At 49.5% G+C, this 129,425-nt stretch overlaps 39 protein-coding genes and 1 non-coding gene across 40 annotated transcripts; 17 read left to right on the forward strand and 23 right to left on the reverse strand.

Annotated features, from left to right (window-relative positions):
- Positions 1-836: 836 nt before the first annotated feature.
- FOBCDRAFT_225222 (uncharacterized protein) lies at positions 837-4,198 on the reverse strand. Its single transcript, XM_031187194.3, has 4 exons — positions 4,017-4,198; positions 2,912-3,968; positions 1,248-2,866; positions 837-1,191 (listed from the first exon to the last, which is right to left on the reverse strand). Exons 2-4 carry the CDS (start codon positions 3,781-3,783, stop codon positions 1,007-1,009), a joined length of 2,676 nt encoding a protein of 891 aa, XP_031038329.2. The 5' UTR covers positions 3,784-3,968; positions 4,017-4,198; the 3' UTR covers positions 837-1,006.
- A 132-nt stretch (positions 4,199-4,330) lies between these two features.
- On the reverse strand, positions 4,331-5,905 carry FOBCDRAFT_225223 (uncharacterized protein). Its single transcript, XM_031187193.3, has one exon. It carries the CDS (start codon positions 5,429-5,431, stop codon positions 4,382-4,384), a length of 1,050 nt encoding a protein of 349 aa, XP_031038328.2. The 5' UTR covers positions 5,432-5,905; the 3' UTR covers positions 4,331-4,381.
- Positions 5,906-6,131: 226 nt separating this feature from the next.
- Positions 6,132-7,547, reverse strand: FOBCDRAFT_225225 (Alpha/Beta hydrolase protein). The gene has a single exon (XM_031187192.3). The coding sequence runs from the start codon at positions 7,407-7,409 to the stop codon at positions 6,210-6,212; it is 1,200 nt and encodes a 399-aa protein (XP_031038327.2). The 5' UTR covers positions 7,410-7,547; the 3' UTR covers positions 6,132-6,209.
- A 127-nt stretch (positions 7,548-7,674) lies between these two features.
- FOBCDRAFT_225226 (uncharacterized protein) lies at positions 7,675-9,288 on the forward strand. The gene has a single exon (XM_054704970.2). It carries the CDS (start codon positions 7,924-7,926, stop codon positions 9,211-9,213), a length of 1,290 nt encoding a protein of 429 aa, XP_054560945.1. The 5' UTR covers positions 7,675-7,923; the 3' UTR covers positions 9,214-9,288.
- Positions 9,277-9,726, reverse strand: FOBCDRAFT_275206 (uncharacterized protein; the record flags this gene model as incomplete). The annotated part of the gene is made up of 4 exons (XM_059611498.1): positions 9,277-9,359; positions 9,411-9,540; positions 9,595-9,633; positions 9,694-9,726. The coding sequence occupies 4 exons, from the start codon at positions 9,724-9,726 to the stop codon at positions 9,277-9,279; spliced, it is 285 nt and encodes a 94-aa protein (XP_059467338.1).
- Positions 9,727-9,943: 217 nt separating this feature from the next.
- Positions 9,944-10,411, reverse strand: FOBCDRAFT_275207 (uncharacterized protein; the record flags this gene model as incomplete). Its single annotated transcript, XM_059611499.1, has 1 exon — positions 9,944-10,411. One exon carries the CDS (start codon positions 10,409-10,411, stop codon positions 9,944-9,946), a length of 468 nt encoding a protein of 155 aa, XP_059467339.1.
- Positions 10,412-11,625: 1,214 nt separating this feature from the next.
- On the forward strand, positions 11,626-18,062 carry FOBCDRAFT_240783 (uncharacterized protein; the record flags this gene model as incomplete). The annotated part of the gene is made up of 16 exons (XM_059610328.1): positions 11,626-11,753; positions 11,826-12,000; positions 12,058-12,603; positions 12,639-13,238; positions 13,269-13,767; positions 13,816-14,255; positions 14,292-14,645; positions 14,718-14,948; positions 14,979-14,993; positions 15,024-15,124; positions 15,233-15,789; positions 15,829-16,470; positions 16,753-16,881; positions 16,914-17,450; positions 17,487-17,960; positions 18,007-18,062. The coding sequence occupies 16 exons, from the start codon at positions 11,626-11,628 to the stop codon at positions 18,060-18,062; spliced, it is 5,484 nt and encodes a 1,827-aa protein (XP_059465093.1).
- Positions 18,063-18,466: 404 nt separating this feature from the next.
- Positions 18,467-20,591, reverse strand: FOBCDRAFT_294363 (tRNA(adenine34) deaminase). Its single transcript, XM_031187185.3, has 3 exons — positions 19,964-20,591; positions 19,159-19,861; positions 18,467-19,107 (listed from the first exon to the last, which is right to left on the reverse strand). The coding sequence occupies exons 1-3, from the start codon at positions 20,534-20,536 to the stop codon at positions 18,842-18,844; spliced, it is 1,542 nt and encodes a 513-aa protein (XP_031038320.2). The 5' UTR covers positions 20,537-20,591; the 3' UTR covers positions 18,467-18,841.
- Positions 20,592-21,392: 801 nt separating this feature from the next.
- Positions 21,393-24,005, reverse strand: FOBCDRAFT_39841 (uncharacterized protein). The gene is made up of 2 exons (XM_054704973.2): positions 23,933-24,005; positions 21,393-23,871 (listed from the first exon to the last, which is right to left on the reverse strand). The coding sequence occupies exon 2, from the start codon at positions 23,738-23,740 to the stop codon at positions 21,626-21,628; it is 2,115 nt and encodes a 704-aa protein (XP_054560948.1). The 5' UTR covers positions 23,741-23,871; positions 23,933-24,005; the 3' UTR covers positions 21,393-21,625.
- A 2,025-nt stretch (positions 24,006-26,030) lies between these two features.
- Positions 26,031-29,395, reverse strand: FOBCDRAFT_294372 (uncharacterized protein; the record flags this gene model as incomplete). Its single annotated transcript, XM_031187183.3, has 2 exons — positions 26,031-26,170; positions 26,263-29,395. The coding sequence occupies 2 exons, from the start codon at positions 29,393-29,395 to the stop codon at positions 26,031-26,033; spliced, it is 3,273 nt and encodes a 1,090-aa protein (XP_031038318.3).
- A 678-nt stretch (positions 29,396-30,073) lies between these two features.
- On the reverse strand, positions 30,074-33,113 carry FOBCDRAFT_225236 (uncharacterized protein). The gene is made up of 3 exons (XM_031187181.3): positions 32,331-33,113; positions 31,059-31,224; positions 30,074-30,990 (listed from the first exon to the last, which is right to left on the reverse strand). Exons 1-3 carry the CDS (start codon positions 32,701-32,703, stop codon positions 30,360-30,362), a joined length of 1,170 nt encoding a protein of 389 aa, XP_031038316.3. The 5' UTR covers positions 32,704-33,113; the 3' UTR covers positions 30,074-30,359.
- A 2,242-nt stretch (positions 33,114-35,355) lies between these two features.
- Positions 35,356-36,349, reverse strand: FOBCDRAFT_39865 (uncharacterized protein). The gene is made up of 3 exons (XM_059612182.1): positions 35,890-36,349; positions 35,644-35,793; positions 35,356-35,571 (listed from the first exon to the last, which is right to left on the reverse strand). Exons 1-3 carry the CDS (start codon positions 36,034-36,036, stop codon positions 35,398-35,400), a joined length of 471 nt encoding a protein of 156 aa, XP_059465094.1. The 5' UTR covers positions 36,037-36,349; the 3' UTR covers positions 35,356-35,397.
- Positions 36,350-38,336: 1,987 nt separating this feature from the next.
- On the forward strand, positions 38,337-40,259 carry FOBCDRAFT_251101 (protein-tyrosine phosphatase-like protein). Its single transcript, XM_031187178.3, has 4 exons — positions 38,337-38,478; positions 38,536-38,608; positions 38,658-38,727; positions 39,427-40,259. Exons 1-4 carry the CDS (start codon positions 38,462-38,464, stop codon positions 40,176-40,178), a joined length of 912 nt encoding a protein of 303 aa, XP_031038313.3. The 5' UTR covers positions 38,337-38,461; the 3' UTR covers positions 40,179-40,259.
- Positions 40,260-41,641, reverse strand: FOBCDRAFT_162978 (eukaryotic mitochondrial regulator protein-domain-containing protein). Its single transcript, XM_031187176.3, has 2 exons — positions 41,110-41,641; positions 40,260-40,935 (listed from the first exon to the last, which is right to left on the reverse strand). Exons 1-2 carry the CDS (start codon positions 41,530-41,532, stop codon positions 40,393-40,395), a joined length of 966 nt encoding a protein of 321 aa, XP_031038311.2. The 5' UTR covers positions 41,533-41,641; the 3' UTR covers positions 40,260-40,392.
- A 295-nt stretch (positions 41,642-41,936) lies between these two features.
- On the reverse strand, positions 41,937-44,997 carry FOBCDRAFT_294378 (uncharacterized protein). The gene is made up of 2 exons (XM_059611845.1): positions 42,532-44,997; positions 41,937-42,480 (listed from the first exon to the last, which is right to left on the reverse strand). Exons 1-2 carry the CDS (start codon positions 44,914-44,916, stop codon positions 42,283-42,285), a joined length of 2,583 nt encoding a protein of 860 aa, XP_059465095.1. The 5' UTR covers positions 44,917-44,997; the 3' UTR covers positions 41,937-42,282.
- Positions 44,998-46,408: 1,411 nt separating this feature from the next.
- Positions 46,409-47,055, forward strand: FOBCDRAFT_202738 (uncharacterized protein; the record flags this gene model as incomplete). Its single annotated transcript, XM_059609043.1, has 2 exons — positions 46,409-46,568; positions 46,598-47,055. 2 exons carry the CDS (start codon positions 46,409-46,411, stop codon positions 47,053-47,055), a joined length of 618 nt encoding a protein of 205 aa, XP_059465096.1.
- A 655-nt stretch (positions 47,056-47,710) lies between these two features.
- On the forward strand, positions 47,711-48,726 carry FOBCDRAFT_294386 (glycosyl hydrolase; the record flags this gene model as incomplete). Its single annotated transcript, XM_031187170.3, has 1 exon — positions 47,711-48,726. The coding sequence occupies exon 1, from the start codon at positions 47,743-47,745 to the stop codon at positions 48,724-48,726; it is 984 nt and encodes a 327-aa protein (XP_031038305.2). The 5' UTR covers positions 47,711-47,742.
- Positions 48,727-48,778: 52 nt separating this feature from the next.
- Positions 48,779-52,510, reverse strand: FOBCDRAFT_225250 (uncharacterized protein). Its single transcript, XM_031187168.3, has one exon. The coding sequence runs from the start codon at positions 52,244-52,246 to the stop codon at positions 48,896-48,898; it is 3,351 nt and encodes a 1,116-aa protein (XP_031038303.2). The 5' UTR covers positions 52,247-52,510; the 3' UTR covers positions 48,779-48,895.
- A 957-nt stretch (positions 52,511-53,467) lies between these two features.
- FOBCDRAFT_t139 lies at positions 53,468-53,541 on the forward strand. The gene has a single exon. It is a non-coding gene; the product is annotated as a tRNA-Val (tRNA).
- Positions 53,542-53,917: 376 nt separating this feature from the next.
- FOBCDRAFT_138328 (acyl-CoA N-acyltransferase) lies at positions 53,918-54,845 on the forward strand (the record flags this gene model as incomplete). The annotated part of the gene is made up of 4 exons (XM_031187167.3): positions 53,918-54,204; positions 54,255-54,484; positions 54,716-54,771; positions 54,801-54,845. 4 exons carry the CDS (start codon positions 53,918-53,920, stop codon positions 54,843-54,845), a joined length of 618 nt encoding a protein of 205 aa, XP_031038302.2.
- Positions 54,846-55,208: 363 nt separating this feature from the next.
- Positions 55,209-56,414, reverse strand: FOBCDRAFT_251108 (uncharacterized protein). Its single transcript, XM_031187165.3, has 3 exons — positions 56,064-56,414; positions 55,799-56,011; positions 55,209-55,751 (listed from the first exon to the last, which is right to left on the reverse strand). Exons 1-3 carry the CDS (start codon positions 56,184-56,186, stop codon positions 55,305-55,307), a joined length of 783 nt encoding a protein of 260 aa, XP_031038300.2. The 5' UTR covers positions 56,187-56,414; the 3' UTR covers positions 55,209-55,304.
- A 635-nt stretch (positions 56,415-57,049) lies between these two features.
- On the forward strand, positions 57,050-58,595 carry FOBCDRAFT_39899 (chaperonin 10-like protein). The gene is made up of 3 exons (XM_031187164.3): positions 57,050-57,260; positions 57,314-57,684; positions 57,736-58,595. The coding sequence occupies exons 1-3, from the start codon at positions 57,204-57,206 to the stop codon at positions 58,448-58,450; spliced, it is 1,143 nt and encodes a 380-aa protein (XP_031038299.2). The 5' UTR covers positions 57,050-57,203; the 3' UTR covers positions 58,451-58,595.
- Positions 58,596-58,971: 376 nt separating this feature from the next.
- On the reverse strand, positions 58,972-60,228 carry FOBCDRAFT_294393 (NADP-dependent oxidoreductase domain-containing protein). The gene is made up of 5 exons (XM_031187163.3): positions 60,136-60,228; positions 59,807-60,072; positions 59,594-59,755; positions 59,298-59,544; positions 58,972-59,245 (listed from the first exon to the last, which is right to left on the reverse strand). The coding sequence occupies exons 1-5, from the start codon at positions 60,191-60,193 to the stop codon at positions 59,049-59,051; spliced, it is 930 nt and encodes a 309-aa protein (XP_031038298.2). The 5' UTR covers positions 60,194-60,228; the 3' UTR covers positions 58,972-59,048.
- A 691-nt stretch (positions 60,229-60,919) lies between these two features.
- On the reverse strand, positions 60,920-62,804 carry FOBCDRAFT_39906 (t-SNARE). Its single transcript, XM_031187161.3, has 3 exons — positions 62,105-62,804; positions 61,334-62,033; positions 60,920-61,257 (listed from the first exon to the last, which is right to left on the reverse strand). Exons 1-3 carry the CDS (start codon positions 62,346-62,348, stop codon positions 61,233-61,235), a joined length of 969 nt encoding a protein of 322 aa, XP_031038296.1. The 5' UTR covers positions 62,349-62,804; the 3' UTR covers positions 60,920-61,232.
- Positions 62,805-65,165: 2,361 nt separating this feature from the next.
- FOBCDRAFT_39915 (uncharacterized protein) lies at positions 65,166-73,770 on the forward strand. Its single transcript, XM_031187159.3, has 3 exons — positions 65,166-65,369; positions 65,428-67,987; positions 68,269-73,770. Exons 1-3 carry the CDS (start codon positions 65,317-65,319, stop codon positions 73,678-73,680), a joined length of 8,025 nt encoding a protein of 2,674 aa, XP_031038294.2. The 5' UTR covers positions 65,166-65,316; the 3' UTR covers positions 73,681-73,770.
- A 477-nt stretch (positions 73,771-74,247) lies between these two features.
- Positions 74,248-76,369, reverse strand: FOBCDRAFT_294400 (uncharacterized protein; the record flags this gene model as incomplete). Its single annotated transcript, XM_059611846.1, has 6 exons — positions 75,756-76,369; positions 75,359-75,700; positions 75,247-75,302; positions 75,150-75,217; positions 74,418-74,897; positions 74,248-74,372 (listed from the first exon to the last, which is right to left on the reverse strand). The coding sequence occupies exons 1-6, from the start codon at positions 76,332-76,334 to the stop codon at positions 74,248-74,250; spliced, it is 1,650 nt and encodes a 549-aa protein (XP_059465097.1). The 5' UTR covers positions 76,335-76,369.
- Positions 76,370-77,512: 1,143 nt separating this feature from the next.
- On the forward strand, positions 77,513-80,512 carry FOBCDRAFT_136461 (mate-domain-containing protein; the record flags this gene model as incomplete). The annotated part of the gene is made up of 5 exons (XM_059607956.1): positions 77,513-77,619; positions 77,672-77,766; positions 77,983-78,360; positions 78,653-78,697; positions 78,951-80,512. 5 exons carry the CDS (start codon positions 77,513-77,515, stop codon positions 80,510-80,512), a joined length of 2,187 nt encoding a protein of 728 aa, XP_059467340.1.
- Positions 80,513-80,588: 76 nt separating this feature from the next.
- FOBCDRAFT_163016 (S-adenosyl-L-methionine-dependent methyltransferase) lies at positions 80,589-81,932 on the reverse strand. The gene is made up of 2 exons (XM_054704977.2): positions 81,593-81,932; positions 80,589-81,531 (listed from the first exon to the last, which is right to left on the reverse strand). Exons 1-2 carry the CDS (start codon positions 81,870-81,872, stop codon positions 80,645-80,647), a joined length of 1,167 nt encoding a protein of 388 aa, XP_054560952.1. The 5' UTR covers positions 81,873-81,932; the 3' UTR covers positions 80,589-80,644.
- Positions 81,933-84,934: 3,002 nt separating this feature from the next.
- Positions 84,935-87,701, forward strand: FOBCDRAFT_39932 (uncharacterized protein). Its single transcript, XM_031187152.3, has 2 exons — positions 84,935-85,413; positions 85,579-87,701. The coding sequence occupies exons 1-2, from the start codon at positions 85,406-85,408 to the stop codon at positions 87,593-87,595; spliced, it is 2,025 nt and encodes a 674-aa protein (XP_031038287.2). The 5' UTR covers positions 84,935-85,405; the 3' UTR covers positions 87,596-87,701.
- A 599-nt stretch (positions 87,702-88,300) lies between these two features.
- FOBCDRAFT_39942 (Dolichyl-phosphate-mannose-protein mannosyltransferase-domain-containing protein) lies at positions 88,301-92,227 on the reverse strand. Its single transcript, XM_031187151.3, has 5 exons — positions 91,526-92,227; positions 91,156-91,445; positions 90,813-91,096; positions 89,293-90,759; positions 88,301-89,236 (listed from the first exon to the last, which is right to left on the reverse strand). Exons 1-5 carry the CDS (start codon positions 91,831-91,833, stop codon positions 88,694-88,696), a joined length of 2,892 nt encoding a protein of 963 aa, XP_031038286.2. The 5' UTR covers positions 91,834-92,227; the 3' UTR covers positions 88,301-88,693.
- Positions 92,228-92,977: 750 nt separating this feature from the next.
- FOBCDRAFT_225275 (uncharacterized protein) lies at positions 92,978-95,064 on the reverse strand. Its single transcript, XM_031187150.3, has 2 exons — positions 94,268-95,064; positions 92,978-94,216 (listed from the first exon to the last, which is right to left on the reverse strand). The coding sequence occupies exons 1-2, from the start codon at positions 94,723-94,725 to the stop codon at positions 93,076-93,078; spliced, it is 1,599 nt and encodes a 532-aa protein (XP_031038285.2). The 5' UTR covers positions 94,726-95,064; the 3' UTR covers positions 92,978-93,075.
- An 840-nt stretch (positions 95,065-95,904) lies between these two features.
- Positions 95,905-97,744, forward strand: FOBCDRAFT_39952 (Pre-mRNA splicing factor PRP21 like protein-domain-containing protein). Its single transcript, XM_031187148.3, has 2 exons — positions 95,905-97,234; positions 97,288-97,744. Exons 1-2 carry the CDS (start codon positions 95,941-95,943, stop codon positions 97,596-97,598), a joined length of 1,605 nt encoding a protein of 534 aa, XP_031038283.3. The 5' UTR covers positions 95,905-95,940; the 3' UTR covers positions 97,599-97,744.
- A 734-nt stretch (positions 97,745-98,478) lies between these two features.
- On the forward strand, positions 98,479-99,340 carry FOBCDRAFT_261694 (Phox homologous domain-containing protein; the record flags this gene model as incomplete). The annotated part of the gene is made up of 3 exons (XM_059611281.1): positions 98,479-98,818; positions 98,916-99,237; positions 99,291-99,340. The coding sequence occupies exons 1-3, from the start codon at positions 98,678-98,680 to the stop codon at positions 99,338-99,340; spliced, it is 513 nt and encodes a 170-aa protein (XP_059465098.1). The 5' UTR covers positions 98,479-98,677.
- Positions 99,341-100,163: 823 nt separating this feature from the next.
- FOBCDRAFT_39967 (mitochondrial carrier domain-containing protein) lies at positions 100,164-101,937 on the reverse strand. The gene is made up of 3 exons (XM_031187146.3): positions 101,433-101,937; positions 100,591-101,335; positions 100,164-100,532 (listed from the first exon to the last, which is right to left on the reverse strand). The coding sequence occupies exons 1-3, from the start codon at positions 101,630-101,632 to the stop codon at positions 100,320-100,322; spliced, it is 1,158 nt and encodes a 385-aa protein (XP_031038281.2). The 5' UTR covers positions 101,633-101,937; the 3' UTR covers positions 100,164-100,319.
- A 388-nt stretch (positions 101,938-102,325) lies between these two features.
- On the reverse strand, positions 102,326-104,408 carry FOBCDRAFT_137230 (uncharacterized protein; the record flags this gene model as incomplete). Its single annotated transcript, XM_059607974.1, has 5 exons — positions 102,326-102,348; positions 102,416-102,880; positions 102,956-103,768; positions 103,831-103,944; positions 104,306-104,408. The coding sequence occupies 5 exons, from the start codon at positions 104,406-104,408 to the stop codon at positions 102,326-102,328; spliced, it is 1,518 nt and encodes a 505-aa protein (XP_059465099.1).
- Positions 104,409-106,272: 1,864 nt separating this feature from the next.
- FOBCDRAFT_225291 (uncharacterized protein) lies at positions 106,273-107,227 on the forward strand. Its single transcript, XM_031187138.3, has 3 exons — positions 106,273-106,604; positions 106,660-106,731; positions 106,820-107,227. The coding sequence occupies exons 1-3, from the start codon at positions 106,406-106,408 to the stop codon at positions 106,948-106,950; spliced, it is 402 nt and encodes a 133-aa protein (XP_031038273.1). The 5' UTR covers positions 106,273-106,405; the 3' UTR covers positions 106,951-107,227.
- A 687-nt stretch (positions 107,228-107,914) lies between these two features.
- On the reverse strand, positions 107,915-109,894 carry FOBCDRAFT_40008 (uncharacterized protein). Its single transcript, XM_054704979.2, has 3 exons — positions 109,729-109,894; positions 109,574-109,668; positions 107,915-109,527 (listed from the first exon to the last, which is right to left on the reverse strand). The coding sequence occupies exons 1-3, from the start codon at positions 109,871-109,873 to the stop codon at positions 108,001-108,003; spliced, it is 1,767 nt and encodes a 588-aa protein (XP_054560954.1). The 5' UTR covers positions 109,874-109,894; the 3' UTR covers positions 107,915-108,000.
- Positions 109,895-111,322: 1,428 nt separating this feature from the next.
- On the forward strand, positions 111,323-113,801 carry FOBCDRAFT_225297 (uncharacterized protein). The gene is made up of 2 exons (XM_031187127.3): positions 111,323-111,882; positions 111,935-113,801. The coding sequence occupies exons 1-2, from the start codon at positions 111,748-111,750 to the stop codon at positions 113,354-113,356; spliced, it is 1,557 nt and encodes a 518-aa protein (XP_031038262.2). The 5' UTR covers positions 111,323-111,747; the 3' UTR covers positions 113,357-113,801.
- A 1,424-nt stretch (positions 113,802-115,225) lies between these two features.
- Positions 115,226-116,676, forward strand: FOBCDRAFT_137911 (uncharacterized protein; the record flags this gene model as incomplete). The annotated part of the gene is made up of 3 exons (XM_031187123.3): positions 115,226-115,258; positions 115,317-115,691; positions 115,744-116,676. Coding segments are annotated over 3 exons (1,341 nt in total), but the record flags the coding sequence as incomplete, so codon positions are not given.
- Positions 116,677-119,987: 3,311 nt separating this feature from the next.
- On the forward strand, positions 119,988-122,521 carry FOBCDRAFT_225303 (uncharacterized protein). The gene is made up of 3 exons (XM_059609685.1): positions 119,988-120,609; positions 120,672-120,925; positions 120,981-122,521. Exons 1-3 carry the CDS (start codon positions 120,412-120,414, stop codon positions 122,182-122,184), a joined length of 1,656 nt encoding a protein of 551 aa, XP_059465100.1. The 5' UTR covers positions 119,988-120,411; the 3' UTR covers positions 122,185-122,521.
- The last annotated feature ends 6,904 nt before the right edge of the window (positions 122,522-129,425 follow it).

Here is a 129,425-nt window from a genome sequence, read left to right on the forward strand (position 1 = left end):
TAAACCAGAGGTATTATATAATTAAGAGGGATTATATAATCCTATAAGGGGTTTAGCTTAAATAAACCTTAGAATTAGTATAAGCTACTTATATAATAAGTTAAAGTCTTAAATAAGATTAGCCTAAGGTAATATCTCTAAGAAGAGGGGTAAATAAATTATAAAGTATAAACTAAAAACAGATAAAAAAAAGTCAGGTTTAATATTACCTTTAGTTAAATTAAATAGCCTTTTTTATTACCTTTTTAAGTCTATTAGCTATATATAAAAAGTAACTTTTTAATATATCTAAAAGGGTTATTATTATTAAGAGGGAGTTATTTTTAAATTAATCAAAATAAAAAAATTTATATATAAAGTTTTAAAATAAATATAAAATAAAGGCAGGATTTAAAGAAACTAGGTTAACTTTTATATAACTTAATTAATAAAAGTTAAATTAATATATAGTTATAACTAGTTTTATTAATTAAATATATATAATAAAATCTGCTAAGACTTAATATTAAGGTTATTTGTTTTTTAGGATAGTATATAACACCTTATATTATATTATGTTAAAAATAAATACCTTATTTTATTATCTTGCTTTAAGGCCTTTGGCTTTACTTTACGCGTTGCTAGACTAGTATTTTAACTTTTAAATTAAATATAATATAATATATAATTAATTAACCTTATATATAAAAATAAATAAAGTAAAATTAGTAAAAAGGCAGTAGTTTAAACTAAGATAATATTTTATTATAAATTTAATTAAACTAATTAGAGATAGTATTCTCTTAGACCTTACTTATATAATATAAGTTAATTACTATTTAACTTATCCTAGATATTAAATACATAGCCAGAAACTGGTAGGCCTAACACAGAATGACTTAGTCTTAAAAACACCAACACTCTATAACATGTAATCCGAACAGGCAGCGCTGTTTCCTTCGTTTTATAAAACCAATTAAGAATATCTATTTACCGTATATGCCAAGTCTTGTAACATAAGAAAAAATTATAGCTTCAACGCCTTCCATCTTCTTACAACTTCCTCCCTCTCCCCCTCCGTCGCTCTCTGCCAATCCTGATGGCCTTGCCTCAGCCTGATCAGCAATAGCTCTGCTTTTAGAGGCGTCGTTGTGTGCTTCATCATTTCCTTCTCGAGACCCTTAAGAGCATACCCTGGAAGACCAAAGCATGCTTTGACATGGTTAGCAACTATGTCTCTGGGACTTGAGGAAATGACAGTGACTTACCTGCACCCAAGTTACCACAAATCCCAAATCCACCTCTTAGCAACCCTCTTCCGAGACCCTTTATTCCCCTCGCTTTGGTATCTTCATAAGGTTTTGTCACGATTCCGCTGAAAGCATCATAAAAGCCCAAGACGAACTCCTTGCCCGCAACCTTGAGTCCACTACCCAGTCCTGTGATTTCATCACGACGACGAACTTCAACATTCCAGAAATTAGATGGGGCGTTGTGGAACCCATTGGCGACGTTGTAGAAGAAAGCCACGGGTGCTCTTGCGCTGGCTGCAGCGAGGTCGCCTACGTATTTACCTGTCACACGTGTGACATAGAAGACGCGTCCATTTCTGCCGCCTTCATGGGCCCTCCATGCCTTTTTATGCTTCTGGTGAAGACCTGTAACAGGTCGACGTAGTTTGGGAGTAAGGAAGACAGGTTCTGCGCCGTTGAGTGTCTTAGTTGCCATTTTCCGCGCCAGTATTTCCATGTCTTTCTGATTTGCACCGCGTGGACCTTTTCGGAGCCGGGCTTCTCCCGTCTTGACTTCTTCAGGATCTGTCAAGACCCCTTCTTGCGTGTCGTCGACGTTGGAGCGCCTTGTCTTTCCACGACCTGGGGAATTCCTTAGGCGTTCGGCATAATCGGATGTGGCGGTTCCTATGGCTGAGGCGAAGCCTGACACGGCGGCTACGGCACCGACAAGAGGGTATTCGGCTCCTTCATCCACATACCAGTGTCTATGCCTGAGTAGCTTGAGATTCTGTGACTGGAGGAGCCCAGCATCTATGAGACAACCGACGGCGAAACCACTGAGATGCGCTCCTGTCTTGCGGTCAAGCCAGCTCGCCAGCCTATCAGGACAAATATCGCAACGAAGGCTGTCAATGTCAAGACGGTCCTGAATATCCTGAGCAGTACCACCAGCTCCATCCTCTTCACCAATCTGAATAGCCATATCCTTAGCGACTTCTTGCACTTCTGGCTTGAGAGCAAACTTGATACTGTCGGCCAGTATTTCCGCTGTTAGCTCCTTGTAGGGCACTGATACAGGCCCTGCGCCGGCGCGAGCCATCATCTGGCCCCAGAAAGGCTGATCTCCGAAGAAAGGAACGATGACGGTCGGGCGTCCGGCCGCTATACCGGCAGCGGTTGTACCGGCGCCACCGTGGTGAACAACGACCGATACTCGTTGGAAGAGCCAGTCGTGCGGACAATTTCCGATGAGATAGACGTTATCGGGGACTTCGCCAACTCCGACGCCGCCCCATCCTTTCGACACGATCGCCCGAACCCCCGCGAGCTCGACTGCCTTCAAGATCATATTCGTGAGCGCTTGCGGATCCTTAACAACGATCGATCCGAAACCTATGTAAATTGGTGGAGGTCCTGCTTCAAGAAACTCCAGAAGATCTTTTGGGGGCGTGTAAGAGCTCGCGAGTGGTAGGAAAGAAAAGCCCGTGATGTTTAGGTGTTCGTCCCAATCAGAAGGTTTGGGTATCAGAGTTTGTGACCAGAGATAACTGTATGGAATGCGAAGTCTGGAGAGAAGCTGGAACCCCCACATTGGACTGATGGGATCAAGGTGAAGTGTTTGACGGCGGAACTTGTTGATGAGGTCGCCCAGCCTAAGATTGTCAGTCAATGACTCAAAGGGGGACCAAGATACTCACCCTTGCCATGTTAGAAGCTCCATCATCATGAAAGAGAGGTAGTTGGCGACCTTGGCGTCGGCATCTCCGTAGCTCATAGCAGCCAGAGGGTGGGGGAAAGCTTTGGTAGGTGACCAAGGCATTGTGAAGACCATGTGCAATGGAATATTGAGCTTTTGAGCGCAGTGAATGTGACCCATTGATGGAGGATTGGCAATAATAACATCCGCAAGGAATAGATCATCAACGTTTTCCACGTTCGCCGCTTTCACAGGATCTCCCATTCCATCACCTGCCTCGATACAACTCCTCCAGGTACCAGAGATAATCTCCATCATTTCTTTTCGTCTTTTCCCAACATCACCCTCCTTGAGACTGTCCTTGTTCGGTAATAATCCAGGGTTCTTGACCATATACGCCATGAGAGCTTCGGGGTCTCCCCCAATGTTGAAGAACTCAACACCTTGTGCTTCCACAAACTCCTTGAAACTAGCATGCGTGCATATCCGAACTCGATGACCGTAGGGAGGCTTCATCAACAATTGTGCGATCGGAATAAATGGTTGGACATCGCCTCGAGAGCCCACGATATGGATCGCAATATTTAGTCGCGGGCCTTCCGCTGGCTTCTCTACACCTGGGAGGAAGGCGACGGTACTTGTTCGACGCGGTTTTGACGGCTTCGGCGGTAGTAAATGCTCTGAATCTGCTCCATCACCCGCGAAGGATTCCTTTAGGTGTTCGCACCATTGGGCCAGGGCTTGGGGAGTGTCGTGAAATTGAACTTTGACGCGACCATCGTCGATGACATTGCCCGAAGGGCCATTGTCGGTGTCACTGTCATCAATCGCGACATGGCCGAGTCCATGGGACTTGATGCGACTGAGGTCCATCTTGTAGGGTTCTGGTGGGTGCAGGGGAGGGTGATGAAGTTGAAGAGGTCAATTGAAGATATTTGATACAAGCCGAGGCACGCTTGTTATCGTTTAGTCCAAAGACGTTGAGATTGACATTCCATTGCGCTTGAAGTCATTTGTGGGGTCGAGGTAAGATTTAAATGTTTGATACGACTGGACATCTACTAAACGTTAGCACGATGCAATGTCAGACGGTACAGGAGATTGACTGGTCAGGGATGGCTTAGGCTGGTCTAGACCAAACTCTGTCTGACCCTTTTGCATTGGCTTTGGCTTTGAATAGTGATCAACTGCCTGCCTCATTAGTGCTTTAGTTGAATTGGGTCTTCCAGAGGTGCCGAGGTGCTGATAAGAATATCGTTGAAATGACTCAGATTCTTCCACTAAGAACCTGGTAAGTAGCACATGAATAGCTGAGTCCGGCGATCCGAATAAATTCGTTTTTGTTCATTTTGTCTCTCCCTTACGTCATTCTACAGCTGTTTCCGTACCTCCCGAGCTCACAGGGCTAGTCGCGGCTTCTAGATGCCGAGTCGCATTTGATCGTCCCAAGCTACTAATTTTTGAGCCCCTGTTAATTCTCTGCATTAAAGTTCACTCTAATCCTCTTCTGTATTTCAGCGACATTGGCATTACCCCGGCCCTTATAGGCTTCGTAGGCCAGCCTATGAGCGTGTATCCCCTTTGAAAACAACTCTCGTTTATCTTTCCATCCCGTCAAAGACCGCAGCTTGTCACTTCCTACCCATTGACTGAAGCTGAAGACGAAATGCAGTCCTGGCGGAAATGATGGCTCTGCCTCAGAAGCTGGGACGAACTGAACCCCTCTGTCAAAACCGTACTCTTTGGCTACAGCTCCTGCAACCTCTTCGAGTGTCTCGTAACGATAGCCAGACACATTGAAGAATTGGCAGCCTACGGCTCGTCGATCGTCAAGTTCCGCAAGAGAAACGTAGGCCCTGCCACAATCATCAACATGAGTTGCGTGCATGATGCTGTTAGGATCTCCGGGAATCCGAAGAACCTCGGATCCCTTTTCTCGCTGATCGGCAGCATAGTCGAATATAGCGCCATAGTAGCTGTTTGAATATCCAAAGACGCATGTTGGTCTGATGACCGCCGCATCAAAGAGCTCCGTATAGTTGAAGACCTTGGCAGAGTTTGTCGTGCGCTCTTTCAATATCTCTGGTACATTCAATGGCGACGCTTCAGTATGAGGCACAAGACCAGGGGTGCCGTGCAGTCCAGTCTTACCATAGTCCTTGCAGCCAGACGACCAGAGAACCAGAGGTCGGACTCCGTTTTCGTTGCTCTTCTCAGCCAGTCTCTTGACACAAGCCATAACCTCTCCGAAGTGTGCAGCATAGCCTGGTATCTTCTCCGTGCAACTGACTATTGTATCGAAAGTGTTGACCTCTACGAAGAGTGTTTCCAGGAAACTGAGATCAGTGAAAGATCCCACTACCGGAATAATTTCAGAAAGTGCAAGTTCCTCTCGAGCTTGTGGATTTCTGATGAGACCATAGGTATTCCAGCCTGCTCTCACAAAGGCTCGACAAACTGCTGAGCCGATATAACCATTGGCTCCAGTAACAAGTACGTTGCATTGTCTGTTTTCAGTCATGATGGTCGTGATCGTCTGAAATGAGAAATGAAGAGTTGATATTCATCCGCCATCCTGTCAAGCAATTTGACATTAAATACCCTTTCAACGATGATGAGGTCCATCAACAACGCTGAAGATTATGTCAGTTAAAGGATGCATAACGTTACGATAACGTTAACATATCGTTAAGCGCCTGGATCCTTGGACACTATGTCTTCTGGTGGTTTTAAAGGGTTTCTTGCCTGTACTGCTGTTGAGACAGCTTTGCTCATGCCGATCAACCAGCTTTACAGATTGGTTCGATGAGTATATATATACCTCACTCTATTCACGGAATCAGCTGGAGCGGTCATGGAAAAATGGCAAGTCGATGAAGAGGTGGGACAAGGCGGGCTGTGAGTCTCTCCGAATGATCTTGGCGATAGGTGAAGCCAAAGCTCCATGCTAGTGACAACCTCCAGTTGCACCCGTTGATAAAGTCTGACATGCATGCAGTAAATGGCAAAAAGGCGAGCTTCACAAAAACATACAACAGCGGGGATTCGCTGGTCGTCACCGACCCAACTACTAATCCGCCGGTTAGTGGCTTGACTATGGGAGAGCGGACGGGATCCCGTATTTTCCACTACCTTTGGTCGTATGTACCTATTGTTTAACCAATCTGGTATATAAGCATGATTGTGTTAGCTTTAGAGCTGATACGCAGGGTGGGCAGAGTCATCTTCCCATGCCAGAGTGACATGGAGTTGAATGGGGGAGAGAAACCGTGTCTATATTCTGTATATTCTATGCCCTTCTATTTCTGAACCGAAGCGAACGCCCGGCTGATCGCAAGCCCAGTCGCAGGATACGCCATGATCTTGTCATGAACTCCATACTTTAAAATCTCGAGTCTAATGTTGCCCTTGCTGGTAGGCCAGACAGTAATTGAGCCTCCTTCTCCGCGACCTTTCTCGAGGCTGCTTATCCTGCTGAGGAGTGCGCCCTCATTCTCGGTCAAGTCCTTGACACCCTCTGCAGCACGGACGGCTTCCCTATAAAGCTTGATGGAATGCTCCATGGGAATATCTGTGTCATCTTCGGCATGCAGGAGAGTGATATCGTACCTTTCAGCAGCCTTGACAAACTCGCCGAGCCTGTACATGTTGTCCCAAGTACTGGAAAGCTGCCGCGCAAAGAACGCGAATAGCGGCTTCACCTTGGCTACTGGTGAAAGCACAGGGATGAAGCCGCCAATGCGATACGTAGCAGTCAATTGGGGGATATCTGCGAACGTCGCTGTAACAACCAATCCAGCGAAATGAACGGAGGGTGTCTTCTGGGCGAGCTCGCTGACCAGGGCAATGGCCACAGCTGAGCCCAGACTTTGTCCAAAGATCACGATTCGCTCGGGGGGGATGCCCGCAGTATGAATAGCCCAGTTGGCAATAGTGACAGCATCCGTGATGATACCATCTTCGCTTGGTGAGCCGGTGGACTCTCCATACCCGCGATAGTCAAATGTCAGAACGTGGGTGTTGACTGGGTCAGCTGAGTAGAGGGAGCGGTAGCTATCAGGGCGCCAACCACTGGCCATAGTTCCACTGGTGCCGTGGAAGTAAAGTACCAGGCGAGCATTTGGGTTCTCTTTTAGTAGACGGAAGTTCAAAGTTTCTTCAAACTTGTCTACCAATCCACCGTCTGGCCCTTGGGCCAACAAGCCTTCCTGGTGCGACTCATATGTCGCTAAAGGGAGTACATGCCATATGTGCAGCTTGACTCCATCTGGTGTTGAGATGTAGAAGGGTGTAACTTGATGATGAGCGAATCCAAATTGCTCCGGTGTATTGAGATCCTTGAACCACGTCAAAGTAACTTTGTGTAGGTAAATTGCGTGAGCTTGTAGTGAGGGCGCAACAACCAACGCTCCCAAAATACTGAAATACAGCATGGCTGGAACGCCAAGTGTTAGACCAAGCGCCAGCATAGTCGGCCGCAGGGCTGAAGATGCCGCCATATTGGTAAGAGGCCAGTAAAAAGAGAAATATCGACAGGAAGAGGCCAAGTGAAATAGAAAATGGCCCAGGGTTGCGGGCAAACAAAAGCAACTGTTTTGGTTGAAGTGTCAAGATGCAAGAAGTAACGCACCTCCAGATGTTGGCCGTTATCACATGGTGGAGTTTCAGGCGTCACGTAAGCAGCCACACCCCTGAAAACTTGAGAGACGGGCGCTAAAACAGCCGATTGGAGAACCTTACTGGCCAATTTGGTGGAGGACACATGCTAAATTTGACTTCAGGCGCTTAATATATGCGGCCCGTTCCTAGATGGAACCAACACTCTTAAGAATGATAACGATTCATTGGATTGAGCATGATGCTATTCGCGTTGTTGGTACGCAAGAGAATTCTCATGATGTTGGACAGTCGAGCTGAAATATATTTGCTTCCCGGCATGAACTGCAGCGACCATGCCTTTCTCTATCACATGTCAAGCTCTAACCTTCGATATCAAGTTCACTGAAGTTACCCATGAACGGCACAGAGACAAGAAGATCGACGGAAACTGAGTTCGTGGGCTGGGTCCCCGAAGATTCAAACCGCGGCACATGGTCTCTCATCACGTCTTGCCTATTCACCATCGCCATCTGCACTTGGACGGCCATTCATCCACGTATCCATGTCTCTCGTCAACTTCGGCATCAGCACAAGTTCTACCAACTTGTCAAAGCCGTCCTGGCTCCTGAGATGGTATGCCTTGAGTCTTTACAAGAGTTCTTACAAGCTCGTAAAGCCGTCAGACGATGCGCCGCCACTACGAACAATGAGTTCAAGACAGTGCATGGCTTCTATCTTTGTATGATGGGTGTACGCTATAATTCTGGGGATAATGGTGGTTATCGAACTCTCTGGCCTGGGCAGTATGCCTGGCTCTTGAAAAACGGTCTGGTATCATGGCAGGATCATAAGAATTGGGGCCTTGCCAAGGAGGAGATCGCTGACAAGAACAAGGCTGATGGTCTGGTGAAACTGGCTGCTCTTCTTCAAGTTGTATGGTTCACAGTGCAGTGCATCACGCGCTCAGCTCATCATCTTCCTTTGGCAACTATCGAGACCATGACGCTGGCCTACGTGTTCAACGGACTAGTCACGTATGCTTTCTGGTGGGAGAAGCCCAAGGATATCGTCACCGCCTCTGTCGTCAACTTGCCAGAAATGACTCCTCTTCAGTGGGAGAAGTTCGAGAGTCTGGCAATGGAAAACACCTATGACGTCTCCGATCCCAGTCAAAAGCAGGACAATTCCATCGCTTGGTACGTTGTGCCGCGCGATTGTCGGGATGATGAGGTTGGGGTGATGGAGGATCCTGAACGAACTGCGGAGGAAAGCGTTTCCACAACTGAGCCTAACTCCCAAAAGATTGAATCGACTGTCACTGAAGTCGAGGCTGACAACGTCATCACTGAGTGGGACTCAAGTCTCTACATGACAAGATACTGGCCACTTCTTTGCCTATTAGGGGCATCCTTCGGAGCCATTCATCTGATATCATGGACTTCCTCTTTCCCATCAGAGGCAGAGCGTTGGCTATGGAGAGTTAGCGCTCTCGTTTCAGTCATTACATCCGTTATCTGCATGCAGTTCAGGAAGATGAGTCTTACATGGGATGGGCCATTGACCGTTATCAAGGTTGCAAGTCCATTGCTTTATCTTGTAACACGAGTTGTTATGGCAGTGGAAGCTTTTGTGGGGTTACGAGCTATGGAGCCGGCGACTTACGATACTTATGCACTAACAAACTATTGGTTTCACTTGTTATGATGGGATTATGGATGAGGTTGCAATAGGCATGTAGATTAGTATATAACTTAAAGAGCCCAATGTTCAAAAGCCATTCCCTTTCGTGGTCTCTTTCTTTGCGGTTGTCTTGATTGCTTCAACCATAGACTTGTAGTACGAGTTGGGGACTGTAAACAATGTTAGTTGAGCAGATCAGAGTAGCCTTGAAATGAACTTACGATGCGGCCCAGCATCAATGACATCGCGTTTGAACTCTTTCCAAGATGTGAACTTTCGGCCTGGCGGGGGAGGACCGTTGATCTCTGAGGCGATGTCTTGGGGAGCCTTGTCATTGAAGATGGTGACACCCTGATCAGTGTGATAGAAGGACCCTTAAATCTTGAACAGATCAGTGGGCGGTACTTGTGGTACGATGTCGTCAGAGTTTGCAATGCGCCAGACCTACCCATCCCCATCAGTCGCAAGACTGCGATTCATCAACGCCCAGTCGTTGCTACCAACTCGAGGGGCTCCGAAAGTATACTCATCACCCATTTTGAACCCCGGGAGAAACTTGGAGGCGTCGATCAGAAGCTGGGCAGAGCACATGTTTGAGTATGAACCTCCAAGTGAATGTCCTGTGACGTGAGCACGAATTGTTGTGCCTTCATCCCGAGGAAGGGTTTTGGCAATAACCCCCAACTGTTCAAAAATGTGGTTTTAAGGCTTTTATGACGGTTTGCCCTTTTCACTGAAGTCGCCAAACAGACCATTATAGACACCGGGGCAAGTCGCAAATCTGCATGAACTTCATGCCCCATAGCTTGGCAACGTTGTTAATTTCATCTGCAGCGCTGATGTAAGTGCTGATGGCGTCCTCAAGATCTTCAGGGGTCGTATCAACTTCAGGGTCCTGACACTGGGCATATTTTTCGCATGCAGCTAGGATCTTGCCATAGTCTCGCAAATATACAGCCATACTCTCCATGAAGGGAAGAAATGCGATGTTCCAGTCAATGGGGTTCTTTTGGCCAAACACTTGCGCTTCAATGGCCTTCTTGATACTGTCTGGGTTCTTGTCGCTCCATTTTTTGGGAATGGAATAGGCGAGCTTACACTTGTCGCCAATAATGGCATTGCTGTCAGAAGCTGGGTCTGTAAGGGCTATATCATAATGCTGAAGCCTCTCCAAGTTCTTTTGGGCAACGAAACGATTGAGATTGTTCATATCGGTAGCCATGTTGTGTTTTAAATTGACACGTTTCGGCTTTGAGTACAGATTTAAGGGGAAGGGTATTATGAGGAGGCGGCAAGTGTCTATGTTTGTCGTTATTGAGTGTTGAGTGCATGATCCTGGATTTATACTTCATCATTCAGGTATCAAGACAATCAGATATGTGAAGAAGAGTAAATAGCTCCCCCGTTCGCCAAAAATATCAGCTCACCCAAATGGGGTCCCGGAGGTCTTGCGGCGATGCCGAGTGATAGATGTCGACATGTTGGCGAATACATTATCAGAAGATACTTAGATAATACCAACCGGAAAGCTCTTCTCCCGCGCCGCAATGGATTTCTGTCTCGCGACTCCAACATGCTTGGTCACAAATCATAACGACTTGCTTTGTGATAACGTATAGAGCAAACCAGTCTCAGCGCCGTGTAGTCATTCGAAACCGAGGAGTTTCCCCGCCAAATACTCTATTACGATTTGTTGTACTAGGACCTTACATATTGCCCCGCTACTCTAGCCTTGTAAGACGTGAGGCTGCAATCTTGTATGTCGTCGCGATGCGACTTATACGGCGTTGAACTGAGACATAATTCTACTAGTTTTTGAGGCGTTGTGGTCGAAGAGGAAGGTGTCTGCTCAACTCAAACCAGCTTTTGCTGGGAAGTGGCTGAGTTCCTCGAGCTGAAAACTTCCAGCTCTTACGTGGCGAGTTCTAGGTCATGATCTCTGAGCCTCTCATCTGAGACCTGAGACCTTGTCTTTCTCTTGAGTAGCTAGGTTCATCTATGTGACGAGCTTATCGATCCACCATGGCGCGATTCTTCACCTCCCGGGACATGATAACTCACTAGATACAGTATGTGATTCCGAGATGTAGGCGCATTCGTAGACTACAGCATGGCATCTAGACCATTCCGTGATATGCATGGTACATGCAGGCAGCACACAATGGCTCTTGAACTCTAGATTCACATTCAGCTCTGTTGTGCCAATGTCTGAACCGCCACTTCTCAAGCTGATCGAAATCTGTAAGCGGAGAGGACGAGGAAGATAGCCGTTGACTTACTTGAGTATCACAAAAGCGATCCTCATATATCTATCTACTATCTCGAGGTTGTAAGTGTAATCTTCAGCTTGCGACCTACTTCTGGCAGACTTATTATCTCCACCATGTTCTCAATATTATATCTTTTCAACTATCGACTCATTGTACAAAGAACATCATGATTTCCTATAGCTCAGCTATTGGCCATCAACAGGGCAAAGCCGATACTGACAATAATGGCCTTGCTCGCTACATGCTCAAGATTGAGACTCCTGCGGGCATCAAGTCCGGCAATGAGCCTGATCTGTCCCTCCAGTATTCCCAAGGTACTCCGAACGGTATCATTGGGCTTAGTTGGGTGCTTGGTGGTGTATCCAGCATTTACCTTGGAGCCCCAAAGGTCGTCTATGGCAAAGTCAACCCGCCTCCTCCGGACTATGATACTTCCAAACCTAAGCTCATAATGGATGACCTAGACTTGTTGAACATAGACGGGGAATACAATGGACCTCAAACTGTGTATACCACTGAGATAAACAACACTAGTCTTCAAGTCAAGTGATTGGGTGAAGATGGTGGCTTTTTGGTCACCGACAACATGGGACGGCAGATTGAGTATGGAACAACTCTTGATAGCCGCATCGTGACTCAGCCTGAAGGCAAGGCACGAGAATGGCGTATCAAGAAGCAGACGGATTGTCACGGCAACACGATCCAATACAACTACATCCCTTCTCCACAGACCGAGAACACCAGAGATGTCAACACATCGTATCTTGATTCGATCAAGTACTGTTCCAACGATGTCACTGACTCTCCTGCGACGCGTTTTGTCCAGTTTCACTACGCTGATCGCAAGGACTTGGTCACGCATTCCATTGCAGGAGCTATCATCACCCGGGCAAACCTCCTCAGCTCTATCTCCATCAGCATCAATATCGGCGGAGAGATTACGGTCAACGGGACCTACTCCCTCACCTACGGTCAGTCGGCAACGACTAACGATTCGTACCTCTCGCAGGTAGCGGAGAGCTCAGAAAAAGACGGTCAGGCCGTTAGTCTTCTCCCTACCTCGTTTTCATACACCGCGCAGGATACTGCACCGGGAGATCTCTTCAAGACGGTGCCAGCGGACCCCTTCCAAGCCGAGTCCAATGTCGTTACCTGCTTCCCCTGAATATGACTGGCAAGGCGCTCACTGATGTTACTTGTATGGTATGGGACATTGCCAACAAAGTAATGACGGTCAAGACCTACACAGCAGAGAGAAAGCCTAACCCCGACGTGAAGCCTGATGCCATTACTGATTGGACTCCATCGGAGGAAAATGTCCAGGTACCGATGCCTATGTGGGATCCAACGAGCCCAGATGCGAAGATGCCTGATTTCTTGGCGCCTGATCTTCACGGTAACGGCCGCTCAGACTTGATCATACCGTATCAGAACGCCAGGGGAATGCTCGAGTTTTTCCTCTCACAAAGCAATGGTGCTGGGCTGACTGCGGTTCAAGAAGTCAAGCAGACTAACTTTCCCTGGGTAGTAAAGTCCAAGTTCATGGCCATGGACATAACTGGAACTGGCGTCGCTGACGTTGTCCAAATCTTCCCCAATGGCCAGAATCTGTCCTTTCGCAACTTTCCAGGAGTTGCCAATGAGAGTAATTCTGGAAGCATCGGACTGGCAGATGTCATCCAGACAGATACCACCTACGGCTTCGATAACACGATCGATTGGTTTCTCCTGAAACACTCGGGAACTGGAGCTGTCAGCCTTGTACGTGTGTGGCAAGAGGTACTGCCCAATGATCTGTACGACATCAAGGCCACGTCTTTCCGTTGCCTCGTAACAGGCGATTCGTCCAAGGGTTTCAAAGCTACTGGGATCGATTCCATGCTCGGAGGTCCCTTTCCCAAGAGAGATGCCAACGCGCCTGTTTTGAGCATCCTGTCCTGCGACATAAATGGAGATGGTACTCAGGATATTGTCCTTGGAAAGGCCGAGTTCCAGGCACCAAACATGGTCTTCAGATATGTGGTCTCGCTTGGTGACGGCATGGGCAGTTTCGCCAAGTGTGGTGACGAGCTGACGCAAACAGTTGAAAACGCCATGGAACCGAAGGGAGATGGCAGGTTCTCCGTTACAAATCTCAATGGCGGGCTCTACCCATCCCTGGCTTATGTCTACCAACAGAGTAACGACATCAGCTTTGTATGCATGTCGGTTGTTGGACGCTGCGGCGCCGCGGTTAGTCCCATTGTCCCATACCCAGTCACGCCAGATCCCAAGACGGAGAATACTCAAGTGATTCCCGCGGATCTGAGTGGCATTGGAATGGGAGGATGACTCTTCTACAGCCTCACTGCCGAAGGCAAGCTCAGTATTGTCCCTGTCTACAACACAGGCCAGCCGACAGATCTTCTGTCATCGTCCAACGACTCAATGGGCCTTGTCACTGCCTTTTCGTACGGTTGTCTCACAGACCCGGACGTTTACGATTCTGGCGTTGACTGGAGAAACTATCCACCTACCGATCCTGGAAACTATGTTGTCAAGGGCGCTCCCAATTATGTTGTCACGTCCCTCGAACACACCAACGACTCAGCCACAAACTCGTTGGCCTTCGAGGTCAATATGGCAAAGACGTATCGTCAAGTTCTTGTAAACAGTCAAGGAAGAGGCTGGTTGGGCTTTGAGTCCATCACGACTCACAACATCGTTGATGACATTTGGACAACCGAGCACTACTTCCAGACTTCCCCAAAGATCGGGCTCAAGTCTAAAGTTGACACGCTGAATTCAGACCCTAAAGTAGATCCTCAACAGTCCCCGTTGTCATCCCAAAAGACAGACTACGATACTCCCTTGTCTCAGCAGAATGGATGTGATATCTATCATGTCAACAAGCTATTCGACAAGCTCGAGACAGAAGGGGAACAGTGCCGGGTGCAGATGACCCAATTCACCTACGACGACAATGGAAACGTCATCACCAAATATGTTTCAGAACATCAGCAAGGTCAGATTATCTTCCAGTCTTGGGAGAACTGTTCTTACACATCTATCCGAGGTATTACGAGTCTCATGACGGCTATGAAGCTCTCCTCGGTTGAAACCAACCGGGACTTGACTGCGTTTCAACAAGGAGACGTGAACTTTACTCAGTACACATACAACAGCAATACTGCCCTTCTTGAAACCGTCAAGAGGTGGTCGGATGATACTGGAGACTTTTAAACCACGACACATGGGTTCGATGATTACGGCAATGAGATATCAACCATGGACCCTGCCGGCCTCACGACCACGACGACCTATGATTCCTACTTTAACAGTCTCCCAATTCAACAGGTAGAAAAAGGTCGTGGCGTCAATTCCATCCAACTTCTTGCGTATGATATGGCAAGTGGCGAGCTGCTGGCCAAACGTGAGACGAGTGGACGACTCACGTGTACTCGCGTCGATGGCTTCGGCAGAAACATCGAGGCACGCATGCAAAGCAAGGTCACAAGGACTCTCTCAACTACAGCCAAGGAATTCCTGCCCAAGGTGTATGCGGCATCAAGCGATTTTATGAAGCTCTTGTCTGACAAATGTATCCTGGATCCAGTTCAGCAGTACAGCTACGACCTCTTCAAGAGCTCGGCAGGGAACTCGTATTTGACCTCATCGACCTTGTCGTACTTCAATGACACAGACATTGGGCAACTTCAAGTACTAGACTTTGTTGATTGTGTTGGACAGAAGAGGATTCAACGATCTAGACAAGGAGTTGACCCTGCCAGCAGTTCAACAGACAAGCATGTCACTTGGAAGTGTTGGACATATGATACTCGCGGCAATCCCCTCTTCGAAAGCTTCAACCTCCAGTCAGCTCCATGGGACAGCTTCGAGTATCAGCCCGGGCCGTCAGAAGGCACAACTTCGGTATTCGACAAGCTCGGTCGGGTCCTCAACAAGACTCGCCCAAGCCACAACGACTCGGCCATTAATTCCGTCTCAAGCCTGCAATATTCCATTGGGGGCGGAACAGTCTTGGAGACTGTTACCGGACCAGATCCAAACGCGAGCGCCACTAATGTCGTACTTTGGTCTGCGCCTCGTACATATATTTCCATCAACGGAAAGGAGCATATTATCTCAGCTGCGAATCAGGGAGCCTTGACTTCAGAGTTCACGTACGATGTTGCCGGCAATCTGTTGTCTGCTTCCGATCCTCAAGCAAAGAGGGAAACGAGGAAATGCAACTCGCTTGGCCAGCTTCGGATCCTTGACAACGTTTATCAGAGAATGCAAGACCCAGCTAAGCCACCGGAGCAGCTAGCGATGACTTATATCTATAATGGTACGGGATAGTTAGAGAAAACCGTCAACGCCAACGAAGAGGCGATTATGTTCGATAGGGACAGCAAAGGTCGTCCTATCAGTAAGACTGGTTTTGATGGCAGAGTGCTTAGGTATCAGTACGATGATGCTGGCAAGGAGAGACTTTCCTCGATGACGGTTTATCCTTCAGGTGAAGCAAAGCAACTGGAGACCAAGCTTAGCTTTGAGTACGACGAACGGGCCCGACTGAGCTCTCGGGCTTTGACTCTCGCCGATGGGGTTGAGTACGAAATAGTCTTCGAGTACGATTGGCAGGGACAGGTAATGACCAAGTCTTATCCCAATGGTGCTACCAAACTGAACAAGTACATCGGATCTCTGCTTTCATACAGCGAAGTCTACGCTGAGGGACCAGGAGGTCAGCGAGAGACATGGCTCGACGGCACCTTTGAGTATAATAATGCAACGGAAAAGCCCAACAAAACCACATTTGGCAAGGCCGACGGACAGACCGATTTTCAGCACACTTTCGAGTACAATCTCCAGTCGTACACCCTCAGTCACAACCTTGACCAACTAGGGCAGTCTCCCTCAGACACTAAGCCCTTGGTTCAGAAGACGTATATCTACAATGGAGCAGATCAACTTGCCCAGAATCTTGACGGCATGTCCAACGTGGCCAAGAAGTACAACTATGAAGGTAAGCGTCTCAAGAACTCACAGATTGGAGACGCAAATATGAAGAACTATGTATATGATTCGTCAGGCAACATCCTTACCAAGGCGGACACGACCATTTCATACGGAAGTAACCCGGCGACTGGAAAGCGAGGCGCCGCGACAGCTTTCAATATCTGATATGATAGAGCTGGGAGGACAACCCGCAGAGATACTGAGGCTTCGAGTTTGCAACTCAGCTACGACTCATTCGGACTGCTTGCATCTTACAAGGACAACGTTGGGAAAACAACAAACATGACAGGCGCTCCAGATGGCAAGACTGTGAAGCGAGAGGTTCCCGGAAACGGAGGGTCTCTCTTGACAATCAGCGACGACTATAATATTCAGATCAAGAAGGACGGCTCCGAGATCATCACGATTAAACTGTTTGGTGCTGGCATCTTGATCGGAAACTGTAGCAAGACAGTCCCAAGCAAGCCAGCACACATGCCTCTGGATATTCTCCATCCTCTGCCGCTTTATTCACCGACGTCAAAGGAAACGTGACACACAGGTTCAAGAGCACTGATGGAAGTCTGCTCAAAACCATCACTTATGACGACTTCGGAACACCCAGGATCAAGAGAGTGCAGCCAAGCGATACGAACTTCGACAAGACTTCAACATACGAAAGCAAAAGTCTCGATGAAGGCACAGAGCTTTATGACTTTGGATCCAGGTGGTACGACCCCATTACTGGCCGCTTTACCACGCTTGATGACATTCTGGCAGTCAAGGACCTCGCCAGGACTGACGGACTCAACCGACTGGCATTTGAGAACAACGACCCTATAAATCACGCTGATCCTTCTGGGCATTGGCCGTTATCAGCTGTACTGGGCGTTGTCCTCGGAGCTGCCCTCGTCGTTGGCGCCATTGCCCTCACAATTGCCACAGGAAGAGCCGCGGCGCCACTTGCTGCTGCTGCTGCTGGAGCTCTGGCCAGTGGAGGTATCGCTGGTACAACGTAGTCTTTTGATCATCGCAATGAACGAGGTGGAAAGTTCTGGGGCGGCTACGCAGCCACGGTGCTCGTCAACGCGGCCATCGGAGGAGCCACCGGTGTTTTGGGAGCAGTGGCTACACCAGCCAACATGGTGAGCGCAACTGAACGCCTTGGACAGGCAGTTGGTTTGGCAATGGGCACTGCAACAGAGAATCTCATTGGTGCTGCTGCAACCGTCGGCAGCAAGGCCTTGATCAGCGCGACATCGTCGTTGTTGACAACCGTGGCACATAATGCGATTGAGAACAAGTTCTATGGCACCCACTACAGTTTGTTTGAAGGAGCAGGCACGGCATTTGGCTCTGGCGCCGCGATGGGCGCTCTCGGAGGTCTTGTCTCGGCCGGCTCGCATTTGGTCAAAGGAGGAGAATCGGCCGTGGCGCAGACTTCGGCTCAAAGGTTGAAGAAGGGATTAACAGGTGGATTACTAATAGGAGTACGCGCGGGCTTCGCTGTTGCCAAGAGTGAAGACCTGCCTCAGAGAGCTGGAAAATGGGTGTCCAAGGAAAGGATGGAGATGGCCAATCTGTATCGGGAGCAGGAGAGGAATTTCAAGGGCTTATTGAGTATGGTTGGGCCCAGTGGCCTAGTTGGAACTCTGCACAACGGCCTGATCAAGTATCAGTCATTTGTTAATTATGGTTAGGTCATTAGATTGGATTCCAGTGGCAGTATAAGTAGAAACAGGGTCGTTATCGTTGCTCATATCTACGCTGAAGCAAGTAAATAGTCTTGGCCTCTCTGTCCATTGAATTGAGATTTGGAATGGGATATGGGGTCTAGTCAGTGAATCAGTCACTTGCTCCCGCCAAACTCAAGGAGTCACCGAGTCTAGCTTCGGCCTCCATGCCCAAAATTGCTGGTCTTGCTGTGATCTACACTCTCCATGGTAGAGACCGCCACGCATGGTAATTTACCCAGCACTCCATGACCACCCATCAGCCTTATTCATAAGTGTATTATGCTATCACAAACCACAACACCATCCTTCCAGTGACAGCACTCTTCCTTGCCCCCAATCGACTGGAACTCAGCAGCCCGCACGCCATGTCCTCCGCTTGAGCGTCATGCTCGCCCAAAATGCATCAAAAGTCAAAGGCCATCCTCCCACAGCAATTCTGTTCAAAATTCCACCGAAACTGCAACTCGACCCTCCAAACGTCTAAAATGAGTTTATTCTCTCCAATTGTGCTTTCAATACTTTGGCACAGGTGTCTCGGAGGGCTGATGGATACAGTTCCATCAGCTAGGTTCCATGGGATGTGTCCACATATTCCGTGGCTCCACCATTTTCTGTGTTACTCTTACGGCGCAGATGCGGCAGCGGCATCGCGACAACGCTGTTCTAGACGTTGGTACGATCACCTAGCGGCGCGGGCGTTTCCTTCAGAGTTTGAGTTGAAGTGGGCAGGTCAAGAACTTGGGGCTCGGGTTCAGTGGCAGCAAGATCCGGAGTTGGCGTTTCTTCGCCGTTTTCGTCGTCGTTGCCTTCGCCATTATCCTCCCCGTTGCTTTCACCGTTGCTCTCGCCAGTGCCTTCACCGGTGCCCTCGCCCTCCATCATAGCAGCCAATCGAGCTGCACGGCCTTCCTTCTTGCGAGGCACCGGAGCTATAGAGTCAGCATATCAGTCAAAATAGTCGAGTTATATGTATCACTTACCTCGTCCATTCTCCTGGACATAAAATCGTCTCAGAAGTGCGACAGCCTCATCACGACCCCATCCACCCTCAATTTCGTAACCAGATTCCAGGTTTCCACCGTCTCCTCCACCTGGAGGATACGAGACGCCCAGTGTGCCACTTCCGTCTGGAAGCTGCGCAGGCTTTGGTGTTGGATGTGCGCTGGCAGTCTGGCCATCAGCACTGACAGGAAGTGAGTTGGCATGAATGCTGAAGACACCGCCTGTTCCGCCAAACTTGTCGTTGACTGCGCCAAAATAGACCTTCTTGATACCGAGTTGTCGCAAGAGAGAAGCACACATGACACACGGCTCTACAGTGACGTACAAAATGCTCTCTCGAATGATAGATCTATCAACTCGCGCATCAGGGTGGCACTTCTGGCCATAAGGGTAGAGGTGGCCCTTGGATCCATCCTCATTACCCTCATCGGCGGGTCCTGATTCGACAGAAGATGTATCAGAAGCTTCGGCTGACTGATTCTTGGGCTTGGGCTTCAGGTAGGTTGTCCTTGGTCCATTCTTGGGAGGGTAAGAGAGTAAAGCGCCGAGGGCCATGAACTCAGCATGGCGAGTACCATTTCGAGTGACGTTGGTTGCATTCATGCCTCGAGCAATGACCTTTCCATCGTGAACAAGAACGCATCCCACGGGTGTTTCGTTGGTTCTGAGAGCAAGTCGCGCCTGGGTTGAGAGTTAGCCAAAAGTTAAATGTCGTAGGGAATATACAGTCTTAGTAGAGGGCGGGGGACGGTTTGCCATTTCCAAGTGTGTTGGTTGACTTACCATGTCAAGAGCTTCTTCAGTGAACTTCATGTGCATCGCTCGCTCCGCTATGACAGCAGGGTCTGTGTAGATGGGGGCAGCAGGTACACCTTCAACGGCGGGAGCTGCATCCTCGGCGGCAGCAGCAGCAGGGGCAGTGGAAACGACGGGCTTGGGGGATGTTGCGACAGCCTTCTCCTCTCCAATTTTCAGACGAGAGAGCGACTCTGACAACTGAGCCGTGTTTGGCGGTTGGTTCTCCTTGTCCACGATCCCCTGGGGGACGTGCTTCTGAGGCGACACCATATCGGAGGTAGTTGCAGATGTTTCGATATTGGTGAGAGCGTCTTCTTGTTGGCGATTATCAGTCGGGGCAGATGTATCCTGATGTTTTGTAGATGAAGAATCTGCGTTGACTTTGTTGTTTTTCTCCCTTTGAGTATTGTTGTCGTTACTGGAGTTGCCCCTGCCCGTTTGATCAGTGTCACTGGCACTGTCAGTCTCGCCTGGAAGCACCCGCCCAAAAAGACGACGCAAGGCCTTTGCACCTGCCGCTTTGGCCGGCGAAAGACCAAGTGACTTGAAAACTCCCATGTTTGTCTTTGTCTCCTTCTTCGAGCCTCTGAATACCTTCACTCCCTCCCTCACTCACTATCCCCCAGGCTTCAATCCTCCTCCTTACTTCTCAGTGACAAGTCCCTTCACCTTCGTACCCTCGCTATCGATAATCCCTTCACTCGTATCCAAAAGTTTCCTTCTCTTTCCGATGTTTACTTTTTTCTTCCTCAACCCTGGTCCTTTGTTCCTCCTTCTAGAACAATAGGCTGACAGCAAATGTCGTCTCAAAACCAAGTAACACAGGCCTTTGTGTATTTACAATTCGGACAATGGAGAACAATAATCCGGTAAGCTTAATCAGAGCTCACACAAGACTTAACAAGAAAGCTCAAATAGTAGACCAGAAGTTGGCTGTTACTCTAAGCTCATCGCCACATGCAATCACTAGATTACAAGCAATCGATCGTACAGTACAGATGCCGCCGAACAAGGAAAAGATCAAGGTATTGTCGTGCTGCGTCGTCCTATGGCCCCAGAAATGAATTAATGAAAGACAAAAGGAGTGAAATTTCTTTTGGCCTGGAATGGCTTATCAAAGTTTCCCCCAGCCTTAAAAAGTAAGAGAAAGGGTTCGAGATACTCATGTCCTACATCAATTTGAGAGAAGATTTCATACTCGCGTTGTTGCGCTAATCCCTGTTTGATCCACCGTCTAATACAGATGACCCGCTTTCATAGCCGCTCATCGAATTACAGTCCCCCAGAGTTTACGGAACACATATTTAGAATACGGTGAGGCCGTCTCATTCACAGACAAGCAGGACAAACTTTACTGTTGGTGATACTCACACCACCAGGCACGCAACATAGATCACATCGCAAAGGGACAGGATTTAAATATTACACGGCCTTGGAGGCCAGTTCAATTGATTTTGGGCCCGATGCTCGCTCTATAGCAACTGCCATTCCCTGTCAAGACCAGCGCAACTGCGTGGCCATTCACTCCCAATGCTAAATGCAATAAATAAAACAAATAAAAAAGGGTGCAAGCTCTATCATGGCTCTAGCCAAAAGCCTGTATACCAACTCCATTCATTCCACCTGGTGCGCAACGAGGATTCATCGCTACACAGCGATGAGACTTCTGTCCATCGAGACCATTCGACCGACTGACGTCTTGCCGCTTCGTGTCGTGCTCTGCAATCTGCAGACCTTCTCTCGAATGCTGGGCATGATACCATTGACCTTTCGCTGACTGAGTACAGCGGGTTGTGTCTGCTGCTCCCGATATTTGTCCTGCAGGACAAACTGCTGAGAGACATAAGACCAAACGGTCGAGGCGATTAACATCGCAACAATGGATGCGAGTGCTTCCATGCTTGGCTGGTCAGATTGAGTTTCCAGGCCAATCGTCTGGTGAGCTGGCACAACGGGCGCGGGAGAAGGTTGGGATATATCTTCCGCCACATTGTGAATCTCTGCATCTGGAGAAGCTGGTTGATGTAGGTCGCCTTGTGCATCGACACGTTGGAGAACCGCTTGGGCGGTCACAGTGTGATTCTCGGATGTTCGACAACCCGATGAATCTTCTGTGCCTTCCGTCACGATCGGTTGATAGCTTGATTGTGCTATCGTCTCCGTGGACTGTGTGCCCAGAGTCGTGGTAGTAGTGGCGGTTGTCTCGAGTGGTCGAGACTCTAATTGTGCTGTTGTTACTCCGCGGGCCTCGATAATATCGCGACTAATTGTCACCTTCTCCGAAGTTAGTTGCCACTCCATCAGAAGCGGGATAACCAGTGAGACACGTACGTTACTATTCGTGGATAGCTGAGAGTCCACAGAGGACAGCGGTTCAGACACAGAGCTTTGCGCGTCGCGGTCTGACCATGAGTTCGCCCTCGAGCTCAGAAGTTGCGAGCCGAGACTAGACTCCGGGGTACCGGAGTAATACTCCAGGCCAGCTCCAGGGTCGCGATAGACGTCTTCGCGGCCGAGCTGGCCATGGGTAGAGGGTTGTTGAGGTGCGGATGATGAGCCCACAGAAAGCGATCCAAACAGATCGCCATTTAGGTCGCCGCCGCCAAGTTCGCCGCCACTACTATAGAAGCCACTCGAAGACTCGTTTGGCGGTAGTGGGTTCGGTGCTGGTGACCTAGGCTGACTAATAGACTGCTCGGAAACTTCAATCGGGACCATACGCTCATCTTCAGAGAAGATTGATGCAGGAGAGTACAGGTTGAAGTCCACATAGTCGTGATTGGCTTCGGTCTGGTTGAATGGCATATACGCCGCAAGATCGGTAAGTCCTGCTAGGTCCTCATCGCGTGGACGACGGAGTAAGTCTTGTTCTGTCGTGGGAGTAACAGGCTTCGTAGAGTCCTCAGAGAGGAAGGAGGAGGATCCAGGAGAGAAGTAGCCCTCGGGGTCATTGAAGAAGTCATAGTTGTCATCCTCAGCAGGGAACTGGACGAATTGCTCCCATGGCTCAACTCCCTGTTCTGTAGGAGCAGCCAAGCTGTCGAGGTCGGCTGAGAAGTCTTGCTGGGGGGATGTCAATTGCGTAAAGGCATCCTGAACAACAACAGGAGTGGCCTTGGGTTCTGGAGCCACTGCCTTCGTCTTCTTAGTCACCTTAGCAGGCTGAGCCGCTGTGCTGGAAACACCACGCTTCTTGTGGCTAGGATCGCAGCGAATCTTCTTCTTCTTGCAGCTGTCGCAAGCCTTGATGATTCGCATGAGATGAGCGTGATCTCGCTGCTCCTTTGTCTTGGATCCTCGGGAAGCAGAGTTGGTCACATCACGTCCATCCTTGGTCATGATCTTCATGCCAGGGAGGTTCGAGAAATCGGTGGCCTGGGGGCTGGAGGTCGACTTGGGAGATGAGCGGCGAGAAGAGCTTGAAGTGTTCACATTGCTCCAATCCCAGTTAGAGGTAGCGGGGCTGGTGTTGAAAGAAGATCCATAACCAGAGTCCTGAAGAGGGCTGGCAGTAGCAGGAGAGTCGGCAGCGGAATAGATAGGGTAGAACTTGAAAGTCTGCCCAGTCAGGTGAGCATACTCAAAGTAGTCGAGAGCGATGCTGGCCCGCTTCTCCTGGTTGGAGGCGGGTCCAGGCATGTAAGCGTTGATCATCTCATCGAGCTCACGGGTGCCGATGGCAGGGAAGAACTGGAGCTGAGCACCAAGAGTAGGCTGGAAAACCGAGAATCCTTGAGGAAGAGTATTGGTGTTGGACGCCATTGCAAGCTCGAAATTTCCGTTCAGGTTTACTTGAAAAGGCAGAATTTTGAAAACGGGAACGGGGGCTTGGAATTGCTGTACACTCTCCAAATACAATATCCTGGAGAGCTTTGGTAGGTCGTGTCAGTTGGCTGGATACGACTCTGTTAGTCGATCGATGCATAAGTGTGACAGGTTCGGATAGTTGCTTACTCCGACCTGCTTACTCTCACGTGAAGCGTTTGGGTACTTGTCAAAGAATCAAACGAGAGACTATGGTGTTTTGAGGTCGCTCGAAATGGGGCGTGCAAGTGAGAAACAGGAAGACTGCGCCAAGAGAGATGCGTAGAGTCTTGTTTCGTTGACGCGTATCAGATTGAACTGAAGGGGGATAGAGAGATAGGCAAAGCCTTGAGGTACCAAACTTGTCGCCAGTTTCGGTGTTAGTCTAGCGTCTGTTGCGTTGTGTTTAGTGTCAGTACTGTAGAGGACTATTGCGATACAAGATATTCTCTTGATCGAATAATCGAATTAGTCGTGATAGTAACGAGAAAGAGGAAGTGAAGGAGGAAACGCCTGAGGCCACGGGGGAGGGCGTCGTCGAAGTATTTCACTGTCTGTTTGATGGAAGCCGCAGGTGCCCGGGCGGAAGCATGGCGCAGCACTTCAAGGGAAGGTCAGAGTGGAGGAGATTGAGTCTTTCGGCGTGCTCGAAAAGGTAAAGCGCGACAAGGCAGAGTGACACCAAACCACCAATCATATTCCTGGACTTTTGTAAGATCCGCCCCAAGAAATATGCCTATTGGTTACCTCGACCCACCATCTGCACCATCAGAGCTAAGACTTCGGCGAGAGAAAAGCATTCTGGTTGGTCAATGCTTTCAAGCCCGCATACGAGGATGACTCAACTTCAGCAACCCCAGATTTGAAACTCGTTCGACTCGAGTCGACCCCATATGTTAGTTACACTACGGTTAAGTCGGAGGCCGTAGCATGGCTCAGCCATTGTTGGTTGATATCTCGTTTCAATAGTCTCAAGGATCATCGATCAACTGGGGAAAACGCCGAATCATCATATCATTATTGTGTAAACTATTGAGAACTCTTCAGTTATGACTCTTCATTCTTCATACCATGTAACTTTGTCTCGTCTCACACCGCGTGGACATTCTCCTATGAGAAGATAAAGGCAAAAGGCAAAGGCAAAACTTAGAGTGATAACTCTAACCTTGTACTCTCGTCAAAATTTGAAGTGTAAAAACCTCGAGGCAGATCGGAGCCTTGTCTTGACAAATCAAAACTCCTGGTAGCATTGTTGGCTCCGTTTTGAACGCCAAGTGAGTTGGTCGATGAGAGACAACAAGACGGGGCCCAGTAGCCTCTTATATATTCCAGTGGAACCAGCAACATTGTGCCCGACCGTAGTTATCTGGGCATCAAGTAAGCAGACGCAGCACTTCCCAGGATCCACACCTTGTCCATCCTTTAGTTCACAACACCAGAACCCAAATATTGGCCGCGTGAACCATGCCGAGAAACAAAACAAGGGGTGCTGCTGGGGTAGACACCACCCTAAACTTCGACTCATTCTGATTGTATTCGTCAAACGTCCGAATAGGAAATCTAACACGATAGACGCCGGCAGAGGGTCACCTTAACGCCTGTAGCCCATTCCGTTTCCCGAACGCCCTTCCCCAACATGCTGATAAATCACCAAAACCTCAACAACATGGCGCCGAGGTGACTCTATCGGCGACTCGTAGATACTTTGCGCAGATCCATTGCCCTGACTTTCTTGCTCGCTCTGCTTCTGTACGTACAACTGAGGCACTGCAGGCCCATTCGCTCACAAGGGTGTTCCAATGGAACTAATCTGACGGATGGCTTGGAGCTTGCTGTATCATCCAGTGTTCTTGTTGCTCGAGAGTTTCTGTACACGGCCATACTGTTGGCGAGCAACTGGGATGGGCTGGCCAAGGGCAGATCGGGTCAGACAACAGAAGTAGTCGTCGTGTGAATTCGTGGCCGACCAATATCCCTGTTTACTCAGACAAAGCAAGCACTGACCCAGAGAATCGAGTCGTTCAGAGCGGTTCCTTGTTCTTCGACAGGCTTAGGACTAGTCAGCAGCCTCTCAATCATCAAACCCCTTCATTTCGTGAGATTCAGCGAATCGTCTTGAACATCGGTGGGAACGGCCAGGGGTAGCCATGAAAGCCTTCACGTGGGAAATTCCTATCCAGTGCGTCCTTTGTTGCTCAACAGAATATGGGTAAAGCTGGTTGTTGACAGCTCAGACGCGGAGGTAATGTCAGTCCGGATTACCGACGGAGGGGTCCGCTTGAAAGACAGAAATGCCAAAAGTATTCGCAGGAGTGTCGGTAGAAACGACGTGCCAGACAAAGTCAGAAACCCCCAGTAAACGACGTAGTTCTCGGAAAGATACTTCTCCTACAAAGAATTTATATGCAGACACAAGAAAACAAAACATGAAGTACCGCGGTATCAACGTCGAGGCATTCTTCTTGTAGGCCTCGTCATACCTAGTAGATCCTCAGCATGTCTGCTCCAAGCACCACCGTTTGCTCTGCAGAACACCGGCAACTCTGATTGAGGCACATTGTTTAAGGGGGCTATCTTCTTTAGTGGCTGCGCCGGAGCAATGCGAGACGAAGTAGCAGGCTCAAATTGAACCAGTGTTTGCGGCGGCAACCCGGCCGCGTCTTGTTTTCTTGCGGCTTTCCTACCTCTAGTCGCAGGGTTCACAATGCGCGGTCGTTGCTTTTCTTGTTGTTCTTTTCCATGGGCTGGTGGCTGTGCTGCTTCGAGCCTTTTTCCACTCGTTGAGGGGGCTTCTGCTTCAGTGTTTTTCTCCTTCGTCAATGGTTGTACTGTTTCTAGTTCTTTTTCACTTATCGCAGGCTGTACTTCTTTGGATTCCTTTTCTTTGGCTGAGGATTCTTGTACCTTAGGGCCCCTCGAACCTGTTTCGGATGCGCTGGCTTCCTGCTCTTGCATCCTCGTTGCTGGTTGACCTATTTCGGGTTGTTTTGCATTCGTCGGGGGTCGTACTATTTCGATTTCCCTCTCTTTTTCTTGCAACACGGGTTCTGCTGCTTCATGTGCCCTACTATTCGTGGAGCGCGGTACTGTGTCTGGTTCCTTCGTGTTCGCTGAAGACCATGTTGGTTCGGGTATCTTTTCCTTTGTTGGAGGTTGCTCCTTCTCAGGCTCTTTCTTATTCGTTCGTAGTTGTTCCGCTTCAAGTCCGTCGCTGACAGACTTATGATTCGCTGGTGCCTCTAGTGTATCGCGAGCTTTGCCTGGAGGCTTCTCGGCTACTTTCAAGTCGTTACTTGGCTTTTTGACCTCAACCAGCTCAGCATGGCCGACGTTGAAACCATCCATCGAAAAATCTTCATCGGGCATAACAAAACCAATAATTTCTCTGCTCTTGACGCTTTTCCGTGACATCTTGGTGATACGTGGGCCGGAACTGGGCTTAGGCTCAGGTTTTCGGCCAGCTTTCGACGCAAGAGACAAGCCTTCTTCTTCATCGTCAGATCTTGCTGGGGAATCAAATGCTGAGGTTTCACCCTCGTTGTCGCTGAACACGACTGGGGCCGCCCTGTTTCGTGTGCGTCGACTTGGGTTTGTCCGTCGGCGAGGTGTAGAGGACCTCCTATCTTCAGAAAGCTCACTGACTGAAATTGCATCGTCACTCGGTACAAGTTCGACCTCTGGCTCTTTCAGGGCCTCAGATTCATTATCTGTGTCCTTCTCGCGGGCCACCTCTTCTGTATTCGGGTTATGAATCGCGATTGACTGGTCATCAGGCTCCTCCACGGAGTGATGAAGCTCACTTGGCTTAGCTGAGTCTTGTCGCTTTTTCGAAGCGGTTGTCTTTGTCGTAATTCTCTCGGTAGCTTGGGGTTCTTCTGAAATCGAGGCAGCGCGGGCGATGGTATGCGATGTTTTTTGTGTGTCGCTTCCAGCTCCTGATGAGGGGGGAACTGGTCTTCCTGCTGAGCCTGGTCGACCTCCTTCTTTCCTTTGCGCCATCATGAGAAGCCCGCGCCGCTGCCTTGATCTGATCCTGAGCTCTGTCCGCGGTTCCTTCGCAGGAGGAGGTTTGTCCGTAGCGGTTTCTGTTGCGGATGCTCTATCGGTACTCAGTGTTCGCTTCGTTCCATGAGGTTCCGCTGTACTCGTCTCTTTTCTTTTGGTCGTTTTTGAGACAGCGCTCTCGGGGCGGATTCGGGAGGTCTTTGGATGCGGTAGTGCCTCCACATCCTCATCTTCATCTTCATCGACAACGATGGGTACTTGGGCGACCTTCCGGGTAGACTCCTTTGCAGGCCTTTGGATTGCTGGGACAGGATCACCCTTTGTCTTCTTCGGGCGTGGTGGGCGGTTGTCCGCTGGTGGCACTGGTGCTTGGTCCACGGCTGGAAAATCCTCACTTTGCGCCAACCAATTGAGAAATGCTTCGTCGTCGGCTGCTGGTGATCCTTCATTACCTTTGTCAGATTCAACTATTTTCGACAGTTTTGGCGCAGATGTTCGGGATCTGGATGGTCTGTCTGCATTGGTTTTCTGATGTCCTCGGCTGTTTGGGGAGCTATTCGCGGCTGCATCACTACGATGTTTTGGTGACACGGGCTCTTGGGTGAGAAGTGAAACAACCTCATCTTTGGGAGGCGGTTGTCGAGGTTTCACTGGCTTCGAGGCTTTCGTGCGATTCTTCGGCAGAGGTTCTCGAGTCCGAGGAAGTTCGCTGGTCCGATTGTGCTCATTGCCTGCCAGCAGCTCCTTTAACGATGCCCGTTGTGTAAGAACCCGGCGGGGTGCAGCCTGACGAGGAGCGCTGGTCTCCGTGTCTTTAGGATTAGAAGAAGGCGGTGGTGATTTTGAGCTTCTATCAGCACGTCTTGATGTGCCATCTCGTGAGCCAGGTGGTGCGACTTTTGGCCTTGCTGCGGCCCTATCGTGCAATGGTTGACTTCGAGCTGACGATATTGAAGACGAGAACGGAGTGAGAGTTAGAGTCGTTCCAAATAGAGCACGGGCATGCCCCATCTTTCTCGGAGGCGACTCCTCTCGCCTCCTCCTTTTGCTCGGCCGCGCGTCTTCTGAAGGTGAATCTTGCTGCTGACCTGGGCTCTCGGCCATCCTGCGCTGCTCAAATGGCGAGTGGGGTGAAATGACGGCCCTCCCAATTCTTGAAGCTCCTCCAACAAGATCATTAAGCGGGCGATGTCTGAGTTGAAAATGGGGGGCATTTTGGTCGTTTCTTGGTGTTTGAGTTACTGCTGCAGTCGATCCTGGTGTTCGTGTCGTCCCAGCATTTGTCCGCCGCTTCTCAACTTCCTTTGCGCGCTTGTCCAGTAACTCTGTCAGATCCTGCTCTCGTTGTCCAGTGCAGTCCGAAACTTGAACGATAGCAGCACCACGATCCAGCTCAAACTCATCACCAGGCTCAAGGTCCCCACCTTCTTGCCGATGAGCATCGCCTATAAAGTGGTTGCGATCATCATACACCATGACACGCTTGTTGAACGTGTGATATTTGAGCACTCCATCTTGCCACCTTTTTTGCTTTCTCTTCAGATCGTGTGTAAAGAGGCAAATGAAATCCACCACGAGGGCAGTCGTGGGAATGGAACCAGAAGTCATGCTTGGCGAAAAGATAGGTATGACTTCTCGAGCTCATAAAACAATAACTCCTTCAACATTTCGATGTCATAAAGACCGTTCAAATGTGCTACAGCACATGAAGTGCATGAGAAGACAGGGTTTCACTAACACGAGGTGAACAAACGGAACGCGTAGAGTTAAATTGAATTGGCTCGAACGGCAGGCAAACGCGACGCCAGATCACGTGCTAATTCAACCCCACAGCTCTTGCTGCCTGGAGTGACGCCTACCCTGTACACTTTGGCTTCTCAGCCTCAGGCAGCACCAAAGCAACAGAAACAAGTGCATCATTTGCATGTTTCAGCTCAATCTCACTCATGTGTATTGTTGCGACAGTAGGACTTGTTGGCAGGACAGAGTCAACAGAGTCTGCTTCTTTATTCCGTTTTCGTGACATGCATTTGCAGGGCTTTTGCAGACTGGATTAACAAAAGATATAAATGAGCTCTGAATAGATGTATACGATGGAGCTAGCATGGAGGAAATAATCCAATGGGATCAAGGTCTTCGATGGTCCTGCCTAAATCATTCTAGTCCTACCGTCTGACATGCTTGCTGTATCACAAGGTACTATCATCTCCTCGGCTATGGGTCACTTTAACATCACGGAGAACAGCACATACTTATCTGCGGAGATGGGTGGCCCGGTGGTCACCATTTAGCCCTTACAAATGAAATTTATTCTATGGGTATCATGCCTTAACACGTACAGTATCAAATTGTACCAGATGCAGTTAAACAACACGCTGAATGCCACCTAGGAGGAATGTCAGGCCACTGATGGGCTCATCTCCAACCAACGCCCTTTGTCAAATGAAAATAACAAGTCCAGGCAGTTTCGATGCAAGAACCATGCTCAATCTGTATGCATGTGACACTCTATCTCAATATCCCAACACAGTAACTGGTAAGAGAAAGAAATTTGTGAAATGCTGCCATATTTTTAGCGACTCATGTAGTCACCAGCGCCAATGGCTTCAAGGTCCATGGGGGTGACAGGGCCAGGACTTCCCATGGGAAGGAGTCTGGGTGATAAGGGCTTCTGACAGCCGGGAGTAGCAAAGCGAGAGTCCCGGAGAGGAAGGTCATTGAGCGACAAACCAGGCTTATCGCCAGATTTGGCTGAGCTACTAATGAGCTCATTTGCAGCCATGCTTGCTTGTGCAATCATATCGCGTTGATACTGTTGTAACTTGCGACGCAGCTCGCTCTCGGGGTTCGACTGGCTACTTGCACGAGGGATTGCACTGGAATCGGATCCAACGTTAGACGACACGCTTCCAGACAAGGGAGGTCGCAGATTTGATTGAGCGCCATTTCTACTTTCGTAGTTGGATGGGTAGTATTTGCCCATAGGGACGGGGTGGTCATGGAAGCCTGGAGCAAGGTAGGAGGCGACGGGAGTGTTTGAGTGAGACATGACTACACTTTGAGCTGGATGAGAAGTGGGAGAGTCCGCGTAGATTGGTCCAGATTCCGAGATGAGACGACTCATGCGAGTGTCGGGATGATGTTGGAAAGGGTGTGGCCGATGGACACGACTGTTGGGATCCTCGTGAAGTGGAAAGTAACCTCTGCAACGGTGTTAGTCCACGTGGTAAAGATGAATGGAATTGAATTGAGAGAACATGGCATGTCTTACCCAGGAAGGTCACCTCTTGCAGATAAGGGTTCGGGAGGCGTGCGTGCGGGAGCGGAAGTGAAACGCTTGAGTTGAGGTAGATCGATAGCTATAGGTCGAACGTGGCTGCGGCTGCGCGGGGTTGAGGGAGCTGATGGAGTGCCAGGAGCAGACTTCTCGTTGTCGTCTAATAAAGAGGGGACATGTAAGTAAAAAGGGAAGTCCAGTAAGGAGAATAAGGTTTACGATGACCGAATGCGTAGTGACGACGGGAGGGTCGATGACAACAAGATCGAAAACAGGATAATTGAGGAATAGCACGGGATATAAGAACATTTTAAAGCAAAAGCCGGTAGTGCACTTCAGGGCCAGTCCAGGCGTCACTCAACGGCCAACCCCGGGATGGTCGATGGGGGCCGCTAGACTACCCCGCGATGGCTGGGAAGTGAGTGTGGGGAGAGAGACATGAGTAGCGCGATAAAGCATGGTCAAATCCCCGTCACAAGAGACATTTTGACTCGGAAATGATTGAGAAGAGGTGGAGAAGGGGCAGATGATTTGAGGGGAAAAGGAAAAGATGAGCGAAATAAAGTGAGGAGAATTGTGGAAATTGGGGAGCGTGACAAGTCAAGCAAAGAGCAACGACTCAAGATTGATCTGATGGTTGAAGATGGACAAGCTCGAGAAGCCAATATGGCATTCTCGAAAACGGGGGGTGCGGGAGCCTCCCGAGACCTCAATCCCGCCCCGCGCGCTTTGTGCCAGTCAATCGCCGGATGCATCATTGGTTAGGATGCTCCAATAGCCAACTTAAGTAGCGTTGATAGGCATAACTATTGATGCATTGCGCTGTGTGACAGGGACAGCAGCGTGGAGGCGGCTCTTACACCCCTTTTCTTTACACAGCATCGCATCTATTCGTTGTACATACTTTTTTGGTGGTGTACAACCAGAGCTTATGCCATGTGCCACAGTCTCTTGGGTTCGTTGAGGGGAACATTTGGCGCCGAACCAAGTTTGAGCAGGAGAACGTGTCTCGCCTCGGAGCTTTTTGCAAGATGCGATGCGATGCCAGCTGCCGGGTTGAGCACCGCCCGTCTCCGTCCGGGATCATCGGCCGGAGGATAGCCCCGACGTCCGGCCGTAAAGAGGTTGAGATCACTCACTTGAGGCCAGGTGATGGAAGATCATCCGAGAGAGGTAGGGATGGATGGGCAATCAGGGGTCAAACGACTGGATATTGGATATGCATTCCAAGCATTCCGTACAATGTCAATGTCAATGCTAACTTACCTGAAAAGTAGGAAGTCCGAGAATCAATGTCATCAAGGTCAAAGAATCCGTCTCGTGGTTGATTCCGCCTTTTGGATGGAATCGCTGGGGTGTTTCGTCCAGATAAGTCGAATTCGCCGATAATTTCATCGGATCGTGGGCTTTGAGGAGAGTTGGAATGGTCGGAATTCGTAGACATGGAGCGCCCAGGCATGGAAGGCCGTAGTCGAGGCGATAAGTAAGGAGATTTGATGGTTCTGGCGAAACTGGCCATATCGTCGTTGCAGTCGTGATTCAACGTCTGAGGTTTGAGTCTTTGGTCTCTTGGAGAATAGCTATTCGCCTGACTGAGAACCCAGCCCGAGTCTTGAATCAAGCGCCAACGTCGCTGCATAAGTAGGTATATATGGAGGATTGAGAAGAACCAGGGGATCGAGTGGATAGGAATGAATGCGCGCTCACGGGGAGGGCGGCGGCAGTCGGGGAGGTTTGATGATTAACAACAGTGAGGGGCAGGTCGTGTCGGTGTCGCAAATGAAGGGCGGCCAAGAGAGATAATAAGAGTACAATAGAGTGACTTTTTTTTTTTTTTTTTAATGTATTGGACGGAATGCCACGGAGGACGGATAAAAATAAGTGAGGCGAATGAATAAGGTAGGTAGCTGTAACTCAAGAATGTGATGGCGGCGTCAAGATGTAATGTTAAAGGCAAACACACAACACAACACAACATGACACTGCAGTGTAGTATGTAAGCAAGCACAGCAGTACAGTACAGTAAGTAAGATGAGTGAAGTGTTTGCCTATTTGGGTGAGAAATGAAGGGTTCCCTAAGAAATGAAAATCGAAGGGTTCCGAAACGGTTTTGTTATCGCAAGCGAGACACATTCACTCACTAAACACACTCTTCCATGGATGGATCCAATGCCAGGATTGATCTTGCCTCTCCCGTTCCACCCTGGTTCCTTCCAGCGCCTCCCAACCCCCAAAAAGTGGGAATTCCAACAAATCAGCTCCCGAGTATCTCAAGCGAGGAACATCGGGACGAGAGCCAGAAGCCAGAGAAGCCCAAGATCCAGGGCAAGGCGAGGTTTAGTGGATCGCTTCCACCTTGTACGGTGACCCTCTGCAGCGGGTTTCCCAATGTTTCCGATGCTGGAACCCGCTACAAGGTACCCGTTCTGGAAATGCGACATGCAACCACGAGTTTGGCAGGTATCCCACTAGGACTTTTGAGGCACATTCTGCTGGGGTGACCCTTGATTTGTACCTGGTTGCATGCGCCGTCACCGTACAGAACGCCAAGGAAATACATGCGGGACGACCCTGTGAGCCACTCAAAAGCCACCAACGCAAACAAAGAAACCAAGCACAGGTTTTGGTTTTATTTTGCTGTGCCATCCCGTCCACGGCCAGACTCAGATGAAAAAGTGATGATGTGTTTGCAGAGACGAATTAGAACTCGCGGTCAACGTCCTAGACGCAGCAAACTAACGAATTAGTCCCTGAGATTTGCTGTAGGGACCCTTTGAAAACAAGACCCCTCCTTGGTTTGTTTTTGGTCAATGACGCCGTTTGAACGGTGTATTTATCCGACTCCGCGAAATATTCTGATTTCCAAGTCTTGGAAGACTGTCACAGTCACTCTTTGTGGAGAGACAATTTTGCATGCATGTATGTACCGTACTATAGGTATTATGTACATGCAAGGCCAGTTCTTGGGTGAATAATACGTGGTCAGTATTATATTCAGGAACTTATGATCGCATTTGCTAACAATTCCCATTATGGGTATTCGCAATCTTAGACCCTCGTATCACCACACGACAACTTGCTCACTCACAACCACCATCAACCAAAAAAAGACGGTATAAATGAGACATTTGAGCATTTGACCGCTCGTATTCAATGTCAAATGTCGTAGAATATTCCCACGTGCATTTCTTATCGCTTAACTTACCGCCTCTACAGACTACGATCAACACTCACATCACCAGCAACGCTGCCCAACATCTCCGCTGGTATCAACAAAGAAGACAAGAGATCAACAGATCCTTGCACCAAAAACAAACGGGCTTTTAGAAGCGGCCCCCACTTGAAGCTTCTATCAGGCATCTGATCGACGTCATGGCAAGAGAGTAGCTTGGCTTGGCCCGCTCACAAGCGCCGCTTGCTTTTGCCCATGAGTTGAAAATCCTAATCCCTTGAGGGTCAGGGTCAAGACACAAAGGTCAGAGCGGTAGACGCAGCTAGTCAAACGCCAGACCCTTGAAAAAAGGAAAAGACCCCTTCTCCCTCTGAGAAAAAATCCGTCATCGTCACATCACCCCTCGGAAGCGTTGGAGGCGAGCCTGTCCACGATCGACGATCGACGCTCGCCCCTCTTTACTCTCTCTCTCTTTTCTGCTTTAGGTCGTGGTCGAACTGGTGCAACATCCTTCTCCGTGGTGGTGCCATATCGACGCTCTTCAGGGTACTACGAAAGGGTATCTCGGATATCACTCTGTCTTGGCGTAAACGGTGGTTCGGCAAGCTGCACTTTCTTGGCTTTGTATTGCCAATGCCAATGTCCATGGTGATTTCACAGCATGAATCCTACAGTGACTGCCCGTTGACTGTCCATTGGTTAAGCAAGTTTCACTCATGCCGGTGGCCATTGGTAGATCTAGACACCCATCTCACAAAGGATGTTGCACGCCGTACGGGAGGCTGCCGTAGATGGTTGCACTAATAAGTGTGATATTCTCGATTCAGTTGATAGTGATAAATTTTGAGTTCGATGCAGGTATTAGTGTTTCAGGAACAAGCAGTCTTTGTCGAAAAAGGAAAAGCAAGGAAACACAGAAGAAAACAATGGTATCAAAGTCGTGCCAACATCTCATCTCATCTCATCCATTCCCATCCCAGCATCCAGACACACCAAACACGCCCACACAAACAGCCCGTCCTGCAGGCCTCCCTCCCATTACCGTTCCATTACCATTGCCGAATATCTCCGTCGTGAGTTGCATTTGTGTATCCCATATGCAACCATCCTCAATATGGCCGTCTCTTTCTGAGGGGATTTGATGCGCCCGTTTGTGTTTGATCAGACGCGAGCGCGGCCAGTAAAGCGGGATCGAGTGTCACGGTGCTTCCACCAGTAGGCCAGGGCCGCCAAGGTAGCAATGAGCCAGAGTAGGGCGCTGGCGAGATCGACCCAGACCGCGTTCTTCATGCGTCTGACACCACCGTCACCCTCGGCGTCCTCATTGATATACATCTGCAGGTTTCACAATGTCAGCCAAATGATGCCGCCGATCGTTTGCAGTAAGCACTTGATGATAGAACGTACCTTGCCAAAGACGCCAAAGAGGGCGATCCAGAGGACGAATAGAATAAAGTCCCATATCGCGACAACGAAGCCGGCGACACGCAGTACAAACGGGATAAAGTAGAGTACACACGTCACGGCGGAGATGCTACCAACAACCACGGCGTAGACCTGTGCATTGAACTTTTGTCAGCACTGTATTGTATTGTATTGCATTGTAACAATGTGCATTTGCACGTTGACGAACGGAGGGAGCGAGTCACTCACCCACTTAGAATCAGAGTATTTGCCCTGCTTGTTCGCATTATGAAGGTCGGTACCATACAAACCGATAGTGGTCAGAGCCAGTGCGAATAGGAACAAGTGGATGGTGGAAAACACCACATAGCTAATAGCTAGATCCTTGATACCCATGGTCGCTTTTGCTCGCTTTGCTTTGCTTTGTGTCGGCAATTCGAACGGGGTCGCAAAGGGGGTGGATATTACGAGAAAAGATTGACGAGATGAGGTTATCGTCGGTCTGAGCGGGTCAGTGATTAGTTGATCGCAGACTCAGACGCAAAAGAAAGAGGATCGCGGGTTTATTAGGATGAGTCAAGAAAATGAGCTGGTCACTGAAGCGTCACTTTGACTGGGCGTGCAAATTGTCAACCTTGGCGAAAAACTCGTTCGTAGGGTAGACCGCCAGTTAATTAATAGCGTAGGGATGGGGAAGCCTCTGCCGTCATTCCTGCGACCTAAGAAGCGAGATCGACCTAAAACTTAAGAGAATCTAATTTCACCCTTGGAAATTGTCGTGATTCACTGATATGACCTATGACGTAGTTCAAAGCAAGCTTGTTTTAGTCGCTGTATGACCCTTGACTCTGACATCTAGACCCTGAGTCTCTGTTCTAAAGGCTTCGGATTATTGAACTTCCGTTCTTAGAGACCGCCTTATGATCCCTTCAACCAAGGAAGAGAAAGTCATGCTGAGCTGAAAATTGTTAGCGGATGAGTTGTTAAAGCTTATCAGTTTAGCGGGTAATTTCCAACCTTGAGTTTGGGTCTTTTCAAAGTTCAACGTCAACGTCAACGTCAACAGTTCGAACTGAGATCTTACATCACTATCACGACCGCCCTGCAATATTGTCGCCCCGTAAACAAAAACGGAATTCGACCTGTGGTTCAGAAATGTGCATCGTTGAAAATGCAAATGTTTTAGATCAGGTGTTCTCGAGAAACTAGTGCTGATAAAGAAGAGTTCTCGAAGTTTTGAGGTCATCATATTGGTTGAGGCTTACCAAGTTAGTCAGCGAAGTTAATGGCGCGCATGACAATTTCAAGCGTGACTTTTTGAGATTCACATAATGAGACAAGTGGGAAATTGACTTGAGTTGAAAATCACATGTTCGTAAGAGTGGCATGTGAGTTGACTACGCTAATCTCCATGAGAAGTCCAACGTGGTTGATGCGGTTTTGGGAAGTCGGTGAGAAAACGAGTGACCAAAGTGTTGATTGGGTTGGATAGCTCCAACCATTCATGACAAGCACGTCTCCACTGTTGGCGAGGATAACCATCGTTGCCTGAGTCAATCGAATAAGCTTATCCCCTTGATAGTTTACGAGGCTATGTTAATTTGTTTCCTCACCATGACTTTAATGTGATCGTTGAAAGTGCTGTTTGAGAATAGGGTAGACTTGCTTCACCCAAAACCCCGGATTTATACAGGAACATGTGTCGCATCATCGTTCTTGGCTGCAGATGCCTCGAGTAATACGGTGTTTCCGGTAAACGCTAAACCCAATAACGAGGATTAGAATCCCAGAAGTGCGAGAGAAGATACGATGTTGAAATGCTCATATTGGCAGTGCCATTATCACTCCAGCCCTCGCTTCTGAGGAGTTAGAGACGGGACGAATAAACTCATGCCTGAAACAGTGATTGATTGGACGTCATTGGCTAGAAAGCCACATGGTCTGGCAGGGAACAGGCGGGGGGCGGTGTTGTTTCAATTGACTCAGCCTACCAACCAATTCGTTGAGTCACATGAGATTTTGAGCCGCATCCACGCAGAGCCTCAACATTGAATTGAGGGAACGGTTCCTCTGTAGGGTCCGTGAATACGAGGCGAGTTAGGATGATAGAATGAATTAGATGCCGTAATATTCCCTATAATCTTGCCTAGATGCAACGGCATGCTGTTGGGGCACAGTCTAGTTTCCAGCATCGCCTCGCATACGAGACGAGACTCCGTCCTAAACAAGACTCCTGGCTGATTCATAGTCGCTGCCTTGATCTAACAAACAAATCAAGCGTTTCGAATTTGCGAAGAACAATGAGACTAAAGCTTCAAGAAACAGGGCTATGCTCAATTGTCCTGTAGTAGCCCCCTGAGGCATCCCTCTTTCATCCTATCTCCCTCGCTTCCCAGCCAAACAATGACTATTGCAAATGTTTCGTATTCCCACTAACAAGATGGAAACTCGCTTTCAAGCAGATAATCATCGCAACTATAGTCTCAAGCGTGGCACTGCTATCGCCTCGGACTTTAATCCCTGTTATTCACTGACTTGGACTTCATCTCGTGTGATTTGTGCCCACTACAATGGACTTGTTGCTGGATGGAACTCGGAACTTACAGGCCTCTGGATCATATACGACTTGAATTGAATTGTTCATATATTTCTATATAACCATGGCCATCTGCATATCTCTGATCATGATACCAACACACTTCTTCACTCACCAAACCTCATCAAGACTATAGCACATCTTGTGTCTACGGATACCAACGCTACATCTCTTAGCTCAAAGACTCAACTCTACTACTCAACCAACCCAACAACACCATTAGACATGGCTGCCATTAACTTGTAAGTCGATAACATCCACTGTCGTTACCAACATCAGTAGTCTCTAACCATTTCCAGCGCCTCTACCGCCTGCTCTGCTGGCAACCGTGGGCAGCTCACCAACAGTGCGTCTGTTTCCCGATGGCAATGTGTAAGTTGTTTGAAGATGGGACTTGGCAGAAATATACTGACCTTCACAGTGCAACTGCAACTACGGCTGGCAGAATGTCGACCTTGAAACTCTGTGCACTGCTTGTCAGGTCCCTCGTTGTGGAAGCTGCATCTACTGTTAAGATGTGGAACGACAGACTCAGTTCAATTTTGACACCAAGACTTCATCTTTCTCTTCTTGCAGACTGGTGCAGCTTGTATTACTATGAGATGTGGATGGCCTAGATCTTTGGAGTTGGAGGACGTTCGTCTTGGGCTTTTTGCTTAAAATACCTGGTCTTTCAAAAACTTAGAAGGGGGGCTCGCGCTTGCTTTGATTTATTTTCCTTTGTTTCCCATAGAAAATCCAACTACTCACGCTCTTTAACAACATTGCCTTCGAAGTGACTCTTTATTGCTGGCCTACCAGTGCTAGGTCTATGTGATTGTGGACATTGACAAACTTGTAACTTCCAAAATGAGACAAAGCTTTAGTTTAAACTTACGTGTCTAGACAACAAATGGATAATATTTAAACAGAAACATCGTTTAGTTGTGAGAGACTCTAGATTTGGCAGTGACTTATACCCGTCTCTGGACCGAGGCATGATTGATGACGCCCCACCTCCACCAACATTAACCACCATATGTGAACTGGCTCTCTTGTTGACGAGGTCTGCCTTGGGTCACTGCAATAATAATTCTACCTGTAATAGATCTTAGCAGAAATCATCACCATCCAACTACTCTATCACATCTAAATCATGGCAAACCTCGGCCCTCCTTTCCATCCCATCGCCGGCGTCGCAAACTTCCGAGATCTCGGGGGCCATCCATTGCCTATAAAGTCCCGCCCCGGATACACAATCAGATCCGGCCTCATCTTCCGCTCAGCAGAACCATCCCGTCTCACCGAAGACGGCGTCTCGGCGCTACAGGACCTCAAGATCTCACACGTCTACGACCTGCGCTCGCGAACTGAGATCGAGCGCTACGCTACAGGAACCCGAGAGTGGCCCGGCGCCCAACGGGTCTTTACTCCGGTGTTCTTAGACGAGGATTACGGTCCGGAGGCTATTGCATTGCGATTTCGGAATTACACCGCCGAAGGGAGCCAGGGATTTGTTGAGGCGTATCGGGGAATTTGGGAGACGGGAACGGATTCTATCAACACTATTCTCTCGCATCTTGCCAGACCGGATCCTTCACCCCTACTCATCCACTGCACTGCAGGCAAGGATAGAACTGGTGTAGTATGCGCTTTCATCTTGTCTATATGCGGCGTGGATGAAGGCACTATTGCTCATGAGTATGGTTTGACTGAGGTTGGCCTTGGTGACTTTCGTGAGGAGCTTCTTGCTGCTGTGATGAAGAGTCCTGAACTGAGAGCCAACCCCGAAGGTGCTCAACGATTACTGGGAGCCAAGCCCGAGAACATGCTTGCTGCTTTGGAAGCACTTCGTAAACAACATGGCTCTGTCGAGGAGTATGTGGTAAAGAACTGTGGTCTGACAGTGGAGGATCTTGAGCAGATTCGAAAGAACTTGATCGTGCCCGAGGAGAGCAGGTAGTAGTGTCGATGAGTTATGAATGACGACTCAGGACCATGATGAACATCAACGTCAATGGCACAGGCTGAGCATGTTTATAGAGGATCACATACAAAAATGCAAGCGCTATTCATCATCTCTGGACGAGTATACAGTCCATGTCTAATTAATACATGGCGTTGGTATTCGTATAGTACAGTTTCGCCACCCCATATCCCATAAATATTCATACACTTCAAGGCACTGACGTAGGAATCTTGACCAACCCACGCTTGCGGTCCTCGAACGGCGCACCATACCGCCAACCAGTACCTTTCCTTGATCGACCATCACGACCAACATCATCGACGTTAATCTCCTTAAATCGGAACTCGTAGCGATCTGTCTTGACGCGCTTCGTTCGCTCCTCCTCACGCCTGCGCTCGTTCAGAATCTTCTTGGCTACTCTGTCCTCGTCTGCCTGTGTGACTGCCTGGAACTTGGCTACTGCCTCTGGTCGTGCAGTGCCCTTGATGATGTCTTGCTCCATCTTGATGAGCTCGGGTTGAGGTGATCGCTGATCGGCGGAGAGCATGTTGTCGTGGAAGGCCTTGGCGGCGTCTTCTCTTGTGAAGTGTCGGGATTCAGACACTGGTGTGAATAGTTGTTGTAGGGTAAGGTTGTGTACGTGAATCTCGTTGATAGGCTCGTGAGGTATATTCTCCTCGCCTTCATTGTAATGTGTCTTGGGTAGCATCTTCATAACTGCCTTGGCGTAAGGTGTCGCTAATTGCTTGCCCTTGAGGTTGGTTAGCATTGCTATCGAAAGAGTAAAAAAGCAAGCCCAAAATCAGATGATGCTATCAGAGTATATAAAAGTATAACCATGTATGTGTCTTCAAGACTAATCGAAAATTTTGTTTGGTCTCATCATATAGCAGGGCAGATAGAGCTTCACTGGGATGGTACTTACTTCGGAGAGCCATTGCTTCTCAACCTCCTTCAGTCGCACAACAGCAGCAACTCTCCTCACGTCGATGTGCATTTCAGCAGACACCGCCTTCAGAGACATGCCCTTCGCCGTCACCTTCTCATAGATGATCTCCCTCGTCGCATCAGAGAGCACAGGCTGACTTCGGAAGAGGGGGTTGAGAGGAAAAGGCTGATCATTGTGAGGACCGAGGTAATTAGGACCGTTGCCAGGCTCGGCGAGATTTCTGCCACTGCCTGAGTTCAACCACTCGAACATCTGCGCACGACCCTTGCTCATCTTCTCGCGGCATGGCGTTGTCGAGAAGGTTCGGAGGAACGGAGACGAGGAGGTCCTCGTGGAGAAGGAAATGGTGGCATCGAGGCCAGCCAGCGGCGTCGATGCACCGCGCACTCGAGGAGGCATGGTTACAGCGGCTTCAGATTCTCTCTGACTCTCTGCTGCATTACATGCGACCCAGGACCAATTGATTAGAATTGGTTGGATGTCAGGTCGGAAAAGGCTGCACTTGTTTGGAGGTGTTTAATGCTGTTCCGAAGTGTGCAGTAATTTTCATCCCCCGGAGGGTTTAATTATCCGGCCCGACGTCACCAACCTCGCGATCCACACAAGATGGGGCGGAAGCCAGTGGGACAGTGATGAAAGCTCTTGTCCAAGAGTTGAGATGAGAAGTAATTAATTAATTCTCAAAGCTCGGTACAATATATAGACTGGACTTATCTCGTTCACTGAGGCGTACTCGAGCCCTAGATTCACCTCGTCAGAAACGTCATTAACTCTGCAGCTTCGAACTATAGCTTGCGTCTTCTCAACATGTATTATTCAAGTCTCATGGCATTATAAACATTGGTATTCATATGTATCTGTTACCTGCGCCATCATGCTTTGCGTACATTATACAACTCCCTTCTTACCCAGCTCCCAACAAACATCAAATGCCAAACATTAATCCTATGGCGAAAACTATAGGTAGCAGACAGATCTCTGAGACAACTCATGTTTGCTGTTGCCTCGGCGGGTGAATAATACCAATGACTCGTTTTTGGCTCATCTCGAATTTTACCAGAATATTTGTTGTTTCCTGGCGTATATTTTAATGTCAAGACCAGACCTGTTGTGCTGAAGCATGTATCTTCGTAAATCCAACTCGCGCTATCAACCAGGCTTGGTCATCGAGAGGCGGTTCTTCTTTGATTTGGCTTTGGCTGCTGCGACTGCAGCCTTCTTAGCAGCGGCGGTCTCCTCAGCTTCTTGAGAAATCTCCTTCCACTTGCGCCAGCCGTCAAAGTCGATGAGGGCCTGCATGCAACCCCATTCCATTACCTTGCGCTCTAGCCAGACAAAATTGACGGGCTGTATCATGAGTTAGCTACTTATCTTTGCTTGTCAGTGCGATCTACATACCTTGGTCAAAAAGTCGTTACAGCCAGCGGCTAGAGCTTCGTGTCGGTCACTCTGTAAGGAGCTAGCAGTCAAAGCGACAATAATCACAGGACTCTTGAACAAGGAAGGGTTCTCCAGGCGGTCTTTGTCGTCGAGTTCGTCAGGGTTTTCCGTCGTGACCACACCATCGGGAGATGATGAAAAGACACCAATCGAGTTAACTCGTTCTAATCTTCGAATTTCACGAGTCGCTTCGAGACCGTTCATGACTGGAAGTTGAATATCCATCAGAACCAAGTGAAATCCACCACTCCTCCACTTCTTTACAGCATCTCGTCCATTCATGGCGGTTGACCATCGCACCTTGAGGCGCTTCACAAAGGCTTCCAAAAGTTTCAAATTGATAGGGTTATCTTCCACAATCAGGACATTGATAGGAGGCACGCCGCCATTGAGCATGCCCGGCGGTAAACTAGGGTGTTCGGCCTTTTTGCTCTTCTTGGTTTTCGCCGTAGATCGAGGTGAAACTGGCCTGACTGGAGGTGTCGATACGCGAACTGCCGAAGGCTCGGGGGCGGGAGGTGTCGGTAGAGGAGGGGCAGCAGGTGGCATACCAGGTTGATCTGAAGAGTTTGAATGAGTTCGTGAATGCGGTAGCCTCGGGTTGAAGTGTTGCGTACCATGGTTCGCATGATTCGCGGCGGCGGCGGCAGCCAGTGACACGGCAGAGCCATTAGCAATCAGTGTTGGCGACGATGTATGAGTGCGGCCTAATCTGGGACGATCCGGACGATCGCGATATGCGCGTGATCTACCAGGCGATGGGATAGGTGGGATATGGCCAGTCCCTAATACTGCGATTGAGTGCGGGGCCTGAGGATTAACATGCGCCGGAACTGCAACTGGAAGATGTGGTGAGCCGACAGCGCCAGGATGGGCGGCGACGGAAGGAAAGTAGCCATCGCTTGTTTCTGTAGGCCGACCGTCCTCGCTGTAGTAGATGTTACCAACATATGCTGGAACGACGGGGCGCGGGGAAGCTTTAGGCGCACGTCTTGGAATGTCAATTACAAGAGCTTCTTCAACGGTTTGTCCACCTGGATAATAAGCATCAAGAGTCCGACCCATTGGCTCCTCAGGGTTGAGAACACGTTCTGAATGTTGATCGCGAGGAATAATGCGAATGTTGATGTCTGGAGAGTCGAAGCTTCGACCGAGTGAGTTTGAGTATTTACGTAGAATCATATCGCGGACATCATCGACCAGGTCGTCTTCGTTGACGGTAACGAGGGTCGGCGAGGCATGAGGTCGCTTGACCCAGATCTTTCGGGTCACCATATTTCCGTTAATAGGCGCGTATGAGCTGGTCTGATTGTATCCGGGTTCGTTTGCGGATGGTGAAAGGAGCGTATTAATCAAGGTCGTCTGGCGATTCGACAGCAAGCTTTGTCGTCGGGGCGGCGGGGCTGGTCGTGACGAAGAGCCAGGGGTTCCAGCTTGTGGAAGACCAGGAGACGTTGCGACAAATGTCGTCGAGGTTGCTGCCGCCAGAGGCACAAAGACGGCAGACTTTGGAGAGTTGGGGGCTTGGTCGAGACTCAACACGTCGTCGTCATTGTGACCAGCAAGCTCAGAACCAGCGTCCAACTCAAGACTTGCGACCTTTCTTGGGCGCGCAGTAGGTGACGGGGGTTCCGAGTCCTGGGAGTCTTCGTGGATACGGTCGAGATTGGAGTTTGCCTGGCGCTGACGCGATGGTGAAGGCTGTTCCGAAGGATGAAGTGACGGAGAGAGCAATGGAGGTTGATTGAAGTGAAGTCTTGGATGAGGTTGTGGCGGGTGCAGATCGCTATGGGGCGGGAGCTGGTCGCTAGAGCTAGTGGCGGTTGTATCAGGCTCTTCATCCAGGTCATCGAGGCTCTGCTGATCTATAGGCGGAGACGGCTGTTTCAGTGGCTCGCTCGTGGTGTCGGGCGCTGTGGAATTGTCGTTAGCGGGTGGGACCGCTGCTTCAGCACCTATTTCCGAGGAACTCTTGGCTGCCGACTCTGAATTTGAGTTTGAGTTTGAGCTTGACTTTGCTGCTTCTGAAACCTCTCGAGAACCCTCGAGCTTTGCAACGTCATCGCCATCTTCTCGTTGTCGATGCGAACCATCAGGCGTCGTTGTCATGCCACGTCGGCTACTCACGGTGCCCCTCGAATTGCTCACAGCCCGCTGAGACGAGTGGTCCCCGTCTCCGTCACGAGCTCGAGAACGATCGCGATCCCATAAGTGACGACTCCCGAACGACGACGAGGTGGTGTCGGTAATGCTCCGAGTGGAAGATGCCTGTGAACCTGCCGTCGAGTGTCTCCTTTTGGTGAACTTGGCTCGAAGGCGCGAGGCGATATCAGTAGCTCCCATTAGGTCGACATTGGCATCCTTTGGTGGCAGGACGCGACCGGGACGTGGAGTCGGAGTTTTGAAGGTGAGGTGATATAACAGGGAGACTAAGACAACGGCCCAACTGTTGGCGAAATTCGGTTAAAGAATTAATCTAGACAAAGGAGACGAAGACTGAATGAGTGAATGAGTGAAGACAGCAAAAATTGCGAGTGAATGGTCTGTACCGAGCTTCGCAATATTATCGATGGACAAGCAGACAGGCAAAGCTCTCGGAACAGGGTATCAACAAGCGAGGCCGATAAGGATTAAAAGGGGAATAAAAGAACCTGACGATCCCAAGACTGAAGACCAGAGCCAGGTAAAAGAAGAAAAAATGCCTGTCATGGATATCACGGAAGTAAAAAAAAAAAATAATCTCCAAGGGGTAGATCCGCCGTTGCAGTGTCGATGGGATCCAGAGCCAAAGCTTTCCCCCCAGGATATCAAGCACAAGCACAAGCACAAGCAGGCAAGCAAGCTTGGTTTTTAGGCGTGCTTTCGGGCCTCGTTATGATCGTGATTGCGCGCTCGTTTTTTTGGCCAGGTAATTTTAAGCCGAGCCTGCATTGGCTCGAGCTGTACTCCGTACAATGCACAGCTAGCTCATTGCACCCATTCGAGATGGTTACACCCATTCAAAAACCACCCGAGCGCCTCCATCGACAGGGGTCATCCAGGTCAATTGGACTTATTTTCCACTCAGACCATCGCTTCACCTGTCAAATATTGACAACAGGCTTCTGAAAGTCTTCTTTAAAGATGGGTCCCTGGTCCATTCGGCGTTGGGGCTGATTTTTGGACTCTGTTGTCAATCTGAATCTCTCGTCAAGAGATTCTCAGAGTCAAAAACTGGCGTTTTGAGATCATTCCATTTCTTGAGGTTGTGTCACATCTCACATGTAACAATGAGTTCACATGCTGCAGTGCTGCTCATGCATTGCGCCGTTTGTGCCCCGTGGCTTGATACCCCAGACCCAGCTTCTCCTTCAATGAAGCCATTGGGAGCCGGAGCATAACAAACTTTACGCGGCCCTTTTCCATGACATCGCCAGAAAGGTCAGGCTTGGCGGCATATTCCCCCGGTTGGAGTATCTTCTTTTTGTTGAAGAATGACACACAATCTGAAGGTGATTGCAGCCATTTCATCAGTGATTTTCTTCAACGTATCAGACTTGGGTGAGAGTATAAAGCAAGGAAACGGTAACAGTAGAAGAGTGCATAACAAGTATATGCTTTTAGCAACCAAATACACAAGGTCTTGCTGTTTGTTACACGCCAATCTCATATTTCGAGATGTTGCGAATGGTGGATGATGAGAAGTGGGGACCTGAACAGCTCAAGAAGCTGACATAATTGGGCGCGCATCAATTCGCCTCCAGCATACACCAACCTTTCTGTCGATCAACCATTAAGAACTTACAATATTTGTCACTACAACAATATTAATACTGTATATCACAGATAAATTGTCATGGCTCCTATAAAACCTCTAGGCGAGCAACCAGACAAGCCCGTCCCGCGCGTACCCAAAACTCCATCTCGGACTGCACAGATTCAAGCGCAGAACCGAAGGCGAGAGTACCTCAGTCGACATCCCTCATACTTTGATAACCTGGAGCACGAGCTCGCTGGTAAAGCCGTACTACTCGATCATCCCCAGCTCCCAACCTGACTTTGCCCCTAGATCCCGTGCTGTACGAACGGCTAGTAAAGAGGTTCCAGTCAGCCTCGGAGCGTGAAGCCGAGGGCAAAGCCAAAGGCTATGGCAGGACCCTCGAGGCTGACTTGCAGCGAGGAGAATCCAAACTGAAGCGGCTGAAAGATGGTGACCTTGAGAGCTCAGGTGGTGATCTTGAGCATCCATGGGAGAAACCAGCAGCAGACAAAGCCCATGGCCTTCTCTTATGGCATGCGTTCCTAGAAGAACGCTTCGTTCATGGACTAGACGAGGACTTTGACTATAAGCCCGTCGACGCAGATGAAGATCTCGATACCATGATCAGACGAGACGCTCAAGATGCCTGGTTCGACGATGAAGAACCAAGTTGGATAGATGAGGATGAATCCTCAGCACAGCTCCCAACAAGACAAGGCGAGACTGGAGTCCAAGACTTCTAGGTCCGCAGTATCTCTCTCATCCGACCCCATCTCCCACTCTCAAACTGGTGATCTCAAAGACCCGACCCAGAACCACAGAGACCCTCTCTATTTTAGCCAACGAATTACACGTCGATAATGACGATCCCATGAATTACCGCACCACATTGCCACTTACCCTGAAGGCACAAGCTAACTGAATTATGCATATTAAAAACATGCCGGCATTTTGGTAGCTATTTTGCCTAAATTCTGCTGTTAGTCTAGCAGGCAAATCTGTTATATCAGACAACATATGATGAAATAACCACAGAAACTCTCACGATGTTTTTGGGTAAAATAGCCCAGGAACAAATACGCCACAATTGAACGGGTAGAATCTATTACCGGCGGCTAATTCAAGCCGTCGCACCGTTTCATTGACTTATTCTCTCCAACTGAGAGCGTACGCATCATGCCGAGGTGCTTGGCTTGGCTTTCTAACTTGATCATCTGGTGTGGAACTCAACCCGGGTAATTGCGTGGCCTGACTGGATAAATGAATCAACTGAGATGAGCCTCAAGTCGCATTTACAAGTCAACGCGGGGTCAATTATCCATATCATATTATAATTCTCATTCAAATATTAATAGGCAGTCCTCTCTCAGCCACTGCAAGTCATCACCTCCAACCAAACAACACGCTACATCTCATAAAAGTCATACATCATGGCGCCTCTCATCACCAACGTCTACAGCGCCGACCCTTCGGCGCATGTCTTCAATGGCAAGATCTACGTCTATCCTTCTCACGACCGTGAGACCGATATCAAGTTCAACGACAATGGCGATCAGTACGACATGGCCGATTACCATGTCTTCAGCACTGAGAGCCTCGACCCACCAGCTGAGGTCGTCGACCACGGTGTTGTTCTAAAGACAGAAGACATCCCCTGGGTTTCCAAGCAACTCTGGGCTCCCGATGCCGCTGAGAAGAACGGCAAATTCTACCTCTACTTCCCCGCCAGAGATAAGCAAGGAATATTTCGCATCGGTGTTGCTGTTGGTGACAAGCCTGAGGGACCTTTCACTCCCGACCCAGAGCCCATCAAGGGAAGCTACAGTATTGACCCTGCAAGCTTCGTGGATGAGGATGGACAAGCGTACCTCTACTTTGGAGGTCTTTGGGGTGGGCAGTTGCAATGCTACCAGAAGGGTAATGATATCTTTGACCCCGAGTGGCAGGGTCCTAAGGAGGTCAGCGGCGAGGGTGTTCCCGCCCAAGGACCAAGAGTAGCCAAGCTCAGTGAGGACATGCACCAATTCGCCGATGAAGTCAAGGAGATCCAGATCCTTGACCCTGAGACTGGCAAGCCCATTCTGGGAGATGACCATGACCGACGTTTCTTTGAGGCTGCGTGGATGCACAAGAGGAATGGAAAGTACTACTTCTCGTACTCAACAGGCGACACACACTTCCTGTGCTTCGCTACTGGAGACAGCCCATACGGACCTTTCACTTACGGTGGACGTATTCTGGAGCCTGTGCTGGGATGGACGACACATCACTCCATTGTTGAGTTCAAGGGCAAGACATATCTCTTCTACCACGACTGCGAGTTAAGCAAGGGTGTGGATCACTTGAGATCTGTCAAGGCTAAGGAGATCTTCTATGACGATGGTGGCAAGATCATCACTACTACAGCTGATTAAATATTCACAACGTTGCACATATGAGGAAAAAAAGATACAATTGATGTAAATAGACCACATATATCCAAGTCATTCCGCCGTGAAACACTCCATATTGTTGTACACCTAAATCACAAAACCTCCGAGTCATTCCGTATCGTAACTCATCAGCATAAAGTCCCACTTACACTTACACGACTCCAACACGAAGCTTGTTCAAGGCTTCCTCATACCTAGCTGGGTTATGATCGATCAGCATACTCGTTCCAAATCTCAGCTCTTTAAAGCGCTCCTCAACATCCTTGACATATTTCATCACAATTCTCTGGGCTGGCTTTCCAATGTGATCTTCTTCGGGTAGCAAGAATGCATCTCGCCTCAAAACCCGTTGTGTCTCGATGGTAAAAACCTCTCCAGGTGGCACAAGCTTACGGTTCGTCATACCAGCTCTGAGGCCCTGCAACACTGAATGACCCCATTTCGAGGAGTCTCCAGATGGGACAGAGGGCAAACCTCCGTACCACTTATCTGCTACACCAGTCTGGAAGGCCTGCCATATGCGTTGACGTATCTCCGCCTTGGCTTGTTGTTGGTCATTCTTGAAAGCGAGTGCAACTGCCTGAAAGTCGTGCAGAACTCCCAGTGACAAATATGGAACGATGTCGTTTCCATGAACAACGGTCGTAATGAGACCACGCGTTCTCTTACGTAGAGATGCTGACATAGTGCTGGGAGGCCCATAGGCATACACGTGTATAGGACGTCGTGGTGGTAACGTAGAGTGAACAGGTAGGAGCCCATCGGATAGTTCATCACCAACAGTCCTTTCTGGTCCCTCGATCGCAGTCACAAAGCCAGTGCCTGTTGGGTTTGGTTCGGAAAGCATCACTCCAAGCAATGCCGTCACTGCGCCGCCGAGGGAATGGCCACAGAGAACAAGCCCATAATCTGGAAATTCGAGCAATGCTTCTCGGAGAGTAAACAGCACGCGGCGATCGCCACCGTATAGAAGACGACGAGCTGAGGCATGAACACCTTTGTGTACCTTGTGGCCTCGACCACGCCAAGTCAAAACATCATAATCACATGTCATATCTGCCAGAACATCCTCAAAACCTAGTGTACCTCGACAAGCAAGCACGACTGCTTTAGCATCATGGTCCAGGGAGATGTAGTGCACCAAAGGAACGCCAGTACCGGTTGAACCACTAGAGTCCGTCCCTCCTTGTGGATCAACAATAGAGGCAAGAAGAACACTGTGGGTGTCTGATTCAGTATGATGGACAAAGTGTCTGACATCTGTATGGGTGCTATCCCAAGCTCTCAATAGGGGCATGTCTTTCGAAATGCCCATGAACTTGAGAAACGCGGAACCGTACGATGCAGAGGAGAACCTCATATACCTTGTGATGTTTCGAAGTACATGTGCTTGAGGAAATATTCCATTCACCGTACCATCACGTCGAAGGACCCCAAGTGCATCTGACGCTGTGTAGGCGCTCTTTTGATGGTAGTATGAAAGGACCAGCGATGATTGTGAATCATTGGATGCCATGCTCCAAAGACTTGGGCTCTTACGAAGGACCCTACGGTGACCGGCAGAAATTGGAGGAGGTGCAAGCAGACCATCATTTTGGGCTTGCTGAACCCAAGACGAATCAAATGCGGCACCACTCAGCGAAACACTCGGAGAGTGGGTTGGGGTGCCATACCCTGAATGGATGGAGTACGTATCTGTTTGAGATATCATAGAATCTCGACGACGTTCGTGAACGGAGACATAGCTTGCACGGGAAGGGTTGCGTGGTATAAGTTCCGCCTTCTCAATACGCTTTTGATCCGAGGAAGAGCGCGGGCTATGCATGGGTTTGTTGCCAGTCTTGCTAACAGTTGTTATCCGTGACTGTGGACGAGGTCTACTTTCCGGTGGCGGTGAATCCTTGTTCCAAATATTCGAGATTGACTGACTTCCATCTCGAAGAGCCTGTCTGAGACCAGTCTTTTTCTCGCTTGTCTGGCTCGTTGTCGAAGAATCTGACTTCCTTTTGGGTAAAACTCTTCTGGTAGTTATAGTGCTTTCTCGCGGGGCAGTGGTCTTATTGGTGGCTTGTGAGGAGTTGACAGGTGCGCGAGGTCTCTTCTGGTTTGCTTCACGTTGTGGAGTCTTGATTTCTACTGGCGACGATGGTGGTGACGCGGAAGTTGGTCGTGTGAACTTCCCCTTTTCATCTCGTATTACACTGGCTCGAGGTTTTGGTATGGTCTGAGGAGAAGTTCGGGATGTTTGATCGTTGGCACTTTTGACAGGTCTTGAACGTTGTGGTGGAGGCGACTTAACTCCCGTTGTCCTCACCTTCTTCGGCACTTGGGGAGGTTCTTTGGCTGGAACCTCAGGGGCCGGCTCCCCCTTTGATACATCAATCACAGAGACAGGTATGTCCTGAGACCCCTGAAAGGAAACGTCACCAGTCCTTGATCGCTCGAGCCTATAGACAACACGGTAACTGGAGGCTTCGGGAGGGTCGTTTAGTATCTGACTGGTACGACGGCCTGTCTGACTACTCAATCCCTTGGTCTCAACGATCTCGGCACCTGGTAGTAAAGGTAAAGGGAATGGACGAGGTCCGTCAACGTCAATGGTGACTGTTTGTGTTGATGACACTGTGTTGGAAATGGAAACGGATGTGTCGGGAGGGAGTTTCTTGACCATTTCATCTTTTAGCTGGTCGATGACAGCTTCCTCTTCTTTAAAAGATGCAGATTGAGAACCAATAACGGCTTGCTGGAGATTGGTAGGACTTGTGTCCCGAGATGTCGAACCGGTCGGCCTCGTGAAGGCTGGTGTTCGAGTAATGCGATCTTGAATGTCGACACGTTCGCCATCGTTTAACACAACGACGTCCCATATGATCTCTTCGGAGTCCTGTCGTCGTTTTTCCTCTTCGACCATCTTCCAGGACCATCTTTGTAGGTATGCCAAAGCACATAACCCAAGCACAAGATCCATCATACCAACAGTATCCCCATGAATGCCGGTGGCGGGATCATGGAACTCCCGTCTAATCAGTGTGACGATACTTGCAATGGCTCGAGAGGAATCAGTTGAGCCGAAGATCTGATCGAGCGAAGACAGAAATAGCTGCGATATCCCTGAAGCCATCGAGAAAGTTGTACTTGTGAAGTGAAAACCTGCACTCGTCCAAAAGACGGCCTGGGACATGGCATGGTGAAGATGCTCGAAACTCCGTTCGATGATGGATTCGGCTTCAACGGTAGACATGTCGCTTTGCGACCGCGAGAGTGTTTCTCTTCCTGCTTGCGATAGAACAGTTTCGACCATGCTGCGAGCAAGTTCCAAGGAGGATAAAGTGGTTACCTTTGCAGCACTTAGACCGTAAGATCCGGCCCTGGAACCGAGACGAATAGCGAGGCATGTTGAGCGAGTTGCAAGACTCACGGCTTGAGCTACTGGAGAGGGGAGTAGTGTTCGGCCAGGTTGCGGAGGGAGGTCCTCGGCCGATATGATGCTTGAGTTATCCATGGCGAAGCGTTTGTCATTGAAGCCCGATTGTAATGGCGTTGAGGGGCGAAAGAAGGTGGGATATGACGGGATAGTTGTAGCTGAATGATACCAGTCTAATCTTCGAATGCTTGTTCATGGGAAATAATAACAAACGAGAGGTCTGAGTGTTTCTGGCTTATTTCGAGACGAGGTTTGAGCGAAGTTTGAGTAGTTCAACTTTAGCGTCATGAATCTCAACACATGGAACACGCTGAAGGGTGGCCACGAATAACACCAATTACATGGTCGGAATGTAGATAAGAACGTGACAAAGGACTAATGGCATGTCGCTTGTGATTCTGGTTGGACGACATGGAATAATACAGGGAATAAGACAGAGACAGAGACAGAGATGCTTCAAGAGATGACGAGATGTGAAACAGATTTGCATGTGATTGCATGATAAAGGAGCCTGTACCTGCCAAGACCCGACTTGATGCTTGACAACTCATCAATTTAAATCCTTGCTCTCTTAGTGAGTTGTTAGTGTCTGACCGCGCTGTTGTAATTCGCCTTATAAATTGAGTTTTGTACCTGATCAGACCTCGATGTTGCAGTGCTATCTGAGGGTGTCAAGCAGAATATTCCGAGTTTGGGGAGCTTTTGATAGCGATTATCAGGGTCTAGAAGCCATCCAATTTCGAGTGTCTTAAAACATTCAATCTCTTGACACGACCCTTCATGCCTCAAATGATAACAAGATTACCGAATGTCTCTAGTAAACAATCACTTATTGGACTTGAGACGCGAATTGTTGGTGGTAAAAAACAAAACAACGGAACTTTGAGACATGGAACTTACCTTATCCTTGAATGACTGGTGACGCCTCTCCATCTATTCATGCCATGCTTCAAGCATGTGATTTGACTCAAGTAAACAGAAGGGACCATCTGTTGCGGCTCGACCGTTTGTGTTCCTGATCTCATAGTCGCCTGTATCGCATAACGAACCACAGCATGTGTTTAGCGGTCGTAGGATGCCTATAATAGCAATTTGGATTGCGTTACTTAACTTTATGCAATAAACTCACCACGAGAGTTTGCTTAATGTATCTATCCGGCCGATAGATAAGACTGGAGCTTTCCTTTCATCCGTATAAGTGAACCATGGAATGACTTCGCAACAGCTTCATCGCCCTTCACCAATACCAAAATCTTCAACCCCAACTGATTCCCTCATTCCCATCCAATCAAATACCTCGGTTCCGTGGTCTAGTTGGTTATGGCATCTCGTTAACACCGAGAAGGTCCCCGGTTCGATCCCGGGCGGAACCACACTTTTTGTCCTTTGGCCTCTTTTTTAAGTGTCGGGATCGCCTTGAGGCTATGACTCGCTGACCCCTGAGCGATGATGGTAAATCGTCCCCGATATAGAACCAGTGGGGGGCACTAAACACAAAAGGTACGGGAAAGGACAAGCCAAGCTCAGCTCAAGACTCCGCCCATTCTGTTCTGAAACGGAAAAAGACGAAACCGCTTCCAGATCTTACCTCGATAATATCTCAACATCTTACATATTCTTTTGAGTATATCTCTCTTCAATTGCTCTGTTTGAATATCTTTCAAGGTCTTTTTGTTGAGACATCTCCCGTGCCCCTCGACAACCACCCCGCCAAACACAATCCCCCACCAAATCGACACCGACACCGCCATGGCTCAAGAAGGCATGTTCAGCGCCAACCTCCTCTCCCCTGAGGTCAGCGCCGCTCTCCCCGAGGGTTATACTCTGCGCGCTCTGCGAAAGTCAGACTTCAACAGCGGTTTTCTCGACTGTTTGCGTGTCTTGACCACCGTTGGCGACATCACTGAAGCCGATTTTGCCAAGCAGTATGATGACATGCTCGCTGCTGGCAGTTACTACATTATCATCATTGAGGACACTTCGCGCGGAGACAAGCCTGTTGTTGGAACTGGCGCCTTGATCACTGAGCGCAAGTTGTAAGTCAATGACCTTCAATCTCTCTCAGACAATCGCTAACAGTCTGTAGCATTCACAGCCTGGGCGCCGTAGGCCACATCGAAGATATCGCCGTCGCAAAGGACCAGCAGGGCAAGAAGCTCGGTCTCCGAATCATCCAAGCCCTAGACCACATCGCCGAGCAAGTTGGCTGCTACAAGAGCATCCTCGACTGCAGCGAAGCCAACGAGGGTTTCTACGTCAAGTGCGGCTTCCGAAGAGCAGGCCTCCAGATGGCCCACTACTATGAAGGCTCAAAGGGTAAATCCCAGTGATTTCATTAAGTGATTCTACGATATTATGAAATGCGTATGCGTATGCGTGGCGCATGCGCATGTTTCCTTTTGTTATCATTTGTGTGCATTACACAGAGGCTGATGCGGTTTCGCATGGCGCAGGAAGCAAAATCTAAAGAGGATACGATACTGAGTGGGTTTAGAGGTAGATCTGGACGGGAGAATATAGACGAAATTTCTTGCACTGCTTATACAGTTACCGAGCGACGGAGTGATCTTAGCAGCAACCCGAGACATTCGGAGAAAATCCATGTAAGCTGTTGTATGACATGGACCATCAGCTGAGTGAGGTTTCATATTCGGCTTCCGATTCGAAGCACATGTAAATGTCCGATAAGTTTGCGCATAAAACCTGCTTATATGCCGAATTGTTAGCTACAACCAACCAGCTGAATATCTTCAGTCTCGACCAATTCTCTAAAGTCTTTTCGTCGAAATCCCCAAGTCAGTATCAACATGTCCGACGAGCTGAGCCATTCCTTCATCAAAGTCCGAATTGCGGCTTTGCAATTGCTGTAGGTGATATCCTGATACTGTGGAATTCTTGCCAAGTTGATCGCTACAGTGTCCGGTCCAAGAACCCTGATACTTTCCATATCGTTAGGCACCTCACAAACCGAGTCACGACTTTCGTCGACCCAAGCGGTTCTCTTCGCTTGGCCAAACGAAAACTTGTTCGCGCCCGTCGTTAATCACTCGCCATTCCAACTTTGTAAAAACGCCAGAGATATTATATTATAATCTATTTTCAAGATTGCTTCAGAGACCACCCTCAAACGTATCGTTTATCGGCCCATCCAACCACCATCAACAACCAACACATGCCCACTCACATACCCACTGGCCTTACTCGCCAGATAAACAGCTGTACCCTTGAAGTCATCCGGTGAACCCCAGTTACCAGCAGGAATTCGCGAAGTAATACTAGCAAGACGTTCTGGGTTTGCAAGAAGAGCCTCGTTCATATCGGTAGCGATGTAACCGGGAGCAATGGCGTTTACGGTGATGCCCCTTGAGGTCCACTCGTTGGCGAAACTCTTGGTGACTTGGCCTACCGCACCCTTGGAGGCGGCGTAGGCGGGGACAGTGAAACCGCCCTGGAACGTGAGGAGGGAGGCGAAGTTGATGATGCTGCCGCGACGGCCGGTGATGGGGGAGGGTTCGAGGTTGAGCATGTGGGCGCCGACCTCGCGGCAGAGGGTGAAGACGGAGTTGAGGTTTACTTGGATGACCTAGACGTTGTTAGACACATTTTACAACAGAGAGTGACTTTTCATACCTCATTGAAGTCGCTGTCAGGGAAGACTTCACAAGGGTGTCGTCGCTGAATACCAGCGCAGTTCACCAAGATGCGAATCTGGTGTCCATCAGCTAGCACCTTAGGCACGAGCCCAGCAACAGATTCTTGCGACGATAGATCAGCAGTGTAAATAAAAGCCTTTCGGCCAAGCTTCTCGATAGACTCTTTTGTTGACTGTGATGTAGTATCTCGCTGTACGTCCAGTTAGTCTCGAGTTCTGGCCTCATCATGAGATGTCCCGTACCTGAACAAGAATAATATCGGCACCAGCTTCAGCAAGACCAATCGCTACAGCTTGGCCAATACCACGCGTACCGCCAGTTACGAGAGCAGTCTGGCCCTCAAGGGAGAAGAAAGAAGCAGACATTTTGAGATATTAGTTACTGACGTCGTGAGGAATTGGTGATGTTTTTTGTTTTATTTAACGAGGGGCAGTCAGTTCCACCATGAGATGGGCTGGGGTATTACGCTATTAATGACCGAGGGGTAAACTTTTGAGCTCCGACTTAGGAGGAGCCGGATTGGTTCTAATTTGGCGAGTTGGACCGGACTAGAACTGGCCAATTGATTATTTGTTCGTAATGCAGGTTTACTTTGTAGGTTTGCATTCAACCGGCTTGTGAAGGTCGGAGAGAAGGCCGAAGACGAGCTTTGGATCCCCGCAGAGGGATGATGCTGATTCTGTATCATGAGATATCTCCAGAGACTGGTACCATGCAGCTCTTTGGATAACAGCTCATACAATCAAGGCTGCAAACACCTAATGATTATCTCAAGATAAAATATTCTTTATAGAGACAACTTTGTTATTCACCTTGATCCAGCTCATGAATCGGCCAACATTTCCTCCCAGGGCTTCTCCAACACTCTCCAAAACAGTGGATCGTCCTAAACCCAACGGCTCAATCTTTAGCGCTTCACCCCGCGGGATACAGGGCAGTGGGGGCACGCTAACACTGGCTCTACCACTGCGGATAAAGATTCTCTCTTCCTTTTTTTGCTGTCATGGGGGCATTGCACGTCATGGGACGTCTCGTCGCGGGGCATTTCGATGTTATCGTGGGGCGCCTTTTCCGAGGCCATCTCGGTCCTCTCTCCGCGATATTAGTTTGAGAATCAATTAGGGATTGTAGTAGAATAGCTTCTGTCCAATCCGATATTTGGTCGACATCGGCCCTGGCTTGAATGTCCTTGTTTAGTTCCGCCCTTTACTAACCCACCTCTCGCTCTCGTCTTGATCCATGATCTTCCAATAACTTTTGCATCTGTAACACTGGCCATTTTCTGCATATTCCTGTCACAATAGTTCACCAATTACTCAATTGCTCTTCTTTAATCATTCCCTTCATCATATCACCACTTTCGCCTCTCTTATACCTTCATCATGGCAACTGAGCGTGTCAAGGCCTCCGTCCTCCACGGCGAGAAGGATCTCCGTCTGGTAAACACCATTACTCAATTGCATTCAAGATCGCAGACTGACTCAATTGACAGGAAGAACGTGAACTTCCGGCACCCTCAAGCAACGAAGTCCAGGTCGCCGTCAAGTCAACCGGCCTCTGTGGTTCCGATCTTCACTACTACAACCACTTCCGCAACGGCGACATCATCGTTCGCGAACCTCTCACCCTCGGCCATGAGTCTGCAGGCACAGTCGTAGCCGTCGGCTCAGACGTTACACATCTCAAGCCTGGCGACCACGTCGCGCTCGAGGTTGGTCTTCCTTGTGAGGCTTGTGAGCTCTGTGGTGAGGGTCGTTACAACATTTGCCGTGGAATGAAGTTCCGCAGCTCAGCGAAGGCCAATCCTCATGCGCAGGGAACTCTACAGGAGAAAATCAACCACCCTGCTAAGTGGTGCCACAAGTAAGACAATTGAAGCTTCGTCAGTTGAGAAATGTACTGACTTTGGCTCAGAATGCCCGAACATGTTACTCTCGATCTCGGCGCTCTCGTTGAGCCTCTCTCAGTCGCAATGCACGCCCGTGATCGCGCCGCTCTCCCCAAGGGCTCAACAGTCCTCGTTCTCGGTGCCGGTGCCGTCGGTCTTCTTGCAGCCGCTGTCGCAAAGGCCGACCAAGCCAAGACCGTCATCATCGCCGATATCCTCAAGGACCGCCTTGACTTTGCCATCAACAACGGCTTCGCCGATGCTTCAGTAGTCGTCCCCATGGAGCGACCACAAACTATTGAGGACAAGCTCGCCTTTGCTCAGAAGGTCGCTGCTATGGTGAAGGAGACACAGGTCAACGGAGAGGCTGTCGGTGAGGTTACAGCTGTGTACGAGTGCACTGGTGTAGAAACCTGTGTGCAAACAGCCATCTACGCTACCAAGCCTGGAGGCAAGGTCATGATTATTGGCATGGGAACTCCCGTCCTCACCATCCCCATGTCGGCCGCTGCTCTTCGCGAAGTCGACATCTTGGGTGTCTTCCGTTACGCCAACACGTACAAGGAGATCATTGAGCTTCTGGCCAACCCTCCTGCCAACATGCCTGACGTGAGCCGTCTAGTCACTCAAAGATACAAGGGCATGGAGAACATTGAGGAGGCTTTCAAGATGGCTGGCAAGGTGAGAGATGAACAAGGCAACCTTGTTATCAAGGTTGTTGTGGACTTCAACGAAAAATGACTAAAAGGTCGGTTGTAAATTAATAACGGTTGTGGGTGTTAACAGTGAGGGTTTTATGAATGGGATAAAAGGCGTGTTGTATGGGGTCTTGAGGATTATAGATACCTAGTTTCTGGCAAAATGATGAGATGTTTGACCACCTTGACCTTTCTCGCTGCTATACTTGACATGTCTGACTGATGAGTGAACATACCCATGGAAGACGGTGTTGAGAGAGCTGTATGTTCAACAGCCACAAAGTCTTCCACTAAAATGCAAACGAAATAACCAGTTTTTGGACATGCAGAAAGTTACATACTAGCATTTCAGGCCAGACTCGCAGACGCGGCATCGCAGTTCGGCAGATCCCATTGCAGACCAAACTAGGAGCATCCCACGGGGTGTTCCTCTGGCTTGATCCTCAAAGCATTATGGCTATATTACGCCAATGCAAGCACTAGCACATTAAGCAACGTCAAATATTCATGAGTTTTACTTTTTCTATTCATGAAGCCAACTCGGGCTTCTGATCTATTATAGATGTAATATCATTCAATGCCGCTTTTCATCATATCTCATCTTTATTCCCAATATCATATAACTATAGCCGACCTTTGATTCATGACTTATCGGGGAAACCGAAGTCGATGCCGAAGGGAGGATAGACATATCGCTTGACCTCGCCCTTCTTGACAAGGTCTTCGGAGTAGTCGTTCAAAGCCTTCATGTCCTCGTCGTCAAGGTCGACAATGGTCTTGTTGGCGGTGATACGCTCGGGGGTGACTGACTTGGCGAGGACGGTGCTGCCACGGGCGACTAGAAGACTGTTAGCAATAATACTTTTCACGATCAGGTTCATGAGACTTACCATGGTAGCTGAGGAGGACGGTAGAGGCGGAGACACCCTTCTTCTCGGCAATCTTGACAACAGGCTCAGCAGTCATGACGGGGCCACCAGTGCTGCCAAAGGGACTGTATGCCTCAATGTGAATGCCCTTCTCCTTGCAGAAGTCGACAATCTCCTGCTGAGGAAGACTGGGATGGTTCTCGATCTGGTTGACGGCGGGGATGATAGTGGCATGAGGCAGAAGCTCCTCGAGGTACTTCTTGCTGTACTATGCCGAGTGTTAGCTGAGACTGGTGGAATGAAGGTGATTAACACACGTTGCAGACACCGACACCACGGGTCTTGCCAGTAGCGGGGAGCTTCTCCATGAGCTTCCAGCCATCGACGTGGTTGTAGTCTCGGATAACATCTCGGGAACCATCAGGCTTCTTGGGGAACTTGTCGTCGTTACCCTCGGGGTTGAGGAGAAGAGGCCAGTGCTATAACCGCTTAGCAAGTAAACTCAAAGGTTCTTTTGAATCGTAACTTACCACCAGGAAAAGATCAACATAGTCAAGGCCAAGAGCCTTCAAGCTCTTGTCGAGACCAAGCTCAGGGCGGGTGTTATAAGTAGCCCAGACCTTGGTGACAACGAAGATGTCCTCACGCTTGACACCAGCCTCGAAAGCAGCCTTGAGACCAGCACCAACCTCCTCTTCGTTTCCGTAGCAGTAGGCGCAGTCGATCAGCTTGTAACCGTCCTTGAGAGCGTATGTGACGGCCTTCTCGACCTCGCCAGGGGGGGACTGCCAGGTACCTACAAGCAACAAAAATCAGTCAATTGAGCTCTTGAGGCTTAAAACATGTGAAAACAACGCACCGAGACCAAGGGCAGGAATCTCCTGGCCAGTGTTAAGCTTGAAGGTAGAGGGAGCCATTGTGTGAATCTTGTAAGACGGTGGATATCGTGAAGAAGATGAGAGGGATCTAAAACAAAACACAAGAGAAGAAGATCGTACAGAAGCGGGAGACATGCAGGTTATAAACCGCTGCCACATCATGAACATGACCCAATGCCCCTCATGCCTACGTAGCTTAATCTACCGAGCTACTCTATTACAGTATTCTTTCATAAACAAGCCCCCCCAATCTACGCTCATCTTTGCGGGGTGAACCCCGCCAAAACGCTAGGCATGTCACCGAGCTCGAGGGGCGTTTTTGCCTCTTCGAGCAAGTTTGGGGTGCAGTTTACACGGACAAGCGCTGATCGATGGAGATTTCTCGGGGTGGGGTTGCTCCGAGGGCTTGAGATGGTGAGTTGAGGCTAACTTGGAGTGGTAAAGAAGTCGGTGAGAACTCCGGCCGGCGATGCCCCCAAAGGTTGAAAGACACTGTTTATGGAGTTGTTACCCTTCCTGAGAATACCGGGTTTTCTACACTCGGTTGTATGCTAGAAAAGTGTGTAGGAAAAGTTAAAGGGCCGATGGCCGACTCTGCCTCTTTATATATCCTGTGCTGATGATGCTATGTCGGCTATATCTCATATCCTGGCCGTGATATACCAATCCCGTCAACGTGGGGGTTGCTTCTGAAGCCAACTGCCAAAGCCATGAGACCAATCATAAACAATTCCACTCTATTCACGGAAATGCCTGATACTTTGTCACCCAATATGTAAGTCTATGCCATTGAGGATCTACTGATTCATTATTAATCCCGAAACCCCCAACATGAGCCATCGACGAGAGTCTTCCTGCAAGACCCTTTCCCTCTATGCTACGTCGTTCCGATCCATCTCTAAAGAAAAAACGACTACAAAGTATAAGGTACAAACATACGTACATATGGAAAAGAAGTGCACCTATCGAATAGTACCCCGTTACAACAAAACATGTGCCGTAAACTCCCTTCCTTGGTCCAAGTTTTCCGCGCCCGCCTCTTTTTCTCGTGTCTTGTGTTGCGTTTCGTCGTCAAGGCTTAGCCCGAAACAAGAACCCAGATCCTAAATTTTGTTAGTAACTGCTGGATATCCTTGAATGTAGCCTTGCTGGTGTCCTAGAGGCAAAAGGTGAACTTACAGGAAGAAAATCATTAGCGTTCCAAACATCTTGGCAATCAACATCCTGTTGCTTGATACTCGGTTCCAGTACTTGAGAAGCTCTCGCTGTGCTCCTTCAACATTATCGACCACATCTTCTGTGTTGGCGTCAATGCGCTGGATCATCTCGCTTTGTTCCGAAACCATGGTAGCTAGTTGTCCAAAAATGCTGCCAAGCTCGCCAATGGTCTTCTCGATAGCTTCAATCGCTTCGCCTCGTTGTTGGATATATGTGTTGGAGGGCTGTGCCTCTTCCATCATCAGCAGCTGTTGATCGCCAACGGGGTTGAGAGACAGGGTATCTTGGGCTCCTGGTGCGGGTGAGTTGCGAGCTGGTGTTCCGTAGAGAGGAGAAGCCGACTGTTGAATTGATGGTTGAGCATGTTGCGACACGGAGGAGATGAAGTTCTCTGTTCTTGATCGCGATGCCTGGATGTTCTTGGTTCTGGCCTCGAGAACTTCCTTGAAGTTGACCGAGACGTCAGTGAGCTTGCCCTGTAGTAGGTAGACAACGTTCTTGTTGTGCTCGCCCTCCTGATCGGCCTTGGGGTGTTGTTGCTTGGTGAGTGTTTGAAGAGCTCCAATTTGCTGGTTCAGAGACGAGAGATCTTGCTTGATGACGAAAGTAAGCTCGTTGATTTCCACAGGACGGTCGTCGAAAAGTGTTCGTCGCTTCGCCACTATTTCTTGAGGTTAGAACTATGAACTACGCCGGGCATTCGCGTCGCCGAGATTGGCAGATAGTACTCACATTGAGCTAGCTTTTCCAACTTGCCCATAGTCGCAGAGATGCCACGTCCAATTTCAGCAGCCTTCCGGGCGAACTCGGATCGTCTTGGGGGACCTCCAGCATGGCCGTTGGCGGCATCTTTTTGCGCATCAGTCAATAGAGACCGGCGCTGAGAGCTGACTTTTGAGGAAGATTGTTTTCGCTGTGCCTGGGCGAGCACCGACTTGAACTCAGAGGTTCGGTCTTGAATAGATGCGACAGCCATGGTGGCCAAATTAAGAGGGGTTAAGGATAAAAGCCGAGATGTCAGACTGCGGCCAGCGCGGCTTCGTGTCTCGAAAAGAGTCGGGGGATCGATGTGATAGATAGCAGCGATAAATATGCCACCTATGCGACTTGTGTTTCACTGGAGATGTGTCGAGTTGCGAATGTCGAACGTCGATGTGGAAGGGTCCGGATCAGGTCTCGGTTGGCAGCGCAGGCGAAACGGAACGTCGAGGGGCGACGCGGACGAACGAATAGCAGGATAATTAGAAAGGAGTACTTTTTGGCGATTCGAATCGAAGAAGTTGGTCGAGAGTGCGATGTGTAAGAGAGAATTAAAGTGTCGCGAAGCCTCGGAGTGGTACTAAATGGAGAAAAAGGCTAGAGAGAGCTTAGTTAAACGGTAGATGCGCAACAAAGAATGCCAGAGACAAATGAGGTTTGATTTGAATTGGTTGTCGTTGCGTCTGAAAGGAGATTGGGGAACGTGTCGTTGGCTTGTTCCAGACTGGTCCAGTCTGGTCGAGGGGCAGGGGTAGGTTCAGTCAGTGAGTGTGATCCGCCACGCTGGCTGTTTTATTAGTGCTGGCTAGACTGTTATTAGATGTGTGGCTTTATATGTGGCTGAGTTTGAAGTTGAACTTTGAGAAGATTAGTTAGCTATAGCATCAGCGAAGGATATATTGACGCGAGTAGGTGATGAAGTATTTTATATCGATAAGTATGGATATGCTTTGAACATGTACTTCTGCTGAGACTGAAAAGTGCTATCACAATCATGGCCTGTATGTCTACATGGAGGGTTGAAGGTTGCGTATCGTGAGTTAATCACAAGATTTGCCAGAAAGACTATATACACTTTACTAGTCTATTTAGTATTCGAGATGCTTGGTATATGTAGCAAAGTGTTAAACTCATAGTAAGGGGTTCTTCATTGTTCAATCATCTTAGTGATCTACACGATAACTGCATACTCTCATTAGAAGCCTCTGCTACCAGCTCGTAAAGACCACCACCAAGCCTCCCTACAATCAATACCATTTCTTCGTATCGAAATTCTATGTTCGTAGCTTCTTCATAGCTCCAAAGTCTGAACTTTACCTCGTATATCAAATCCAATCATCTTATTCTGCAATCAAGTGGAGCCTAGGGTGAGCGGGAATGACGGCATTGAACCCCTTACCTGTTACCATTCTGCCATTCTTTGCTAGACACGCAATAACTAACTGACAGCTTCCATGCCATCAACTAGAAATCTGCAACACTGCACAGACTTCAGGACGGCCACTGGAAGAATTAGTGGTTAGGTCAGCAACTCACAGCCGTTTGATGGTTGGCACTCGAAATCCTGGTATCCTAAAAGACGTGCCATAGTCGACGTCACCTGTCCTATCAAAAGCAAGTTAATAAAGGCGTTGCTGTCTTTTTATTCCCATCCATGGTCGCACGTGTGCATGTGTAACTTGGGAATCCGTGTCTACGTGTGACATTTGCGTTGAATGCTGTGAAAAACTCGCATACATGATACACCAACGAGGAGATATAAGGGGCCAAGAAAGCCACCTGTTATGCAGAGGGTTCGTAGTTCGTGATGTTGATGTTGAGGCCAGTGCCGTACAGGTAAAGTTATCACGAGGTGTCAAAAGGGTTCATCCTAGTGGGTAGGTGACGAGGACCGAGGCACTAAGCCCCCCTTGACTAAACAGTAAACTCTTCAACGGCCGTAATTCAGGTGATCAATCTCCAAGGCTCCAAGAATAATTACAGTACCTTATGTGCAACATTGGAGGGGGCTTAACACAGAAGGACACGCGAGCTCACGGGTATCTTGACTCGGTAGACTTGAAGCTATTTTCTTCTTTGTCTTATATCCCGAGGCGTAGAACAATAATAAACCGTTTCCCCAGGATGAAAGGCAAGGATATGTCAAAAATAGCAATGGCCAGTTCTTGATCCATGTCTCTAAGGATAATTGGGATAATTATCAACGTGGATTTTAATTACTTGCTCTATAAACGTCCATTCCGTGCACTAACGCGAAGTGACGGGAGTCCACCTAAGCTAGCAGACGATCTCGTAAATTCGTGCCAGTGAGGACCTAATAATAAAGATCTAATCATTCTAATGTTGGGTTGACTCCGCTGATAATTTCATTCCATCGATCGACCCATTTTGGTTTCTTTTTTTGTCGTTTCTAGGTAGACTAGTCGTCCCCTGTATGATAACGGCTGCCATAAAAAATCACGGTCGTAGTATGTAATCCTCGCAGTGATCTTCTATTTCTTGGGTTTCAACGAGGCTGGGCAAACTGGGGTATCTTGATGCTCCTGTGTATTCGACTCCTTGTCTTCCTTTATTAGTGGTTCAAGTTGTCCGCGGCCCCCAGTCTTTAGAACTGCAACCGCCTGAATTGCCCCATCCACCTCCGTCATCCAATCTCCAACGAGCTACCACAGCGCCGGGCAGCATAGCACTAAGCCAAAGGTGACAAAAGTGCCTGACCGCACCATTCATTCAACCATCCACTCGCATTCGCGCTCGCTCCCGACCACCACCAGAAACGTAACTCCGCCTCCTTGTTTCTATCACCATCTTGTCGCCATCATTCACAAGTTGTCGTTGGCATCTACTGTTTTGCCATAGCCTTCTTTGTTCTGCTACCTTGATCTCATTCTTCTTCTTGTTGTATTGACTCTTTTTGTTGTTTGTGTTTCTTGGCTTGCAGACCTTGTATTTTAAGCTCTTTGTCAACCTTGACCAACCGTCCGTCACCTACCGACGCATTACTTTCTCCGCCGCCGATCATCATCGCCGAACCCGATAAATAGCCCAGTACACCTAATCCTATTGCCACGTCCTCCCAGTTCAACTGTTGCCAACGCCGCCGACCGCTGGATTTCCATCAAGCATCACGAGGTCGTCCAAGAATGCTTCGATAGTCGAGTTTGGCTAAAATCCCCAAACACGACATGGATGGGACATATAATAACCCTTATGCGCAAGGGCAGTCGCAATCTCCATTGTAATTATCCTTCGCAAATATCTAAAGTTTCTCACCGTTAATCCGCAATCGCTTCTAGATCTCCACAAACGCCTGGAGGATATCAGGTCAACGTCAACCGTACGAAGACGAGGAAATGGGTCCAAGCGCCGACTCAGAATTACGATGGTGACGACTGGGGCGCCGACGAGTTCGAGGATGACGAGCCGCCGCCGCCTCCCCCGGTTCCTCGAGTAACAACAGGTCTCCGACCGGTCGGACAACGAACCGAATCATTTGGACCCTCCCCAAGATTGGCTGCCGCTGTCGCTTCCAGTTCTCGCAGCTCAAGCAACGCGCCTTCGCTACAGCTTCAGACAAACCATCCGGATGTGCCCAACCCAGGCCACCCAGAACAATCCCATAATGTTTCGTCGCCGGTTACAGAACGAACCGGATCACCTGCTCCTTTGTCTTCAGGCGCTGGATCTTCGAAAGCGCCCAGTTATCATCAACAGCCCGACGTACGATCCTCTACCCCGCAGAGCACCGCAAGTTCCGCTGCTCGTGCTTCGCCTTCAATCCGACCCGATTTCCGCCATATAGATGATGAGCGTAAGTTGGGCGGGTCACCGTTGTCCATCGCAGAGAATATTGCACCCAGACCCGATGATCGCTCTACACCCCCCATCAATGAACCGAACCAGCCAGGACACGGTCGAGGAGATGGCCCAGCGATTGATAAGGTCCAGAAGCAGCCAACTTTTGATGCCATTCTTGCGAAGCGTGAGGAGCTTGGTTTAGGATCTCAGGGGTTGCACGATCCTCCCACTTTGGATAGCATTGCTTCTTCGGAGCCTGCTAGTCACAAGGAAGAAACTGTGATTCATTCGCCTGCAGATATAGACCGAAAGCGATTATCTGTCAGCCCGCAGCTTCCCGATGTTGCGCGTATGTCAGTATTTGGCGCTGATTTCTTCTCCTCGGGAAGCAATCCGGGCGCTCCTGCCTCTGCTCAAGACCCGACCAAGCAAGACCAACCTTCAGTTCCCAGTCAAGCAACTGATACCCCCGGAAATCTCGCAACTTTAGAAGAGAAGCCCAGAGAAAGTGAAGACAACACCAGCACTCCTGGACCTAACAGCAGTACCTCTCTTGCCCCTGCGAATGATCCTCGAGCTGTTCCACCTCTGCGTACACCAAGCCCGAACTCAAAGGGACTCTTCCCATCACCTAGAGAGCCTGCATCAGCCACCGACTCGAAGATTACGCCCACAGAGCCTCTGCACCCTCGACAACCGGATTACTCTCCTTCGAACTACGAGCCAAATTCTGCTTTGACACAAGGATCTTTGAACACTTTCAATTCGTCACCTGTTAAGGAAAGTGACGTCTTGAGTGAGGAAATCATGAGGTCCCTTAGCCCCATTGCTCCAACACCAAGCTCTGCAGTGTCTCGACCTCTGCCCGATAATTCTCAGTCTTTGACACCAGGTGACCGAGGTGTCACTCGTAACAGCAGCTATACCCTTAGCGATTATGATAGCTACTGGGCCGATTCAAACGAGAAACCCGGGCAAGATTCGAAGATCGAAGCAGAGGTCCAAGAGAAGCCCAAGACTGAGACCTCTCCAGTGCATGAGCAGCAACAGCAGCCAACTGTCCAACCACTGTCTAGCATCGTGGTGTCTACCGAATCCCACCCTACCGCTCAGCCCGAGTCACCCAAGTCTGATTCACGGCGTAGATTCTCTTGGGAGGCTGGTTTCGATTCCCCACCAAAGATTCTCCCTGTCGAGCCGCCGTCTGGTACTTTCAACAACGAAGCTCCTCGTCCAGCTTCTCCTTCACCTCTAGCACCAGCGGGAGTCCAATCTCCAAAGGACGAGGCTTTAGATGTTGCCAGCCAAACTAAAGAGTCACCTCGAAATGCCGAGACTCCCAGAATCATCATCCCATCTTCTGGTGGCATTTCTCATCAAGTTTCCAAAGCCAGCACGCTACCGCCAAGCCAGCAGCCAGCTACTTTGGAGCCTCCTTCTCCCGTCTCTATCGAAAATGATGATGCAACTCCTCGAACCGTTGAAAATCGTCGTCCATCTGTTGCAGAGAATAAATCATTGACTCAGATACCTTCAAATCTTACGTCAGCATCGCCAACCCCAGATAAGTCGACCAAAGCTCTTCCTCCCAGTCAGTTCCCTCAGACTACCCCATGGCGCGATATCATGAGCCTAGCAACACCCGTTCAAAGGACTCTCAAGTTTGAAGCGGGTCTGGCTACACACCAAGCGTGGGAGTCAGGTCTGGAGAACTGGTTGTCTAATCTGATGACCGAGCATCCCGAATACGCGAACGGAACTTCTTCCTTCTCCGGAACCGGGGTGCCCACAAGTCAAAAGGGACACGCATCAGGTCCCAGCCTTTCTCACAATCAACAGCCGTATTACCAGCAGTATCTTAATGCAAGCTCGCCTACGACAGGGCCACCACCAGGGCGATCTCGACTTGGCGGATCCGTGCCATCCGGCACCAGCGGCTTCGGAAACTCGAGCAACCAGATTGGAACCAAGGGCAAGGAATTCATGCAGTCTGCTGGAAAGATGGGCAAGGGATTGTTTAGCAAGGGAAAGAGCAAATTGCGTGGAACTGGGGACAAGGTATTTCACTGACGCTTCTCTTTTTAGAACCTGTTGTGATGGGCTTCTTCCTTTTTTTTTCTCCCTCGGAGCAGGGTTATTGTTGGATTAAATCTCCTTTCGTCATGCACTTCGGGGCTGATGATCACTCTTGGCCTTACCTTATGATGAGACGGGTGTATGAGATAGGAATTCTACGACGCTTGTTCCCTTTTCTCCTCCCGCATTGTCATCCATCATGATGTTGCCCATCCATCAGGCTATGTGACAAGAGTGTTTATTAATGTTTCTTTGGTTGACAGGGCGAACCAACATCTCCGGTGCAAACAAAGTTCAAAGCTGAAAGACGCGCATCGTGGGGTTTAGATCGTCTCACAAGATCCCGCGCTGATGACTCCTCCGAGAAAGACGTCGTGAACTCGAGGCCTTCGACCCAGTCGTATCATGCTCCCCAGTCCTCCCAATCTTCTAGCATGCTACAGTTTGGCTCTGTGCCATCGACTGGCGAATCAGGTAAGAGACTTGCTTCACGCGAGAGCTATGGGCCTCAGCTCTCACAAGATCCATCTGCTTCTGCTTCTACCTCTGCCTCTGCCTCTGCTTCTATTTCCGCTCCCGCCAGTAAAGAAAATGATGATAGATCGCAATGGTACATTCCAACTCCTATCGATGAGTCTACTTGGGATCCTTTCAAGGGAACAGACCTTGCCAAGGGTGAAGTTTCTGAGCAATCAGGAGCCATGCTTGCAAACCAAGGCCATCCTCAGGATGGTTCCAGCACCCAAATGCCATCCAGTAATCCAATGTCTGGCGGTGCTACTCCTACGCCTACCAGCGGCGGTATTCGTATGGTGCCTCCAGAGGACCCTGCTGGCCCATCACCTCAATCGACGTCTGTTTATTCATCGGTTATCTCACAGGCCCCCATGGCAAATGCACCTCAGTCTCAAACTCCGACTCAACCACACGATCCCTCAGCTATGGTTCAGCGTCATTCCTCCTTTGTTGGACTACCTCCCATCAGAAGAGGATCGACTTTTGACGTAAACTCGAGATCGACAGCGACTGAACAAAGGACCACACAGCCTATCGCTGAACATGTTTCTGCTGAGCCGGAGGACTTCGATGAGATTGCTCGTCAGCAGGGAACACTGACATCTGAGGTTACGGTCGGGTCTACATTGGTTGGGACAGATTCTATCATGGAAGAGAAGTTCAAGAAAGATGCGGATGGATCAGAACCTCAATCACCCCCTCCGCAACAATCGCCACGCCACTCACTGCAGCAATCACCTCCCAGGGGACCACAGCATCCATTCCAGATGCACCCAGTCCAACCCGGGCCTATGCCACCGCAAACTCAAGGATACCAGCCTCCGACGCTACCCTTGCTTCCGCCTCAGCTCATGGGAGGCAACCCCGTTCAGAGGCTTCCTCCGTCTGGTCCCTGGAAATTGGAGGAAAGCCACTTGTCTGAACCTCTTCACCGCGTTACTCCTAAGCCTCAGGCAGTCCCACCATCGGGCCAATGGAAGTTGGAAGAAAGTCACTTGGCCGAACCCCTTCATATGGTTAACAGAAACCGAGCGGGCACGAATGCCTCGCAACTTTCACAGCTCTCGCAGCGTTCACAACGTTCACAGCAGTCCCAACATGACCCTTTCTATGGCTACAACAAAGAAACTGGAGATGTTCCCCCTTCTCCATCTTCGAGCTCTACAGCTAATAAGCATCATCAACGGCAAAAGCCTTCTGAAGTGCCGCCTTCATCGGCCAATCGTTACCCTGGTCTCTTCCCTGGTCATCAACGACAACCGAGCGGTTCTAAAGAAGTTCACCCTGGCCCTGGATCTCAGTTCATCAGACGCTTTTCTCAGGAGGGCATCACCAGAACAGGGACGGGCGACACTACTAATGAAGACCGGGGACGTTCTAAAAAGGCCTCGGCATTGTTGAAGGACATTGGCCATCGTTTCAGGAAGAGCTCGACTGAGCGACGAAGCACGCCTGTGGATCACCACGGTCAGCAGTTCCATCCTCCGCAACAACAGCAGCAACTTCAGCCACCGCACGCTGACGTCCATCATGATGCGGCTTCCGTATCAAGTGTGACGATGGACGGAACCCATGACAAGAAGAAGTCGAGAGCCAGTTTCATGCTAGGCCTGAGGAGTAAGCAGAGCCGAGAACGGCTTTCAATGCCTCCCCCTCCACGCCCGGATGACAGCAGGTCCGCCACATCGACGGAAGAGAGAAGAGGATCTCGGCTCAACCCTGACTTCGATCCTGCTGCGGGTCAGTATCGACCTGCAGGTCCTCCACGCGCAGCTACTTCGAACTTGGCCAACGAGATGAGCCAATCTGCTACTCCTCCGGCAAAGAAGCGATTCTCGGCATTCAATACCAAGGCTGCTATGACGAATGTCTTCAATCGGCCCAGTAGTGGTACATCCTCGAAGCCTGGTACACCCACCTCCTCAAGGCCGATCTCAAGTCATTTGGGAGCTCAGCAACCAGTATCCCCGGAACGCCCTGTTCATCCAGGCTTTGAGCGAAGTAGCACTGCCGGTCCTACCTTCAACCAGATTCTTCCGACTCCAACAGGTACACCGCCGGTTGATGCTAACGAGCGCCGTAAGAGACGAGGTTCGGCTGCTGGACTGATCTCCGGCCTTTTGGGACACGTCCACAAGAGCAAGGAGTCTCAGCAGGCTGCGTCACCCCAGATGCAACAGCCTTATGATCGCCGCGCTTCTGGTCCCCAGCTTGGTACCCCTCACCCACCCGCCCTGCAGACACAGGGGCGAAGACCTTCGGGACCCCAACTGACCAGCCCTGTACTTCCAGGGGGTCAGCTTGGAAGCCCCCAAGGCCCTGCACCGCCATTGGCTAGTCCCCAACCTCAGAGACCTCATCAATTTGGTGACCAGCAGTCGATATCTAGGGAACAATCCCCGATGTCATCTGCCCGACCTCTATCTGGAGGGCTAAGAGATAACCAGCACGCTCAAGCTGCCTACCGCAACTCACGTCCATCACCTCTGGGCTTTGGCTCTACCACACCAGCAGGAACTCCTCCTATTGGATCAGTGACTGATTTCAGCCGCCATGGGACTCCACAGACACCTTTCAGCGTGGGACAGAGCTTCCCGGACGCGCGAGCTGGAAGAATGCGATCGATCTCACCAGCTGCGTCCGCAATCCGAAGTGCCCCGACAACGCAGACCTCTTTCAACGTCCCAAGCACGGCCCCAACAACTCAACCGTCATTCCACCATGCGTCACAATCGTCGCAGTCGCTTGACAAGCTCGCGCATGCAAAGCAGGAGGGAACTCGGATCCAACGACCAGTCACAGACTCACCAAACATGTCCTTCAGGCATGAGAATAGGGCTAGTCATGGTGCATCAGATAATGACATGCCCTTGTCTCCAGTGTCGCAAATGTCCAAGACTGGCCCGCCGTCTGTATCGTCGATGGCTACTCAGAGTCCTCGTCTGAATACTACTACTTTGGCTGCTGGAAGACGACAGTCCTCCCAGCTTTCACAGCCTGACACGCCTGTTGTATCTGCAGTGTCTACTTCTCCACAACAGCAGACCTTTGCAAACAGGATGGGAATGTCACCGCCACAGCAACAAGAGCAGTTTCCTTCTGGATTCCAGCAACAGGCACACCCTCAGATGAACCCTCAACATGGTGGCTACCAGATTACTCCGGGTCAACAGTACGAGCCCAATCTCCGCCAGTCATCTACTGGTCAGCCTATGCCAGGCTCTCACCCGCAAGCCACTTCTCCTGGCCGTCCACCTACGCAGATGCAGCACTCTGATTCAGGCCCTCCAGTCCCTCCAAAGGACGGCTCGGGTGCTCTCCAGCAACCCCAGATTGCCAATCACCCAGCTCGCCAGGCAAGTCCGGGAGCTTCGAAGTGGAAGGGTTTGAGGAATCGCATGTCGGCACAGGTCTCAAACAAGCCAGCAGCGAGTCAAGGAAAGGGCGAGAACGACAAGCTGACTGCAAGCAAGATCCTTGGGGCATTTAAACGAGGTTCCAAGGAGAATCGACAGTCAATGGTCATTCCCGATCTGCAGGCTTATCAGAACCATGAGATGCGGCCTGTGCATCGACAACAGCAGCCTCAACAAGCCCAGCAAGCTCCGCGACCTCAACAGCCCCAAATTCCTCAGCAGCCCCAGCAGCAATTTGCTGGCCAAGTTCCGCATGGACAGACCCAGTCTCCACGTCCATCCTCGAAGGCCAGCGGCCAACCTTTCGGACAAGTGCCAACTGCTCGCCCGTCATCTCAGTTCAGCAACCAGAGTATGGGACAAGCGCAGACCAAGCGTTACTCATCAATGTTTACCAGCCCAATTATGCCACAGCAAGAGTTCCGAAGCCCTTCGGGGGCTTTCGCTTCAGGTTCCCAGGGTATGAGCCAGCCACAGCCTGGCCACCCGTATCAGCCTCCTCCTCAGATGCAGGGCCAGTTCCCGCCGACACAGTCGCCACAGGCTCAATACCATTCTCCGCCGCAGCCCCATGGTCAATTCCAGTCTCCCGTCCAACAGCAAGGTCATTTCCAATCACCTCCTCAACCGCAAGGCCAGTTCGTGTCTCCGCCTATGCAACAAGGCCAATTCACATCCCCCATGCAGCAGCAAGGTCGCTTCCAGTCTCCCGCACAGCAACAGGGACAATTCCAATCTCCTCCTCAGCCCCCGGGTCAATGGCAGCCTCAGGTGCCTTCCCCTGCCGGACAATTCCCACCACCTCAACAAAGACAGGCTTCTTATCCTGGCCAATGGCACGGCGGAACAATTGGTCAAAGCCCAAATACGCCCTCGTCATATAGAAGTCCTCAGCATTCTCAGTTCTCGTCGCAGCCTCAAAGCCCGCAATATGGGTTCCCGACAGGACAAAATGTTCATGGAGAGGAATCGCCCCCTGTCCATGTCTCGACGCCTACTCAGGTTCACTCTCCTACACCAGTTCACGCCCCGTCGCCTCGTCCTTCACTGTTGAATCTGCAAGCTATGGTTGCTGCCAACCCTGAACACGACCACACTCAGGAGGGAGAGCGTGAGCACTCAGATGCCGCTCCTCGAAATGACCCCAATGCAACTCATCAGGGAACCCCCAATATGCAGAGTTTCAACAGCGGCAGTCCTCATAGTGGCAGAACTAGCGGAAGTCCTAGAGTCGGCGGCAATCCTCCGTCAGCGCAACACGTTTCCCCGAGAATAGGCACAGAGCAGAACGGTAGCTCAAAGTCCCGAGCTCCTAGTCTTCCCATGCCTGTGCTTGTTGGAGGCGATTTCATGGGAGATCATACTGCGCCAGGTGCCAGTTCGCGATTCTCACCTAAGGCAGAGGAGTCTCAGGGCGTCTCGCTCAGTCCCCCATCTGGTGCACCGGGCAGTGTCAGCCCCAATTCTACGAGGCAATCCCCCTCAGGTGGTAGTGATCTCGGCCCTCCCGAGCCAAAGAGCAGGGGAGGCCCATCGTTCCACGCCGAACTCGAGGATACCGAGGATGCCCGGAAGCGCACATTGCGAATTGATTCACAAGAAGAGAAGATTCACTACGATCCCAATGCTGACTCAGATGGAGAGGTTCCTCCTCAGATGAGCGCGACTAGTTATCCTGGACAAGAGTGGAATCCCTACGGCATGCCAGAGATGGGTGACTGGAACGAGGCGACGGACCGCTAAGCCATTCCTCACTGCCTATACACCTACCTATACACGCACTACCTACTCCTATACGCACAGCATATATCATACTTCTACCACTCTACTCGAGATTGTTTCTTAGACTGCCAACCCAGCGATATAAGTCGGCCTGTAACGGCCGCCCTTACCCCAATTCTTGGATATATATATTAGTTCATATTAGCCATTACTGGATCTATCAGTGATTGGGGTTTTGTTATTTGTCCCAATACAGCGTGGCGTCATGGCTGTACATATGTTACCGTCTATGCATTTACAGAATTTGTCAAGAGATGGAGCGAAGAGTAATAACAGAATGGAGAGATAGCATGGAAGGGGTGGAAAAGTACACGCATTACGCATATCTAATTCTTTAATCAATTATATATTCATTTACACTCCTTATGGGCAGGCTAATAAGAGTGTTTTCCTCTGCAAGAATGTATATCCTTGACTGGACTCCAGAAGTGAGATGGAGTGTCCGTCATGTATGGCATTATAGAAGTATAAAATTATTTGCGATTTTTTCCTTGAGAGCCTTGAGTGCTCAATATGAAAATGAACCTATCAAAAGTCCAAAGAAGCATTCCTGAATGGTATCAGGGCCAGAATGACGGCCTGTGTATAATACGCAGCTCGGTCAACAACACCACCGGTCAATAGCCCAACCGAGCCCTGCTTGTTCTTTGAATCTGTCTGTCCAAATACCATATCATCCGCGTGTCCCAGCTCAACACCATCTTTCAGCAATTGACAAGTCCTCTCCGGTAGAAAATACGCCGAAGTCCGTGCCTTGCCGACCTTCCCATCTTTTCCAAAAACAACAATCCAAGCAAAAGAGCAGATCGAGCCATTGTGAGTTTCAACACCGCCTTCGATGCCAACCCAGAAATCAGCTTCTATTCTGGCTGCTTGAGCGTTCTGTGCTCGATTTGTTGCACCACGCAGAGTCTCTTCGTCTGAGAAGGGCTGGTCTGAAACGTTGGAGTCTACGCTTATGCCTCGAAAGTCATAAGAGTCTGGAAGCATTTGTGTGAAGCCATCGCGGGTTGCTTTGATTTTGGGGATGTTGTTCGAAGCAACGACCACAAGCTTTTGCTTCTGAGGTGACTCCATTGTTGGTCTTTGAAGAGCGAATTTCTTGGCGAGGACGTTGATTATGGTTCGATGGTTTCGAGATGTGCTCATGCCTTGGCGGTCAAAGAATATGGGTATCCCTGGACAGCCAGTTTGTGATTTGTTGAATTATATGTATGCGTCCAGGGCATGCCTGAGGGGTTTTGCAATGGTTAGCCTAGGCTGTGTTCCCCACCTGTCACTGTTATTGGTAGATTCAACTGCTGATATCAATCCTATTCAGAGCAGAGTCACGATAACCATTTAAACTATTTAGCTTTCGATAGTCCGAATTCCTTATCAATGTGCCACTAAAAATAGTTTGTTATAGAAACTAACTACTATCAACTCACCCTTGACCGCCAGCATGAGTAGCCTCAGCTGTGCTACATCTGGACGGACAGATTCTCGCTCCTCCAAGCTATGTCTCAAGACCCCCAAACTTTAGACCAGTCTTGTTCTCTGATCCAATCTTCAACGCTTTCAAGTTGAGGAGGCTGGTTCACCTGCATACAGATCAGCTTCCATCATTATCTTATCACAAATATCAAGAGAAGCTTACCTCGTTGGGATGGGCAGCTGGAGAATCATCACCACCATGGAGCCCAATTTCATTAGCGAATGCAAAGTTATCTTGCAATTCAGCCCTCAACTCTCCTTTACAATCAAAGGTAAACTCTCCGGGTGGTATGTGTAGTAATTCAGTGTTGTACCCCGTGACTTTACTGAAAATTCGTACGAATTCCCGTGGTGTGATCCAAACACGATATCCGACGACGCTTTTCCCTGGAGGGTTTTGAATTAGGGCTCTGACGAACGGACCAGAATCTTGGTCGTGTGATATCAGAGGAACTTTGGTATCGAGGTCTAGGTTGTTTGCGAATTGTATGTTTCCGTTCTCTTTCTGCTACAGCGTCAGTTTGAATATCATTGGATTTGGACAGCTGTTGAAATCGAACCTTGGTTGGCTGAGCCATTGGATGAGTCAAGAAGTTGTTGAGAAAGTATCCAGGGAGATATACACTCGTCTTAGCCCAAAGCTCTGGCTGGTTTTGTTCACCGTACTCCTCTGCATCTGCCTTGGAGTCGTGATGACAAACATTTGTGTACTTTCCTCCCGATAGTTTTGTCGGACCCGGAAGTGAAGACATGATGAAACGTTCTAGACTTGATACTCTGGCAGCTTCATCGATGATATTCTTGAGTTGTTGGGTTTCTTGTACCTTTGTCCACTCGTTGAGAGCCTGTCCCGGCTTTGGTTTATTTCGATTCTTTGGATCGTTGTAGATGCCCCAAAAGTCGCTGACTGCAAAGATAACATTTGCGTTCTGGAAGGCTTCGGCTAGTGAGGCCCTGTCGTCCAAGTCGGCTTGAACTACTTCGACACCGCGGGCTTCGAGGTTCTTTGCTTTTCGGCTTGAAGGGTTTCGAGTGATGCCACGAACATGCCATTCTGGATCATTGATGAAGGAGTTGACAACTGAGCCTCCTTGGCCGCCTGTTGCGCCAATGACGACTATGAGCTTTTTGGTGGTCATGTTGGATGCAGTTGGTGCTTGATTGTCAATAGTCCATTACATCTCTACCCATTATATATTTCTGAGAGAATATAGTCGGTCATTCATTATTAATCGTCTCACTCTCAGCCAGTCTCATCACGTTATTTTCATGCCTGTCTCGCTGTTGGTGTTGGTTGGTGGTGTCTTATACAGGAACGGTTCCACTAAAGTCCGCTCCAATTCCGCCTCTGTCTCACTCCTGCCTCCCTATTACCCGCTCACCTCCGCTCTCAGCTCTCAGCTCTCAGCTTCTCTCTTCTCTTCCTGCAATCAATCTCTTCAGCCTGTTCACGATCTCTCGCCCCCACGCTCACGCTCACGCTGCAGCCCAAGAGGTCCCGATTGATTTATAAGCTGCTTTACAATCACTGCAGATCGACGAGGCTGTCAGCGGTACGCGGATCGAGATGCCAGTGGCTCGTCATTCATGTGCAACATGTCGGTAAGGCTAGGCCCTCCAATCAACTGAAGCTTCTCTAACTTGTTCAGCCGCCTGAAGAGGAAATGCATGAGAGAATTGCCATCTTGCTCCTTAGTACGGCTCAGAACTGGGGCAGATATAGCCTGAAACTGACGGCTTACAGTGTCGGCGCCTTGGCAAGAAATGTGAATATATAGAACTTCCACCACCTCCAACTGCTCCTCCGCCAGATGGGACAAGCCAGCCGTCTCTATCAGAACCAAATCAACCGTTTCCCTTGGCCTTCTTCTTGGATCCAGATCTCTTCACGCCACTAACCGCCAGCAATGCATTAGCACCTGGGCCAAGAGTCGATCTGCAGCAGATTATAGCTAAGCACTTGGAACCAGATGACTTGCCAGTCCTCTATCATAATTACTTTTCTTCAGTACATGAGTGGCTTCCCATGATTAGCAGAAAGCGGATCACACATCCCGATCCTTTCAGTCAAGATGCTTGCCATGATCTACTACTTTTATGCATGAAAATATGCACGCTCAGACCCAATGGCCACCCTCCATCCCAACATCCGTTGTACATGTTGGCAAAAACTCTATGTGCCGCTGCTGAAAGTGCAGGCCTAGTTTCACTTCGCCTAGCTCAGTCCTTAGTGCTATTAGCTCTGTATGAAGCGTGCCAGGCTATATATCCTGCCTGTTACCTCACCATCAGTCGAGCGGCGAGACTAGGCATACTAATGAGTTGGCATGATAGAGATGCACAGCAGCTCTTCAAGTTTGCTGATTCCTGGTCTAAACGAGAAGAACAGCGCAGAACATGGTGGACTATCTTTGTGCTTGACAGGTAAGTCATAACTCTGCATCCTTGAACCTCCATCTAATTAAACTATGTTCAGATTCATCAGTATGGATACAAGTGGACTACCATTTGCCGCTCCAGAGCCTTGCCCTGATGAGCTACTACCAGTCAACGATGAAGATTGGGTTTTGGGTAAGACAGTACCAAGCGAGCCACTGTATACAGCATGCTTCAGCTCCATCACAACTCTGGGCTCCTTTGCTAGAACATGCCAAGCAGCTCATATGCTCGGCAAGGTCATTACACACAAACATTTGAAAACCAAATCTTCGCACGATATCCTACATGTTGTCCAGGAAGCCCAGAGCCTTAATAGAGCACTAAACTCACTACAAATTTCTATTGAAGAACAATCCTTGAGCAACGCTTCTTCTTCTTCAGCATCCTCTTTGGCATGTGCTTCCGCCATTTGCATTAGTGCCCAAGCGCTCCTATACGGAGCTTATGGTTGTCCTGACGCCCCTGGAATAACAAGTCGAGAACGCTTGACACACGAAACAGAATTGCAGAGTATTAGCGTTCAGGGCCTGAGAGCACTAGGTAGTACTTTGGCCCCTAAGCTGGCTCAGATTCAGTCAGATTGTCCTCTTCAAGCAAGATGTTTTTATACCGCCTGTAGTGCATGCTCATGGTTTATTCGGGAAGACGATGAACCACAGATGAAAGATGCGTTGGTGACTATCGTCGATGGGCTTAGAAGACTAGCTGAGCGCTGGCCAATTGCGAGTAAGTACTTCAGACTTTGTTCCCTGGAGTGAACTGACGGTTTCCAAGCTGAGTACATTTCTCTTCTCGAACAGGGCGGGATTTTGCGCCTCATTGATACCAGCTCTGAGACGGAAACCATGTCTTGAAGTTTAATACTCCTTGGTATTTCAACCGACCCTCAGGTTCAGAAATCATGATATGGTGCTTGATATGCTGTCCGTCATCAGGCATGGCGGATGAGTGTACTGGACTGACATCGACGCCACGTGGTATAGCTGGCCTCAATTGATCTCCGAACGTCATAACCCAGAATGTCATTCACGAGTCACGGGTATTCTCCATCAACAAAGTTCATGTAAGTTCATGAGTCGTCCAAAAGCATCAGGCAATTGTTAGCAATTGAGTTCGTCTAAGTGGGCCTGTCATTCTGTCTTTGGTTTAGTTCCCTCTTTTCGTTGCTGGGTCCGAAATCGGTGGATCACGTCTTTCTTTTCGCCTTTGGCACTGAAGAATTCTTCTTATAAACATCCTCTACCCAATTCGCCCTCAATTAGTGGATCTCACAGGGCTCAAAAGCGCTATTGAAGCTCGAGCTTTCATCAATTGAGCCGAGACTAACAGCAAATACACAACACGAACGCCAATGCCTTCGAGCGAACGTCGGCGCCGTGAGGGTCACCAAGACTCTCACTCTCACTCTCACTCTCACTCTTATGATGGCGTGTTACACGATGAGACTTCGCCTTTGCTTCCAAGGATATCAGAAGTCAGCGAAAATGGAACGGCAAAGTCGTTGACCGACGTCCACAGCCTTTTGGCTGAGGCGAAACTGCTATGCCAATACTCTCTCCCTTTGATCGCGACGTATCTTCTTCAGTATTCTTTTACTGTCATTACAACCATTGTCGCTGGTCGCTTGGGTGCTGAGGAGTTGGCAGCTTCAAGTTTGGGCTTAACAACGATTAACATCATTGGGTTCACCATCTTTGAGGGCATGGCCACGGCTCTCGACACATTGTGTGCGCAGGCCTACGGGTCTGGTCGCTATACCGGCGTCGGAATGCACATCCAACGGATGATCGTGTTCATGTCAATCGTCATGATTCCTGTCGGCGCAATATGGCTGTGCTCGCACTGGATTCTACCATTGCTTGTTCCTCAACGAAGCCTCGCCTTGAAAGCCGCCTCTTTCTTGCGCGTCAGTCTCGTTGGGCTTCCCGGTTATGCATTCTTTGAGGCTGGTAAGAGGTTTCTTCAAGCGCAGGGTGAATTTGCTCCCGGAATGGTCATTCTCATCATTTGCGCTCCCGTCAATGCCTTTCTGAGTTGGTACTTCGCCGTCAAACTTGACATGGGCCTCGATGGCGCTGCTTTCGGTCAGGCTCTTGCTAATAACCTTCGACCTGCGCTTCTTCTGTTGTATGTCGCCTTCATTGGCAAGAAGTCTCACCGATGCTGGGGCGGCTGGGATAGCCGTGCTGCGTTTGCGTTCCGCGAATGGGGCCCTATGGTCCGTCTCTCTGTTGCAAGCACCGCTGTGAATCTTGCGGAGTGGCTCGCATTTGAGATCCTCATGGTCAGCACCTCTTATCTTGGTACCCGCCACTTGGCTGCGCAAACTGTTCTCAACACGCTCTCCATTGTTACATGGCACATACCGTTCTCGATTAGCGTCGCAGTCACCACTCGCTTCGGTCACTTGGTTGGTGCTGGGGCACTCAAGGAAGCACGACGTGCTGCAATTCTATACACTGGCGTCTTCACCGTGGTTGGTATCCTCGATGGCGCATTTTTGTATGTGTTGCGAAACCCACTCGCAGATATGTTCTCCGACGACAGCACTGTCAGAGACCTGGCCACAGGATCAATGGTTGCTGTAGCCTGCTTCCAGGTCATTGACTCAATCATCTGTGGCACTAATGGTGTGTTGAGAGGTCTGGCAAAGCAGTCTGTTGCTGCATGGGTTGTACTAGCAGTCAATTACCTTGCTGCCGTTCCATTTGCCATATGGCTCGAGCTAGGAAGCCCAGACCTCAAGCTCGACGGTCTTTGGATCGGTCTTGGAAGTGGTATGGTTATCATTGCGATTATTGAATGTGTGTATATGAAGTGGATTAGCTGGCAGGATTGTGTAAACGATGTAAAGGAGCGAGAGGATGACGGGACATAGAAAGTTTCCGTAATGACTTTACACCTGAACTACATAGACAAAAGTAATGAATCTTCCATGGCTCTTTTCAGCCACATATCTCAGCTGAGCAACACACTTATACGTAAAAGAAACCCGATCTCATAAGTTTGCTTAGGCCAACATTGCTTCAATCACACTTTCGGTGCCTTTGTGATAGATCCTAGTGATCTTCAATCCCGCATCATTGAGAAGCTGATGCCACTGGCTTTCAGTTCGCTCGCGATTCACCAACATGCCCATCATTGTCCAGTCGAGGCTCGTCTGTTGCCAAGGGGCACCTACATCTCGCAGAACAGTTTCATTGATAAGTAGTCGGGAGTAGCCCTTAACCATGGCATCTCGGAGGTGGGACAAGATGGCAGCACACTCTGCATCAGGCCAGTCGTGAAGAATCAGACGCATGAAATACGCCTTTGCTCCTTTGCACTCGACTGGCTGAGGAGTGAAGAAGTCGTGAGGAGTGGCTTCAATGATCTCGGGAAGTTCACCAGATGACTTAGCTTCTCCTATGACTGCCGGAAGGTCTTGTAGTACCAATCTTCCGGGGACCTTTTCTGAAGCCAGGCCTAGCAGCTCATGACCAAGGCCACCACCAATATCAACCAGCCAAGGGGCATTAGCGTTGGTATCCTCGCCCAGTCGTTCTTTATATGGATAAATCTCAGTCCAACGAGGCCTCGCTTTAGCATATCCAGCCATGAAACTATTGAAAGCTTTTCCTAGGCGAGCATTATCTCGGAGAATACTGAAGAAGGGCTTATCAGTCCTCAGGCCATAATGAACAGGAGAGTTGTTGGCATCTTTGGGAACCTGGTACTTTGTCTGAGCCAGAAACTCAGGGAGCCCTTGAAAGGTTGGAATCATGCCTTCGAAGCTGTATATAAGGCCTCCCTCCATAGTTGGATCCCTGGTTGACATGGTGAATGGCGTTTCAATGTATGAGTCTTGGCCGACTTCTTTGATAATGCCATTTGCAGCCAAATGCTTCAGAGCTCGAGCTATCACAGGACAATCAATCAGAACAACTCCAACTATAAGAGAGACTAAAGGATTACATACCAACCAAAACAGGATCAGCTTTGGTACCAGCCGTCAACTGCTCACTGCTCTGAGGTTCTTCCCCAAGCCTCTGAAGTATCCCCAGATCAAAGAGTGTTCGAAGAGCAGCTGTTCGAGTTGGTTCTCCCCAACCAATGCGCGCAAGTTGCTCTCCAGGGTTTTCGAGTTCTTGGATGAGAGCACTGGCTGCAGCTATGATTTTCTGTCTGGAGGTTTCAACTCCTGTTTCTATAAAGTGCTTGCCATCTATGGCTAGGGACTCTAAAAGTGAGGCTGCCATGTTCGAACTTGAGAACAGAGTTCAGAGTAGAACAGTGTGAAGATGTTTTACTTCCATCTGTTACATGAGTGCTTATTTATGTGAAATGGAGAGGCAGCTAACGTAAGATCTGATGATGCTCATCACAGTTAGCGTCAGCTTACTGTAAGCCTCACACCATCATATAGAGCAGTCAGTCCTTATTACAGTTATATCATTATGTTGGCGAGAAAGGCTTTTTTATCTAATTCGGGTCATTTGCTTAATCCTTAAGTCGGCCAAATTACCTAACCCACGACAGCTGGCTTAGATGCTAACCGCAATGAATATTATGAGAGATTACAGTATTCCCTTCATACTGCATTTTTATGAATAGCGATGGTCGCTGAGTAAAGATACGAGGGAGGCAGCTAATGATGGTGCTTATTTATAAAGTTTGGAGGCTTGTATCCCACAGTCTGAGTCTTGGGAGCAAAGCAACGCTTTGTGGTTTCGCTATTTGAATTTTGATTCATGGTTAGTGAACTTACAAGATCCAGAAACCTAATATAAAGGCAAATTGGCTGTATATCAGCCAGTTAAAGACATAGGTGAAGAGTAGATATCACAGAGTACATAGGAGGAGGATGAACGAACGGATATGTATCAATTCCTCCATATGCCTTAGCTTTGTCCTTCTAGGCTGATTCCAAAATAAAGCCAACCCGGCAAGAGGACACATTGAACCGCTAGGAACGTACAATTTTATAGTTCATAACGACAAGAATATTATTCTTTTGCACACTGTCTGAGTTGACTGCTTGATACGTTGTCATAGTGAGGCTCTACTGAAATTCCATCTGGCTGCGTAAGGATCTCGCCCAAATGGCTAAACGGAATTCATTATTATACCTCAGACTCCAGCTTCTTTGGTCAAAGTACAGCACTGCAGGGGAAAGTCCCTGCTTTGCGCGGCTGTGTCGAGACATTTCTCGACTGTTGGTTAGGGATATGTCATGTGGTAGGCGTGATAGAACGGGCTAATGATCATTTCATGAGCCGTAGGTAGGGGCAAGTGATGGAATGTACGTCAAGAGTCTGTGCGACTTGTTGATTGTAGTGAAACCAAGCATGAACTAACTAATTGTCTTTGCTATTTTCCAGGGCAAAAGAATGACGATGCAAGGCCGTTGTTCCATTAAACTTGACGTTCAAGGGAGATGCTGGCTCTGATGTCATAGGTCACATTGGACCCTTATCTTGGAGAGATAACTAACATGGATGGAGACACTTGGACCTGGGCACAGACAAACAACGGAACATGACAGTCAGTGATTTAACTGAAACTTCGGATCTAGGTTGAGGCGGTTAACGGAAGTGCCAACTCATCAATTCAGCCTCGAGTTACACTGCAGTGCATGTCACATAATCACAGCACATCACTCACTCACTACGTGTAATGTTACTTGGTCAACACGCCAAACATATGCACAAGACGTTGGACATGCAGGGGCTACAACTAGTCAGGGGTAAACTGATCCTCTTGGCTGGATGTTTCTCTGATCTGCCCTTGATTTAGGGGAAAACATTCCAGTTGATCTGCAATAAACAGGCTCCATGCCTGTTGTTTTCCAGTTCGATACCGTATCGACAACCTACCCTGGATCAAATATGGTATTCGTCATGGCTTGCGCTTGTCTCGCTTCACTCTCCCTTCCAATTCCGTTTAGCTCCTCCCTCGACGTGGCTTTGAAAGGTGGATCCTCTCCAAGGACCCTGTCAGTCCAAGCCTGTCCTATTCATCATCATCCTTGCCCAAACTTGATTGAATCACTCAAATGGACCCGTCATCACTGCCCACTTTTGCCAAATCAATTCTCCTCCACTTGGAGCTAAGCAAAGGGAAACACTTTACCCGCAGCAGCAATTGACCGTGTCTCATCAAATGATAATGACCCTGTACAGACTGTGCTTACTGCAAACTCGTCTCGTCTCATGTTTCCTCAATCACGCACGACTCAGGAAGAATTCTTCTCCTTCTACCCCTTTCCCCTTTTCAGCTCGTAACTTTGAGCCATGGCAATAGACTCCAAACCAGACGAGACCCAAGAGCCTGGTCAAGCACGAGGCCCAGGCCTGGCTCTGGGTTGGGCTGGAACTGTAAAACTTGGCGATAACCCACTGAAGCCCTTCCACTAAAAACTCGGCCTAGCTTCTGTAGGTCTGCTAGCCTCAGCTGCCAAAGAGAGCCCGAGCAAGAAAAAAAAAAAGACGAAGCGAGCCCCGGATAGGGCGCTGGAACGGCCCCTGCCTTTAAATCGCTAGCGCACGGGCTCGCACTGAACGCGCATCCCGTTAGGTCGTTTTCTCGATAAGGTCTACTTCGCTCTCAGGTATCGACAAATCGACCACCGCAGCAACCGTGAGCATTGGCTATTCCCAACAAGGATTAAGTCATCGGCAAGCGCCTGCGATGTGATAGCGTGGCGTCAGCAGATGGTTCGTGGCGCAGGCGGTTCCTCTAAGAGTTTGGTTGGAGGAGCCAAGGCCTCGACCCCATCGCGTCTCTCCTTCCCTGCTAGATCTCTGCTGCATGACTGGTCGGCATCAAAGAGGTACATGCCTGGGGCGTACTGCACTGATGCTCCTTCCATCAGCGAGTCGAGATTGGAAAGACGAGTGAGGCGAAAAGGAAGGGGAACATGCAAGAAGGCGCGATTCATGATGCACATGGTGGTTCCTAACCAATCTGAATTGAACCCCTTCTTGCCTTTCAAGTCCCTGGATATTTCTGAATCAAAATATCTCGGTCTGTTCTATTTTTTGCTTCGTCTGCATCATTACATCGTCAAACGACTTTCCCAAACGACTCCACCTCCCAATTACGATCCGCGACCGATACGATACGACACGACTTCTGGGACTTTGTCGGATTAGGACCCATCTCCATCTCACAAGCTTGCGGAGAACCAGGGACCGCGGCCGCCCGTGCTACACTGCTACCGTACGGTTCAGGTTCAGTACGGACGGTACCTTGCCATACAATACCCACGTATTCGTACATACCAGGATCTCTCATTTTCCCTCTCGTCTTTCTCTTTTCTCATTTTACGCTCTTCGTGCCTGCTGCCAGAGCCTGGCAACAGTAATCGAATTAAACAAGCCACAGCATTTCTCGACACTATCAACCCATCGGCTTCTCAGAGCCCGTGGAACGTGGCTCATCTTGTCTCAGGCCCCGAGGTCTCACAGTCACTCGCTTGGATCTCTCACTTGCCTCGCCGCCCTCCAGCTCCAGCTCCAGCTCCCGTCCGTCGTCCCCCGTTTGGCACTCACGGCCGTTTCCCTGACTGGATTGGACTGGCTTGTCGTCACTCGTCGGCTCCGGAGGGTCCGCCCATCTCTCTCCATTCCCTCTCCAAACTCTCTGAGGGATTGACTTTTCCACGTCTGGTCGGTCTCGCAACGGACTTGTCGTCTCATCTTGACCTGTCACGCCAGGTCAGGTCACGTCTTTCTCTGCCCGGGCCGAGAGCACAGGACGTATTCAACCGACACACATACGCCCGATCACAATGGACTCGTACGTTGCCATCATTGCCACCTTGAATTCTTGACTCAGGATACCTCCGTTCTCCGCGCCCGCTTGCACCTTCTTCTCTCGTTCCGTTACACATATTCTCCAGCCCGAACTCTATCACCAAACTTGGCCACCACATCCTGTCGGCTTTGAGCTTACGCGTTGTAGATTTATTCCAATGTCCGCCGCCGCCGCCGCCGGTTGGGGTCAACCACTCGCGACAAAATCGCCAGCGTCCCGGCGGTCATTAGGTCATTTTCGATCTCTCTCCTCCATCGCAGCGACCCCTAGCTATCACCCTCGAACGCCTTCGCTCACTCCGGACCACACCCCGATTAAATCTTCCTCCTCGACACATCTACCGATTGTCTCACCGAACCCGCCTACAGATTTTGGAGATGAGATGAGCACAATACCTGATCCTCGAAGTCGTGCTATGAGCCCGGCCGATGACAGCGGTGTCGCGACTCCCAGTCATCACCCCGATTTGAATGACGAAGTCGCCACCCTCAGTAATAAGCTCATCAACGCCATTAATCACCAAACCGTCCTGGACGACTCATTATCCGCCGCTCGCCACGAACTTGATGCTGCACGGGAACGAATCCGCATGCTTGAGACTCAAAATGCCTCACAACGCGAAATGTTGGCTGGTGACGTGTGGGTTCGCAAGCACACCGTTGAGGACGAAAAGAAGGTGTGGCAGGCCAAGGTTGCCGCGGAACGTCAAAAGCGACTTGACACAGAATTGGAAAAGAAGAAGATCGAGCAGGAGCTCGAGAATCTTACAGCTGCATTGTTTGAGGAAGCAAACAAGATGGTGATTGCTGCCAAGGAAGAGGCAAAGGCTGACCATGAGGCTCTTCAACGCAAGAATGACCAACTCAAGTCTCAGCTTGCCGATACTGAGAGCATTCTAAAATCTCAACAGGAGCAACTCGTCGAGCTCAAGCACGTTATGGAACATATGGCTTCGGAACGAGGAGATCATAATAACCCCACTGCTCCCTCTTCTCCCGGCTTGACGAAACCTGATACTCGTGACGATCTTCGGTCTTCAACCGAGGAGCCTGCTGCTTCACTCTGGAGCGCTTCCGTCGAGCCTGCTCACCCGACCAGCTTCTCGCATCTTCTCCAACCCGTTTTGCGAACCGATTTGTCGTCATATGACGATTTTCTTATACTCGCACGGACTTCTCGAAATCGCCCTGGCAGCCGCGTTTCTTCAGGTTCAGTCGGTGCTCTGAATGCTCTGACTGGCTTTGGCCTTGGTGGTTCAATATCGAGCGCCCATCCCTCCAACGCCTCAACTACCTCGCTTGGCACACCTATTGCTGGGGCCGGAAGTGCACCTCAGTCTCCCAACACACCGGCCTCTACCGTCAGCGCTGCTTCAAATGCATCAGCTACCCCTCTGCCAAGCTTGAAAGAAACAAAGTTTTACAAGCGAGTTCTGGCTGAAGATATCGAGCCTACACTTCGTCTAGATATGGCTCCAGGCTTGTCATGGCTGGCTCGTCGATCCGTTATCGCCGCCATCGCTGACGGATCTCTGGTGGTTGAGCCCGTACCAACCACTGGCAGTCTTGTGGCGCTGACAAAGCCGCAATTTTACCCATGTGCACTCTGCGGTGATTCACGCAAGGACCCTCAGTATTTACGAAACCATCGATTCAGAACTAGTGAGACTGATTCTGCTCAACGGCACCCGTTGTGCAAGTACTGCCTGACTCGCGTACGGTCAACTTGTGACTTCTTGGGCTTCTTGCGTATGGTTAAGGATGGTCATTGGCGAGCGGACAATGAGGATCATGAGAAAGCTGCCTGGGAGGAGAGTGTACGACTCAGGGAGCAGATGTTCTGGTCTCGCATTGGTGGTGGTGTTATTCCATGCATTCCGGCGCCCCTCTCTGTCGACATGGAAAAGAGCCCGCGTAACAGCCATGACGGCAGTGTAAGGTCTGACCATCTCGAAGTTCCTGGCTTTCAAACACCACCGATGACGATAGAACGGACACGAAGCGATACAACCAAGAGTGGCCCGATCGAGGAGCCACACACACCTCCTATGCAAACTGATGGAGCCAGGAGTGTGCGCAGCTCCGTCCAGAGTCTCGATGTGAAGAGCAACTCTGGCTCGGAGGAAACGAAGCGACTATCTATCACGATTCCGACTACGGATTAAGAATCTCACGAGTCGGTGATACCGACGCCACTGTGGACTTTGTGTATGACTATGTATACTATTTTGAGCTACAGGATCGCATGCATTGTTTTGGGTTGCACCTTTTCGGTACTACTACTCTATGGGCTGGTGGGATCAACTATTATGAGCTCAGGGGATGTTGGATCGGCCCCTAATATTTCCTTTTTGAACGAATATGGCACGGAAATTGGATGGATGGAAGGATTGGAAGCAAGCAATCATTTGGTCGTTTATGGACTGCGTGCGTTCTTCTCAGGTGGGAATTTCATTGCTGGCGTTTGATGGAAATATGCGCATCATTCATTCGGGGCGGCGCAACGACATGGGAAATGGGCCTTTCTTTTTGGAATGACGTACTTGTCCTCTGCTTTTTCTTGTTATCCAGAGCGTTCATGATTGGGTTGCTATATTGCGCAACAAGAGCGCACAATACGCAGGCATGCCTTGGCATTCTTACACAATAGATTACTCAAGGCCGTCAAGCATGCCCTCTGACGATGCCCTTTAGTTGTAGTAGTAATAGATATGATACCAACTACAACAGACTTGTCCTTTGTAACACTCTCTGGTATCCACTTGAACTCTCTGGCTAATGGACTCTCAATAGCTTCTTGAGGCTTGCACTAATGAAGTTGTATCAGGAACACTACGATTATGCATTCTTCACTACAAATTAGAGAAGACTCAAACTTGAACATGAAAATGTATTATGTGATAAATGTGTACATCGCTGCCAATCGTACCGATGCCACAGTATTACCCTCGACATAAGCCAACAAATGAGAGTACGTCATTGCTAGACGTTCTGGTTCTGGTTCCGCGTAACCTCGTCTCCCCTCCTTCTTTTTAGATGTTTTCTATAATATCTCACTTTCAGAACAAGACATTGCTTTCTCCTTTCCAGCCTTCTCATATCAGGCCACCAGGGATTTTCCCATCCTCCCTCCATAAGTCGTAAGTGATAGAGTACATGTTACATGAATTGTGACGAGATTTAAATGAGGTCGGTTGTAGAGCAAAGGAAGGGTTATTAGTGACCTGGAAATGTTGCTGGGCGAGACGGAGGCCTAAGGCACTCTACAACTCTTCCTTAATGGTGGCATCCTGCTGGTTCTCACTGGCAGGCTTAGCCTTGGCCTCTTCAGCCTCCTTCTCACCGTCCTTGCTGGCAGCCACATCTTGAGGAGCGGCGGCACCTTCATCCTTGCCCTGAACGGTCTCGCTGTTGACACCCTCGACGTCGGGGTGAGGAGGAGCAACACCAGCGAGGTTCTGATCCCAGCCCTCAACAGGCTCTTGGACTTCGTTGCCCTGCTCATCAACAACACGTGTCTTGGTTTCATACTTGGTCTTGAACTCAACCTTGCCCTCAAGAGCCTTCACCTCCTCAGGGTCGAGAAGGTTGCCATCCTGGTCACGATACTCCACCTTCTCCTCCTTAGCAACAACTCGGTGCTCAACCTGGGCCTGATCAGGAGCAGGAGGAGCTCCAGAGATGACAGCCTCTTCCTGCTTCTGGGAGACAGGGGCCTCCTCCTGCTTGGGCTCAACGTTCTTGGCTGCTGAGGTGGTAGGGACTACAGACGAGCTGATGGAGGGGACTTCGCTGTACTTGTCATACTGTGAATGATGTCAGTCAGGGTTCATATCTTGTTAATGTTCGCGGTGAAACTCACGCTATCATAAAAGGTGTTGCAGTCGAAGTCCCAGCTGTTGAAAAGCTTCATGCGCTTGCAGTCGGCCTTGGTCCACGGGCTTCCGTAGGCAAGGGGAGAGTAGAGCATGAAGACGGCAGTCGACAGGACAAGGAATGCGACAGTAGCAATACGGTTGATCAAAGCGGTATCGCGAGCACCAGCTCCGGGGATGCGGGCAGTGGCGTAGTCAAAGAGCTGGCACAAAGCAATGATCGCAAAGTAGAGAGCAGGGAAATAGTGATGAAGGAAAAGTTGACGCTTCATCAGGTAGAAGGGGAAGTAGTGCAGAGCCCAGCCGAGAACTGAAGTACCAATCTCGTAGTCAAATCGCTTGAAGGTAGTGTTGGCGTAGTCGTTGCAGCTGCGCTGCCAGCGGAGAACAGCAATGGCCTTGAAGACGACCCAGATGGCAACGGCAACGCTGGAAGACCACCAAATGATGGGGTTTCCGAGGAGATAAACCTGCTTATGCTGACGACCCCAGAAGTTGATGCCACGGCGGAGAATCGGCCACGACTCGGGGCGAGAATCCCAGGCGTGAGAGTCAGTGAGACCGGCGTTTGTTCGCCACATGACCTTCTGAAGCTCCCAGAACTTGCCGAAGAAACCAGGGTTGCGGTAGTTGACCTTCTCAACATCGCCCTGCAACTGAGGGTGAGAGTTGCCCTCGATATACCACAGACTGTTGGGAAGAGTTCCGCCTCGGGCGCAAGTAACCTCCTGTTGTTCAGAGGCCCAATCAGGGAGCTTGACTTTGTGGGAGAACAGAACACAGCCAGTCATGACGTGAACAAGACGGAACTTGGACTCGATAGTACGAAGACGCTCCTTTGCAACAGATCCATATGTCTTCTTCTTCACAATCTCAACACGGAAGAAATCGTTGGCATCTCCCTCAAATCCTTCGTAACCGTAGGCAGAAACCTCATTTTGCCAGTCGGCCTCAGTGATAGGTGGGCGAACGTCATGAGAGTGAAGGCGGCGATGAGTGGGACCATGGTAAAGACGAAGGACGGTACCGTCGGTGATGTACTGAGGCTCAGGAAGGGCGTCCCAGGCCTTGGTGCCATTGATGGGCTGGCCATCAATTCCAAGAGGCTGAGTCTGGTTCTCAAGGAGCCACACGTTGTTGTCGTCCTTGTGAGGGTACAGGGTGATCTGCTGCTGCTTGCTACCGGTAGGGTACATGAGAGGATGAGAGTGGAGGTAACCACCCTGAGTGTTGACATGGCGGATGGTGACACGGCTGCCCATGATGACATCGGCGGGGACATCCTTCATACGCTTGTTATTGAGAGTGGCCTGGAACTCGGAGCTCATGAAGCCATCACCGTCACCAGGGTTCTTGAGGCAGACGAAGTGGATGGCGAACATGGCCATGTAGAAGGTGAGAGGAATGATGATGAGACAGAAGACACGAGCCATAAAGTGCTTAGTGAAAAGACGCTGTTCATCCGTCAGTAACCATGTTCATATGCGTATATTAATCAAGTGCTTACCATGGACACGTTCTTGTTGTCACCGAGAAGGACCCAGAGTTGAAGAAGAGTGAGGGATCCAACCCAAGCAATGGTGAAGAGTCCAACCCACTTGATGCTGACGGTGATACCCAGGCCAAGACCAGTAAGAACAAGCCAGAACCACCAGCTCAGTTGGAAAGCCTTGGAAGGGCCAAGCTCGTGCTGGTTGGTGAAGCAAGAAAAGGCGAGGACGGTGAAAGCGGTCGCGGCGACAAGGGGCGAATCGAGAAGGATGAGACGAGCCTGGGTAAGAAGGCCGTTCTCTGCAAATAGTTAGCAATAGTCTCTCCGAGTCAGTTGAAGGGCCAGGAGAGATACGAACCGAAGATAATCAGGCCAGCTCCCATGGTAGCAGTCATTGTGCGGCAACCAACAGCCTTGAGAGTAAAGAACATGCAGGGAACCAAGAGAATACCGCAGATAGCAGGGAACATTCGCATCGCGACATAGGGAACACCAGGCTCAATGTAGTCCTTGCCAATCTCCTTAAAGTCGAAGCTTCCATCAAAACCAGCAAGCCATCCGGTAAGGGCAATAAGCATCTTGGCTAGAGGAGGGTGAACGTCCATGAAGAACTTGCCCTTGATATACTTTGTAGCAAATCCACCGAAGCTTGATATATGAGTTAGCGCATTGATGGAATAGACGGGGTGGAAGCTGCAACAGAGCTTCAGCTGGCTGGGGGGACGCACTGGACCTCGTCGAAGACAACGCTTGTGGGCTGATAGATCTTGTACACGCGAACAATGGTAGCAACGAGGATGAGGGCCAAGGCTACCCAGTAGTCGGAGAGGGGAAGGAGGAAGACATCGTTATCCTCAACACCATCGGACTGGTACGAAGTGTTCTTGGTGTTCTTGTTCTTGTTCTTGGACTTGGTGGTGACAGCAGTGGTCTGCGGCTGAGGAGGAGGAGGAGCTGCAAAAGGTTGCTGCTTCTCGGTCACAGGCGTCGGGACCTTGACTGGCGGTTGGGGGCTCTTGCCCCTCGTACGAGCCATGGTAATCGAGTATCAATATGGAATTCAAGTCGATTCGATCGCTAGGGGACGTTATGTCCAAATCGTTCGTTCGATGTAACGAGAGTTGATGAAGAAGAGCTATAACAGAGACCGGGAGGATCTAGAGATGCCTCATCGATGGCCGGTTCTTGGTTAAACAGAAAGTGAACAAGAATAGAAAATGAAAGAGAAAAAAGGACCCAAACTCAATCGCAGACCGCCGTTATGATACGGATATCAACGGACGATAGGCGATGTAAAAAAGCCTGGGGGGAAGAAGAATGGATGTTAGGCGATAGTTTGCAAGGAGTAAGAAAATAAAAAGGGAAGTGGGAAAAAGAGGGATGATGAAGCTTCAGGGGATATTTTAGCACCACCTCAGCTAGCAATTACCTTATGCGGGCTGAGACTGCACCTATAAATGGTGATAGGTAAATTGATGGTTGCAGTACGATACGAGCAGTCGCGTCCACCGTCGTACCCGTTTCCTTCCAGGTCCCGTCAGGTTCCTCGGGGCTCTTCAAAAAAAAAAATTGTAGCTACAGTGGCCTCTTCGGTTCGTTCCTGTCTCTGACCTCCCGTCTAACGGGGCATGTCAGCGTCAGCCCAGTGGATGGTCTCCCTAACATCCCTTTACCCCTGCAGCGAATCAAACCCGGCCCCGGCCGTGAAGATCCCCTGGCGTCCCCGCAGCGCTAGGCTCAGAACAGAGCTTCAGCAGGCGCCATTAGACCTATGAATATCAACCATTGGCGATAGCTCTTTGAGAGCAGCTCGACTGGTTTCAGCTCCCGCAAACGTGTTTGGCATTCGAGATCTGCAATGGCTTGTCATGAGGCTTCTGTAAGTGAATCATAACTGCATTGTTTCCGACTCCATGCCTCTGTACCTTATCTCTATATCAGAAACAATACAGTACCTCAAGATATGGTAGATGTGGCTACTGCAGCCACACAGGGGCCGGGGCTCCCTCGAATGTGGCTCCAGCTCCAAACAAACGACACTAAACATTAGGTACACGGACAACTTAACCCCTTTTCTGCCCTTGATCTCCAAATTGCTACGCACTACTTGAAACACGCGTTCTAGACCATGAAACTTTTCCTTCTACGTTATCGTGTCATGTTTATTACCGCGAGGGTAACCAACCCAACCAACGACCTTGATATAGGGTATCTCAATTCCAACATATATACCTTACTCATAATATCATCATTGACTTTTGGTCAACCCCAGACAAAACTATAAGTCATGTCGACCCCGAGATTGCAAATAATCTGCCCATTGTCGAAAACCAGCAATCCAATACGGAACTCCTTCAGGTTTTGCCAGCTCATTCAGTGACGCCCTGCGAGGAGATTCTCGCGTTAACCAGTTGTGACCTTGGGCATCCAACACGTCAGCCATTGACGCTGATATGATAGTCTGTACTTGTCCATCGACCAAGGAAAACTCTTGAAGTGCCTGCATCGCTTCACTCCATCGAGATAATGCAACCTCAAAATCCGATCTGATGTGCGACAGCTTTGCTAAGATGACATATACTCGCAGTCTCTCATACTTCAGAAGACTAACCCGAGACTCAATGTCACCGCATATCTTCTCTGCCTCTTCATAGCGTTCCTGAGCGAAAAGAGCCTCCGATAGAGCCAATTCCAGAAGTGATTTGCCAATCAAAGGGTCGGGTCTCTCGGTACGCCGCATAATCTCAGTACGAAGATAACCTTCACCTGTCATAGGCTCGTCAAGTTCTCTTAGAGCATCGGCTAAATCGCATGTCAGATCCCGTAGGTCCTCATCAAAGATGAGCTGACTCGGTTTCTGCGACACTTCGTGTGCTGTCTCCAGCAACTTTAGAGATTCATCGAAATTGCCCTGTAGTCGCTTGACTCTTCCCAGCAGCGAGTGTTTGCGGAAACTGAGGATCTCTTCCAGGGGCGAAGGCTCATCGCCAAGCGGGTTCCAATCCTCCAATAGCTTCTGCGCAGTGGACAGATCCGCCACTTGGATTGAGTTTAGGGAACGTTGGATAATAGCGACCCCAACTTCACAGCTTATGCGCTTATTCACAGCGGCCGCCGGGTCGTTGATTATGAAGTCCTGAAGACTTTCTGTCGCCTCATCCATGTTGCCACTGAGACGTCCCAAGACTGCTTTGGTTTGGCCAATGCAGAGCCGGAGGTGTGTATCTTTCAAGCGCCCAGCAGCCAATTCTGCCTGGCCAATTGCGAAATACTTCCATGCCATGTCTGGAAACCGGAAAGCTTCAATGAGCGTGAGCATGAAGTCGGTTCTGGTGGCTGTAGGCAACTCATCGAAACAGTCGTGGAACGCCTCAGCAACATGATGTAGATGTGGTAAGAATGATTTAACCACGGGTTCTCTTGTGTAGTGTCAGCGGTTCAAGCTCGCTGGATATCGATTTCAGACTCACGGGAACTCGATGTACTTCCAAGGTATGGCTCTATATGCCACAATCAAAGCCTGTTGTCGCCAGAACGGGAGCGCATCTGGAGCAAGGCTTCGGTGGACTCTCGCTGACATATCTTCATTCAAGTGATACGTCTCATCTGGATATTTGAGAACAGCTGCCAATTGACATAGTTCACGAAAGGCTCGTGTAAGTCGTTGGCCATCTGCTAGTATGTCGATCAACCACGAGGTCAGGCCAACTTTGGTCGCATCAACAAGCTCAACCTCTCCCTCGATCGTCCATCTTTTTCGAGGTGTTGACCCCCGTGTAAATAGTTCCAGGGGAATTTTCTCGCATGGTGAAAAGAATGAGAGTAGGACTAATAGGACACTGGCATCTTCGGACCGGGTGGAGCTCGCGTCAAACAGAGACTGAGAAGCAGCCTCAAGGGCAGAGTTTCTCCGTTCTGTCAACTCCATCGAAAATGACCTATATGAGATTCAAAGCTGCACTGAGGAATTGTCTCGGCATCTCATGAAGGAGAGGAGGGATTTATTCGACAGCTGTGTCGACGACGGAGAAGCGTTACACCGAGAGCCCACTCCAGTTTTGCAGTGTTTTACTTTTTCCCACTGGAAGAAGCTCCTTTGGTATTTAACCAGACTTTGTCTCCAATGAGGCTATTGATAAGACCCCTGATAGACTTGACAGGTCTGGACTCTGGATCGCGGTTTTGAATGCCGAATACCGGTGGTGTGTTGAAAGATACTATGCCAGCCTGGGGTTGTAGGTCGGGGAAAACGGCGAATGCTCCGTGGTAGATGATAAACGTCATTTAGGGTATTGCGGGGTATCCAGATGCAGATGCAGATGCTAACCGATATTGTGCGTGGAGCTGTGGAAGTAATCCGAAGTAACATGATAAGCCAGAGATTGGCATGTCAAGTTGATGGTATATATCTCGCCCATGACCTAAAGCGGTAGCCCTCGAAGGTTTGTGATAACCACTAAGGTACTCAACCCTTGGAGGATCTAATTACGGAAGAAATCTGTCACGGATGGAGGCAGTTTATCTTCAGACCCTTCTTGCAGAAACGAGTGTCTACTACACTTTGGACCGTGCGTGTCATCACGGCATGTAACTTAGGATAACCAATTAACATCATGAAAGGTTGGCCAGTAGTATCGGCATCTCAACCATCAACTAAGCCACAGAAGCTCATGTACATTAAGTGACTGTTCAAGTATAGTCCCAAGCAGCTTACACCGAATATAGTATTTGTTGACTAGACTTAACGACTGAGACAAGTATAGTGCCTGCTCGAAGGAAGAAGTTGCCGAAATGGATATTGTCATTTCGTAAGTCAAATGATTGACTGAGACTGTTGCGTACAATGCCCTGGCCTTTAAGTGCCATTTCAATTCAAGAAGAACAAATAGCGAGTTTCACAGACGCCAGCTACTAGAACGACCAAGGTAGTTTGTTAATTCTTCCGAAAATAGACTTACAAGCAGGTCAAAATAAAGTTGTCGTCAAAGTCGAGGTAATCGCGGATGCACCTGAAACTCCCCGGAACAACAATTCGCCGACCAAAGCTTCGCGTCGCTAGAACACCTCGAAATTTCCAAAGTCGCCTGCCTTTCACTAGCAGCTCCATCAGCCGTTTCCTCTTTCTCAGCGCGTCCTCCTCACAATGGCAGCCGTAACAGCCAACGGCGATGCCGCCGCAAATGTTCTCGACGATATTAAACCTCCCGCTGGAGTAGTCCTTCCTCCTCGCGAGATCCGAAATGTTCTTGAAAAGACAGCCGGTTACGTAGCGCGAAACGGCGCCGTCTTCGAAGATCGCATTCGCGAAAAGGAACGATCAAACCCAAAATTCAGCTTTCTCAACCCTTCCGATGCCTACCATCCCTTCTACCAATGGCGACTAGATGAGGTCAAGAGTGGACGTGGTACAGCGATCGCTGCTGGTCGCGTGGGCGAACCTGCGGCCGAGGCTCCCAAGCCTCAGGGACCCCCGAAGCCTGCCGATTACCAATTCTCCGCGCGAACACCTCGCATCAACCGAAAGGATCTGGATGTGATTCAACTATCGGCTCTCTTTGTAGCCAAGAATGGGCGACAGTTTATGACACAGTTGGCTCAGCGCGAAGCTGGTAACCCACAATTCGGCTTCCTCATCCCTAACCACACTCTCCACAACTTCTTCCAGCATATTATCGATCAATACACAACGTTATTACGTGCAAGCGGTCTCGGTGGAGAAGGCGGAAAGCTTCAAGAAGAGCGCATAAAGGAGCTCGAAGCCAACATTAATGATAAGTTCCTTGTGTTGAACCGCGCCAAGCGACGAGCCGAATATGCCAAATACGTCGAATCGGAACGACAGAAGAAGGAGGAGGAAGAGGTCAAGGCGAAGGAGGAGTTTGCGATGATCGACTGGGGCGACTTCGTTGTTGTCGAGACAATCACTTTCAACGAGGCCGACGAGCACGCCAACCTCCCACCTCCCACCAACCTGTCCGATCTTCAGTACGCTTCGCTGGAAGACCGCAACAATGCGTCTATCAGCGCCAGCCTCAGAATTGAGGAAGCCATGCCTGACGAAGACACGACCTACAACGCATACCCCAATCAACCCGCCCCCTATCCCATCGCTCCTCAACAGCCAGCCTACCAACCCGCTCAAATGCCCCCTCCTGTGCAGCCATACTCCCCTGTTCCACAAGCGCAACCACAGCAACCGCAGCGATCAGCCCAAGAGGAAGAAGAGGAGCGCCGTATTCAGGAACGCGCGGAGCAACAAGCACGAAAGCAACAGGCTACTGCCGAAGCACGTGGTGGTGCTCCTCCGATGAAGATCAAAGAAAACTACGTACCTCGTGCCGCACAGAAGGCTGCCAACAGACAGGGTGCGCAGACAGCGTTGTGCCCCAACTGTAAACAGCAGATCCCCATGAATGAGCTCGAGGCTCACATGCGAAGTAAGTGCTCCATCCTAACATTTCATTTAGTCAGAATGCTAACCTGCTTTTAGTCGAACTTCTCGATCCTCGCTGGAAGGAACAGAAGGCCAAGGCGGACACACGCTATGCATCCTCCAACACGATACATGTCGATGTCGCCAACAACCTCAAACGACTTGCCAGTCAACGCAGCGACGTTTTCGACCCTGTCACTGGACAAGCCATTTCTGAGGATGAACTAGCGCGCAGGAAGAAGGCTGCCATCCATAGCTACGATGGCGCCATGGATGCCAAGAGCCAAGCACAGCTGGGTCATATGCAGAACGTTAACGTCGAAGATCAGATCCGCGCTATTCACCAAAAGTTCGCTGACAAGAAGTGAGGAACTCGGTTGATGGGCAGATTGTACCCGATCGGAGACGACGAAGAAGAAGAGAAACAGGCCAGCCCCTCAAGGGAGCATGCCGTCCTCGTGTACACGGATCATGTGTAAAACTACATGTCGCGGTAGGCGTTGTAGGTTGAGGCCCCAAGGTGAGGCACATCTGGCGTATGGCGTTTCGTTAATCATATGGGCTTATACTTGTTTGATGCAGCTCAGTTTTTGCACGAGAGTTTTGGGGATGCCGAATCGAGAATGTCTGGGGTAGTAGATTGGCCGAGAATTGGGTGAATGGGCTGCCAGGAGATGATCGGAAACGTACATCTTCAACTACGGCTGTATCATGTCATGTCATGCCGCAAAACAGACAAACAGACCGCTGACCATGCTCGTGACGGGCAAATGCTTGAATCAGAAGTTAAGATGTCCCGCGTCAACGCAGCTTGGATCGATATATAATGAAGCATTCTAGACTGTTGCTCGAGTGCCATCTGACGCTCTTAAGGAGCACCTCAGAGCCCTGTTACTTGAATATAAAACAATATGATCAATTCTTTCGCAATATCCAATACTCGCAGGTCAAGTGAACCAATGCTGTCTCAGAAATATATTAGCCACTATATTTAGGTCCCATCTCTATTTATTGGTTGGATATCTCCGTCTTGACTTGTACGATGCAATGTCGTAACGCTCATGGTTACACAAACAAATCATCAATCAACAAAACGTAGCCCGAGTGACCCGAAACAGGCTTTAATACCCGTTATTCTTGAACGGTTATATCACTGACCAAGGAAACGAAAAAAGGTACTTTTGATTATCCTGGTCCTCCACCAATTGCTCAAGTACCCCGCCCTGTCCTGGTCCCCCCACCTCCACTTTCTTTCCACTCTCTTCCACTTCTACCTCATTCATCTCATGCGACAGCCTGGACTGGAGTGAGCATCACTCTCTCTACTCTATACAACATCACCACCAGCCTCAACCTCTTCCCTGCGCCGATAGTCGACTACGACCTGCATCTCTAGCTCTTAATACCTATTACCTTAACAACTAAACCCACTACAACATCGCCAAACATGGCGTCCGATCAGGACAACTCCGGCCTCGATGCGCCCGGCTCACAATTCCACCGACCAATCTTGCAATCTATGCCCGATACGCGACAGCAGAGCTTTGACGAGATCTACGGTCCTCCCGAGAACTTTTTAGAGATTGAGGTGCGCTCTCTTCTCCCTCATGCGCCATATCCGCGACCATACATCGTCAGACGGACAAGCAATACACACAGAAAATGCTAAAAAGCGCCATATATAGGTCCGCAACCCAAGAACACATGGCATGGGCCGTCACATGTACACAGACTACGAGATCCTCTGCCGCACAAACATCCCCGCCTTCAAGCTGCGTCAGAGCAGCGTCCGTCGTCGATACTCCGACTTCGAGTACTTCCGCGACATTCTCGAGCGCGAGAGCGCCCGCGTTACTATCCCTCCTCTACCCGGAAAGGTCTTCACCAACCGCTTCAGCGACGATGTTATCGAAGGTCGCCGCGCAGGCCTCGAGAAGTTCCTCAAGATCGTTGTCGGTCATCCCCTGCTGCAGACGGGGAGCAAGGTCCTGGCTGCCTTTGTCCAGGGTGAGTTTGCCGCCATGTCTATCTTTGCCATCATGATTACTAGGTTGACACAGAATCGCAGACCCTAACTGGGATCGCAACGCTTGGTGACGCCTCCGTCTGATCTGGCCCTTTAAAGCCATGTCTTCTTCTCGCTCTCGCTCTCCATCTCCAACTTCAGCTCCGCGCCAACCTCGAAAGCTCCGTAAGCGGAATCCGGTTCTCAACCAGCGAGACGCCATTCTCGACAACATACCCTCCCCGTGACTACATGAGAAAAGTCAAGGAAACGAAAAGAAACGAAACGACAGGAGAGGGTGGAATTGGCGTTCCTCTTCACGAACATACTATTCTCTATTTGTTTCATGTGGGAAAAGCAAACTCTGGTCCAGCCATTACGTTTTCAGTCCAAAGCTGTTCTTTCAACTTGCATCCCATCCTACATTCGAAGTTCTGGGACTCTCTTCTTTAGCTTGGGGCGTTGATGGGCTAAAGGGTTATCTTGTATCCATATCATTTACTCTGAATAACAAGAGTGATTCGACTCATGAGACCCAGACCATGAAGTTAAAGCGCATTGTTTAGAACAAAATGTCAAAGTCAGCAAAGTGGTTTGATGTTCATTCATATTGGCTTCTAATCATCATTCATGGAGACAGAGTTCTCATCTCCAGAATGGGCATAAGTTTGTGACGATACCGCCAATGTGTGATGATATCCAAAAAATAGAGGCGCCTCTCCTATTATACATAATTTCGTACATGGCCTTTGTGTGAGCATGAGCATAAGCATGAGTGTAGGTGTTTACATTTCCCCTTCTACTGATCCATCCGCTCGCCAAACGCCGAAAAATAGATATGCCTTAGCCACGCCATCTCCCCTTTGGTTAGTTTCTCGTAATTCTTCATGTCCAAGCTTCGCTTGAAGACCCTAGGTGTTGTACATTGATACAAGAGCGAGTAGTGTTTGTGAAGCTTTCAAGGCTTCATAGCGACTCATGTCGGATAGTATTACAGGACATCGATGAGCGGATCGGTTCTAGGCATGACCTAGTATTTGATCGCTTTGTGTCGAATCAGTGCGTTGCTCATTCATGGAATGGTTTACGCAGGTGTATGGAACAGTCGAAGGATGCCTTCATACATGGCAAACATGATGGCGGCGCTAGGTACTGTTCGCATCAAGTGAGGTGTCAGACCCCCGTATAGACCCATGACACCCTCTTCAAGCCAGACAAGCTTGAAGCATTGAACAAGGCCGGTGTATTTAGGTAGTCCATTCTCCATAGGCGCTTGTCGAAGTCGTGTTCGCGCAACCTATTTCATCCTCGTTAGTATCCTGTAAAGATTCCAATGTCTCAACCCGATGACGTACCTCGTGGGGATAGGCGATAACGGCGGCGACCAGCTTAGCGCTTCCAGCAGCGAAACCCTTTCCAGTCCAGTCGACAGTCTTATCCCACCAAGTCAGTTCACGACCACTGCGAACGATCGTGTTGTGCCTGCGAGCTAGCGATGCCTTCATTTGCTCGTAGAGCATCCATTGCATCGTTGACTCTACCACGCCGAGGTAACTAGCACTCATGCCACGGTAGAGACTTCGAATACCTTCGTCCCGGATGATTTGACGTATGCAATCGTAGCTGTTGCGATATTTGCGCATTTGCGCACCGCCAGCTGCGACATTCTTGTCCAGCTGTAGCCGAGTCTTGATCATCCAGATAGGGTTTGTAGCCGTTGAGGTAATGACACCGGCTGCTACACCAGCCGATAGGTGGACCCAAGGAGCTTCTACACCATTGTTGAAATGCTCAGATATTAAGCGTTTTCCATTGCCGTAGACATAGAAGTTGATGGATCGAGCTGGTACAACTCCAACTGAGGTAGGGCCAAGACCCTTGAAGAGTGCTCGCCAACCCTCATTCCTGTATACTGAGCCGAGAATCTGGAGTGTGTCGTTCAGGTGATATAAAGCGGCTCGGGCAGGGTTTAGTCGGCCAATGACTTGAGCTTGAGCTTCGCGTTGAGCTTGGATCTGGGCCTGGTAAAAATCGGATTGCAATCGGGTCTTTAACACATCGAGGGGGGCTGTAACTGCAGCGGCAGTCATACCTCCAACACTATGAACACAATCAAGTCAGCCTCGTAGTTCCCCGCAAATTAGTCTTACGATAAGTTGTCGCAAGCTAGTTGGGGACCATATGAAGGTTTACATACCCGCCAGCAAACATATGAACCCATGATTTAGCAAAGGGTAATGCCTTAACATTGCCCTGGATAGGGGTGTCGTCAGGAAGTACATCGCCAGTCTCCCGTGACTGGATGAGTGCCGAGTGATCGATTGGTGAATGGGAATGATGGAATGGTTTCTCGTCGCGGCTCGACATGATGTGCGACGTAGGCTGATGGTGTGACATGGTGAGGCGCAGTTTTCAGGTGTGAAGGAAGAGGGGGCTCTTGATCTCCGTCAATGTTGGTTGTTCTGTTGCTTTTACTCGTTCCGTCAGTCGATTCGTCGTTAAATTTCGATTTTGCGCGGGACCGTCGGTTGATAAGAGCGGCCTGTAGTGAAGCCTGTCGACGCCGTATAATTAAGAAAGCAGGCGTAGTACGATCATCAATGAGAAATAGACAAGGGCCCAGTCGCCAAGTATTGATGAAGAAGAGGAATCGCCTCTGGTGATTGGAAGAGATGGAGAATCTTTTTCATGAATTAGCGAAGCATTAGCAGCCGTGGCAGTAGTGGTAGAAGAGGTCATTAGTGCCTTATCTAATCGCCTCCTGCCAAAACTTTTTTTCTATGACTGCCACTGGATGAATGAGATGCGTCTCGATCCGCAAAGTGGCGCTGGCGGGTCTTCAAGGTACGTATTCTTTCCGACAGCAACTTAAGTGCCTTGTATGTGGGTCAGAGGCTACGTAAAGCCGATTAAAGCCAAGATGAAAATGACGGAACACAAATAATGGTAGTTCTTTAAATGCGATGATATGCTTGGACATGATTTTAAATGTCTTTATATTCATTATATTCATAAAACGTTGACTTCTTCTCGCACACTCTCTTCCTTGTCAAGCCATCTCCATGTGTTGACTCTGACAAGTCGGTACTTTCATGCGTAAAACGCCAGCGGGGCTATTCTGACTGATGCAGTATCAGCTGGCTGAAGGATTCAACGAACCATCACTACCCCTATACGTACTGTTCGAAGGTGTTGCCAGCGAACTCGCCAACCCCGTGGCTATCGATCCAGGTGCTAATGTTTCGACCGAATGGTTGCTGTGATCCGACCTGGCTGATTGCCCCATTCCAAAAGGGAGCCGATGTCGTTCTGCGCTCAGATCGAATCGGTGCATCGATGCAGTCGACGGCTCCATTGTACTGGGAAGATGCCCGTTGTCCCGACTAGGAGGCCTCGAACCTTCATCCGTACCGTGTGTTCCCGGTGTTCTATCCCCGGACGTTCTGCCTGCTTCTTGCCTCTCCCCAAGTCGACTTGAATGTCCGTCTTTGGGGTCTAATGTGTCAGGACCTCGTCCACTGTCTGATTGCCCATCAACATCCATTTCATCCCTGAGACCCATGTCTCGCTTGAGTTGTCGGAACTCATCATCTGTGACTGTTTTCCAACTGCATTTTGCATGCTTTTTGGTACATCCTGAGCATGCTGTCAAATGTTTAACACATTCAACCCTTAGTCGCCGACAGCGATCGCACGGTGGGTTGATCACATCCCCCTTACCCAGCTGGTCAGTCCTTTGTGTAATAAGAGACCGGAAAGCTGCCTCGCGGCTGTCCATCACAGGCTGCACCGTTGTCTCTGCTGCATGGCCACTGTACCTCGGACCGTGCGCTTGAGAGTGGGTTGTGCTGTGCGATGGAGATGGTTGACTCAAAGTGGTTATAGGGATTCCTGTAACTGAAGTTGACCGAGATGGCGGTGGTGAAGCTGAAGCTGCGAGAAACTGCTGCAGCAAATCTGCATGTAAATCATAACCGGCGCTAAAGTTGGCCGTTCGCTGTGAACTGCTACTGCCAGTGCTGTTAGTGGGCTGATATCGTGACGGCGGTGTGTCATGTGTGCTCCTGCGTCGACGAATATCCTGCTTCCTCTGCCCCAGCCGATGGTTAAGTATACGGGCTCTTGCCGCCACTTCGTCAGCCTTCTTGTACAGAATTGATGTTCTTTGTTCGAGAATATCCAATGTCGCCAGTTCTGCCGTCTCATCCTCTTCAAGGGGGTGATCCAGGGGGAACCGATCTAGAGCGCCAGACCATACCAAACGCCAATCGTCCTCCATAATCTCCACCTGTGAGCCTTTGAGAACAAACTGGCAGCATCGGGAGCCATCCGCCTTTTGAACGAGGGTGAAATCCTTTGGGTTTGATCTCGCAAAACTGACAACGTCCAGCCAACTTATAGGGTTGGAGAAGGGCTGAAGTGGTGTCGTCTTGATTGGTCCATCGAAAAACTTCTCAATGCCTCTCAAAAGTCTTGGACCGGTAAGTTTAGCCCCAAGACTTGCTGCAAGACTCTCATGCCTGTCCAACACGTCTAATGTACGTCAGTAAATGGTATCACATTAATGGTTTAAATGGTTCTCTTGGCATCCTTACTCTCATATTCGCCAATCAGACCGATGATGTCGGCAAATGTGTCTGCGTCACCTTGTACGAGGCTCAAATGCGATGCATTTGATCTCGGGAGATAGTGGATATGACCGGGAACGCCTTTGAGGTTGGGTTAGCATACCCTCCAAGCGAACAAGCTGTGCCAGCGCACCAAGACAGAAAAGCCGGATACAAAAGCAACAAGCATGTGCGTCCCTGGAGGAGTCGAGCTGAACGCTACTTCCGGCGAGGAGTCAAACCAAGAACATCGGCTTTTCAAGTGCCGTCTCGTTTGCGCGTGCCATCAGGCGACGACATGCATTGAAGAATGTAGGAGACACGAAGACACATGCAAGTGTGCAACGACGAGGTCAAGGCAAACAAGACAGTCTCGTATGTGGTGCTACAAACGAAACGTCTCAGGATTTGAGGCGACACAATATGGTGCAGCCTTTGACGGCTGTTGTCATACTAGACATACCTTGCTGAAGAGATGTAGGTGCGTGCTGAGCGCGACCTTGACCACCGGCATCATCGACATCACGCTTTCGTTTTGCAGGTTCCGAGTCGGAAGTATGGCCCATGATGGGTGATTGATGAGTGTAAATGCGGTATGTTGACCAAAGGGTCCAGATTGATAGACGAGCTTGGATGCCAGGCCAGCCGTGACAGAATGAGGCGCTTACGCTTGACCAACAAACGTCCTAGCCGAGATTGAACCCTGAAATGACCTATGAAGCGGACAGATCTGCCTGGATTGCGCTGAAAAGTGGACAGAATAGGGAGATATCAAAGCTTCTCTGAGAGATTTGACCGTAGGACGAATTAGAGTCAGGTGAGTGGCAACGTCGCGAAGGGATTGCGACGGGGATTCCAATTGATCGATTGACTGATAGGAGAGAAGAGGAGAGAGTGGATGGGACGACAGCGGTTATTGGATATTCATGGCGACGGAGTGAAGCCGGAATAAGTTGACGATGGATTGAGAGGATATGTCGATTTTGTAGTATTAGAGAGTCCGTCCCCCCCAGATAGATATGCAGGTAAATGGGCGCCAAGAGGAGAACAATTGTTGATTCTCCGTAGAGCAGGCTCAATTTTATTCCAGCACAGAAAACCCCTCGCGCAAAATAACGCACCGAGCTACGACGGGTAACGTTGGAGTCCAAGTGGGTGAAGAGGAGCCTTCAAGAGCGAGAAAAAAGGAGATTGAAAGGGTTCAAATATTGGACGGGCTGGGGGAGAAGCACAAGGAAATACGGAAAAGAGACGGGAGCCTTGGAGCAAGAAGAAAGTGCCGGGGAATCGGGACCATGTGGGGGAACAGTGCAGCGGAACGAGGTGCGAGGCCGAAGGTGACAACGGTCGAGTTAATTGGAATGGATATGAATGGAGGGTATGCCAACACCAAAATCTCCGACTTATAGCGCCTAAAAAGGACGATGATAGTTAATGATTCCTTTGAGGACGAAAGACTTTTTGGAAACTTCAGAGAAAAGAAGTAATGAGGTAGGCCAAGAGGATTTAAGGACAAAGAGCGGTAGTAGCAGTAACCAATTTGAAACTGACAGACATAAATGCCCTGGTGATGCCCTATGAATGCATCGCATCAACCATACCTGGGTACTACAACCACTGCCAGCCGCCCAGACACACAGCTTAACGGCGGGCCAGCGGGCTCAAGACCCAATGCTAATGTAGCTTGATTTCCTTTTTCGGACAGTTCATGATGGATATTAAGAGGCCTCCTCTGAGGAGTCAGGTACATGCCAAAAAACAACTCATAGACTAACAATGAGAGTCGCATATCACTCCTGTCAATCTGTACATAGGCGCCTTAATGCATGTCGCAGCGCGGGATCTTTGTATGAGGCTGTGCTGCTGCACACCCCAAGGTAGAGAGTAGCTTGCACGGATGGAGGGAGGGATGCTTTACAGGCGGTAAACAGGAAAAGAGACAAGCTCAAGCTGCATGGATCTAGTTTCAAGTCAGGTGAGTGAGGCAATATCACTGGCGCTGCATCATCCCGCTCGTCGATCTGCTACTGCAATTTGCGACGCTGGTCTCCGAGGCACGCGAGCGATATATTTCATCTTCTTGTACTTCCACTTCCACTTGCATCGATATTAGAGGTCCAATAGTATCACGCTCAGTATTGCGGCACTGAAAGTCGGTAAGTGACCATCACTAATCGACAAAGCTCTACTGCATTTTGTTAGACTTGTTTCTGATGATCAGTGTCTTTCCTGCAGTTGGCAGACTAGACCAGATGATTACGCAGTGTGAGTTACGATTATCGTATTCACATGAAGAAGTGTTGCTGTATCAAATTCCTGCCACTCATTGGTCGAATCGTATGTATCAAGCTCAAGTCAAGCTCTCTTCTCGCACTCCACTCTCGCACCAATCTCACACATACCTCCCCACAAACAGCCCAAATCCACACACGTAAATCTCCATAATTGTATTAGCATCGCTCACCCCACTAGAGCCATCACAAGTTCCAACTTCAACCCAAACCCCAAGCTCATCACCAATATCACACCCCATCTCCTCAATCTAGCCCCCCCAAGATACGCCATGTCCGATAGACCCTCACACCGAGGCGGCCGCGGTGGCCAAGGATCGCATCCCCGAGGTGGACGCGGAGGCGGTCGTGGAGGAGGCGGCGCGGGAGGCGCGCAGCAGGAGCGCGAGAGACCCAAGAAGGAGAACATTCTCGACTTGGGCAAGTATATGGACAAGCAGATCACTGTCAAGTTTAACGGTGGTCGCGAGGGTATGTTTGTTCGAGTTGCGTGCGAGTAAAGCCGAGTCACTAACTTCTGATTCAGTCAAGGGCACATTGAAGGGCTATGATGCTCTTATGAACCTGGTACTAGATGATGTACACGAGGTTGTTCGAGGTATGAAGCGCGACTCCTACAAACCATCTCCTGATCCATATTCTGTTCGTTCCTGGCTGGGTACTCGCAACTAACACGATGACTACAGACGACGAAGGAAACGACTCGACTCGATCCCTCGGCCTCGTAGTTGTTCGAGGTACCCTCCTTGTTCTCGTTAGCCCAGTCGACGGCAGCGAAGAGATTGCCAACCCTTTTGTGCAAGCCGAGGATGATTGAGGAGCCAACTGTTGTCAAGCTGGAAACGAATATTACGATAAAGGCAAACAACAAAACGTCCGACCTGGAGCTGGTTACCATATATACGGCCGTGTCAAGGCTGGGCTAAATCCAAAAAAAAACCGAGCGACACAAATAGATCGCCAGCTACTAGCATGGCATTTTGGTTTATGTATGGGCATCAAAAGCAGCATTTCACGAAAACCCCTGGCTCCAAACGTGAAATCATCACGTCAGCCGCCACTTCATAGAATATTGTAATGAATGAAGGCAATATATCATATTGAAAAGGCAAATAAGTTGTTTCTGTCTCGCTATCTCATCTCGCTCTGCTTCAAAACCACCACTAACCTCTTCCATATACACACGCAGTCTAAACATCATCAGTCATGGCAGACCATCCTGACCCTGTAGATTGCATCCAATGTCCTAATCCCCATCGTGTTATATGACACAACTAGAAACCTTCTGACAATATTGCCAGTCATGAGTGCCTGAGTGATCCAAGGCGATGCCCTTATAAGTACCCAAGTTGTCGTGATGGTCTGAGAGACTGTTCTCAAAAATCGGTGCTCTTTGTTTTTCTGGTCCTATCGTTCTCATGTTCATCTCCTTCTTGATAGCCGGGGTTTCTGTGTTGTCTTGAGGACTCGGTCCTTCTTGTAAGCCGTCGTTTGATCCCTCCCCAAGCAATGGCGAAGGCTTGCTTGGGCCTGCCTGTGCGTTGCGTACTGGTTTCTTCTCAAAGCCTCGGTGTGACTCGCCGGGAAACCCCAGTGAATGGTCTGATTCGCTTTGAGACCTTGCTCTCTCCTGATAAGTTTGTTCCCTTGGAAAATATTCTGTTGTTCTATAAGACTTTGGCCTCGTGGGAATAGAAAATGCACGAGACTGGCTGGGACCAATACCCGCCGATCTACCATCAAATCCAGTCCCATACTGTCTTCCTCGCCCTGAGCATGGCTTTTTCTAAAATCTTGGCGGTGGCCGAGGCCTTTTACCGTGTTTGTCTGAAACTTGCCACGAGCCAGGTTGTTGTTCCTGCTGGGACTAAAAGCTTCGACCTGATTTGCTCGCCTTGACAAGTTCTCCGTAGGAATTCGCCAGCATCTTCTTAAGCTCCTTGTAGCTGACGAGGAAGCTGGTCTGTTCGTCTCGACTGGTAAGACAAACCCTCTCCTCCGTCCCGATATCTAGTTTGCTCATACAGCGAAGCATGTGTCCCATATCCAGAACTGGATTGCCGTTGCTGTCCACTTGATGGAAAACGTAGTCTCTGAAGAGTTTGAGCATATACCGCTCACCATTTTCGGACCAATTCTGATCGCCGTTGAAGTCATATCGCTCGTTGACAGTCGCGAGCTTCATCATCAGTCTGGCAACCCTGCCGTTCTCCACCTCCCGCATGACGTCGGCGCGGGCCTTGTCGTAGGCTTGAAGATTTTGGTCAAACGTGGATGTGATACGACCAGCAATTCCGCGTACGAATTCCTCGATGCCTTTCTGTGCTGGTGGTTGCTGAGGGGTGAGGAGCCACAGCACAGTATCCCTCAGTTCGACTGAATACACCCTCGACAATTGTTCCAACGACATGTTAAAATTAGTAAGATGGATTGGCAGAGTGTTAGTCGTTAGACAGAGCAATAACCGGCCGAATTGAATGAAGTCTTCTTGCTGAAGCTCTTGAATGGATCGATGAGCATCATATTGAACAACGTCCAAGATAGAGCATGCGCTGAGACGGATGCGGCCCTTGTCTGTAAGAATAATTTTGCTAGGGTCGATGCACCGTGCTGCCAAATTGACCGAATGGATAGCCTGGAGCGCATTGGCAATCTGTGAAATGTATCCCCACAGGACGTTCTCTGCAATGGGTGTTTTAGCTTGGAAACGTGTACCATGGGTACTGCTTGGGGTCAAGTGAGCCTCAACAAGTGTTTTGGAGAGGGGGAAATAGTTTTGTACAAAGATGAGTGAGCTGTCCCCGAAGGCGCGGGTGGTAAACGCATCGATGATAGAAACCACGCTGCCATTATTGATGCGTCGCCACTCTTTGACAAGCCTGATGGCATTCTCGTTGGTGAGCCTGTAGCCTTCTAATCGCCTGAGACAGTAAGTGTGACCCGACTTGGTTTGAGTAGCTTTGTAGACCCAGCTCGGATAGCCGAAGATATTGGCATTTTTCCGATGGGTCGTATCCAAGGGCACCAAGTTGTGGTAATTGTCGAGTTGCGGTAACTGCGAGTTGGGGAGAACTTGGCCAGTTGCTTCAAGCTTATTGACAATCTCAATTCGATCTTTCTCGGCCAGGAAAAAGTCGTGAGGAACACGATGATATGGCATCAAATCATCTCGACGTGGCCCAGCGGGGAAGTATAAGTGATGTTGCAGAGGCTGAACAGGAGCAGCGAACGCATTCTGTGCTGGGAAGTACCCTGGCCCATGGCCACCGAGAGCTCCTGGATCTTCGGCATAAGGATTGTACTGAGGAGTAGTGATGCCTTGATTCATAGTAGACACAGTGAAGGGGTCATAAGACATCCCGCCATCTTGGCCGGAGCCATTTGCGGAAGTAGTCTATCTAATCAGCGAAGAGTCTCGACATTGGTAGTAACAGTCATACCGTGCTGTTCACGTCAAAGTTAGGGGTAAATTCGCGGACAGTTGCAGGATTGAAGACGCTGCTGTCGCCGTCTTGGGGTCCAACGGGGGTGGCGGCTTTACAAACATTTTGTCAGTTGACTGACACAAGACTGAGGGTACTTATGGGGGACATACAGCCTAAGCCACGTGGTGTAAAAGCTGGAGCGCTGGCAGCTTGTGAAGAGAAAGTAGCCTTTTTACTTCCAACGCTAGCGGGCGTGAAAGATGGCGATTCAACGTTGAGTGCTTTTTTGGATCTGGATTCATCATCATTAGCCATCTTGAAGGTCCGGAATCGCAGTGTCAGTTGCTGAATATGGAGTATCAGCTCGCTCAGAGTCAACTTGAATATGAAAGAGCGTGGTATATTTGGAAATGATATGTCTGAAGTAGCGATGCAGTATCATGAGTTGCTGATACATGGGAGCGTTGTGTTTTGGAAGAGTTGAAGTAAAGTTGGCGAGGCAAGGCAAGTCATTAGTGATGAGGAAGTATCGGCCGATGAGCGGAGAGGTCATGCGACATACAGTCCTTCCTGCTGCAGCATTGAAGTCTCCCGTCTACAGAGAAAAAGTATGCAACCAGTGTATACAATGGTCACTTGTAAGCCTCATTGACAAACCCACCATAAACCGACAGGGTGAGGCTTTCGTGGCTGAAGTGTGTAACTTTATAAGCCAAGCGAAGTCGGATCGAATCTGGGTACTGCCAACTGTCGCATCATGGGTCCATCCATCCCGAAAACAACAAATAAACAAAACAAAAGTTTGAGTAACCTACAAGTCTGAATTGGAGTTATTTTTGTTCTGATCGTGGCTAAAGGCGCAGCCTTGGTCCTCGTATCGACAATGGCCATAAATAAGTACGTTTCGGCATAGTGTATCTTTATTCTCTGGGAGAGCGCAGGTCAGCGTTCATGTTGGAGTTGATTTGATGGTGGGGTGTGTCGTATCGTGGGATGGAAGGGCAAACGAACCGCGTCCTTTGGGTCTTGGGGACCCGACTTGGCGTCGTAGATCGGCCGTTTGATATCGCGAAGTCGCCATGGTCAGTTATATAGTGTTGAAGGTAGTGCAGCCCGCTTGGCTGTGTTTACGACGTCTGAAAGAGGAGGACGTTAGCAAGCTGCCGACTGAAAAACGATCTTGTGCAGAAAACAATTCCCACAGGACCTAGGCCGAATACTGACAAAAACAGCACCTACTTGACTCTGGCAAGCATTTCCCATTGTTCAATTGATCGAGGCGAGCGGCCGCCCATGGAGTAACGAGACGAACGGCGGGGTCCAGAGGCTGGCCGTCGCAGACCAGCTTGAACAGTGATTAAAGCGCGGGAAGCCAACGACCGTGTTCGAGGAGGAACAAGGCGCGGGCCGTCGCCTCTTGTAGCGGGAGCAAGCAAAGTCTTGCGAGGTCGGGAGGAGGAGAGGTGAGGTTGAGGTAAGGTATGGAGGAGTTGAACGAGTGGTTGGATTAGGTGCGGATGTGGATGTGGGCGGTGGGGGGGCAGTTTTGGTGGACGGACTAGACACTTCAGTTGGGTTGGGTGAACAAGCCTGCAGTGTCGCAAGCCTAGCAAAGCAATGCGCTTAATCGTAGTATCTTTTCTACTATTTTGTATGAAAATATACTTATACATGTGTCTCCACGGCATGACGCCAAACCTGAAGCCAGTTCGTTGTTCCCAAGACACCAATAATATCATTGTCCCGAAGAATAGCCCACCCCAAAATGGGTTTAATCTGACTTTTGATAAGCAAGCCCGCCCACTTTAGCTCTGACGCGCTTGATGCCATCATTCGTCAACCTCATCTCTAGCTCTCTTCTTTCGATATCACATACAAGAGATACGTCAATAAAGTCCAATTCAAACTTCTTTTTATCTCTGTTTGTCTGAAGCTTTTAATTTTCCTACACACTCTTTTATTCATTTATATACAGCGAAGCCGGAATCTTCCATCCACTTATTTACGAATGCTCAATGTATTGGATCTTATAAAACCGTGGGGTTACACCACAAGCGAAACGTAGACCGCATTCACTCTTCGTTCCCGCACATTTGAACTCGGTTTCTTTCCCCTCTTCTTGCTATTCACCTGAGATACATTCTTCGAACCCTGCAAAAAGAGCAGTGTGGATGATATAGGTTGACAAAATGGCTGAAGGCGATATGGACTTGGGACAACTGTCCACTACTCAGCAGGAGGCTCTTGATCAATATACACAAGTGACCAACCAAGAGATCAGCGAAGCTATTCCGCTTCTCCGACGCTCCGAATGGAATGTTCAGGTATCAAACTCGCTCCTTTGCTCCTTTCCATGCTTCTAACGATGCATCATAGATTGCAATCGCCAAGTTCTTCGACGGCGAAGTTGCAGACCCAGTAGCTGCAGCACAACAAGAAATACCCCGAGCGGCAGCGCGGCACGAAAACCTACAAGAGAGCCTTTTTGATGAGGCAATTCGTGCCCCTCGAGCTTCACCACGACAGCGCACCGATCTAGCTCCAAGAATCGTGCCTCAGAACCCTGTCACAAATCGAACACCATGGTTGCTGGGTCTACTCCTCACACCCTTTAGCTTAGGCTGGAGAGCTGCCTCGACTCTATTTCGGACTTTGATCTATGCACTGTCTTTCTTGCCCGCCTCGATTCGGCCACGGGCTGTTACGAGCAGAATCTCGACAGGCTTCAGAGGCACCAATGGTCGCCGACCTCTCATGCCTCGAGACACCGCCTCGAGATTCAAGCGAGAGTTCGAAGAGGAGTATGGAGAGAACGAATTGCCCTTTTTCGAGGGTGGTGTCGCTCAGGCGCATGACCAAGCCAAGAAGGACCTCAAGTTTATGCTTGTGGTATTGATGTCGCCTGAGCACGATGATACCGAGTCTTTCGTAAAAGAGACTTTACTAGCACCAGAAGTGGTGGACTTCATCAAAGATCCTTCCAACAACATAATTCTGTGGGGCGGAAACGTCCTGGATTCCGAGGCATATCAGGTGGCTCAGGAGTATATCTGCACCAAGTTTCCCTTCTCGGCATTGGTTTGCCTTACACCGAAGGAGGGCAGTACACGAATGGGGATCGTCAAGCGACTAGTTGGACCCATGCCTCCCTCCACTTACCTATCAGAGCTTCGAGCAGCTATCGAGAAGTACGGTGCAGATCTCGATGGAGTACGCGCAGAGCGAACAGCCCAGGAAGTAACGAGAAATCTACGAACTGAGCAAGACTCGGCCTACGAACGGTCGCTAGCTATTGACCGAGAACGCGCACGCCAGAAGAGAGAAGCAGCAGCGGCCGCAGCAGCAGCAGAGAAGCGCGCGCAGGAAGAAGCAGAGGCAGCAAAGAGACTCGAAGAAAAGCGCGAGCAATGGATTGCTTGGAGAGCTGCAACTATTGTGCCCGAGCCACCAACCAGCGATAAGAGCGTGGTACGAGTTGCACTCAAGATGCCCGAGGAATCGGGTATCGGCCGAATTGTGCGGCGGTTCCCCCAAGATGCCTCCCTGGAGGACCTGTATGCCTTTGTGGAGTGCTACAGTGTTCTCAAAGAGGAGGGTGCAGCGGGTGCTGAGAAGCCGGGGGAGTACGAGCACGAATACAAGTTCCGAATCGCCTCCATTCTCCCCAGAACGGTGTACGAGCCTAGCACAACAGTGACAATGGGGGAGAAGATTGGACGGTCAGGAAATCTGATTGTGGAGGACATATCACCAGATTCGGAAGATGAGTCGGACGACGAGGGTGATGACGAAGACTAGGAGGCGGAGGGTGGTCAGTCAGTAGCTAGCGCCAAGAGGTCATGACCAGCGATCGTCTGTTATGGAGACTTTTCATGGCGGTCAAGAGCTGTACTGTTATATAATGAAGAATAGACACGACTTTGACTACAAGAGGGTGTCGTGGGAGCATGTGCTGGAGGTCTGGGTGACAGGAAACAGTGTCGCTTATCAGATGCTCGCTTATAGGCTACATCAGCGCAAAGAAAACTGCCGACAGGTTTGAGCGTCTGTCGGACTTATACAACCTGAAGTCCGCAGCAATTTAACGAATACAGCGAGACCCCTGCCAACCTCATGGTGTATGCGATCTCTGAGTGTCAGATTCTTAGACAAGCATGATCTTAGTAGATGAAGCTTACGTAGTTCAAGCTTATAACTTGACACATTCTACCACTCACTCTTAACGGCGTCCACTGTATGAAAGGGTGCACTATAACAATCTCTCTAGCTTTCAAACTTCGGGCCGCGTGTTAGAGATCTAGAAGAACGGCTACCACTGTGGAGATAGCGCGGATCTTCGCCTTTTAGATGAACACTCCGCATATTGAAATGCCACGCGTTCTTGTTTATCCGTCTCTTTCTTAAACGGATGTACATTAGTGAGAAGAGGTCCGGCACATTTCATGACAAAGCCCAGAGTGAAGCCAAGACACGATGCCAATGCTAATGCTAAGGGTAGTGCTAATGTCATGTGTTACGGCGGCGATGGAGAGGGGTTGATTGCGTAGGGTGATGAGGCTGTGCAACGGCGGCCGCTTTACAGTTGGGGTAAGGTAGTTATATTTGTTGATAATTAGGCCATTGTCTAGAGCTTTATGTTTATTTGATGTGTGTGTTGATATCTTCTCTTTCCTCGCGTCTCAGCTTTTTTGCCTATCGCAAGATTGCTCTATTTCGACCTTGTAGGACCCTGCAAATCCCAGCCCAGAGAGTGGGTGACGCACGGGGCTGTATTAGCGGGAGGCGCATCACGGACCCTTAACAACTCCGAACTTTGAATATCGACGAGACCAAACAAGAAAGGAACGAGTACAGTTACAGTTACAGAAGAGTTACGGGTAAACAGCAAATCGCTGGACAATCAGTGTTTACTTGTTGCTTTGTCATCATCTATTATACTACAGCACTCGAATCAAAAGCAACTTTGTCCTCAACTTCAAACCAGTCCAAAAGGATCAATACCCTTGCTACTCCCAGACAACGGCGCCAATCATTCGACGCTCGCTCCAACATCGTCAGCTCCGAGAGGCAGAAACATACCAAGACCAACCAACATCACCGTTCGCTTCTGAAACCGTGATAGTAATTGCATTGGATCCTCGGCGCCTTCCCATTTGAGCCTTAATTTCCCTAGATCTTCAACTTTTCGAGTCACAACTTAACCTCAATAACTTTGTTATTCCTCATCAACCAAGCACCGCTATAACTCTAGGCATCATCTCGCCTCCTGTTCGAAGAAACCCCCCGATTCCTCCACCCCTAGAGTCGCCCGCTGTGGCGCGAGCTTCCAACACAGCCATGAAGTCCATGAAGGGTCTTGGTATGAGCAAGGTGCTCGGTAGCATCAGAAGAAAAGCCAGCAATGTCTCCAATCGTACGTGTTCTCATGCGCGCTGCCTCGCGATCAACCTCTTTGGTTTCGGGCAGCCCAAAATAAACACAGCACACGTCCAGAGCTGACAATTCATAGGAGCATCTGACGGACCCTCCGGAACTTCACCTTCAGGCACGACACCAGCCGGAACACCCGAGGCTACAGCTCACAACAGCGTGGTATGTCCCTATATTATCGCGCATCCTGCGAAACCGTCCGTGTCGTCCGTCTGGCCATCGCTGACCAGAGCCTAGAAAGCATTTTGTGAGTCTGGAGGAAAGTCCAAGGTATGTTTTACAGTCGCCCCCTCACATGTCATGCCTCAGCTAATCTCGTGCGAAACAGCAAGATGAAGTTCTCTTTCTACCTCCCATCGTCGATGCCGCCGAATCCTCCCCAGCCGCTGCCGCAGAATGCGCGCGCCTGATCCGCAAGTACCTGTCCAAAGAATACTTTTCAAAGCCATCATGGCAGTACAACGCAATCATGCTCTTGCGCATCTTGACCGACAACCCCGGCGCGACTTTTACGCGGAACCTAGACCAAAAGTTCGTCGATACTGCGCGAGGACTCCTCAAGGCTGTACGAGACCCCAGCGTGCGCCAGATCCTTATGGAAACACTCGATGATTTCCAGCACACCAAGGCGTACGACGAAAACTTGACTTTGCTCACTTCAATGTGGCAAAAGGAGAAGGAACAAGCTTATAAGAACTTTGGTGTATGTGCACATGATTCGGGTTGGGACCTTTCATACTAATGAGCTGCCGCAGGGACCGCAGCAACCCATGATGTCGCCAGGCGGTTATAACACCCCTCCTCCAAACCCACACTCGCAGAATTATTTTGCGAGACACCACACGAACAAGCGCTTGCCTGACCCTATTGAGCTGGCCAGCCGACTCGAAGAAGCCCGAACATCAGCTAAGCTCCTGGAGCAGGTTGTCATGAATACGCCTCCCGGCGAGATTCTCGACAACGAGCTTATCAAGGAGTTTGCTGATCGATGCTCAAGCGCATCCCGCAGTATCCAAGGCTACATGACGTCCGAGAATCCCACTCCTGATAACGACACGATGGAGAATCTCATCGACACCAATGAGCAGCTGCAAACTGCGCTCAACCAGCACAAGCGAGCTGTCCTGAGTGCCCGAAAACAATTGGGTTTGAACGAACGATCCGACTCACAGTCGCCCAGTTTGACCCCTCAAATTCAGCCTCAGCAGCAGCCAGAGTCTCAACCTGAGACCAACGGCAACAATCACTACTTCAACAACGGATCTGGGTCAGGTTCCGGCAAGGGTAAAGAGACGCATTCTCACCCACCACCTCCAGGTCCTCCACACCAAACTGGTGAGGGAAGTTCGAACCGACCCTACGAAGAGTCCGCCGAGAACCCCTTTGCAGACCCTCAGCCAGGCAATTCTTCCTCGGTCCAACCACCATCCAACACAGCGACTCAGTACTCCGAACATGAACGCCTTGCATACGAGCCCTTCCATCCTGGCTTCAAACCCACGGAAAGCTATCTGGGCCGACAAGACAGCGCCATTGGTAAGGTCCACATGCACGGCGCTGGAGCTTCAACACCATCAGCCCAGCCGCCCGCACAGCAACGACTCGACGAAGTCTCCGACGACGATGACATCTACGATGCGCCAAGTGGACCACCACCCAAGAGCAAGGAGCCTATATACCGGTACTAGAGGCGATGTTAGGAATGGAGAAATGCGCACGATGATTGCTGTCTATAATCCAAGCGCTGCAGTTTACTGGAATTACTAGAATGTGCTGCGTTGCTTCAGCTTGAGATGTTAACGGCCTGGGTCGAGTAACCCCAAATTTGTGAGGGATAGACTCTTTTGGAAAGGTGGAATTGTGTTTCTGGATCGACATTCTTGTGTTATCGTCCATGCATGAAATAGGTTGGCGCGGCGAAAGGGCAGATTCCCATAGCGTTCTTTACTTGTTGTACCTATCGTATCGTTAATTGCGTTAAGGCAAGGGCATCAATACCCGTTCTCAGCCCTTAGGACGACTTGTTCTTGATCCTATGTCTCGGTCAGTGTTTGAAGTTGAGGTGGAGTTTATCACCTTCCCTCGTCAGGTTCCAATATGATATGTATTTGAGAGCTGTCGCTATTAGGACGACAAAGAGACAGGACATGTTTCAACCCGAAGCATCTCCGAGATCGAAAAGGTCGCGGTACCCAAAGGTCAATTCGCAAATTTAAGAGGTATCCAATCGTGCTACGTTCCCTTCAGCCGGTTCGGAGTTGGTTATAGCAAAGTGTGGTTACTTTCACGAACGCTGCGTGGCCCATGATCCACCAGGTCGGAGCCTTGGAACCTGCTGACATCAAGTATCGACGTCGGACAGACAGAGCTAGAGTCATGCATGCCTGTTTAGGGTTCACTGCAGATGCAAATCTCAGGTTTATGGTCTCGAGTCTCGGACTCGACAGCGTGGCTAAGGTATCTCTTGCTTGTTGTTGATGAACAGTAACACAAACATAACCGAGACATGAGAGACAACAGACAACGGTTGTTCATCCACACTGGTTCGTAGCCCTGTGTGGAAACACATTGAAACAGCGCGATATAACGTAAAATAGTGAAACCGTTGAGAGCGCGCATCTTGAAGCACTGAATCTCGGTACCTAGGCGTAAAAACCCCAGGATCGCTGACTGGGAACCTGAAAGGATTCTCTGATTGCCGTTCCGGGCACTGCGACTAATCAGTCGATGTAACCATAAGCAGCGTTTACCGAGCCAGTCGCATTTTACGACGACCTGACCACAATCACCCCATGTGAAAGCCCATTCTCAATTGCTCCCAATTATCTGCAAAAGGCAGTTGGCATATTTACGATGTGACAATATGCATTGCCCGTCACTATCATCACTGCGTGAATGTCGAGAAGGTCAAGACCGTTGTCATCAGATCATGTCGGCTATCCTTGACAAGAACTGGAGGGGAAATGGATGAGAAGTCGTTGGGTTGCACTGCAGGTAGCAGGCTCCGTTGACTTGATTTCGAAGATACAGATGACGCCGTACATGGCTATCGAGGAAGCATGGACGGAATCTTTGACATTCTTGTTCCACTGCATCACCGTCTAGTTTGGGCCTGGTCTACCCCGCCTTCTGAAGACACACGAGATGTAGGAACATAACGTTGCTGCGATGTAATATTGAAGTTGCAGCTGGAAGCTGATGAGACGTGCAAGGATACTCGGAAAGTGGATGCACCGAAATGGATTCGAGATTGACAACTCCCGGTGGATGAAGAACGATCGCAAAGCAGACCTCAGGAGATTACCAAACAAATCCAGGGATAAGATGCGACAGGTCAGTTGTAGAGATGTTGAAATGAAGTTTGGGCCTTAACAGACTGGGGGCTGTTATAAGTAAACGGGAAAGCTCACCATAAGAAGCAATCACTTGTCAAAACCCATGCTTCCTTCCAGAAAGCACAGCAACAAATCTTAATTGCAAGGAAGGCACCAACCATGCCGACACAGGATCCGGAAGGAAGCAAGGACTGCTGGGTAAACAATACCTTACATGGGAAGGTCTCACATGACAGCTGCCATTTTCCGTTGAAGAGCTAGGCAAGCAAATTTCATACTCAAACCGACAACTTGCATTGCATTTGACGGCATGCTTGAAGCTGATATCACCACAGCGGCCGGGATCTAGGGTCGATGAGCCGCCAACAAGCCAAGCCATTGGGATCCATCGCTAAATCCAAGAAAGGAAATGCTTGCTTCGACGTTAAATCAACCTATAGCGTTAGAGTCAAGGCCAACAAAGCCTCGAGCACAACACGATATCTCAAGCGACAACAAATCTTCATGTGCCTTTTCCTGCTAGTGCACTCGAGCCACCCAATGCAACGAGGTTAACATTGATAGTCGAACAAGGATCTCGGAAGAATGCGATTGAATGCTCAAGTTTCTTTTCTCCCCGCTGCGCGCCGCACCGTGGTCTGAGGCGTTTCAACATCTGCGATTGGTTCCAGACATTGAAACCGTGAGGGGCCACCGTTCCCTTCAATTGGGTCCATTTCCTGATTCGGGGAACTCTTGCGAGAATATATCAGACCTTGACTTTTACTTCTCTGTACGACAATGGAAGCGGGAGGTGCCCGCACACGGCATCAATGTCACAGGCCATTCTACTCGATGGCTTGCGGTCTCCTATTTACTGCGATGAAGCTTGTTCTCTTATGGATAGAACCACATGGCTTGTTGCGTACGCAATCTTGCTCCGTTTCTCGTGTGTTTCTCCCGCCTCGGCACGACTCGATTCATCACAAGATACGGCATTATGTTCAACTTATTTCTTAAGCTGAGTCCCCGCCCAACGGCCGAGGTCGTTGGCATGGCTATCCTGGTTCAAAGACGCTCTTTGGACGTGATGATGCATCAAAGTTTCCCAAATTCTGATCGGCATTGGTCATCTCTTCTTATTCTTCTCATAGAGACAACACCTCATGCGTAGCATCGCAAGAATCTCCTCCCTGTTCTGTACCTGATGTCGTTTTACACACCATGTCTCTGCTCTCTGTCCACTATTCGTCCCGTCTCTTTAGCTTCCTGTTCAAAGCCATAACGGCGACAATAGTTGGCTTTGGCTTTAGCTCCATGCCTGCCTCTCATCTGTCACCTCCCGAACCTGGACTAGAATCCTTGTTTCTTCTTCGTCCACACTTCGCATCTGTCTACCTTTCTTTGCTTTCTTAGCCTCTCCACACAAGGGAACCCCGATCTTAATCGCTTCGGCGGCTCAGCCATCTCCACACATCCCTCCTGGTCTCTCCGCTTTTAGTTTGACTCTTTGGTCACTCAGTTGTCTCGAGATAGTCCGAGCTTCTGGCATTTGTCTGGCGTTTTCTTTCTTTCTGTGACATGACCATCACCATCTCTCGTTCACTTCCTAGTTAGGCACCTGTTGACTATTCTCAACATTCTCTCACCGACAATGTATCTCGCTCATACATGGCTCTCCTGCTCCTTGCTTGGGCAAAGGACATGTCCATACATAATCCTGGTGGATATCATTCCATCCCTCCCGCCTTTACTCTCATATCCTGGTAATTAACCCTGCTATGGTTCCGTCTTGCTGGAACCGCTCTGCTTTGATGGACCATAATTCCATGTCGAGCGAGGATTGCTGTGCCTACGTTGATTCCCAACCCGCATGAGGCTTGCCCGTCTTCCATCCTTCGTTACTTTCGCCTCAACTAGTCTAGTGTCATCAAACAAAAAAGTAGAGTTTACGCCCGGCGGTCATTACCGGGCATCATCTTAGCTGGCCGACTTATACATAGTCGAAGCAGCGTCCTGCCCATCAGTTCTTGTTATTCACAAATCCGAAACGATTTCTCCTTGCCAACATATTCTTTGGCCCATCTGCTCGGAGCCTGGCATCTTACCATGCTATCTATTACCGAGCTACTGGTTCCCGCACCCTCTATCACGCTATCGTACTCTGTACCACCAGCTCGGCCCTGCCTTTCACCCAGGTCATCGGAATTCGCTTATTGCATGGACACTTCGCACAAGGCTCCGACTTTGCCAGTTCTATCTTTGAATCACCTTAGCTCGGAACTTCTGGCTCTTGTGTTCGAACAGGTATATCACAACACTACAAACAATTTTACCAGAAGTATCTAATACTAAAAGCTACTTTTTAGCTTCGTGAGATAGACTCACCAACACTCACGTCTGTGCGTCTAGTCTCTAAGAGGTTTGATGCCATAGCTACACCGATCGCCTACCGATTCCTGATCTTGAACGAATCTCTCGTCGCACCAGATGCTGAACAACGCTATCCTAATGTCTCTCGACACATCTCGCATCTCACAAATCATGTCACAATACGAAGCAACTTGGATCCCACAAGAATTACCGAAATATTATCTTGTATCGAGCGATTAAAGTCGGTTCGGTACTGGCACCCATTCTCGATTTCCTCGTTCTCTTGCTGATAGGTTCGACAACAGATGGCAATACATAGATGGCGACATTCCTGCAGAGGGCCTGTGGTCACCCTCGGAGCTCCGTCGCCTGCATAATTGCAACTCGAATAGCACCCAACTATACATCGAGGACCTCCCCCTGCGACGAGACTACAATGGTAATCCGTTGGACACTTTTACGAGATCGATTCCCTCAGAGCTGTTGGCGTCATTGAAGCTTGCCAATCCGATGCCGGTCCTGTCAACGAGGCTCAACTCGTTAAAGCAGCTTCTGGTCCAATCTCGACAGCTAAAAGTATTACGCTATGAAGATCGAGGTCAAGGCACGTGCTTCAGATTCTCTCCCGGAGAACGAATGCCGCCCATCGTCGACTTGATGCTACGGTCATACGACTGGAGCCATACAGCTGAGGATGTTCAGAAACATTGGGATTTCTCCAAAATACAGTCGCTCGAGTTGATTTCTGTGCCCATCTTCAACTTTCTTCGCTCAGTACCTTTCCGAGACTTCTCCGCGTTGCATACACTCCATGTGGAAGACTACAGTGCCCATCTGTCTGACAAGAGAGAAGATGCCACCATTGGGTTGAATTTGTTGGTGAAAGATCATATTGAGGCACTCGAGGTCTTGAACATCACTTGCCATACCCGATTGTTCCAGCTTGATTCTATTGCGGCACATCGAAAGTCGCTACAGGTGCTACGACTGAGGGACCACGTTGGGTTCTCAGAAGATGACCAGAAATGCCCAACCCTGGCACCCGTTGATTTAGCTCAATTGGGTCAACGGTTGAAGTTTGTTCACACTCTTGAACTTGACCTAGACACCAGACTATGCGATCCTACTACCTTTCTCAGGGCAATATGTGTCTTCCCAGCTGTGCACACGCTGACCTTACACGTCCAGACCATAATCCACCCTCTAGAACAGGTGTCTCCAGGAATCGACCGTGATCGAGAGGCTGCGATGCAAACCTTCAAACTACTTGTGCAGGAGAAGGAGAGACTCAGCTCACATACGCCTTGGAAGCGTATCGTGCTCAATGTCGGAGGTTGGAAGCGAGTCATGGTGCGACGGCTGGGTGATGTATGGCGAAGAAGGAACGAGATGGGCATTTACGCGGAAAGATGCTTTGTCTATGAACGAGATGCCCGCGACGGAAATGTCACAGTACGCGAAGAGGTCTGCGTTGAGAACACAAGTCGGGGAGGAAGCCCAAGCCCTTGATGGTACCACCATGACGGCAGCGAAACTACCCATCGATGCTCTCACCGAAACGCCATCCACGTTGCAACACCTCGCTACCAGTTAAACATACACATGCACATCGGCAAGGACATTATATTAGAAGAAGCATCACATCAACATGCGTCTATTGGGCCAGACGCCTGGAAATATAACGAAGAAACGACTTGATGAGCATAACACATAAACATAATATACTTATTACATACTTCGCCCATATTTCGAGTTTCACTCCCCAACCCATGTCCTATTCTCTATCATTCGAGTCTACACGCTTTACGCTACCTCAATGGCAACCAGCCTTTGCCTGAAGTCACTGAAACTGACGCATAAATCTCAATAATATCCCCAAGTTCCTCTCTGAGCACGCAACAGATCATACAGACACTCTGGTGGTCAGAGTCCATGTGTCACTTATCAATATTCTCTTTCGCATCCTCAGACATGTGTCCTACTCCCTGCCCTCAAGCAGCATGGGCATCTATCGCACAGTAATCCGAGACGCTCTGAGTTGCAAGCAGAGATTACAAGTTTATCGTGCATCGAGGGCTGCCACTCTATTCTGCTCCTCCAATACCACCGCCTCAAACAGTGTTTCAAGCAGAGGACTTACGCCAGCCTTGAGGACATGATAGCTCAAATGATGGTCAAACAAGACTCAAATAACATGTTAATTGAGCTCCGACCTGTCGAGAGACCTTCATTTAGTGAGGTCCGAATTCAGCACAGAGCCCTTTCCTTCTTTAGCGCCAGCTACCATCTGTCATCTGTAATATTGCCTTACTAGCTCATGACTAGCGTTTACGCGGCATTAAGCATGATACCAATATATACAGTTATCTGTAACATACAATGAAACAGGCCAATGTTTCTTGATGTATACACTCGATTTCATGTCTCGGAAGACATCTTTCTTGTGTTTAGTTACCCCCAGAGACAGTCGATACCTTTTCAATCCTTAAGGCCCTCTGGGCATCTTTCACCATTCAGCCATTCAACAGGCGTCGAACGTAACCGCAAGCGAAGAGACAGGTACCGGAGTACCATTCACCCGGAGGTCGTTCAAGGGAAAGAGGCTTCACTTTCAGCCGTGATGGCCCACCGAGTTCAAAGCATGTCGGCAGCCCCTCAGCACACCGGACTATTATATCCCTTGCAGTGTTTGCACAGCAAATGTCACGCATCCACAAGATAAGAAACCTTCGTCACTAGTCACGAGATCGTGTCAGATAGTTACAGCGGGCTGTGTAGTCTTCAACTGAAGTTCATCGGCTCCCTTTCGCACTATCGATTCGATCTTGTCATCGATGCTTCATGACTGGATAACCAATACTTCCCTATCTTAGACAGAGTATATTACATTGTCGGGAACGTCGCGAATCTCCATCTCGGTCGAGACCTTCACGGGAGAGTTGACCAAGCTATTCAAGAGCGACACGCCACCGGTATGCCCATGAATCGGGTTATCCGACAGACTCAAATAGATCAAGAGGCTATTACTAGGTTACTGATGAGCTAATGACTCACTACGAGCCTTATGGTCTGTAAGGGAGTCGGCTCTCTTGACTCGTTTCTATTTTGAGGGTCTTTTCGGGCCCATCGTATCCAGCCCAGCCACGAGGAGGCTGAACGGCCAACCCCGAAGCCAAAGCGATAATCACTTTAGCTTGCATTGATGCGGGAACCTAAAGGACACGCCCAATAGGTTCATCCACCTTGGGTCTCGATCTTGACAACAGTGGAATCGCAACACCAAGCCCATAGACGGTCTCTCTAGAGCCAAAGTTAAGTGCACCCTTACTCCATCCCATCTTGCATGACGCCCTAAAAGCCACCCCTGTCATATGTTGGTTCCATCCCTTCTTTACCCGCGCGGGCCTTCCCGTCCCTTCTCTTCAGCCAACAAACCCCATCATGACATGTCGTGATACCTCATGGGTCCAGATACCAAAATCCCTCAACTTTACCTAGCCACCAAACTCGTTAAAAGAAGACGGACTCTGGCCGGTTTCTCATTGAAGTGAAAAGCGCCAGGCGTCTTCTTTTCCCCTCACACAGTGTGGAGCGTGCTGTTGTGTCTCCGGGTCTCCGGCCCGGCCGCATTAGTCCTCTTAAGGCGACGAGTATCGCCCAAGCGAGACGTACGAAAGTGGAAACCAGAATAGCTGTAGACATGGGCAATGAATCGAGAGAAAGGTGAGCTCCAAGGTCCAGTATCAGCAACCGATGCGCTGGGCCGGTGAAAACAAGTTAAAGGGCACCAAATGGTTGATCTGAGGCCCTAAAGGGAATTTGGCCGACGGGCGGGGAGCAAGGAACGAGTCAGAAGAATCAAACAAAGATATAGAGGCTTTTGGTCGACATAAGCTTGTCGACGATGATAAACAGTAGAGTGTCCAACGAAGGGGGCCATATAACAATCAGCTTTGCTGAAGGTGCCTGTAGGTTGCTTGTCTCGACCAGAGTTCGCATATTGCATAGCGACAGCCAGTATTAAAAGTCCATTGATGAAGCATATTAGCCGTGATAGCACTGCTAACAAGAAAGGCCAGCTGCAAGTATGGGGTCCGTGCTTATCAAAGTACTGTTGCATGGCTTGCATCAACAGTGAAACCATCGAGAGTTTTCAGACCATCTTGCCCTTGACCAGCCTCAACTACGAACATATGCAGCAGCAGATTAGTAATGTCCAGTAATCTCTGCAAGGCATGATCTCCTGGAGCTGATGGCAGGGTGCAACTCAGGACTTTTGTCTGCAAGCATATCATGCCTAAACCAGACCAAGACAGCGAGCCGACAACCACGACCAATTCAACACTTGTTGACTTCTCTTTAAAATCGTGTAGATACAGATAGTAGGAGACTATTCGGAATAACCAAAATGTAGTGACTCTTCATGCATTACTCAATGCAGGGGAACGCCAACCAAAGTCTGGTACTGGTTACAGATTATAGCCCCTGGTCTTTCCAGCTAATATCCGACTGGAAATAACACGAGCTACAACCCAGCAAGGACAACATAACTAGGCAGCATTGCATTTCTCAGATCGTGGCTGGAACACTGTTTCTTTCTTCCCCTTTATTCTATTGTATAATCGTTCGCCGCCGAGTCGGTCTCTTGGATCGAGCCTGGGTTTGGTTTATCAAACAGTCGAATAGCCTGACTGCCAAAGCCAAAACTGTCTGGCCCCTTTAACAAGTCAAGCAGAAGTGAGCTGCCCGCTGGTCATAGGTCGGTCCATTCTTCGAGGGAGGACTTGGACTTGATGGGTCCTATCGTTACTGTACGGCGATGGAGTTCTGGTCAGCAGAAGTCTGAAAGATGGTAGCAATGGAAACCCAATTGTTCTTGTTTCGATGTCCAGTTTGGACTTGATCATCGTCGCCGAATGGCCAGGCCTGATCAAGCACTTGTATCGCATCTTGTCGAGGCAACTTGTCATATTTTGACCAAGCTGACAACAAAGTGTCAACTTGCTGATTCTTGCTCCGAGACAAAGGAAGTCCTAGGTTGGCGGTTCCAGGCGCAAACACTCTTGCCTTGATTCCCAAGCTGGAAGAATCAAGTAGGTCACGCGGAGATCAGGAAAGTCCTCTCCCTCGTCTCGGTCCTCTTGCCTGAGAAGACCCTTTCCGGTTCCAGACAGTTGGATATCCATAAACGTCAAGACCAGCCCGTGGCGTCAGAGTGGTTCCAGACGAAGCAGAATCCAACGTCCGGGCGCGGGCCTTGGATCCCTTTACCGCCCCTTCATCTCCACAACATCTCTGCTGATATGATCCTTCTTCGTCCGGATATAGAAAGAAGAGGGCCCCTATTCGTCTCGTGATGGAGGACGGCATCGCCGGAGTTGCTGATAGGGCGAGTATTCGGTGGTGGTCATGGAAACAGAAATCAATGGCCCAGAACGGAGTTTGCCGTGGGGTTCATCTTTCAGCTACACTTGTGCTGCTGTTTGCCTCTTCCAAGTTTGCAAAGATAACAGAAGCAGTAGAGTTCGATCCTTCCCGTTGTAATATGGAACCGTCCGTTATCCCGTGACGTCCCGTTGTCCGGAAGCGGGAAGTCAAGATCGGTAAACTCCTTCCCCTCTCCATCGCCATCGCCATCACCATCACCATCGCCGAACTCAAAAGGCAAGCAGGCAGAGTCACGACTACCTACGATATCGGGGGGTTCTTCAGCTCCCGCCCGTTTGGGTCGCCGTGGCCGTTCACGGAACCTCCGAAGCCATTCCCGTGCGCATCCGGATCCTTTCGTTCTCGGTCTCGGTCTGGAAAGAAAAGAAAAAGAAAAGGAAAAGGACGTCATTTGCATTCCAGTGCCTCTCGACCGCTCTTTACGAAGATTCGTTTTCGGCCAGATCTCGTCCTCCACGTAGTACAGAAACGTCCGCATGCGCCTCTTTCTCTCTCTCCGCCCCCGGGTCCCGACGAGCTGGGAGGAATACGCGAGCTGGGAGGCGATCCGGGTTTCCTGGTTCGCGCGGGGGGCAAAGTTGCAGTGTGGACAGCTGAAAATGCAGAGTCTTTTTCTCTTCTGCTTTAACTCTATGCGTGGAAGAAGCTTAAACCGAGTTTGGTTTTCCCAGTCCAGAGTGTCGGGTATGGGCGTGTACGAAGTAGAGTTGTTGATCAGCTTTCGTTGGTGGTGACGAGGCAAAAACACCAAAGGGAGGTTATCGTCAGGCAGAGCCGCAACTGGCAAATTCCGCCTGCTGTAGCTGTAGCTCCGAGGTAGTATTTCCACACCTTACCCAGCTGAAAGCCACTTCTCTGAGAGACAAGAGATATTACCATGTCTCTTGATGTGCATTCCTGTTGCTGTAGACAACCCTGCAACATCTTCATCACGATCTTGTCCCGAGTGCCTGATGATCAAAGTAGATTGATGTCTAAGACACGATACTCGTATTGCGACCAAATGCATTTCTTGATCTCCCTCCATTCTTCAATGTCTCAAAGAATCGTCTCGTTCCGTCGGGACGGTCCATGGCGGTTTTGATCCACCGCAATCTCGTGGTTTGGCATGTATAGATAGCTTCATCTCTTGAACCCCCTTTTTTATGTCTCTGATTGTATTTTTCGAGGCCACCCGCATTCCTTTGCGTGCATGCATGCATTTCAAGAATGGATGTTTGTTTTTACATTGGCATTTCAGCGACATGCCTGTTACTTTCTACTACATCAGTTCATGATTTGGATTACGGAGATTTAGTTCATGTCTGAGTCAAATGCCGCACAATCTGCCTGCCCTTTTGATTATCACAATCCTTTCGCTGTAGACAAATAGACCCATCATTGACTCTGAAACTTCGACACGACTTGAGACACAGAAACCTCATCAACATCAACTCGGCGAATACTTTTTTCAAGACGACATTCCCCAGCTTTTAGGGGAGCTTCTTTAGGGTGCCATAAACCCTATGACGGCAAACTCTACAGAAATAGCCTCATCAATCACGTTTTGACAGCGGCAGGCAACGTCTGGTCTGCCTTATCACAACAACTTGATCACATAACAGTCAGTAGACATAAACCTTGCCGTGTCAGAACTCGTGTCTCGGTGGCAATGGATAGTCCAAGTCGAGTCGAGTCGAGTCGAGTCAAGTCAAGCCCAAGTCAGCTCAGCAAGGATTTACAGCACCAGCATCAGCACCAGCACCAGCACCAGCACCAGCTCTAGACTCTCTTACTGCTTGATTTTTACTGTTTGCATTACCAATATCTTGCCTCCCCGCTTTCTATGTTTTATTAGTCTCTCGCAGTCACAGTCACAATCACAATCATATCACCAACGGCTTGCGAGGCTTCTCTTCTTCGAGACTAAGACAGACAATGACTTACACGCCCCCCTTTTTGGTACATACATCTACAGTCTACGGCTATTCCCTTGGCCGAATTCGCTTGACTCATTTCCACTTTTGCTCCCTTCTTTTCCAGCTCCTACGTACGTCCACGTCCAGTCAGTCTTTTCTTGGGACTACGCCTAAGGGCCAAGCACAGTCCAAGCAAAACCTTGCCGCCTCATCAGATCACCGCTTCTCAGTCTGTCATTCAGTCAGTCAGTCACTCACACGCCCCTCAAGTTTGTCCCCCTCTTGATCGCGGTGTCGGTCAATGGCCCCCCCTCCCCCTTGCTTAGCTACAGTGTCTATTCTATCCCCCATTCATGTCCAGATCCTGATCCTGATCCGTCCGTATCCCTAACCGTATGCATGCTCTTTCGGCAAGCCCTGCCCTGACCCTAATCCCCTGCCGTTGGAGAGCATTTCCAGTAAGTGCCTACTTAGGCAGAGAACGTTGCGAACCGGGTCCCTGGAATTGTGATGCACCACGGCAGAAGGGATGTCATTACTACCCCTGGCTCTACCCACTGTAATATCAATCTTTCGATATTAGAGAAAGGCGAAAATGCCGCATTTATTCAGCAAGACTGCGAACACCATGTCATCTGTATCGATTTATGGGCATCATCAATTTGATTGACAAGATGAATGTTTCGTTTTATTCTTAGACGCGTTTGAGCTTAGACTTTTCAATATCAAGTAGAGTGACGTAGATTAGTAGTCCACCGCTCGGACCATTGTAAACCAGTGTCACGGCTATAATCGTCCGCTAATCTATCGAGTTTACGGCTCGTACCTGAGGCGAGAGTCTGATCTCGTCTCGTCTCGTCTCGTGGCTCTTAGTCCCTCTGTAGACTCGTAGAGTGCCTGGTGGTGCAGGGACAGGCTCGTGTTGCTAGCAGAACAGTTACATCACCAACAAACAAAACTTCAGAGCTCAGACCAACAAATCAATTACAGAATCCAGCCAAGAATCTACTGCAATTGCCCATGTCTTGCTGACCACATCAGCCAAAGGTCATGTGCTCTTCCCGACCTCACAGGTAGTGAACTGAGAGTGCCCAGACCAACATTCCATATGGAAGCCCTTATTTTTCAAACACAAGAAAAAGGATTGACAGGGGATGTCCTGGTCGAGAGGGTATGGGGCGGTGGGAATAGTCCGATGGAGGGAGGGGGGAAATAGGTAGTGCCTCTCAATATTTCTCGCCCTCCCCCCCCTCTCGACAAGGCACACATACGGAGTACGCTCACGCACAATCAGCTACTCTGTACTAATGAGACATTGCACGCCCTTGAACTTGACTTGAATTGGGTGATCAACACTAAAGTCAACGGTTTGATAGACAGCCGCAAAAAGCCTCCTCTCTAGTC

The sequence above is a fragment of the Fusarium oxysporum genome, chromosome VI (genome assembly GCF_013085055.1).
Source record: "Fusarium oxysporum Fo47 chromosome VI, complete sequence".
Taxonomy (NCBI): Eukaryota; Fungi; Ascomycota; class Sordariomycetes; order Hypocreales; family Nectriaceae; genus Fusarium; species Fusarium oxysporum.

Bases quoted from the DNA above. Each gene is read 5' to 3' on its own strand.
- FOBCDRAFT_225222 (XM_031187194.3), bottom strand. From the start codon at position 3,783: ATGGACCTCAGTCGCATCAAGTCCCATGGACTCGGCCATGTCGCGATT. The intron at 2,867-2,911 runs GTGAGTATCTTG...TGACAATCTTAG, and splicing joins GAGCTTCTAACATGGCAAGG to GCTGGGCGACCTCATCAACA. The intron at 1,192-1,247 runs GTAAGTCACTGT...ACCATGTCAAAG, and splicing joins TTGTGGTAACTTGGGTGCAG to CATGCTTTGGTCTTCCAGGG.
- FOBCDRAFT_225223 (XM_031187193.3), bottom strand. From the start codon at position 5,431: ATGACTGAAAACAGACAATGCAACGTACTTGTTACTGGAGCCAATGGT.
- FOBCDRAFT_225225 (XM_031187192.3), bottom strand. From the start codon at position 7,409: ATGGCGGCATCTTCAGCCCTGCGGCCGACTATGCTGGCGCTTGGTCTA.
- FOBCDRAFT_225226 (XM_054704970.2), top strand. From the start codon at position 7,924: ATGAACGGCACAGAGACAAGAAGATCGACGGAAACTGAGTTCGTGGGC.
- FOBCDRAFT_294363 (XM_031187185.3), bottom strand. From the start codon at position 20,536: ATGGGAGTTTTCAAGTCACTTGGTCTTTCGCCGGCCAAAGCGGCAGGT. The intron at 19,862-19,963 runs GTAAGTCAACCA...CTCTCAACCCAG, and splicing joins CTGAAGAAGCTCTTGACATG to GCGCGACTTGCTCTCAGAAC. The intron at 19,108-19,158 runs GTAAGTGATACA...CTGACTCTATAG, and splicing joins TGTCCAGGAGAATGGACGAG to CTCCGGTGCCTCGCAAGAAG.
- FOBCDRAFT_39841 (XM_054704973.2), bottom strand. From the start codon at position 23,740: ATGGCGTCCAACACCAATACTCTTCCTCAAGGATTCTCGGTTTTCCAG.
- FOBCDRAFT_225236 (XM_031187181.3), bottom strand. From the start codon at position 32,703: ATGCAGCGACGTTGGCGCTTGATTCAAGACTCGGGCTGGGTTCTCAGT. The intron at 31,225-32,330 runs GTAAGTTAGCAT...CCTCTTTATTAG, and splicing joins TCGGACTTCCTACTTTTCAG to ACGACAACGAGAAGTCTGCT. The intron at 30,991-31,058 runs GTAAGACATGCC...ACACCGTTGCAG, and splicing joins GCAAGAGGTGACCTTCCTGG to AGGTTACTTTCCACTTCACG.
- FOBCDRAFT_39865 (XM_059612182.1), bottom strand. From the start codon at position 36,036: ATGGGTATCAAGGATCTAGCTATTAGCTATGTGGTGTTTTCCACCATC. The intron at 35,794-35,889 runs GTGAGTGACTCG...TTCAATGCACAG, and splicing joins AATACTCTGATTCTAAGTGG to GTCTACGCCGTGGTTGTTGG. The intron at 35,572-35,643 runs GTACGTTCTATC...TGAAACCTGCAG, and splicing joins TCTTTGGCGTCTTTGGCAAG to ATGTATATCAATGAGGACGC.
- FOBCDRAFT_251101 (XM_031187178.3), top strand. The intron at 38,609-38,657 runs GTAAGTTGTTTG...TGACCTTCACAG, and splicing joins CTGTTTCCCGATGGCAATGT to TGCAACTGCAACTACGGCTG. The intron at 38,728-39,426 runs GTGGAAGCTGCA...CAAACTTCCGAG, and splicing joins TGCTTGTCAGGTCCCTCGTT to ATCTCGGGGGCCATCCATTG.
- FOBCDRAFT_162978 (XM_031187176.3), bottom strand. From the start codon at position 41,532: ATGCCTCCTCGAGTGCGCGGTGCATCGACGCCGCTGGCTGGCCTCGAT. The intron at 40,936-41,109 runs GTAAGTACCATC...ACCAACCTCAAG, and splicing joins AGAAGCAATGGCTCTCCGAA to GGCAAGCAATTAGCGACACC.
- FOBCDRAFT_294378 (XM_059611845.1), bottom strand. From the start codon at position 44,916: ATGGGAGCTACTGATATCGCCTCGCGCCTTCGAGCCAAGTTCACCAAA. The intron at 42,481-42,531 runs GTATGTAGATCG...CTCATGATACAG, and splicing joins GTAACGACTTTTTGACCAAG to CCCGTCAATTTTGTCTGGCT.
- FOBCDRAFT_225250 (XM_031187168.3), bottom strand. From the start codon at position 52,246: ATGGATAACTCAAGCATCATATCGGCCGAGGACCTCCCTCCGCAACCT.
- FOBCDRAFT_251108 (XM_031187165.3), bottom strand. From the start codon at position 56,186: ATGTCTGCTTCTTTCTTCTCCCTTGAGGGCCAGACTGCTCTCGTAACT. The intron at 56,012-56,063 runs GTACGGGACATC...CTGGACGTACAG, and splicing joins CCGATATTATTCTTGTTCAG to CGAGATACTACATCACAGTC. The intron at 55,752-55,798 runs GTATGAAAAGTC...AACAACGTCTAG, and splicing joins CTGACAGCGACTTCAATGAG to GTCATCCAAGTAAACCTCAA.
- FOBCDRAFT_39899 (XM_031187164.3), top strand. From the start codon at position 57,204: ATGGCAACTGAGCGTGTCAAGGCCTCCGTCCTCCACGGCGAGAAGGAT. The intron at 57,261-57,313 runs GTAAACACCATT...CTCAATTGACAG, and splicing joins GCGAGAAGGATCTCCGTCTG to GAAGAACGTGAACTTCCGGC. The intron at 57,685-57,735 runs GTAAGACAATTG...ACTTTGGCTCAG, and splicing joins CCTGCTAAGTGGTGCCACAA to AATGCCCGAACATGTTACTC.
- FOBCDRAFT_294393 (XM_031187163.3), bottom strand. From the start codon at position 60,193: ATGGCTCCCTCTACCTTCAAGCTTAACACTGGCCAGGAGATTCCTGCC. The intron at 60,073-60,135 runs GTGCGTTGTTTT...TGTTGCTTGTAG, and splicing joins GATTCCTGCCCTTGGTCTCG to GTACCTGGCAGTCCCCCCCT. The intron at 59,545-59,593 runs GTGTGTTAATCA...CACTCGGCATAG, and splicing joins GTGGTGTCGGTGTCTGCAAC to TACAGCAAGAAGTACCTCGA.
- FOBCDRAFT_39906 (XM_031187161.3), bottom strand. From the start codon at position 62,348: ATGGCTGTCGCATCTATTCAAGACCGAACCTCTGAGTTCAAGTCGGTG. The intron at 62,034-62,104 runs GTGAGTACTATC...CTCAAGAAATAG, and splicing joins GTTGGAAAAGCTAGCTCAAT to TGGCGAAGCGACGAACACTT. The intron at 61,258-61,333 runs GTAAGTTCACCT...AACAAAATTTAG, and splicing joins ACGCTAATGATTTTCTTCCT to GATCTGGGTTCTTGTTTCGG.
- FOBCDRAFT_39915 (XM_031187159.3), top strand. From the start codon at position 65,317: ATGGATGGGACATATAATAACCCTTATGCGCAAGGGCAGTCGCAATCT. The intron at 65,370-65,427 runs GTAATTATCCTT...AATCGCTTCTAG, and splicing joins GGGCAGTCGCAATCTCCATT to ATCTCCACAAACGCCTGGAG. The intron at 67,988-68,268 runs GTATTTCACTGA...TTTGGTTGACAG, and splicing joins TGCGTGGAACTGGGGACAAG to GGCGAACCAACATCTCCGGT.
- FOBCDRAFT_163016 (XM_054704977.2), bottom strand. From the start codon at position 81,872: ATGGCAGCCTCACTTTTAGAGTCCCTAGCCATAGATGGCAAGCACTTT. The intron at 81,532-81,592 runs GTATGTAATCCT...GTCCTGTGATAG, and splicing joins AGCTGATCCTGTTTTGGTTG to CTCGAGCTCTGAAGCATTTG.
- FOBCDRAFT_39942 (XM_031187151.3), bottom strand. From the start codon at position 91,833: ATGGCTCGTACGAGGGGCAAGAGCCCCCAACCGCCAGTCAAGGTCCCG. The intron at 91,446-91,525 runs GTGCGTCCCCCC...TCATATATCAAG, and splicing joins GTTGTCTTCGACGAGGTCCA to CTTCGGTGGATTTGCTACAA. The intron at 90,760-90,812 runs GTAAGCACTTGA...ACGGATGAACAG, and splicing joins ACAACAAGAACGTGTCCATG to CGTCTTTTCACTAAGCACTT.
- FOBCDRAFT_225275 (XM_031187150.3), bottom strand. From the start codon at position 94,725: ATGGAGTTGACAGAACGGAGAAACTCTGCCCTTGAGGCTGCTTCTCAG. The intron at 94,217-94,267 runs GTGAGTCTGAAA...ACACTACACAAG, and splicing joins TGGAAGTACATCGAGTTCCC to AGAACCCGTGGTTAAATCAT.
- FOBCDRAFT_39952 (XM_031187148.3), top strand. From the start codon at position 95,941: ATGGCAGCCGTAACAGCCAACGGCGATGCCGCCGCAAATGTTCTCGAC. The intron at 97,235-97,287 runs GTAAGTGCTCCA...ACCTGCTTTTAG, and splicing joins GCTCGAGGCTCACATGCGAA to TCGAACTTCTCGATCCTCGC.
- FOBCDRAFT_39967 (XM_031187146.3), bottom strand. From the start codon at position 101,632: ATGTCACACCATCAGCCTACGTCGCACATCATGTCGAGCCGCGACGAG. The intron at 101,336-101,432 runs GTATGTAAACCT...TTGTGTTCATAG, and splicing joins GTTCATATGTTTGCTGGCGG to TGTTGGAGGTATGACTGCCG. The intron at 100,533-100,590 runs GTACGTCATCGG...AGGATGAAATAG, and splicing joins TTATCGCCTATCCCCACGAG to GTTGCGCGAACACGACTTCG.
- FOBCDRAFT_225291 (XM_031187138.3), top strand. From the start codon at position 106,406: ATGTCCGATAGACCCTCACACCGAGGCGGCCGCGGTGGCCAAGGATCG. The intron at 106,605-106,659 runs GTATGTTTGTTC...CTTCTGATTCAG, and splicing joins GTTTAACGGTGGTCGCGAGG to TCAAGGGCACATTGAAGGGC. The intron at 106,732-106,819 runs GTATGAAGCGCG...CGATGACTACAG, and splicing joins TGTACACGAGGTTGTTCGAG to ACGACGAAGGAAACGACTCG.
- FOBCDRAFT_40008 (XM_054704979.2), bottom strand. From the start codon at position 109,873: ATGGCTAATGATGATGAATCCAGATCCAAAAAAGCACTCAACGTTGAA. The intron at 109,669-109,728 runs GTATGTCCCCCA...ATGTTTGTAAAG, and splicing joins TACACCACGTGGCTTAGGCT to CCGCCACCCCCGTTGGACCC. The intron at 109,528-109,573 runs GTATGACTGTTA...CTGATTAGATAG, and splicing joins ACTTTGACGTGAACAGCACG to ACTACTTCCGCAAATGGCTC.
- FOBCDRAFT_225297 (XM_031187127.3), top strand. From the start codon at position 111,748: ATGGCTGAAGGCGATATGGACTTGGGACAACTGTCCACTACTCAGCAG. The intron at 111,883-111,934 runs GTATCAAACTCG...GATGCATCATAG, and splicing joins GCTCCGAATGGAATGTTCAG to ATTGCAATCGCCAAGTTCTT.
- FOBCDRAFT_225303 (XM_059609685.1), top strand. From the start codon at position 120,412: ATGCTATCTATTACCGAGCTACTGGTTCCCGCACCCTCTATCACGCTA. The intron at 120,610-120,671 runs GTATATCACAAC...GCTACTTTTTAG, and splicing joins TGGCTCTTGTGTTCGAACAG to CTTCGTGAGATAGACTCACC. The intron at 120,926-120,980 runs GTACTGGCACCC...GTTCGACAACAG, and splicing joins GAGCGATTAAAGTCGGTTCG to ATGGCAATACATAGATGGCG.